The 110,957-nt window shown below is 44.3% G+C and overlaps 1 protein-coding gene across 2 annotated transcripts; it reads right to left on the bottom strand.

Moving 5' to 3' along the window:
- Nucleotides 1-4,033: 4,033 nt before the first annotated feature.
- Nucleotides 4,034-78,342, bottom strand: LOC126106482 (GILT-like protein 1). Of its 2 annotated transcripts, none has more exons than XM_049912782.1 (6): nucleotides 78,154-78,342; nucleotides 33,318-33,467; nucleotides 28,822-28,995; nucleotides 22,678-22,824; nucleotides 12,228-12,296; nucleotides 4,034-4,264 (listed from the first exon to the last, which is right to left on the bottom strand). In XM_049912782.1, exons 1-6 carry the CDS (start codon nucleotides 78,211-78,213, stop codon nucleotides 4,232-4,234), a joined length of 633 nt encoding a protein of 210 aa, XP_049768739.1. In that variant the 5' UTR covers nucleotides 78,214-78,342; the 3' UTR covers nucleotides 4,034-4,231. The 2 variants fall into 2 exon arrangements, with proteins under 2 accessions (XP_049768739.1, XP_049768740.1); XM_049912783.1 differs by lacking the exon at nucleotides 78,154-78,342 and adding an exon at nucleotides 44,075-44,254.
- Nucleotides 78,343-110,957: the final 32,615 nt, after the last annotated feature.

The following is a 110,957-nucleotide window of genomic DNA, read 5'->3' as shown; positions in this document are numbered from 1 at the left end:
CCAAGTGTCGAGAGCTGCTTCCAGATACTGCACCTGCCTATCTCACAGCGCTTGCAGTGGCAGAAGGTTTCCTGTACATCACCAGTTGTTACGACATGACATTGACAGTAGGGTGCGTCCAATACTCCGTTTTTATGTAAGCTCGCCGGGGAAAGATCTGTATTTGGGAGTCATTCAGAAAATGGATTCTAAGATTTTCCTTGATTTCTGGACTTGGTAAATTATGCCTGTGTCGATACGAACGGCCACATACGTGTATATCTTTACCTCTTGTTCTATTAGTTTCATTCACTGCCACAAGAAATTTTGTGTTTGCGCGCGCGTGCGCGCGCGTGTATTTGTGTTTGTGTGTGTGTGTGTGTGTGTGTGTGTGTGTGTGTGTGCGTTTGCGCGAGTGCTTTAAGTGCAGTGCTGGGTGTAACTGATCAGTAAGTACAAAAAAATGGCTATGAGCACTATGGGACTTAACTTCTAAGGTCATCAGTCCCCTAGAACTTAGAACTACTTAAACCTAACTAACCTAAGGACATCACACACACCCATGCCCGAGGCAGCATTCGAACCTGCGACCGTAGCAGTCCCGCGGTTCCGGACTGCAGCGCCAGAACCGCACGGCCACCGCGGCCGGCACACTTCACGATGTTACATAACGAGAGATTCTACATTTGACGTATAATCATGTAACCATTTAGGTAGTCCTCCATGAATGACGCACGTCATTAGCAAATTTCTTTGTTGCGTATTGCAGTATGCTGATGTATTTCGAATTATCACTTAATTTATTTTGTGAATGTGCATTCACTGTCTCGTATAATACCATATAAATCTAAAAACGTGCTGGAGCAGTAACACTATAAAGTCGGCTTGTAACTTGAAACTCTGTGCTGCAAATCGAGACAAAAGAAAAGAACGTGGATCATCAGCAAAGAAGCTCATTAAAATTGAGATGGCGTCACTGCCGCGTTATTTTACGAAATACTTAAACTTGTACGGCCGGAACGTGTGTGACGTTAACTACACTCCTGGAAATGGAAAAAAGAACACATTGACACCGGTGTGTCAGACCCACCATACTTGCTCCGGACACTGCGAGAGGGCTGTACAAGCAATGATCACACGCACGGCACAGCGGACACACCAGGAACCGCGGTGTTGGCCGTCGAATGGCGCTAGCTGCGCAGCATTTGTGCACCGCCGCCGTCAGTGTCAGCCAGTTTGCCGTGGCATACGGAGCTCCATCGCAGTCTTTAACACTGGTAGCATGCCGCGACAGCGTGGACGTGAACCGTATGTGCAGTTGACGGACTTTGAGCGAGGGCGTATAGTGGGCATGCGGGAGGCCGGGTGGACGTACCGCCGAATTGCTCAACACGTGGGGCGTGAGGTCTCCACAGTACATCGATGTTGTCGCCAGTGGTCGGCGGAAGGTGCACGTGCCCGTCGACCTGGGACCGGACCGCAGCGACGCACGGATGCACGCCAAGACCGTAGGATCCTACGCAGTGCCGTAGGGAACCGCACCGCCGCTTCCCAGCAAATTAGGGACACTGTTGCTCCTGGGGTATCGGCGAGGACCATTCGCAACCGTCTCCATGAAGCTGGGCTACGGTCCCGCACACCGTTAGGCCGTCTTCCGCTCACGCCCCAACATCGTGCAGCCCGCCTCCAGTGGTGTCGCGACAGGCGTGAATGGAGGGACGAATGGAGACGTGTCGTCTTCAGCGATGAGAGTCGCTTCTGCCTTGGTGCCAATGATGGTCGTATGCGTGTTTGGCGCCGTGCAGGTGAGCGCCACAATCAGGACTGCATACGACCGAGGCACACAGGGCCAACACCCGGCATCATGGTGTGGGGAGCGATCTCCTACACCGGCCGTACACCACTGGTGATCGTCGAGGGGACACTGAATAGTGCACGGTACATCCAAACCGTCATCGAACCCATCGTTCTACCATTCCTAGACCGGCAAGGGAACTTGCTGTTCCAACAGGACAACGCACGTCCGCATGTATCCCGTGCCACCCAACGTGCTCTAGAAGGTGTAAGTCAACTACCCTGGCCAGCAAGATCTCCGGATCTGTCCCCCATTGAGCATGTTTGGGACTGGATGAAGCGTCGTCTCACGCGGTCTGCACGTCCAGCACGAACGCTGGTCCAACTGAGGCGCCAGGTGGAAATGGCATGGCAAGCCGTTCCACAGGACTACATGCAGCATCTCTACGATCGTCTCCATGGGAGAATAGCAGCCTGCATTGCTGCGAAAGATGGATATACACTGTACTAGTGCCGACATTGTGCATGATCTGTTGCCTGTGTCTATGTGCCTGTGGTTCTGTCAGTGTGATCATGTGATGTATCTGTCAATAAAGTTTCCCCTTCCTGGGACAATGAATTCACGGTGTTCTTATTTCAATTTCCAGGAGTGTATTTTATACAGGGTGAAAAGTATTTAAACCGACAAACTCTGGGAGGTTGTAGAGGACATCAAAACAAATATTTTTCCCTAATGTCATTTTTTCCTACGAGGATTATTTAAACCGGTGGAGGCCGTATTACGCTCTTCAGTTGTTAGAGGCCGTATTACGATCTTCAATTGTAGGCAACTGCTGTCCACCAGTGTATCAGTGCATTGTCTCTGTTTACTAATTGAGCGATACACCTGGAGTGATTACACTGATATGTTTGGTGCGTACTACGTAGCGCACCATAATGAACGAGCTGCACAGCGGGTTTTTCAACAACAACAACCTAATCGCCGTATCCGGCATGATACGACCTTTGCTGCTGTGTACCAACGTCTGCGTGACACCGGGTCATTTAGCAGATTACCCGGACAGGGACGCCGTACACGGTAAGAACGCTGTAATTTGAGGAAGCTGTCTTGCAGCATGTGAAGCGGGATCCTTCAATCAGCACTCCTGCAATTGCACGTAACATGGGGACGAATCAGACGAACGTAAGAACAGTCCTTCGAGAGCGATTGTTACGTCCATTTCACTTACAGCGTGTCCACAACCCGGAACCAGTTGATTATCCACCCAGGGCACAGTTTTCGCAGTGGTACCTGGAACAGTGAGAAATGCATCCTACATTTCCATCCTCTGTTGTTTACCGATGAAGCAACGTTCGGGCGTGATGAAGTCCTCAACAAGCACAATTCGCATGTTTGGAGTGAGGATAACCCACATGCCACAGTTACTAGGGCTCATCAAGTGCGGTTCTTCGTTAATGTGTGGGTCGGTGTTGTTGGGGACTGTTTAATTGGGCCGTATCTGCTACCTAGGCCAATAAATGGCAGGCACTATTACAAATTTCTCGCCAGAGCATTGCCAGAATTGCTGGAAGACGTCCCGCTCTCTGCAAGACAACGCATGTGGTTCCAACATGACGGGGCGCCAGCACATTTCAGTCGTCATGCGAGTCGATTCTTGGACCGACGGTTCCCAGAAACGTGGATTGGCAGAGGTGGTCCTGTACCGTGGCCTGCTCGATCCCCAGATATGTCCCCTCTGGACTTTTTTGTGTGGGGAGAGATGCGCAACCTTGTTTACGCAATCCCTGTTGCACCAGAAGAGGATCTGGTTGCTCGAATAGTAGCAGCAGCAGGAACAATTCAGGATACTCCTGGAGTTTTTGCCCGTGACAGACAGAACATGATCCGACGGTGTAACCTTTGTTTACGTGTCAATGGAGGCATTTTTGAAAAGCTACTGTCATTGAAATTGGGTTGTGTTAATGTGTTGTCTCTTGGTCATAAAAAAATGGAGAAGTGTTTGTTGGTTTAATTAATCTTCCTCTACCGGTTTAAATACTCCTCATAGGAAAAAATTACATTAGGGAAAGATGTTTGTTTTGATGTCCCCTACAACCTCCCAGAGTTTGTCGGATTAAATACGTTTCACCCTGTATGATGACACGGTGGCACACCCACAAAGGAAGGATTTAATGAGAGGGTAGCAGGCAGTGGAAGGTTACGTATGCATGTAAGGAAAGTAAGTGGTATTTGTTGTGCAGTTGTACATTTATTGTTTAATACAGAGCACGTTTGTGACACTCGGCAGGTGGTCCGTCCTCTTAAGCTGAAGATCGCAGAATTTTGATCGTGCAGACGTGCGGCCCGCGGCGTTGGCAGCTCCGCAGCGGGTGTCGGTGTGAGCCTGCTGGAGAGGCGGCAGGCGGGACGGCAGCGAGGCCGGCTCCAGGGGCCACGCAGGCGGCGGCGGCCGGGACTCTAGTAGCCGCCGGAGCGCCTGGCCTCCGACTTCTGCAACACGCAACACACACGGCACAGCACAGCACGGGGTCGCCTCCAGCAGTGTGTTGACACTCTGGCCGCTACTGCCACACCTACGACTGGAACCGTCACGCGACAAGGCGGACCACTGTCGGTATCGCTGCCTTGCTCACTTGACTAGCGGCAGGGCCGCGTTCTGAGTTACGCTGACAAGGAAAGGGCCTCAGTCACGGCAAACCGATTCGGCCAATTTTTGTTGGTTGCTTGTGCATAACCTGAAATGAAACACTCTACCAAAATAGAATGGATCAATCCGACACTTCCAAACATGCCCGGAAATTTTTTATACAGGAAGAATACACCTCAAAATATACAATGTCTAAATTCTAATCGCTAAGACACATACCAAGTATTTCTTTTTAAAAAAAAGTTGAAAACACCCAAATTCGTAACTCGCCAGGCAGCTGGACAAATATGTACTCCTACTATAGCCGTAGCTGACAGCGTATGCACAATACGGCAGGCACAAATCCTTAACTGACGGCACGTTGGTAAACAGGTAGCACGGCACAATGCCATCGTAATTTGGTAATTTATCAAGCGGATTTCAATTTCCATTGATAGCATGACTGATATAGTTGTCCACAGTCATTTAATAGCACAATTTGCAAGTCATTTAATAGCCACAATAATTATCAGTTGCCTTTGCAGTACCGCTAAAACTTAACAAATGAAGGTGAAATTGAATTACACTACTGGCCATTAAAATTGCTACACCACGAAGATAACGTGCTACAGACGCGAAATTTAAACGACAAGAAGAAGATGCTATGATATCCAAATGATTAGCTTTTCAGAGCATCCACACAACGTTGGCGCCGGTGGCGACACCTACAACGTGCTGACATGAGGGAAGGTTCCAACCGATTTCTCATACACAAACAGCAGTTGACCGGCCTTGCCTGGTGAAACGTTGTTGTGATTCCTCGTGTAACGAGGAGAAATGGGTACTATCACATTTCCGACTGATAAAGTTCAGATTGTAGCCTATCGCGATTGCAGTTTATCGTATCGCGACATTGCTGCTCGCCTTGGTCGAGATCCAATTACTGTTAGCAGAATATGGAATCGGTCGGTTGAGGAGGGTAATACGGAACGCCCTGCTGGATCCCAACGGCCTCGTATCAGTAGCAGTCGAGATGACAGGCATTTAACCGCATGGCTGTAACGGATCGTGCAGCCACGTCTCGATCCCTGAGTCGACAGATGGGGACCCTTGCAAGACAAGAACCATCTGCCCGAAGAGTTCGACGACGTTTGCAGTAGTATGGAGTATCATCTCGGAGACCGTGCCTGCGGTTACCCTTCACGCTGCATCACAGACAGGAGCGCCTGCGATGGTGTACTCGACGACGAACCTGGGTGCACGAATGGCAAAACGTCATTTTTTCGGATGAATCCAGGTTCTGTTTACAGCATCATGACGGTCGCATCCGTGTTTGGCGACATCGCGGTGAACGCACATTGGAAGCGTGTATTCGTCATCGCCATACTGGCGTATTACCCTGCGTGATGGTATGGGGTGCCATTGGTTACACGTCTTGGTCACCTCTTGTTCGCATTGACGGCACATTGAACAGTGAACGTTACATTTCAGATGTGTTACGACCCGTAGCTCTACTCTTCATTCGATCCCTGCGAAACCCTACATTTCAGCAGGATAATGCACGGCCGCATGTTGCAGGTCCTGTACGGGCCTTTCTGGATACAGAAAATGCTCGACTGCTGTCCTGGCCAGCACATTATCCAGGTCTCTCACCAATTGAAAACGTCTGGTCAATGGTGGCAGAGCAACTGGCTCGTCACAATACGCCAGTCACTACTCTTGATTAATCAGTACTCTTGATTAACTGTGGTATCGTGTTAAAGCTGCATGGGCAGCTGTACCTGTACACGCCATCCAAGCTCTGTTTGACTCAATGCCCAGGCGTACCAAGACCGTTATTACGGCCAGAGGTGGGTGTTCTGGGTACTGATTTCTCAGGATCTATGCACCCAAATTACGTGAAAATGTAATCACATGTCAGTTGTAGTATAATATATTTGTCCAATGAATACCCGTTTATCATCTGCATTTATTCTTGGTGTATCAATTTTAATGGCCAGTAGAGTAATTCTTTTGTGTTTTCTTGATATAAGCCTGCTAATAGTATCTGCCTTTGAGCAGATTCCAGAGTTTCACAGTAATCTGGTATCTACGTAGGTTGGGACTTAAATAGTGGCAACTATTTACTCACAACCGATACAAAAGTTTTACATGTTTGCACCTGTTACTAATCTTAACAGTAGTCACCATTGTTGTGTAGAACCCGTTGCCCAGCGATGTGGAAGGCGTAGTATACCGTTAGCAGAGCCAGTTCTGTTGACGGTGCGAATGGAGCGGTCTACTGCCTGTCGAATCTCTGGAACAGTTCTGAAGCGAATGCCACGAAATGGTTCCTTCATCTTCGGAATCAAATCAAAGTCACGAGGACTTGCATCCGATGCGCCCGCGCATTGGCGTGCGTAATGATGGGTGGGTTGCGCAGAAGGAGTCGCCGCTTCTTTGGCAAAGCTGGTCGTTTTCGGAGCATCACCTGCCCGCTGAGATTTTTGGGAAACCTCAGGAAGAATTTTAGGACGGAACGTAACATTTGTGGTGGCTCTTATACGGTCTATGTTGAGACACAAAAGCACTTGTTTTAGTTTAGCAAAGGCCCCTGGTCGGACATGCTGTATCATTTGGCCAGTCCAAGTAGTGATATCTGTAATAAATGTGTTGTAAACTTCAGGCCTAAATGAAAACTCAATACACACTGCCCGAAGTGGCCATGGGAAAAGTAATTTGGGAGCGTAACATCTTCTCCTCCGTGCATGGGAATTTACAAGTCGCGCACTGGCTGCTTCTCGAATAGGGAAAAGAATATTATTAACTTTGGTTAGGATTGGCCAAAGGGTAGAGCAGACTAGCTAGAGGGGAGACATAGCGCTCGTGGAGTCTTGTAATTGGCACAACCTCGTGGAGGTGGTTGTGTGGGTGCTATTTGCGGGTTTATCAAGGTTTGATGGAAAGTGTGAGAGGAGAAATGGGGCTTCTGATGCAGAATATGGTCTGGAGAGGAGATTCTGATCTTGAGTGTTGCTGTGGGCGGGTTGCACTTGGAACACCCGTCCTGTGCGTCACTTCCCACTGTCACTGATTTTGACTGGCGAGCGCGTGGTGAAGACTCGGCTCTGCCGCCAGTTTAGACCTCAATCGTGTCAGACAGCTCACTGCGTCGAGAACAATCTTATTTGTATCAGGTCTGCCACCTTGGCATCTGACCTCCTTGTGCTCGCTGCCGTATAAGTGACTCACATTGGTCCATGGCGTAAGCGGTGAACAGGAGCGTCCCACGCTGCGATGTGCCGAGCTTACAGGGCTCCAGCTGAGGGTAACTGCGACCTGTCTAACATTTCGCCTGGCCGTGGCTCTACGTATTTCGTGCCCACACTACATTACAGGCGGGCGCCACAGCATCGCTACTCTGCACAAACTTGCTCCACGAGCGTCGCCTGAGACATTGCCACGCGTTCAGTACCGCTGCTCCGTCTTGTTAGGGCAAACAGAATCACAGTCTCGCCTCCTGTTCTCAGCTTCATCAACGGAGAACAATTCTGGTGTGGAATAAATCCATCAAAGCGTTAAGTAATTTCAGATTACGTTATCCACATTTTGAGCCAGTGCAAACAGATTAAACAGATAGGCCGTCGCCTTTGCCAACCAGGCACCTCCGAAGCGAGTGCTAATCGTTTGTTGCTTCTATTTGCGTTGCCAACAGTTCACGATTTATTTGTCATCTCGCTTAACTTGTGTTGTCTGTGCTATTTTATGATCGGTAAACTTTTACCATTGTTTTACAAAAGATTAATCCCATGTTGATATATTAATCACCCATCAATAACTGACTACAGTAATGACATGGCCACCGTTTCATTAAATTATTTCAGTATTCAAGCTTTATTTCTGATAACAGTGATAACCTCCAAAGCAGGCTTCAACAGTAGCTATTGTCAGAGGGCAGAATCAATTCAGCAGAAGCGTCGCTAAGTAGACAAGCGGAAGGCTTACAGATTAAACTGACTGCTGTCAAGGTGTAAACTTACAGTCACCTCTACCCTTTCAAATCGAACCACAAGACCGGCGCAGTCATGTAAGTGTACCTGCTTCGAACGGTCTTATGACAAATACCTTCCACGTAGTTGTTCGAGGATAACTTAGGACACGTAACATAGTGACTGAACGTGCTGCTGTACATTTACCGGGATTAAATTTTTACTAAACTGAATCTTCCGTCGGTTCTTGGGAGAATAACATTATAGTAAAACGAAAAGTGCTAGTTTGCTTTTTTTGTACAGTATTATTTTTACTGTGTTAACCGGTTTTCGGCTTACAAGGCCATCTTCAGACATCTACTGAGTACTGCCACCAAAGAAGTCACAATGTTTGTAAACAACACTGGACGAGAAGTAACACATTTAGAATGGAGCAATCTTTGATAGTGTGGTGGTAATGCAACGTAGAAAGTAGAAAGCAGAAAAATAAATAAATAAAAGTAAAGTAAACAGGCAAAGCCTTTACACAAAACAGGAACAGCAACATTACGTAACAGTTTATACCAATAAACAAAAACAAAAAATAAAATAAAATTAGTAGTTGACCAGGCTACTTCAGGAGGTATAACCAGGCTACTTCAGGAGGTATAAAACATGGAGAGTGATACACAAACCAATAAAAGAAGAAAGAATTATCAATGTAACTACAGAAAGTGTAAGGAACATAAGCAATAATCAATAAGATAAACAGAAATGAGTTGTTGTTGTTGTTGTTGTTTTGGTCTTCAGTCCTGAGACTGGTTTGATGCAGCTCTCCATGCTACTCTATCCTGTGCAAGCTTCTTCAACTCCCAGTACCTACTGCAACCTACATCCTTCTGAATCTGCTTAGTGTATTCATCTCTTGGTCTCCCCCTACGATTTTTACCCTCCACGCTGCCCTCCAATACTAAATTGGTGAGCCCTTGATGCCTCAGAACATGTCCTACCAACCGATCCCTTCTTCTGGTCAAGTTATGCCACAAACTTCTCTTCTCCCCAATCCTATTCAGTACTTCCTCATTAGTTATGTGATCTACCCATCTAATCTTCAGCATTCTTCTGTAGCACCACATTTCGAAAGCTTCTATTCTGTTCTTGTCCAAACTATTTACCGTCCATGTTTCACTTCCATACAAGGCTACACTCCATACATATACTTTCAGAAATGACTTCCTGGCACTTAAATCTATACTCGATGTTAACAAATTTCTCTTCAGAAACGCTTTCCTTGCCATTGCCAGTCTACATTTTATATCCTCTCTACTTCGACCATCATCAGTTATTTTGCTCCCCAAATAGAAAAACTCCTTTACTACTTTAAGTGTCTCATTTCCTAATCTAATACCCTCAACATCACCGCACTTAATTCGACTACATTCCATTATTCTCGTTTTGTTTTTGTTGATGTTCATCTTATATCCTCCCTTCAAGACACCATCCATTCCGTTCAACTGCTCTTCCAAGTCCTTTGCTGTCTCTGACAGAATTACAACGTCATCGGCGAACCTCAAAGTTTTTATTTCTTCTCCATGGATTTTAATACCTACCCCGAATTTTTCTTTTGTTTCCTTTACTGCTTGCTCAATATACAGATTGAATAACATCGGGGAGAGGCTACAACCCTGTCTTACTCCCTTCCCAACCACTGCTTCCCTTTCATGTCCCTCGACTCTTATTACTGCCATCTGGTTTCTGTACAAATTGTAAATAGCCTTTCGCTCCCTGTATTTTACCCCTGCCACGTTTAGAATTTGAAAGAGAGTATTCCAGTCAACATTGTCAAAAGCTTTCTCTAAGTCTACAAATGCTAGAAACGTAGGTTTGCCTTTCCTTAATCTTTCTTCTAAGATAAGTCGTAAGGTCAGTATTGCCTCACGTGTTCCAGTATTTCTACGGAATCCAAACTGATCTTCCCCGAGTTCGGCTTCTACTAGTTTTTCCATTCGTCTGTAAAGAATTCGTGTTAGTATTTTGCAGCTGTGGCTTATTAAACTGATTGTTCGGTAATTTTCACATCTGTCAACACCTGCTTTCTTTGGTATTGGAATTATTATATTCTTCTTGAAGTCTGAGGGTATTTCGCCTGCTTCATATATGTTGCTCACCAGATGGTAGAGTTTTGTCAGGACTGGTTCTCCCAAGGCCGTCAGTAGTTCCAATGGAATGTTGTCTACTCCGGGGGCCTTGTTTCGACTCAGGGCTTTCAGTGCTCTGTCAAACTCTTCACGCAGTATCGTATCTCCCATTTCATCTTCATCTACATCCTCTTCCATTTCCATAATATTGTCCTCAAGTGCATCGCCCCTGTATAGACCTTCTATATACTCCTTCCACCTTTCTGCTTTCCATTCTTTGCTTAGAACTGGGTTTCCATCTGAGCTCTTGATGTTCATACAAGTGGTTCTCTTATCTCCAAAAGTCTCTTTAATTTTCCTGTAGGCAGTATCTATCTTACCCCTAGTGAGATACGCCTCTACATCCTTACATTTGTCCTCTAGCCATCCCTGCTTAGCCATTTTGCACTTCCTGTCGATCTCATTTTTGAGACGTTTGTATTCCTTTTTGCCTGCTTCATTTACTGCATTTTTATATTTTCTCCTTTCATCAATTAAATTCAATATTTCTTCTGTTACCCAAGGATTTCTACCAGCCCTCGTCTTTTTACCTACTTAATCCTCTGCTGCCTTCACTACTTCCTCCCTCAAAGCTAACCATTCTTCTTCTACTGTATTTCTTTCCCCCATTCCTGTCAATTGTTCCCTTATGCTCTCCCTGAAACTCTGTACAACCTCTGGTTCTTTCAGTTTATCCAGGTCCCATCTCCTTAAGTTCCCACCTTTTTGCAATTTCTTCAGTTTTAATCTACAGGTCATAACCAATAGATTGTGGTCAGAGTCCACATCTGCCCCTGGAAATGTCTTACAATTTAAAACCTGGTTCCTAAATCTTTGTCTTACCATTATATAATCTATCTGATACCTTTTAGTGTCTCCAGGGTCAGAAATGAGTAAATGGAGGAAAACGCATTTACCGTATGTTCCTTCACACTCCTCCATTTTCCTGCATTTATTTGTTTTTGTTTCTCTCTGTGATATAAGTTCCTTATATAGTCTGTAGTTACATTGATAAGTTTTTCTTCTTTTAATTTGTTTGTGTATCACTCTCCATGTTTTATTCATCCTGAAGTATCCTTGTCAAGTACTAATTTTATTGGTTTCGTTTATTAATATAAACTGTTATGTAGGCTTGCTGTTCCCGTTTTGTGTCAGAATCTTTCCCTGTTGACTCCGTTTTTATTTATTCACTGTTCAACCTTTTACTTTTTATATTGCGTTACACCAACGTTGTGAAAGAACTTATTTACTGCACGTTTCTGCTTCAATCTAGATGTGCAACTTCTCTTCCAATGTTGTTTACATACAATACTCATTTAAATGTCTGATGATGGTCTTGTAAGCCGAAAACCGGTAAAATAAAATTTATCGCATATGTCATGAGACACAACACCTTCGTCAATAACATTCTTGAAGGGAAGTACCGAGAAAGGAAAGAAGCTGCCGGTGTAGGATGAAGTATTTGGAAGCCATCCAGAGGAATGTAGGATGTGACAGTTACATGGAACTGAAACGAACAGCCACTGGCAAAAGAGAGTAGCATTTAGAATATGTGTGTATCAGGCTCAACAGATGAACATTACAAAAATAAAATTATACAGACCTTTAAAATTACACGCACTACATGTAATGAGCGAGTACATATGTAACTTATTTAGATCACGTAAGTTAGAATATTAACCACAAAAAATGGGTTTACTTACTGTTTCGTAGGACGTTTCAACGACTTGTTCCCAGAAGTCACCCAAGACGGCCGTCTGATTGCCTCTGAGCTGGAAAAAAATTAATAAAGGTGTCGAATCAGCAATAAAGAACGAACCCAACATCAACAGATGAGACAATGTCGCACAAGCATTCGTTATCTGAATCCGCGGTCACACGCTTCTACTGTTCCTATGATCTGCGTAATATAGATCACCAACGTTGTCCTGCTCCACTAACGTTAAACCGCAGTTGCTATGAACTAACCTAAATAACATCTTTTGTGAAAGGACCGTGTTACATTCACAGAGAAATAAATTTTCAAGGGAAAATAAATACAAAAATACGTTACAATCGGCTAGTAAAGGGACTACGACCAAATAGAATCCACGAAAAAAAAATACGGATATTAACAGAGACACATTGGCGACAACCTACACTTTAAATTCGCCACCTGTGACGGAAGACGTTTTGATACGAAGTAGTCCAGAAAACAGTCGCAACAAAGAGAAATCTAAATAAAAATTGTGTGGCCCCCCACTAACCAGCGTAAAATTTGTGAAGAGATGGGTAGCCTCAAACACGGGTTTCTAGGTGGAGGGTACGTTATGTACTGGGTTATGGACGGACTGGGTTATGGACTCAAAATAATTTGGTGACAATGGAAATAATAAACCCACACAACAGTCATGTAGGTACTGTTACGATCCGAATAACGTTTCACCCTAACTCCTAAAACAACATTGGAAATTCACTAAAAGGAAATACGGTGCATTTCGGCTTTTCCTACACTGACAAATCGCGTCGTCCACTCACTACCTACTGACTGGACTCTCAGACACTGACAGACTCATCAGCAAATCGCGGTGCACTCAAGGAACACACAAGGCACGGTAAGCAAACGTAACAACGTCGTACCTAGCAACTTCGCGGGAACTTTTCAAAACACGTTTATCTCGTAAACGACACACACTAGACTCCTGCAGCGAAAAGCACTAACTGACACTCTAATTCACTCTACTTTTAATCTGTTGACGTCAATACACATTGTTCCATTAACAAAAGTCTACCTTTGCACAAAAAATTCACTTTCTAAGTAGTATTACTGTCTGTTTGTTGGACAATAATACGAGCCCTTGGATAGTCAATTCATTCTGTTGAAACCGCGCGCCAACAGCACTTTCCATTATCCTGGTACGTACGGTGCAAGTTTAAGTGATACACCCTGTATATACACAGTTTGTTAATAAAGGTAGTAAACTCACTGCATGACACCGCAGTCATTATTATTTTTTTTAAATAATGTCGTGCAGACCTCTCAATGTACTTTCAATTATTACGCCGTTTCGCCTACCCTCATCATCAGATCCTAACTTACAACCCGCAGTTCGCCGGCCGAAGTGGCCGTGCGGTTAAAGGCGCTGCAGTCTGGAACCGCTAGACCGCTACGGTCGCAGGTTCGAATCCTGCCTCGGGCATGGATGTTTGTGATGTCCTTAGGTTAGTTAGGTTTAACTAGTTCTAAGTTCTAGGGGACTAATGACCTCAGCAGTTGAGTCCCATAGTGCTCAGAGCCATTTGAACCATTTTTGAACAACCCGCAGTTCAAAATTTCGACCTGAGACCTTGTAATAAATGAAAATCTAACGAGCGACCTATACGGCATTTTTCGTAAAAACTAGACACAAAATTACGAGTTTACTTTGAAAATAATGGGGAAAACTATGTTCATTTAATGACAGTCAGTAAAGTAATCAACTGAGCGGGATAGGCGACGGATGTCTCTTCAGTGACAGCGAAGAGAGTCCCAAAGGAGAGAGAGATTCAGCTGGAAGCCTTCTTTTTGTGCACAATGCAGCCCGGATCACGTGTGTCGGATATTGTCACAGCAGGGAAGGGTATGCAAAGCCGTTTATTCTCAGTTTGTACCTCAAGCCCCTCCAATGTTCTAAACAAAACTAGCTACATCTCGAAAGTGCAGCCAAGATCTAAGGTAGGTGGCGGTGTGGGAACAATTTACAATTAGTTTACAGGAAACACTAGGCACTGTGGAAACAAAGCAAATATTCTTACAAAATTATAACTGAAAACTGGTGCAAAAGTGTCTTTATGAAAGCAATATGACCACCTCATAATATGAATGGAATACCTAAAATGTTCTTAACTGAGACTGTGCAGTTCGTGGGAAATGTGGACACTTTATTTTGCAGTCAGAAGCGTAAAACTGAGATGTAATTGTTCAAATGTCTCTGAGCATAATGGGACTTAACTTCCGAGGTCATCAGTCCCCTAGAACTTAGAATTACTTAAACCTGTCTAACCTAAGGATTTCACATACATCCATGCTCGAGGCAGGATTCGAACCTGCGACCGTAGCGGTCTCTCAGTTCCAGACTGTAGCGCCTAGAACCGCATGGCCAACTCGGCCGGCTCAGATGTATGTTCAGACTATACTTCCTACATTCACTTTTAGTAGATTCTTTGTTCGGCTGCTTAACACAAGGGGGATAAAAAATCAGCACTTTAATTTACTGCGTTACTGGAAGCTTTCACAGCACAGAAACGTTTGGCATCTTCAGTTGCAACGAGAATAGTGACTAATAGCGAAATACACTCCTGGAAATGGAAAAAAGAACACATTGACACCGGTGTGTCAGACCCACCATACTTGCTCCGGACACTGCGAGAGGGCTGTACAAGCAATGATCACACGCACGGCACAGCGGACACACCAGGAACCGCGGTGTTGGCCGTCGAATGGCGCTAGCTGCGCAGCATTTGTGCACCGCCGCCGTCAGTGTCAGCCAGTTTGCCGTGGCATACGGAGCTCCATCGCAGTCTTTAACATTGGTAGCATGCCGCGACAGCGTGGACGTGAACCGTATTTGCAGTTGACAGACTTTGAGCGAGGGCGTATAGTGGGCATGCGGGAGGCCGGGTGGACGTACCGCCGAATTGCTCAACACGTGGGGCGCGAGGTCTCCACAGTACATTGATGTTGTCGCCAGTGGTCGGCGGAAGGTGCACGTGCCCGTCGACCTGGGACCGGACCGCAGCGACGCACGGATGCACGCCAAGACCGTAGGATCCTACGCAGTGCCGTAGAGGACCGCACCGCCACTTCCCAGCAAATTAGGGACACTGTTGCTCCTGGGGTATCGGCGAGGACCATTCGCAACCGTCTCCATGAAGCTGGGCTACGGTCCCGCACACCGTTAGGCCGTCTTCCGCTCACGCCCCAACATCGTGCAGCCCGCCTCCAGTGGTGTCGCGACAGGCGTGAATGGAGGGACGAATGGAGACGTGTCGTCTTCAGCGATGAGAGTCGCTTCTGCCTTGGTGCCAATGATGGTCGTATGCGTGTTTGGCGCCGTGCAGGTGAGCGCCACAATCAGGACTGCATACGACCGAGGCACACAGGGCCAACACCCGGCATCATGGTGTGGGGAGCGATCTCCTACACTGGCCGTACACCACTGGTGATCGTCGAGGGGACACTGAATAGTGCACGGTACATCCAAACCGTCATCGAACCCATCGTTCTACCATTCCTAGACCGGCAAGGGAACTTGCTGTTCCAACAGGACAATGCACGTCCGCATGTATCCCGTGCCACCCAACGTGCTCTAGAAGGTGTAAGTCAACTACCCTGGCCAACAAGATCTCCGGATCTGTTTGGGACTGGATGAAGCGTCGTCTCACGCGGTCTGCACATCGAGCACGAACGCTGGTCCAACTGAGGCGCCAGGTGGAAATGGCATGGCAAGCCGTTCCACAGGACTACATGCAGCATCTCTACGATCGTCTCCATGGGAGAATAGCAGCCTGCATTGCTGCGAAAGATGGATATACACTGTACTAGTGGCGACATTGTGCATGCTCTGTTGCCTGTGTCTATGTGCCTGTGGTTCTGTCAGTGTGATCATGTGATGTATCTGACCCCAGGAATGTGTCAATAAAGTTTCCCCTTCCTGGGACAATGAATTCACGGTGTTCTTATTTCAATTTCCAGGAGTGTAGTATTGGAGTTTCACTACAAACGAATCTGGCTACAGTTTCTACTAGCCTATAGCCATTACATGTTATGGCTTTTGTGGTGTCACCGCCAGACACCACACTTGCTAGGTGGTAGCCTTTAAAACGGCAGACCGAGCGCCGCCACACGGCAGGTCTAGAGAGACTTCCTAGCACTCGACCCAGTTGTACAGCCGACTCTGCTAGCGATGGTTCACTGACAAATTACGCTCCCATTTGCCGAGACGATAGTTAGCATTGCCTTCAGCTACGTCATTTGCTACGACCTAGCAAGGCGCCATTACCAGTTACTATTGATGCTGTAAAACATGTACCGTCAAGAGCGATGTTCACCAATTATGGATTAAAGTATTCCAGAAGCTACGTATTATTTTTGCTAGTCTCATTTCTCTGACCTGTTCCAGACCTCACGCCAGGCTGCGTGAGCTTAAACGCGTGCCTTTCGGCTTCCTCCTAGTGGATTGGCTGTCTTGCCAGTCCACAACAGCTTTCTTCAAACTGGCACTGAAGTATACATGTGTGTGTGTGTGTGTGTGTGTGTGTGTGTGTGTGTGTGTGTGTGGTAGGCAGGATGTGAGAACATGATTTTATTTGAGGGGTATGTTGATCTTTGTCGTTGTGGTCTTCAGTCCAGAGACTGGTTTGATGCAGCTCGCCATGCTACTCTATCCTGTGCAAGCTGCTTCATCTCCCAGTAACTAATGTAACCTACATCCTTCTCAATCTGCTCAGTGAATTCATCTCTAGGACTCACCCTACGATTTTTAGCCTCCACGCTCACCTCCAATACTAACTTGGTGATCCCTTTATGCCTCAGAACGTGTCCTTCCAACCGGTCCCTTCTTCTAGTCAGGTTGTGCTACAAATTCCTCTTCTCCCCAATTCTATTCAGCTCCTCTTCATTAGTTACGTGATCTACCCATCTAATCTTTAGCATTCTTCTGTAGCACCACATTTCGAAAGCTTCTATTCTCTTCTTGTCTAAACTATTTATAGTCCATGTTTAACATCCATACACGGCTACACTCCACACAAATATTTTCAGAAAAGACTTCCTGACACTTAAATCCATACTCGATGTTAACAAATTTCTCTACTTCGACCATCATCAGTTATTTTGCTCCCTAAATAGCAAGACCCATCTACTACTTTAAGTGTCTCATTTTCTAACCTAATTCCCTCAGCATCACTTGATTTAATTAGACTACATTCCATTATCCTCGTTTTGCTTTTGTTGATGTTAATCTTACGAGGGTTGGAACTTAAATAGTATCAACTATTTATTCACAAGCGATATAAAAGAGTTACGTGTTTGCACCTGTTACTGTCCTTCGAAGAAGTCAGCAGCGTTGTCTAGAACCCGCTGCCAGCGATGTGGAAGGCGTAGTATACCGTTAGCAGAGCCTGGTCTGTTGATGGTGCGAATGAAGCGGTCTACTGCATGTCGAATCTTCATCATCGGAATCAAATGAAAGTCACAAGGGGAGTACAGTGGATGGTACAGTACTTCCCAGCCCCATCGACCGAACAGAGCAGCCACAGCTTGCGCTGTATGTGCCCACGCATTGTCGTGCAAAGTGATGGGTGTGTTGCACAGAAAGTGTCGACGGTTCTTTCGCAAAGCTGGTCGCAGGGGATGCTCCAACATCGAGCAGTAATACTGTGCATTGACGGTCTGCCGTGGAGGAATGTAATGTGATGCATGTCTGCCACAGTTTGCCGACCTTCGTTGAAGGCTTTTACCCAACGTGCCACTGGTCTGTACGGCAATGCCGATTCCCCGCACACCTCTTTATAACCTTGATGACACTGTCGTACTGTACGACCTCTGGCACATTCAATCTTGACCCAACTCCGTTGTTCCTGTTTCGCAAACATAGTGCACCGTTACGTTAGACCGCTCGCTCACAAGTGACAGTGTTTCCCTCGATTCTGCGCACGCCGGTGACGTGGGACGGGTGAGTCCATTTGATTGGAGGTAAGGTAGGAATGTAAACAACGTGTGCTATCAGCGACAATAGTAGATCCCAATGCACAGTGTCTCCACAGCAGTGTTGCCACTATTTAAGTTCCAACCTACGTATATCCCCGTTTGAAGATTCTGTCCATTCCGTTGAACTGCTCTTACAGATGTCTCTAACAGAATTACAATGTCATCGGCAAACCTCAAAGTTTTATTTCTTCTCCATGGATTTTAATTCGTACTACAATTTTTTTTGTTTCCTTTACTGCTTGCTCAATATATAGATTGAATAATATCGGGGATAGGCTACAACTAAGTCATACTTCCTTCTCAACCACTGCTTGGCTTCATGCCCCTCGACTCTTATAACTGCCACCTGATTTCTGTACAGATTGTAAATAGCCTTTCGCTCTCTCTTTTTACCCGTGCCACCTCCAGAATATGAAAGAGAATATTCCAGCCGGCCGGTGGGGCCGAGCGGTTCTAGGAGCTTCAGTCTGGAACCGCGCGACCGCTACCGTAGCAGGTTCGAATCCTGCCTCGGGCATGGATGTGTGTGATGTCCTTAGGTTAGTTAGATTAAACTAGTTCTATGTTCTAGGGCACTGATGACCTCAGATGTTAAGTCCCATAGTGCTCAGAGCCATTTGAACCATTTGAGAATATTCCAGCCAACATTCTCAAAAGCTTTTCTACGTCAATAAATGCTAGAAACGTACGTTTTCCTTTCCTTAATCTATCTTCTAAGATGCGTCTTAGGGTCAGTATCGTCTTGCGTGTTCCAACATTTCTATGGAATCCAAACTGATCTTCCCCGAGGTCGTCTTCTACCAGTTTTTCGTTCGTCTGTAAGGAATTCGTGTTAGTATTTTGCAGCCTTGGACTTGTTAAACTGATAGTTCGGCAATTTTCACACCTGTCAACGCCTGCTTTCTTTCGGATTGTAATTATTATATTCTTCTTGAAGTCAGAGGGTATTTCGCTCGTCTCATACATCTTGCTCACCAGATGGTAGAGTTTTGTCAGGACTGGCTCTCCCAAGGCTGTCAGTAGTTCTAATGGAATGTTGTCTACTCCTGGAGCTTTGTTTCGACTCAGGTCTTTCAGTGCTCTGTCAAACTCTTCACGCAGTATCACAACTCCTATTTCATCTTCATTTACATTGTCTTCCATTTCCATAATATTGTCCTCAAGTACATCGCTCTTGTATAGACTCTCTACATACTCCTTCCACCTTTCTGCTTTCCCTTCTTTGCTTAGAACTGGGTTTCCATCTGAGCTCTTGATATTCATGCAAGTGGTTCTCTTTTCTCCAAAGGTCTATTTAATTTTCCTGTAGGCAGTATCTATCTTACCCCTAGTGAGGTAAGCCTCTACATCCTTACATTTGTCCTCCAGCCATCCCTGCTTAGCCATTTTGCACTTCCTGTCGATCTCATTTTTGAAACGCTTGTATTCCTTTTTGCCTGCTTCATTTACTGCATTTTTATATCTTCTCCTTTCATCAATATATCTTCTGTTACCCAAGGATTTCTATTAGCCCTCGTCTTTTTACCTACTTGATCGTCTGCTGCCTTCACTATTTCATCACTCATAGCTACCCATTCTTCTTCTACTGTATTTCTTTCCCTCATTCTTGTCAATCGTTCACTAATGTTCCTGTCAGAAAGGTCACTATTCGTAGTAATAGACGGAAAGTCATTGAATGAAACAGAAGTAATATCCCCAAGAAAGTGTTATAGACCCTCTGTTTTTCCTGATCTATATTAACGACACAGGAGACAATCTGAGTAGCCGTCTTAGATTGTTTGCAGATGATGCTGTCATTTACCGTCTTGTAAAGTCATCAAAACGACTTGCAAAAAGATTTAGATAAGATATCTGTATGATGCGAAAAGTGGCAATTGACCCTGAATAAAGAAAAGTGTGAAGTTATTCACATGAGTACTAAAAGAAATCAGCTAAATTTCGATTACGCGATAAGTCACACAAATCTGAGGGCTGTAAATTCAGCTAAATACTTGGGGATTACAATTACAAATAACCTCAACTGCAACGATCACATAGCTAATATTGTGGGTAGAGCAAACCAAAGACTGCGATTCATTGGCAGAGCACTTAGAAGGTGCAACAGGTCTACTAAAGAGACTGCTTACATCACGCTTGTCCACCCTATTCTGGAATACTGCTGTGCGGTGTGGGATCCGCATCAGATGGGACTGATGGTTGACATCGAAAAAGTACAAAGAAGGGCAGCTCGTTTTGTATTATCGCGAAATAGGGGAGATAGTGTCACAGACATGACACGTGAATTGGAGTGGCAATCATTAAGACAAAGGCATTTCTCATTGCGACGAGATCTTCTCATGAAATTTCAATCACCAGTTTTCTCCTCTGATTGCGAAAACATTCTGTTGGCACCCAACTACACATGGAGAAATGATCATCACGATAAAATAAGAGAAATCATGGCTCGCACAGGAAAATTTAAGTGCTCGTTCTTCCCGCGTGCCGTACGAGAATGGAACAGTAGAGAGACAGCTTGAAGGTGGTTCATTGAACCTTCGGCCAGGCACTTTATTGTGAATAGTAATCACGTAGATGTAGATGTAATGCTCTTTCTGAAACACTCTACAATCTCTGGTTCTTTCAGTTTATTCAGATCCCATCTCCTTAAATTCGCACCTTTTGGCAGTTTCTTCAGTTCATAACCAATAGATTGTGGTCAGAGTCCACATGTGGTCCTGGATATGTGTTACAATTTAAAACCTGGTTCGTGAATCTCTGTCTTACCATTATATAATCTGTGTGAAACCTTCCAGTGTTTCCAGGCCTCTTCCACGTATACCACCTTCTTTCATGATTTTTAAAGCAAGTGTTAGCTATGATTAAGTTATGCTCTGTGCAAAATTCTACCAGGCAGCTTTCTCTTTCATTCCTTACCCGCATTGCACATTGACCTACTACCTTTCCTTCTCTTCCTTTTCCTACTATCGAATTTCAGTCCCCCATGACTATTGAATTTTCGCTTCCCTTCATTATCTGAATAATTTCCTTTATCTCATCATACATTTCATCAATCTCTTCGTCATCTGCGGAGCTAGTTGGCACATAAACTTATAGCACTGCGGTAGGCGTGACCTTCGTGTCTATCTCGGCCACAATAATGCGTTCACTATGGTGTTTGTAGTAGCTTACCCGCTCTCCTATTTTCCTATTCATTTTTAAACCTACTCCTGCATTACCCCTATTTGATTTTGTATTTATAACCCTGTATTCACCTGACCAGAAATCATGTTCCTCCTGCCACCGAACTTCACTAATTCCCACTATATCTAACTTTAACCTACCCATTTCCCTTTTTAAATTTTTTAACCTACCTGCCCGATTAAGGGATCTGACATTCCACGCTCCGATCCGTAGAAGGCCAGTTTTCTTTCTTCTGATAACGACATCCTCTTGAGTAGTCCCTGCCCGGAGATCCGAATGGGGGACTATTTTACCTCCGGAATATTTTACCCAAGAGGACGCCATCATCATTTAACAATACTGTAAAGCTGGGTGCCCTTGGGAAAAATTACGGCTGTAGTTTTCCCTTGCTTTCAGCCGTTCTCGGTACCAGCACAGCAAGGCCGTTTTGGTTGATGTCACAAGGCCAGTCAATCATCCAGACTGTTGCCCCTGCAACTACTGTCTGGCCTCTCAACAGATACCCCTCCGTTGTGGTTGCACCTACGGTACGGCCATCTGTATCGCTGAGGCACGCAAGCCTCCCCACCAACGGCAAGGTCCATGGTTCATGGGGGGAGGTAAAAATTGGACGAGAATTAATGTTAAAAATGCCAAGACTATTACTACAAACGCAAACCAGGACAACTGTAAGATTAGAACAGGACACAGTTCAACATGGAAAGAATTGCAAATACTAAACAACCTCAACGCGTAAGGATCAAATATACAATCACGAAATGAAAACAAAAAAATTCAGTGTATAAAAAAACACTGAATAGCAGATAGAAGATGGGATATGAGAAACGGTAGACACAGTTAGAAAAAGTCTGGTCATATGTTTTGAGTGTAGAGTGGTTTTGCGTGGCATAGGAATGCGTACGGTATGGAAGGAAGATGGGAAAATACTGAGGCAGTGTGAGTTAAAGGTTTGGGGCAGGATGGAAAACGTAACTGGAGAGAAATAGTAAAGAATGAAGAAGTATTAAGGACGTTTGTGAAAATAGACAAGTACTACAACATGTTTTTAAAACAAATAAGACTTTTTGTGCTGCCTCCATAACATTTGACGAGCAAGTTACGTAGGTTAGCTAAACAGATACGTTAACAGTTATCGTTTCAATTTCGTACATTCGAAAGCAACACTAGTTCAAGGAATTACATCTTGTTGACATACAGTGGGACTGGAACTGAGCTGGACAGAACGCGTGTATGGTGCGACTCACCCCGTTCAGTGTGACTGTCGGAACAAAGGTCAGCGCAGGGCTCAGGTCGCTGGTGACGTTCCCGTACGCCCTCAGCAGTTCATCGCCGGCCTGACCATTGGCGCAGTCTGAAATGGTTGGGAACGACAGGCCCAACTCGCCAGCACACTGCAAGCATTGGAGAAAAGAAAAAAAGAGACAAATATAAGTATTTCAGTAAAAATATTATAATGAAAAATTTAACTAGCTGACAAATACACAGATACCGAGCAAACACTGCAAGATGGTTGTGTGCTGCAAGAATAGCTTTAAAAAATGCGTGAAGTTACACTTCAGTACATACACTACTGAACATTAAAATTGCTACACGAAAAAGAAATGCACATAATAAACAGGTATACATTGGACAAATATATTATACTAGAACTGACATTTGACTACATTTTCACGCAATTTGGGTGCATAGATCCTGAGAAACCAGTACCCAGAACAACCACCTCTGGCCGTAATAACGGACTTGAACGCCTCGGCATTTACTCAAACAGAGCTTGGATGGCGTGAACCGGCACAGCAGCCCATGCAGCTTCAACACGATACCACTGTTCATCAAGAGTAGTGACTGGCGTATTGTGACGAGCCACTTGCTCGGCCACCATTGACCGGACGTTTTCAATTGGAGAGAATGTGCTGGACAGGGCAGCAGTCGAACATTTTCTGTATCCAGAAAGGCCCGTACAGGACCTGCAACATGCGGTCGTGTATTATCCTGCAGAAATGTACGGTTTCGCAGGCATCGAATGAAGGGTAGAGCCACGGGCCGTAACACATCTGAAATGTAATGTCCTCTGTTCAAAGTGCCGTCAATGCGAACAGCACGTGACCTAGACGTGTAACCAATGGTACCCCATATCACCACGCCGGGTGACACGCCAGTTTCGCGATGACGAATACACGCTTCCAACGTGCGTTCACTGCGAGGTAGCCAAACACGGATGCGACCATCATAATGCTGTAAACAGAACCTGGATTCACCCGAAAAAATTACGTTTTGCCATTCGTGCTTACAGGTTCGTCGTCGAGTACACCATCACAGGCACTCGTGTCTGTGATGCAGCGTCAAGGGTAACCGCAGCCATGGTCTCCTAGCTAATAGTTCATGCTGCTGCAAACGTCGCCGAACTGTTCGTGCAGATGGTTGTTGTCTTGCAAACGTCCCCATCTGTTGACTCAGGGATCGAGACGTGGCTGCACGATCCGTTACAGCGATGCGGGTAAGATGCCTGTCATCTCGACTGCTAGTGATACGAGGCCGTTGGGATCCAGCACGGCGTTCCGTATTACCCTCGTGAACCCACCGATTCCTTATTCTGCTAACTGTCATTGGATCTCGATCAACGCGAGCAGCAATGTCGCGATACGATAAACCGCAATCGCGATACGCTACAATCTGACCTTTATCAAAGTCAAATGTGATGGTACGCATTTCTCATACTTACACGAGGCATCACAACAACGTTTCACCTGGCAACGCCCGTCAATTGCTGTTTATGTATGAGAAATCGGTTGGAACCTTTTCTCATGTCAGCACGTTGTACGTGTCGCCACCGGCGCCAGCCTTGTGTGAATGCTGTGAAAAGCTAATCATTTGCATATCATAGTATCTTCTTCCTGTGGTTAAATTTCGCGTCTGTAGCACGTCATCTTCGTGGTGTAGCAGTTTTAATGGCCAGTAGTGTATAACACACAAAAAGCCTTCAAATGTTAAAGTTGCTGAGGACAAATCGAAGGCGTCGTTGCAGGCCCCTTGCCGCTCACTATATTCACGTATATGATCTTGTGTCGGGAGCAGTAGATAAAGTTGTCACACACGCGGAACTCGAAACGCTGGAAAATCGTAGTGAAGTCCAGAAAGACGTGCGGAGTCTCGACTGTTAGGTCTGGTGGGGACCTAAAGAGGAATGGCCTCCTAAAATTACTTGCAGTAGAGTCAGATGCCAGGCCGAGATTCATTTGTGGAATCGTAATGGAAAACAATTCACACATGCAACAGGTAGCGTGGAAAACCCGCATACAGTCCATTCGTGAACTTTTTAGTCTGGTACGATTAAAGCAGGACAGGCAAAAGTGCGAGGAAGACAGCCTCCATTATTCGCGGCTTCGTTTAGGCAACGTGACGACATTAAAGAAATACTCCAGTGGCAGGCGGTAAAAGACAGGCGTTGCGCATTGGGCAGAGGTTAACAGCCGAAATGCCTAGAGCTTACATCCTAGCAAGAGTCAGGGAACATACATAAATGTCGTGAAATGATCACGTTTGTAAATTGGGGTAACTCAATCTCATGCATCCATATGGAGGTTTGCCAACAGGCCCTCTCCCTGTGAACCCTAGGGAATGGAGGGGCAATGGTGGACGGGAGTACGTACTCTCAGCGACACAACATAAAGTGGATTACGTAGTGTATATACACCGAGGTGACAAAACTCGTGGGACACTTCCCAATATTGTATCGGACCTCCTTTTGCACGGCGGACTGCAGCAACTTGAAGCGGCACAGACCCAACGAGTGGTTGCAAATCTCCTGCAAAAACAGAGCCTCGCCGCGTCTACAGCCATCCGTAACTGCGCAAGTGTTCCCAGCGTAGGAGTCTGTGCACGAACTGAACTCTCGACTGTATCCCACGATTGTACAGTGGGATTCATGTCGGGGGATCTGAGTCACCTGATCATTTGCTCGAACTGTCCAGAACGCTATTCAAAACAGTCGTGAACAATTATGGTGGTGACATGACGCACTGTCATCCATAAAAATTCCATCTTTTTTTGGGAAAATCAAGTCCATGAACGGCTGGAAATAGTCTCGAGGTAGTGATCCGTTCAGTTGGGTGAGAGGACACAGACCCCTGTAAACACAGACCACACCATTTTGGAGCCACCACCAGCTTGCGCAGTGCCTTGTTGACAACTTGGGTCCACGGTTTCGTGGTGCCTGCGCCACACTCGGACCCTACCATCAGCTCTTACCAACTGAAGTCGGAACTCATCTGACCAGGCCACCGGTTTTCAGCCGTCCAGGGTCCCACCGATGTGGTCACGAGCCAAGGAGAGGCGCTGCAGGCGATGTCGTGCTATTAGCAAAGGCGATCGCATCGGTCGCCTGCTGCAGTAGCCCACCGGCCCCAAATTTCGCAGCACTGTCCTCACGGATGCGATCTTCGTACGCCTCCTCATTGACTAGTGTGCTTATTTCATGCAGTATTGCTTGTCTGTTAGCACTGACTAGTCCACGCAAGTGCCACTGCTCTCGTTCGATAAATGAAGCCCATCGCCCAGTGCATTGTCCTTGGTGAGACGTGATGCCCGAAATCTGGTATTTTAGGCACCCATTTGATACTATAAATCTCGGAAAACTGAATTAATTGCCTAACAGTTTCTGAAGTGGAATGTCTCACGCATCTAGCTCTAATTACCACTCCACACTCGAAGTTTCTCAATTCCGACCGTGTGGCCACAATCACGTCGGACACCTTTCGACATGAATCGTGTGCCCTGCCCCTTTACACAGAGAGTGATTTGCTCTTATGTATCGTTTGATGAAGTGTGTGTGTGTGTGTGTGTGTGTGTGTGTGTGTGTGTGTGTGTGTGTGTGTGTCTGTCGTCCCGCCGCCGCAACTTGCGATCGGGCGCGTTATGGAAACCACAGTGTAAACCAAAAATGTTTTATTTGCAATACTTAGCTACACCTTACAGGTACTTCTTTACATAGTCACCTCTCCGGTTCTGACGCTTGTCGTAGCGTTGTACCAACTTTCCGATACCTTCGTCACTCCGTTCCTCTAGTGATTTCCGTCAATTCCCGACGGTGTCTGGGCCCAAATGCTCTCCTCGTAGTCAGAAGTTCATGTGAGCAAAGAGATAAAAATAAGAGGGAGACAAGATCGGGCTGTATGGTGGGTAATGAAACACTTCCCATGGGAAACGCTGCAGGAGCGTCATGATTGCACGTGCAGAATGTGGCTGAAACTGGCACGGAGAGGCAAACGCATGGCATTTACGTTATACAGGGTGCATGAAATCAGGCGAAATCCTTCAGTGGGTGGTTCAGACTTGGCGGGAGAGGGAATTTTTCGGGCACCTTGCCGTGCTCATAGTGCAATCAGAACTAAAAAGTTCGACATGATATCGACAGACGGACATGCTAGCGAAACAGCGCAGCACATCTGCACGAAGCTTCGCCGGATTTTCACTGTGGATTCAGTTTTGCAACCGATCGTAGGTTGAGAAAGAAAATAGCCCATGCAAGTGCATCGCTACCTCTGCAGTTAAGAACAGGGCCATAAGAATAATAGCTGACAGTAGCACATAGGCTGGTGGCATTACCAAAGGTGCGTCCGCTGTGCAGCTATATTCAAAGCAGAATGTTTCGATAGGCGGTATATGGCTGGCAAGATGCCGTGTGGTGGCTGGGCCATGTGAGCTGAGCAGGCACTGGGCAGTGAAAGGCGGTGGGCGACCCAACTGGAGATCCCAAAGAGATACCGAGGGAGTCGACGGAGCACGCTCTTGAAAGTGGAGCAGTATGGCCAGAAACCGACAATGTTAAATCTGCGTATATCCATAATTGAAACGGACGACTTGGGACGTCAGCTGGTATAATATGCTAAAAAATGACGAAATTCCTCCAGCTGTATTAAGGTGTTGGTTTTATTGGCAGGTAGTTTTAATGATAAATATATGAGGATTGATACAAAACTCATTTCTTGATGATGTGACAATTAAGAAAACGTATATGTACAAGAAAATTAATAAAAATGTGGATCGTGAACACCAAGTCAAAAATTATTTCTACTATACCATTGTTCTGACCTGGGATTCTTTCATCATTAAGAATTTCCTGAAAAACGCATTCATTAGGTCTTCAAATATTGCTAAAATACAGATCTGGTCTTCTAGCAGTCAAAGTGGAATCACCCTAGAATCAAGAAGATGAGCCATAACAACTTCGAAGAAATATACGTGGTAATCCATTCAAGATAAGTGCCAAAATTAATGACTTTTTACAGTGACTTTATTATTTGCATTCTGAGGATACCATCCACAATAAAAAAAAATTGTTCAAATGGCTCTGAGCACTATGGGACTTAACAGCTGAGGTCACCAGTCCCCTAGAACTTAGAACTACTTAAACCTAACTAACCTAAGGACATCACATACATCCATGCCCAAGGCAGGATTCGAACCTGCGACCGGACCGGTCGCGCGGTTCCAGACTGAAGCGCCTAGAACCGCTCGGCCACCCCGGCCGGCTCATCCACAATCAACAACTTTGTTGTTGCCCGATAAAGCGAACATATGCAGCGTGAGCAACATTATTAATCTGATTTCTAACCTACTTTGCAAGTGGTGGTATTGTCAGACTGTACAACACAAAGCATGCACATTTGTATGTTTGCATTCGAGATTCTGGCGGTCACATCGGTTATTAATGTAGCACCATTTCCCATTTTCAATGGCTTATCTCGCGCTTACATTAACCTGCGATCATGCACTGTTCATAAATTACACATGTTACCTAGACTAATATATTCCAGAAATTTCACTACGCTACATTATTTTTTTCGTGGTGCGATGTTTTTGCGTTATTGTACATTAAAACAACACAGGTACTGCAATATAGTAATGTAAGTCTCTCAGCATCGCCTGAATCAAGTCGGCTGAATTCCTTTGCTCTTGTTTTACTTCTATGATGAACTTGGGTAGTTCTATGGTTACAACATACGACATTATGTCTGCTCAATACACTATCCATTCGTTTCAAATGGCCTTCCAAGTCCTTTCCTAGATATGCCGGAATTACAATCTCTTACAGTAAAGTAATATTACAAAAAAGTAAGCACATTAAGATAATGGATTCATACCCCATTTATAGAGACATAAGTCCTCTCCTTTTTAATGACCAACAATTCAACAAAGCATCTCCTGCTACCAACAGTAACCCTTAACTCTGATTCCCTTTTCAAATTTCTTGTTCCTTTCCTTCGGTACTTGCTCAGATTCATACGTATTGAAATATCAGTGACCTTGGGTTACGAAGGACCCTGAAAAGATTGCTCACAGTATAATGTGTGCTGCAGGTTTGCAGAAATAAAGTTTCAGACTGTACTCACCTTTTCTGAAGCTGACTCAACGTCGGTGTAGTTGCTCATCATACACGCGGCATACGAGACCTGCAGCGTTCTGCTCTCAGCCAGTGCAATGCCGCACGCGTGTAGCTTGTTGCCCAGACATTCCGTCGGCCCGTGCTGACAACTGAACTCGTAGCCGCTCGAGGTCGTGGTGACCTGGAAAGAGGAGGATAAGAACGTTAGCGCAAAAAGACACTGATGTAAAGCGATACGTAAAGCTCAACTCTCTCTAATACTTAGACTAGTGATGACAGATTTTCCAGAACTTGAGGTGTCGGATGAGCCACCGTCCCTTTGTTTATAGCTGCAAGCAACGGCGTCAGCCTCCAAGTGTCAGGGCAGAGGTAGAGTATTAGCTCTAGCAACGTACACTGAGCCGACAAAAGTGGTGGCACAACTCCCAATGTCGTGTCGGACCTCATCTTGCCCGGCGTAGGGCAGAAGCTGGACGTGGAATGGACTCAGCAACTAACTGAAAGTCCCCTGCAGAAATACTGTATCACACTGCCTCTACAGCCGTCCATAGCTGCGAAAGTGTTGCCGGTGCTGGATTCTGGGCATGAACTGACCTCTCGACTGCGCCCCATAAATGTTCTAGGGGAGTCGTATCGGGCGATCAGGGAGGCCATGTGATTCGCTGAATAGTCCAGAATGTTCTTCAAACCAATCCAGAAGAATTGTGTGACGCAGTGACATCGTGCGTCGTTGTCTGAGAATATGAAATCCACGAATGGCTGCAAATGGTCTTCAAGCAGGTAAACATCTACATCTACATCTACATCTACATTTATACTCCGCAAGCCACCCAACGGTGTGTGGCAGAGGGCACTTTAGGTGCCACTGTCATTACTTCCCTTTTCTGTTCCAGTCGCGTATGGTTCGCGGGAAGAACGACAGTCCGAAAGCCTCCGTGCGCGCTCGAATCTCTCTAATTTTACATTCGTGATCTCCTCTGGAGGTATAAGTAGGGGGAAGCAATATATTCGATACCTCATCCAGAAACGCACCATCTCGAAACCTGGACAGCAAGCTACACCGCGATGCAGAGCGCCTCTCTTGCAGAGTCTGCCACTTGAGTTTGTTAAACATCTCCGTAACGCTATCACGTTTACCAAATAACCCTGTGACGAAACGCGCCGCTCTTCTTTGGATCTTCTCTATCTCCTCTGTCAACCCTGCCTGGTACGGATGCCACACTGATGAGCAATACTCAAGTGTGGGTCGAACGAGTGTTTTGTAAGCCACCTCCTTTGTTGATGGACTACATTTTCTAAGGACTCTCCCGATCAATCTCAATCTGGTACCCGCCTTACCAACAATCAATTTTATACGATCATTCCACTTCAAATCGTTCCGCACGCATACTCCCAGAAATTTTACAGAAGTAACTGCTACCAGTGTTTGTTCCGCTATCATATAATCATACAATAAAGGATCCTTCTTTCTATGTATTCGCAATACATTACATTTGTCTATGTTAAGGGCCAGTTGCCACTCCCTGCAACAAGTGCCTATCCGCTGCAGATCTTCCTGCATTTCGCTGCCATTTTATAATGCTGCAACTTCTTTGTATACTACAGGATCGTCCGCAAAAAGCCGCACGGAACTTCCGACACTATCTACTAGGTCACTTGTATATGTTGTGGAAAGCAATGGTCCCATAACACACCCCTGTGGCACGCCAGAGGTTAAGGTGCACCAGAGGACTCACTCCGTCCCATGTAAACACGAGGCACCACCACAATATATATAAATGACCTAGTAGATAACAAAGGAGGTGGCTTACAAAACACTCGTTCGACCTATACTTGAGTATTGCTCATGAGGGTGGGATCCGTACCAGATCGGGTTGACGGAGGAGATAGAGAAGATCCAAAGAAGAGCGGCGCGTTTCGTCACAGGGTTATTTGGTAACCGTGATAGCGTTACGGAGATGTATAGCAAACTCAAGTGGCAGACTCTGCAAGAGAGGCGCTCTGCATCGCGGTGTAGCTTGCTCGCCATGTTTCGAGAGGGTGCGTTTCTGGATGAGGTATCAAATATATTACTTCCCCCTACTTATACCTCCCGAGGAGATCACGAATGTAAAATTAGAGAGATTCGAGCGCGCACACAGGCTTTCAGACAGTCGTTCTTCCCGCGAACCATACGCGACTGGAACAGGAAAGGGAGGTAATGACAGTGGCACGTAAAGTGCCCTCCGCCACACAGCGTTGTGTGGCTTGCGGAATATAAATGTAGATGTAGATGTAGATGTAGATGTAGCTGGCGTGCTGCCTTGCTGACAACTTGAGTCCCTGGCTTGGAGCGTCCTCTCTGCGCTCGAACCCTGCCACCTGCCCTTACCATCTGAGATCGGGACTCATCTCCCAGGCCCGGATCTCCACTCGTCCAGGGTCCGACCGATAGGGTCAGGAGCCCAGGAGACACGCTGCAGGCGATTACGTGCTCTCAGCAGAGGCACTCGCGTCTGTCGCCTGCTGCCACAGCCCATCAACGCCAAATGTCGCCGCACTAGCAAAACGGAAACGTTCGCCGCACATCGTACATAGACTTAGTATTCAGAAAACAGTCTTAAGGGCGGTAGGACGTCAAACGGGCTGTCTTGGAGCAGGAGAGACACCACAGGACATTTCCACTGTCTATACTTTTACGAATAAATTCATAAAACTTTGTCAGCATGGCCAGGAAGGATTAAGGATTCACAATCATAGCTGTGGAAGTTCAAAAAAAATAACAAAATTTTTTTTTACATGTGAAAGTTCATCATTTTTTCACTTCTATTGGCTACGTTTGTTGCTTTAGGTACACGTTTCTTCATAAGTAAGAGAGATTCTTCGATGAATTTTGTACAGCATACAAACCATACTTTCCGATGTACGAAACTCAAGAAATTATTTAATTTATGAGCAAATGAATGTGCTGTTACATTTTAAACTTCATGTTTGGAAAAAAACTCAAATTTTATAGTTAATTATCTGAATTTTTACCACAGTTTTTAATAAATTTTGGAAAATTCTAGAGTTTCATACACCTGTACCCTATGGTTTGTATGCTGTGCAAAATTCATCGAAGAATCTCCCTTACTTATGAAGAAAAGTGTACCTGTAGCAACAGATGCAGCCAATGGTAAGTGAAAAAAAGGTGAAATACAAATGTAAAAATATAAATTATTTTCTTTTGTTTTTGAATTTCCACCACTATAAGTGTAAATCCTGAATCCTTTCTGGTCATTCTGACTAAGTTTTATGAATTTATTTTTAAAAGTATAGACAGTCTAAATTAAATATTCCTGTGCTGTCTCTCCTGCTCCAAGTCGTCCCATTTGACGTCCTACCCCCCTTAATAGCGTTTTTTTTTTTTTTTTTTTTTTTTTTTTTTTTTTTTCTTTTTTTTTTTTTTTTTGTTCCGACCGGTTTCAGCCAATGGCAGGGGCCATCTTCAGGGCAAACACATGGCCGGCTGCCGGTGGCGTCACGCCTACCAAAGCCTGTTCGGACGGAGTTTAGTTTTCTTCTGTCATCAAACAGTACCAGTGTCTCTTAATAGTGCTACTAAACTTTCTTCTGCACATAAAAAAATATTTCAGTGAACAGGGTAAATCTCGTATAAAGTGTGACTTTAGGTGTCAGAGTGAATTTATCTATTTCCACGAAGGGAGACTGCTAGTTTTTGCAGGCTTTCTATGTGTTACTGAAAAAACTAGATATTACTCTAAGATGGGATAACAAGAGGTAAATGTTCAGTGTGTAAAAGTAGTAGCAGAGGCAGAAGTGAGCCAATAATATAAATTATACAACAGTTAAGATTACTGACTGCTAGGCGCCGGCCGCGGTGGTCTAGCGGTTCTAGGCGCTCAGTCCGGAACCGCGCGACTGCTACGGTCGCAGGTTAGAATCCTGCCTCGGGCATGGATGTGTGTGATGTCCTTAGGTTAGTTAGGTTTAAGTACTTCTAAGTTCTAGGGGACTGATGACCACAGATGTTAAGTCCCATAGTGCTCAGAGCCATTTGAACCATTTTTGAACTGACTGCTAGGCAGTCCAAATTGCCCAGTTTTGTTTACCAAGCTGCGACATAGCCGCGAATGGAACAGTGACCCGAAAATGTAGAATAAATTTTTTTTATTCCACGTCTGTGGTCGCGAACTTGTAAGTCCTCAGACTACCGGTTTCGGTCAGCAATGACCATTTTCAGATCTGTTTTATACGAACACGTCCTAATATTCTGGAGCTGTAGCATTTGACGATGACACTATGGCTTCAGTTTATTAGGCCATGTTTTTATAAAACGGACCTGAAGATGGTCATTGCTGACCGAAACTGGTAGTCTGAGGACCTACAAGTTTGTGACCGCAGACGTGAAATAAAAGAAAGTTATTGTACAATTATGTGTAAATATTCTGGCTAGATACAGCAGAACATGATAAATCGTAGCATCGTTACAGGGATGTAACCTGGACAAGGGGACAGACTCACGGTTGCCTTGCCGAAAGGAATCAGCACCGGCCGCACCAGCTCCGGGTCCCGGAGAACAGCCGGCAGCAGCTGCTGGACCACGAAGTCACGTGAGTCGGGGCACTTGGCCTCGTAGTAGACGGTCGCCAGCACCGGGGAGGAGCTCACGCCCTGCAAGTAAACAACAACAGCAACTAGAGGCGGAAGGTGTCGACATATCGAACGAAGTGGAGTATCGGCAGAAAGAGTATTGTCGGAAGTGGAGTGAGTCAGAGAATGAAGGAATACAGGTGAGAGAGGAATAGAGAATGAAAGAATACAGGTGAAAGAGGAATAAAACTCGAAAGTGGAGCCAACTGAAGCGATAAAACAAAAACGTAAGGGATGACGTTACAGTTTCCAGATTCGAATCAAAAGTTCAAGTGGAACAGAGAACGTAATTGAACCTATATCTACATCTACATACATACTCCGCAATCCACCACACGGTCCGTGGCGGAGGGTACCTCGTACCACAACTAGCATCTCCTCTCCCTGTTCCACTCCCAAGCAGAACGAGGGAAAAGTGACTGCCTATATGCCTCTGTACGAGCCCTAATCTCTCTTATCTTATCTTTGTGGTCTTTCCGCGAAATGTAAGTTGGCGGCAGTAAAATTGTGCTGCAGTCAGCCTCAAATGCTGGTTCTCTAAATTTCCTCAGTAGCGATTCACGAAAAGAACGCCCCCTTTCCTCCAGAGTCTCCCACCCGAGTTCCTGAAGCATTTCCGTAACAATCGCGTGATGATCAAACCTACCAGTAACAAATCTAGCAGCCCGTCTCTGAATTGCTTCTATGTCCTCCCTCAATCCGACCTGATAGGGATCCCAAAGCTCGAGCAGTACTCAAGAATAGGTCGTATCAGTGTTTTATAAGCAGTCTCATTCACAGATGAACCACATCTTCCCTAAATTCTACCAATGAACCGAAGACGACTATCTGCCTTCCCCACAACTGCCATTACATGCTTGTCCAACTTCATATCGCTCTGCAATGTTACGCCCAAATATTTAATCGACGTGACTGTGTCAAGCACTACACTACTAATGGAGTATTCAAACATTACGGGATTCCTTTTCCTATTCATCTGCATTAATTTATGTTTATCTATATTTAGAGTTAGCTGCCACTCTTTACACCAACAACAAATCCTGTCCAAGTCATCTTGTATCCTCCTACAGTCACTCAACGACGACACCTTCCCGTACACCACAGCATCATCAGCAAACAGCCGCACATTGCTATCCACCCTATCCAAAAGATCATTTATTTAGATAGAAAACAACAGCGGACCTACCACACTTCCCTGGGGCACTCCAGATGATACCCTCACCTCCGATGAACACTCACCATCGAGGACATGTTGAACATGTGTTGACATAACCATGTGTAATTTTTAAAAAAATTCAAGAAATTACCAGGACCAAACAGGATTTGCGTAGAACAGATTAAAGGCGTTGGAAGTGTTGCCTAATTTTAGAATTTGACATCTGATCGACAGCTGCTGGCTAAAATATTTAAATTTCAGAAGACTGGCTTACAGCAAAGGTATTGTCACCGTTTAAGAAATGATATCGTAACAAAACTTCGAACTCCCACCAGGTCCGCTCACAGGCGGACGGAGATCGCTTCCACAACCGCTATGGGTGTCCGCTATTAATCAGAGTGTTAGAATCTGAGGCCATATACATGCAGTTGACGATTTCCTAGTCTCTCCGGCGTTAAAATTGTTGAATCAGCGTTTTTACATTATTTTTCTCACTTTCGGCATTTGCAATTATCTGAATTACGCAATGAGATTTTGTGATCATTCACACGTGTGGTTAGGTGGGACTCTGTGGTGTTTCGTAGTATCGGTTCGGCTTGAACACTGCTTGTCTTTCAATACATTCGTTTAAATAATTTTTAAACCAACATACTGTCTTGTCTCTTTCATATTAATCACTCAAAACAAACCCATTCTCTTGTCTTTTTCATGTTAATCTCTCAATAACGGTCCCTAACGTTTCCACAGAGTTGCGTAAGTAATTTCTCACCATAATTGATCCTTCTTTGTGACTGTCAACACGGGGTATTAGGCAGTGTCCCACGTCGCTCGTGACGTCTAATAGATCTGCATCTACATCTACATCTACACCCGTACTCTGCAAACCACTGTGGAGTGCATGGCAGACGGTGTGTCCCACTGTACCATTTATCAGCGTTTCTTCCCGTTCCATTCACGTTTAGAGCGCGGGAAGAATGACTGTTGGAATGTCTCCGTACGTGCTGCAATTATTCTGATCTTGTCTTCACGATCCCTATGTGAGCTATACGTAGGGGATTTTAACAGTGACGTCATTTAAAACTGGTTCTTGAAAGTTTGTTAGTAGACTAAGGATAGTCTACATTTATCTTCAAGTCTTCGAGTTCAGTTTCTTCACCATCACTGTAACACTCTCCGACGGATAAAACAAATCTGTGACAATTCGTGCTGCCCTTCTCTGTATACGTGCAATATCCCCTGTTGGGCCTATTTGGAACGGTTCCTACGCACTTGAGGAATATCCTAGAATGGGTCGCACGAGTGATTTGTAAGCAATCTCCTTTATAGACTGCCTGCATTTCGCCAGTATTCTACCAATAAATCGAAGCATACCACCTGCTTCACCCACGACTGAACCTATGTGGTCATTCCGTTACATATTTCTATGAGGTGCGACACCTACGCATTTGTATGAGTTGGCAGATTCTAACAGTGACTCATTGATATTATAGTCATAGGATTCTACATTTTTTCGTTTTCTGAAGTGCACAATTTTACATTTCTCAACATTTAAAGCAAGTGCCCAATCTTTGCACCACTTTGAAGCCTTATCAAGATCTGACTGAATATTTATGCATCTTTTTACAGGCAGTACTTCGTTACAGATAACTGCGCCGTCTGCAACTGAGGTTACTTCTAATATTGTCCGCAAGGTCATTAATATACAGTATGAACAGCAACGGTGCCAACACACTTCCTTCTACATCTGACGAAGACTCTCCATCCAAGATAACATTCTGTGTCCTCCCCATCAAAAAGTACTCAGTCCAGTCACAAATTTCCCATACGATCGGACTTTTGACAATAAGCGTACGTGTGGTACTGAGTCAAGTGCTTTTCGGAAATCAACAATTACCTCATCTACCTGATTGCCTTGATCAAAAGCTTTCAGTATGTCATGTGAGGAAAGTGCGAGTTGCGTTTCACATTGTCAATGTTTTCGGAAGCAATGCTGGTTGGCATGGAGGAGGTTATGGACGGTAGTTTTGTACATGAATCCTACTACCCTTCCTGCAGACTGGGGTTACCTGCACTATCTTCCAACTGACGGACACGATTTTTTGTTCGAGAGATCTACGATAGATAACAGTTAGGAGAGGGTTAGATGTTACACATTGTTCTCTTCTCAATGAAAATGGTTTGAACCAGGATCTCTCGTTAGTTTTATGTGTTATTTCTAGCGCTTTATCGAGTTTGCTTTGTTAACCGACACGCGTGGGACATGGTAGACCCTTGAACCTCACATGGCGTTGTTACATTCAGTTGGTCTGTCAGTTTTGTGGCTTTTGTACCGCCACGTCGCAGCTGACCGTTTGCGAGAGGAATTCATGCGATTGACATGGTGTTCCTCGTGGCCAAGCAAGTAGTGGACATAAGCAGGCTGCTAGCGGGTCGGTTGCTTGCGCTGTATCATCGCTTCTCCAACAAGTTACGCTTATCCATTCAGCCTCATCAGAACAGTCATTACTTTGTGAGTTCGCCAAACAATTGAGTCATGCGATGAGCCCTTGTCGCACTCGTGAGTGGCTAGTTGCAGCATTGTTACCAGTGTGAGCTTTCCATCTGTACTGCATCCCAGCCGTGGATTTATTGTGGAATCAGTTTCACTTACATCCTTTTATTGAGAAACTAGACATAGTGTCCCCCTCCTCTAATATTACAGGATACAAAAGAAGAAATCGAATATACGTATGTGCCTGTACGCTATTCATGAAGGACAGCCTCCATTGTTAATACAAAATCATTTCTGTTGAAGAGCGTACTTAAATAACGGGAAACGGACAGTTTAAATGTGACTGGCATTTCCTTACTGGGAGGATATTTGCTCCGTAAGGGCAAATTAAAAGGAGTTCATTATGGGGTGCCTGAAACATGCCTATGGTTTCTAACCTTCCAGAAACATAGTTTATTCACTGACCGATTTTATCGTTCATGATCGGAGACAATCTCCATAGTACAAAGTCTCCGCAAAGAAACATCTAATTAGTCTCAGTGACGTTGAGAAACATCTGAAATCGTTAAACTGGACAAAGTTCCAGAGCCTGATGGAATCTCTTTCAGATTCTATACTCAATTTCCGTTTGAGCTAGCCCATCTTTTAACTGTCATTATCGTATATCCCACGAAAAACACCGTACCCAAAGCACAGGTCACAGCCGTATACAAGAAAGTTTGCAGAAGTGATGCACAAAACTACCGTCCAGTAACCTTGGCACCGATTTGTTGAAGGTTCCTAGAAAATATTCTGAGCTCAAACATAATGAGGTACGTCGGAAAGAATGACCTTCGCCATGGCAACCAGCACGGGTTCCGAAAACACCGATCACGTGAAACCCAACTCGCACTTTTCTCACACGACGTACTGAGAGCTTCAGACCGAGGCAGGCAGGTAGATGCTGCGTGTCCAGATTTCCGAAAAGCATTTGGCTCGGGACCACGTCTACGTTTATTATCAAAATTACGACCTATAGGGTATCAAGGGAAATTTGCGACAGTATTGAGGATTCTTTGCCGTGGAGGATGCATCAAGCTATCTTGAATGGACAGTCATCGTCAGGTGTAGAATTAACTTCATATATGCCTCAGAGAAGGGTGTTCGGATCCTCGCTGTTGATGTTGTATACTAATGACCTTGCGCACAACATTAGTAGTAACCTCAGACTTTCCGCAGATAATGTAGTTATCTCTAACGAAATACTGTCTGAAAGAAGCTGTATAAATAGATCTTGATAAGATTTCAAAGTGCTGTAAAGATATAGCAAACTACTCTAAATCTTTAGAGACGTAAAATTGTGCTCTTCACAAAACCAAAATAAGCAGTATGCTACGTATATAGTATCTATGACTTACAGCTGGAATCGGTCAACTCACACAAATACCTGGATGTAACGCTCTGTAGGGACATGAAATTGAATGGTCATTTACTATCAGTTGTGGGTAAAGCAATTGGTAGACCTCGGTTTATTGGTAGAATACTGGGGAATGGCAGTCAGTCTACAAAGGAGATTGCTTATAGGACACTCGTGCGACCCATTCCGGAATATTGCTCAAGCGTTTGACACGCGTTCCAAATAGGCCTAACAAAGGATATTGAACTCGTGCAGAGAAGGTCAGCAGGAACTGTCACAGATTGTTTGATCCCTGAGAGAGCGTTGCAGTGACAGTGAAGGTACAGAACTGCCAGACTCTTCAAGACAGACGTAAACTGTCCCGAGAGTGTCTGCTAAAAAGTTTCAAGAACCGGCTTTAAGTGCGATCTCCAGGACATAGTAAATTCCCCTAAGTATCCCCAACATATGGATCGTGAGGACAAGGTTAGAATAATTGCATCACACACAGAGGCATTCAATCATTCTTCCCGCGCTCCATTCGTGAACGGAACGGGAAAAGCCCTAATAACTGGTATAGTGGGACATACCTTCTGCCATGCACTTCAGAGTGGTTAGTAGAGTATGGATGTAGACCGAGATGAGGCGTACTGCCAGAGATCGTCTTGTAAACAAATTTTGTTTACTGTAGTTCCCAGTTTAGGGTTCCAAATACGACTTCATTACTGGTTTTAACTTTTCAGGGTGTCATCGCCAGATATTCTGTTTAAAAAGAGGGGACACGGTAAAGTACTAGGAATCTAAATTACTACCACCACCACCACACGTATTTGAACACGTTGGAGCAGTAATTCGTCCAATGAAAGAGCCGAGGCAAGCATTTTCACCTCGCTACCGCTATTGTTCGCTGATTCTTAATTGTTAGTTTTATGTGTGGCAATTTGATACGGTTATCATATAAAACATTCTTCGTACGAAACCTGTCAGTCTTGCTTAAAACTGTGCGGCTGGTCCCGGCGGAGGTTCGAGTCCTCCCTCGGGCATGGGTGTTTGTGTTTGTCCTTAGGATAATTTAGGTTAAGTGGTGTGTAAGCTTAGGGACTGCTGACCTTAGCAGTTAAGTCCCATAAGATTTCACCCACTTTTTTTTCTTGCTTAAAACGATAACGTACGTCTTTTCTTATTTTAACAATACTTAAGTTTTTAGTGAAAAAGGTTGCTTAGAAAGGATAGTAGCTCAGACCATTTACTTCGTTTTACTAGTTCGTTAGTAAAACACCGGCTAACAATGGCTACACCGAATCGTGCTGGTATTAGCAGTTACCTTTACTTCCACTTCCACACTGAAGTTTGTGATGGCTGTAATGCTCGTCCAAACTGAACTCTCACGCTGTAACAAGCCGACGGTAGCCTTCATAATTGTTCAAGTACTAAGAGTCCTCTAACAGATGCTAATGGGTAATAAAGACGACACTGATTTGTGCCCTGATTTCCCATGTAATCACGTGCAACCTCTGTAAATAATCCCATTAATTACTCACTGTTGTCCTATCACTCGACTCAAAACTTCCAGACCCACAGTCTACCAACATCTGTGCGACTCAACAACATGCTACGGTTTCACGCGAAACTTGAACCACGACTACCCTCGCCTCGAATAAAGGAGCGCAGACAGCACTGGTTGACCAGTGTTGACCGAGGACTCCTGTCGGTGAAGGCGGGGCCAGACCAAACGTTCCAGAGGTCCAGCGACGGGCAAAGGCTACGGCTGACAAGCGATACTAGTGCCTCTTACAGAATTCGCGGTGTAAACAATCCACCTCTGATTGTTGGAAACTAAGGCTGCAGTTAAGTACATAAAAGTACAAAGTAATATCTTAAATCTTCCTTTTCCTTTAACCCGCCACCTTAAGACGATTCACTGATAAGTGAAAACCCAGCGATTTGTGTGGCCTGAGGTTAAGAACAGAATAAAAGAATTTTGATGACTCCGACAATTTCTTTCATACTGGGCTCAACCAAGTACATTACTGGCCATTAAAATTGCTACACCACGAAGACGACGTGCTGCAGACGCGAAATTTAACCGACAGGAAGAAGATGATGTGATATGCAAATGATTAGCTTTTCAGCGCATTCACACAAGGTTGGGGACACCTACAACGTGCTGACATGAGGAAAGTTTCCAACCGATTTCTCATACACAAACAGCAGTTGATCGCCGTTGCCTGGTGAAACATTGTTGTGATACCTCGTGTAAGCAGGAGACCTGCATAGCATCACGTTTCCGATTCTGATAAAGGTCGGATTGTAGCCTATCGCGATTGCGGTTTATCGTATCGCGACATTGCTGCTCGCCTTGGTCGAGATCCAATGAGTGTTAGCAGAATATGGAATCGGTGGGTTCAGGAGGGTAATAAGGAACGCCGTGCTGGATCCCAACGGCCTCGCATCACTAGCAGTCGAGATGACAGGCATCTTATGCGCATGGCTGTAACGGATCGTGCAGCCACGTCTCGATCCCTGACTCAACAGATGGGGAAGTTTCCAAGAAAACAACCATCTGCACGAACAGTTCGACGAAGTTTGCAGCAGCATGAACTATTAGCTAGGAGACCATGGCTGCGGTTACCCTTGACGCTGCATCACAGACAGGAGCACTTGCGATGATGTACTCAACGACGAACCTGGGTGCACGAATGGCAAAACGTCATTTTTTTCTGATGAATCCAGGTTCTGTTTACAGCATCATGATGGTCGCATCCGTGTTTGGCGACATCGCGGTGAGCGCACACTGGAAACGTGTATTCGCCATCGACATACTGGCGTCTCACCCGGCGTGATGGTATGGGGTGCCATTGGTTACACGTCTCGGTCACCTCTTGTTCGCACTGACGGCACTTTGAACAGTGGACGTTACATCTCAGATGTGTTACGACCCGCGGCTCTACCCTTCATTCGATCCCTGCGAAACCGAACATTTCAGCAGGATAATGCACGACCGCATGTTGCAGGTCCTGTACGGGTCTTTCTGGATACAGAAAATGTTCGACTGCTGCCCTGGCCAGCACATTCTCCAGATCTCTCACCAACTGAAAACGTCTAGTCAATGGTGGCCGACCAACTAGCTGGTCACAATACGCTAGTCACTACTCTTGATGACTGTGGTACCGTGTTAAAACTGCATGGGCAGCTGTACCTGTACACGCCATCAAAACTCTGTTTGTCTCAATGTCCAGGCGTATCAAGGCCGCTATTACGGTCACAGGTGGTTGTTATGGGTCTGATTTCTCAGGATCTATGCACCCAAATTGCGTGAAAATATAATCACATGTCAGTTCTAGTATAATATATTTGTCCAGTGAATACCCGTTTATTATCTGGATTTCTTCTTGGTGTAGCAATTTTAATGGCCAGTAGTGTAGCTCATATGTTTGCCGAAGGAAAGGGATAGGGTCGGTGCTGTACCCTGGGGCTTATGCCCTCCTGCAGTACAGCCGTGTCTGTCGGGTTGCGTTCTCATCAGATGTCAACAGCGTAACAACAACACGTGTGTACGATCGTGCTTACGGAAGGAACCAACGCCGCCGCGCAAGTCAGATGTGCGGAAACAGAGGGGGAGCGGGGCAGCTAACGCTTTGCTCAGCTTCTCTTTAGGAGGCCACACGGATCCACGACAGGCAGTCAAGTTAAGTCAAGTAAGGAGCCGAGCAGACACCTGCGAGTTGGAGTTAGCGGCAGTTAGCTCCGACTTCTCCACGAGTTGTCAGCAACGCCAGCAGGTATCAGCGAGTCACCTCGGAGCGGCCTTCGAGTTACCTGCTGTGGTCTTCCCTGGACGAAGCGCTGCAAAGCAGTGCTCACGGATTCCGCTTAGAACCGGTGACGTATAACTTACTTTGTTGTCTCAGTGGTCGTTAGTGGACTTGCTTATTTTGCAATGCTTCTCCCCATACGAGTTGGAATGTACGTGCTTTGCCTTGAATAAATATGGCGATTTTTGTCAGTTCTGTCACTCGTATCTGCGTAGCCAACTGGGTAAAGCGACATTTACTTCGTGCGCAACAGCACTCTGTGGAAAAACAGTAGTCAAAGACGAGTACCCTCGTTGCTAAGCGAGGAGTGGGACGATTCTGACGTCATTAACCACTGGACACATTACAAGAGTTCGTGCACATAATTATCAAAATGGAAATATGGGAAACAAGTGAAACATAGTCTGTCTATAGCAAATCTACTTTAATGGCTCTGAGCACTGTGGGACTTAACATCTGAGGTCATCAGACCCCTAGAACTTAAAACTACTTAAACCTAAGTAACCTAAGGACATCACACTCATCCATACCCGAGGCAGGATTCGAACCTGCGACCGTAGTTGTCGCGTGGTTCCAGACTGAAGCGCCTAGAACCGCTCGGCCACACAGGCCGGCCAAATCTACTTTAATTTTAAAAAGTAATCCTCATATTCTTTTTCATATTCGTTTGACAAAACTAGTTGGTGACATTTTGGCAGTGTTTCGGCGGCATGCTCCTATCTTCAGGTCCCAAATTTAATGGTTACTTTATGTTGTCCGTATGCAATCTTTCAAGAGGCAATGCTTTTTCCGGCTGCTGGAAGAGTGTGCACAGCACAAAGTAAATTAATGTCATAACAGAATATGGATGCATATGGATAGCAGGATGGTTCCAAGCATCGTCGTGATGACTAGTTTTCCTATTTTGGTCCGCACTGCCACATCTCAAATTACGGAAAGCAAACAGCTTCCGGGAAAAAAATTTTGTTTCACAGTATCGAAGATCAAGAATTACTCATAGCTGTTAAGATTCGCGCTTTAGAGCCCATGTTTACTTGAATTTTTTGTTTAGAATAATCATTCTTGTCATATTCCTGAATATTGACGATTGCTCCTGGAACACCATGTATACTGATGATGTTTTTCTGAAGGGTGGATGCCGCGCAGAGTGGCCGCGCTGTTTGAGGCGTCATGTCACGGACTGCGCGGTCCCTGCCGCCGGAGGTTCGAGTCCTCCCTCGGGCATGGGTGTGTGTCTCGTTCTTAGCGTAAGTCATTGTAAGTAGCGTGTGAGAGTAGGGACAGATGACCACCGATGACCTCAGCAGTGTGGTTCCTTAGGAATTCACAGACACACATATGGAAGGTGGCCTTGTGAGGAAGTGAAATGTGAGCAATAGACGGGGTTGAATAGAAGCTTTTGGAATGTGGTGCTACATAACAGTCCTGAAGACAGATAGATCGACTAACTAATGAGAGGTACTGAGTCCAGCTGGAGAAAAAAAAAAAAGAGGCGTACAGCACGAATAAAAAAATGGAATCCGCTGACAGGGCGTCTCTTGATGCACCAGTGGGAGGTTAATTTGGTAACGGAGGGAAGTGTAGAGGGTTAACATTGCATCTGGAGATCTGACCACAGTACTGGCAGCTCCAAACAGATGTAGGGTGCAGTGGCTAGGCAGAGGTGACGAGGGGGCTGCACATGATGGAGTAGCGTGGACGGCTGCCTCACACCACAGGTCACAACAGCAAAAAATACCATCGCAGAGCTCAAACAGGGTAATGAACCCTGTGTATAACTGTAGTACTCACCTGTCCGCCAAGTGCTGCGACCAGGCACAGAAATGCTAGAGTGTGCACAGGGCGCATTTTTAAACACAGTTGTCGTTACGATCCCTCAAAGGAGTCGCGGCTCGCTAGACAGCGGTAGAACTGCTAGACGGGTGTAAGGAAACGTCCACTGCTGTGTCCGTATCACGCTATACCAGCGCTGCTTTGTGCCAAGCGGACCCACAAGTAGCACAGAAGTCTCCTGGCGATAAGATAAATTCGTGTCACTCATCGAGAAACCTATAGATAGAGGGTCAAGTACTCGAAATCCCGGACTGTTTTATGTAAGTAATGCTTGAAAATCACCTGTACCCTGTCACCCAGTTCGACACTTACCTCCACCTGAATCTCTACGATACCTGACAACAGCTTGAAGCCTCGTTGCTTCTCTTCCAGACAGTAAGGGCGTGACCATTTTAAGGCTCCTCAAAGAAGCGAGTGCTTAAAAAACGTCACCCATTTCCAGGACGACAGCTTCTAATGTACGAGGCGCGTTTGAAAAGTCCGTGAAACTGCCGCGAGATGGCACCACCGGCGCGTATCGAGGTCACGTTTAGTTAGTAGCATCTTTGGAAAGAACGCACACCAATTTACAGCCATGTTGGTCTATTTCTTTGTGTTTGGCATTCGTGTGAATCAAGGAAGTCAAGTGATTGTCAAAAAATGGACGAAAAAGAATTTCGCGTTGTGATTAAACATAACTTTATGAAAGGCAAAATGCCTGAGGAGACTAAAGAGAAGCTTGATAAGCATTACGGTGACTCTGTACCTTCGATCAGAACACATTATAAGCCATATGGGCACAAGTGATGCTGAACGTTCTGGACGCCCTATGGAGGTTACGACTCCAGAAATCATTGATAAAATCCATGATATTGTGATGGATGACAGAATAGTTAAGGTGCGCCAGATTGCTAGTGCTGTGCGAATCTCGAATGAACGGGTACATAATATTTTGCATAAATATTTGGACATGAGAAAGCTATCCGCAAGTTGGGTTCCGCGGTTGCACACGCTTGACCAAAAACGGAATCGTGTGAAGTGTTGCAAGGATGGTTTGCAGCTGTTCAAGAAGAATCCGCTGGACTTTAAGCGTCGTTTCGTCACTGTGGATGAAACATGGATACATTACTATACTCCTCAGAGCAGACAACAATCTAAACAATGGGTTACGAAGGGAGAATCAGCACCAAAAAAGGCGAAGACCATTCCTTCGGCCGGTATGGTTATAGTGACTGTTTTTTCGGAGTCTCAACGGATAATCCTCATCGACTATCTGGAAAAGGATAAAACTATCACAGGTGCATATTATTCATCGTTATTGGATCGTTTGAAAACCAAGCTGAAAGAAAAACGCCGGCGATTGGACCTCAAAAATGTCCATTTCCATCACGACAATGCACCAGAACACAGCTCAGCAGTTGTGGTCGCAAAATTATTGCAAATACGATTCCCACTCGTTTCACATCCTCCCCCTATTCTCCAGACTTGGCTCCCTCGGACTACTACTTGTTCCCCAATTTGAAGAAATGGCTGGCGGTACAAAGATATTATTCGAACGAGGAGGTGATTGCAGCAACCAATAGCTATTTTGCAAACTTGGACAGTTCGTATTATTCGGAAGGGATCAACAAATTAGAACAGCGTTGAACGAAGTGTATAAGTCTAAAAGGAGACTGTTGTTGTGGTCTTCAGTCCTGAGACTGGTTTGATGCAGCTCTCCATGCTACTCTATCCTGTGAAAAGGAGACTATGTCGAAAAATAAAATTTACCCCAAACACGTAAGTAATTTTTGTTTTTGCACGGACTTTTCAAACGACCCTCGTATTGCTGTTTTATGCTCACGCTATTGGCTGCATTTACACTGCAGTGTCAGTAACTAGCTAGTTTGAGTATAACTTGGAATAATTTATAAGAAGCCGTAGTGTAGCACTGCATCAAGCTGCCGGACAGCATATGCGTCACAGCAATGTATACGAAAACGACTGCACGACGGGCTGGTCGTACTCAGTGCGAAGCTGCACCGCACAGCAGTAAGAGCTGGAGCAGGCATGACGGCGTCACCGGCGCAAAACTCTTGTCATGAGCCACTCGGGTTTTACTGCAACAAGTGCATACCAGAGCCACATAAATAGTAGCGGATTTTGAGGCAGAGATTTTCGGAGTCCAGCAGCAACATCACGAAACCGGGGTCACGCTACACGACAAGACGACTGCGCATCGCCATCTGCAGCCGCTGGTTCGAGACCAGATTGGGCCGGCTTGGCGGCACAGCGCCGCTAACCTGCCGTCCACGCCCGCCGGGGGCAGTGGGTCGTGTCCCGCGCACGGCAGTCCCCCTCTGTCTTCACAGCGGACGTCGCTGGGCCTGGGAACGCAGAACGCTGCCCCTAACGACAGAGAGCGCCGCTGATGACAGCGCCATCTCAGCCATCCTCTTTTTGTTGGAAATCATTGTTGTTCTTGTTGTTGTTGTTGTCGTCCTCAGTCCTGAGACTGGTTTGATGCAGCTCTCCATGCTACTCTATCCTGTGCAAGCTTCTTCAACTCCCAGTACCTACTGCAACCTACATCCTTTTGAATCTGCTTAATGTATTCATCTCTTGGTCTCCCTCTATGATTTTTACCCTCCACACTGCCCTCCAATGCTAAATTTGTGATCCCTTGATGCCTCAGAACATGTCCTACCAACCGGTCCCTTCTTCTTGTCAAGTTGTGTCACATACTCCTCTTCTCCCCAATTCTATTCATTACCTCATCATTAGTTATGTGATCTACTCATCTAATCTTCATCATTCTTCTGTATCACCACATTTCGAAAGCTTCTATTCTCTTCTTGTCCAAACTATTTATCGACCATGTTTCACTTCCATACATGGCTACACTCCATACAAATTCTTTCAGAAACGACTTCCTGACACTTAAATCTATACTCGATGTTAACAAATTTCTCTTCTTCAGAAACGCTTTCCTTGCCATTGCCAGTCTACATTTTATATCCTCTCTACTTCGACCATCATCAGTTATTTTGCTCCCCAAATAGCAAAACTCCTTTACTACTTTAAGTGTCCCATTTCCTAATCTAATACCCTCAACATCACCCGACTTAATTCGACTACATTCCATTATCCTCGTTTTGCTTTTGTTGATGTTCACCTTATATCCTCCTTTCAAGACACTATCCATTCCGTTCAACTGCTCTTCCAAGTCCTTTGCTGTCTCTGACAGAATTACAATGTCATCGGCGAACCTCAAAGTTTTTATTTCTTCTCCATGAATTTTAATACCTACTCTGATCTTTTCTTTTGGTTCCTTTACTACTTGCTCAATATACAGATTGAATAGCATCGGGGAGAGGCTGCAACCCTCTCTCACTCCCTTCCCAACCACTGCTTCCCTTTCATATACCTCGACTCTTATAACTGCCATCTGGTTTCTGTACAAATTGTAAATAGACTTTCGCTCCCTGTATTTTACCCCTGTTTAGTCACACAGTAAAGCTGCATGCCCTCAGGAAAAATTACGGCTGTAGTTTCCCCTTGCTTTCAGCCGTTCGCAGTACCACAACAGCAAGGCCGTTTCGGTTAGTGTTACAGAGCCAAATCAGTCAATCATCCAGACTGTTGCCCCTGCAACTACTGAAAAGGCTGCTGCCCCTCTTCAGGAACCACACGTTTGTCTGGCCTCTCAACAGATACCCCTCCGTTGTAGTTGCATCTACGGTACGTATATCCGTGTCGTTGAGGCATGCAAGCCTCCCCACCAACGGCAAGGTCCGTGGTTCATGGGGGGACACAGGAATTATGAATTAAAAAACGCCTTCAGTCCCAAATTGTCGGGTTTTATTGAATACAGGATGCATTTCGGACCCTGCGGGCACATTCTCAGGTGTAATTTGTCTTAGTACATGATCTATTTTTGCTCTTGAATGAAGTAAATGCATGTTCTTGTTTTTTCGTGACAAAAACATGCATTTGACCTGGTGCAGGAGCAAATATAAATTATGTACTGAGAGAACTTACACCTGAGGATTGCCACTCAGGATCCCAAATGCATCGTGTATTTAATAAATCCCGAAAATTTGGGACTGAGGGCGTATTTTATATTCATACTTCCATGCGACATTCAGTCCTAACGTCATTACTTCACCTCAGTCTCCATAAATACCCCAGTTCTCCAGTTCTGAATACAGACGGCCATTAGGATGGACGGCGTTTATACCGATAGCAGTCCACTGAATGATTATTACGTGCAGTGAAAACCTCGCGAACGCTGCTTGCTGCTGCTGAGATGAAGACATCCAAGTAACCACCACTTCCTACTCATGGGACTTTGAATTCGTCGCCGCCTACCGCATTGCTGACGGAAACACAGAGGATCTCCAAACTCATCTCACAGTGCTTATCGCACAGAAATCATCGTTACTGCTGGGAAAGAGGCTGCCACTGTTCCTGATCGTCACGGCAGGCACTTTGGGGTGCCGGAGCCTACCTTCCTGTCAGGCCAGGAGTATCCGACCACAGCACTTCCGACAGCGTCCTGTCAGGTCATTCCGGGTCGTCGTCATCTTCCAGAGCGACACTGAGTACGCTACAAACAGTGGAGGCTCACTCGTACACTACGCGTTCGCCTGCAGGTTGCCGGGCGGCAGCCCGCAACACTTCAGTCGAACTGCTGGGGTAGCAGCCTCGGCAACGAACCGAGACGCGCCAACGGGAGGGGCCAGTGGAGTTCCACCGCGTCACAGGCAAGGGGCGTCAGCCGAGGCTGACGAGGAGACACTCAACTGTGAATCTTAACCAACAACTCTTAATAAGCCAGTCACGTTTTATTAGCGCCAAAACGACCACATCACCGTCCTGACCACATAAAGGTGTCCCGCTCAGCACTCCCAGAGCACGTGTGGCTAATGTCATTTCATTAGCACACAGAGCACTGACCGGCCGTCATCACTGTACCCCATGCACTAAGTCAGTATCAGCTATGTGTGACAATTGTAGACGATTCCGTCATTTAGCACGCGACCTTGCTGAATCAGTTTAGGCCGTGATCCAGTTCAGAAACTAATACATTTCATTGTTTCTGTAATATAAGTGTAACTTTTCCCGATCTCTCTTTTACTTCTCTTATAAGTCCAGTAACTGTACAGCTAACAGTGGCAACAAACGACTACAACGATTAAGAATCCTCGCGCGACGTCAGTTCACGTGTTAAAACGGCGTTGTACGATGTCTGTATTGGATCCGTTTCTTGCGAGTGTAAAATGACAGCAAAGAGAAGTGTAAAATTACAGCAAAGATAAGTTATTGTTAGATGAGTTGAATAGGACGAAAAAAGAAGAATTATTGAGAAATGATATCGTTGAAGCATTCGCAAACATTCCACGATGTTCAGGAGGAGGTCTTAATGACGGAAACAACAATGATGCAGGCTACCGTACGATCGATGATTACGAAATTATAGCCCTCTGCTCATCTGCATACAATGACGACAGTGATGATGCTATAGCTGAGGACGCTGGTTCTCAATCTGAAGACATCGCGAAACATACGCAGGGCACAACACACGGGGTCGCTATTGCTTGGTTTAGAAGGCCGGGCAGAAACGACTTCAATCAAACTGGTGCTGGCGGAACGCTATCATGTTGGTGCAGAACACCAGCGACCTATGAATCTTGCTCAAGACAAACTTACTCATTATTTGAGGTTATAAAACTCAGTGTGTTTCTTTTTCAGTATTTGTCCAGAATTTATATGAAAGTAATGTATAACCTTTCTGAAAGGGACTTGCTTTGCTCGGGCTTTCTCTTCTCATTTCTGTATTGAACTGGTGAAAAATTTGCAAATCCATCGTCTCATTTGTGTATTACCTACCATATTACAAGTATTTCTTTACAAACTGAAACTGAAGTTTTACTTTCGGGTGCAAAGACGAGTATGTTTTGTGTTTATCGAGAATGTTGAGACGCTAAGCATATTACTAAACCAGGGACACTGGGAAAGTGGGGAAGGTAAACACCTGTAAGGGATGCAGAAGTAATAAAAAGAAAAGTTTCCTCCCGTACCGGGTGTGCACCCACCCAGCTCACCCCTTAATTCAGCTTTTTTTAAACCTTTTTTCAATGTTTACCAAAAAACGGTTCCTTTCTTTTAGATACTTCCAGTGAAAAAATAGTGAAATTCCGCTCAGGGATATACGTTAAAAGCAAGATAACCAGTATTTGAGACTTTCTATCTGGAAGACTAAAAATCCATTACCCTAAGCTCTTGCCACAATTTTAAATCTTTCTCCTGTTTCTACAAAACTACTTGCCTTTTGTATATATAGAAACGTATGAGTAGAAAATAAATTTTAGCACTAAAATCTGAAGGCAAGAAAAAGAATTCCTTTTAAAACTGACTTTTACTGATTCAGAGAAACTCTACTATAAAGCTTTTTCTTCAGGATTACGCTCCTTAAAATTCATATTAGATGCAAAATCATTTGACATTATAACACTCCCTGTCTGCTAACACTGTACCATAACCTCAACGCTAGAAGCAGATTGTAACATAAAACAATTTTGTAAAAGAAACTATGGCACAAAGCAACAGAGCAGTGTTACCCTCTGAGAGGAATTTTGTTAGTTTGACCGTGTTGTTCCTAACAGAGGTGGCTTATCAGAAATGAAAGTAAGAATTATGTAAATATTGGAATAGTGACAAACAAAATTTTGCCTAGCTGTACTATTCCTAGAATAAGGGAAACGGTCGCCAGCCTAATTAGGCAAGAGAAAGATTAACATTCTCGTTTATGAAAGTAGGTATAAGTAACTATAATGGACAACACAACAAACACAACCTAGACTTAGTAACACGCGAGTGCAATGAACTCTGACGCACATATGTTTTAAGATTGAAGCTAACAGTTAGAGCAGTAGGAACTATTTTCAAAATTATAACAGATACCGAAACACACTATTACGTTCAGGGTATACACAAAGTGAATGGTCTTTATAACATTATTATTAATGTGCACTTCTAATACACAAGAGAGACAAACACTTGGCAAACATGAGAATGTAACGTTTCACAACTACAGCTTTCTCACTTTTACTACAACGAAACACAATGTTGACAAAATTGCAAGAAACTGACTCTCCTTTTAGAATTTACTACAGGCAACAATGTGTTCATTTACTTTACTTAAGGACTTTTAATTTTACCGTTAGCAACAGTACTTTGATAAGCAGTTTTACTAGGAAAATTGTTTTCAGCAATTATCATTGACTTTAACTTTCTCTTTAATAAGTTCAAGAGGCATTATTTAACAAAGCTCTAGGCTTCAACGTACTTTCAGTAAGGACACTCGGTAATCACTTTACTTCAAACGGAGAGGACCCTGAGAGGTGTTATGATGAGGAGTAAAATCAAGGTAGGTACATAAATTCCGATATGAATTACCTTATATTTCAGCACATTAACAAATCCATTAGGCTGATCCTTCACTGTACATCAATGCAGTATTCCGATACAATGATTGCGCAATGTGGTGGCAACTGCATGTTGGTAGGTGGAATTGCAGGTAGAATTGCTGGACTCTGTCATTTCTTGGTGGCGATGATAGATACAAATTCCAGAATAGTTCCAGCTATTTATCCACCCATCCGAGGCATTGGAAAGAAGCAGGAAAAGCCTCTCTCTGAATCAGCACAATATGCACCTTTACAATGGCAGTGCACGGACTCTTAGATCGTCTCCGACTGCTTGCTCGTCTCCGACTGACTGTCAGTTCCACCTTTCCCACCTAGGCCAACCACAATTTGCGCGCGCTACACAGTTCCGTTCCCGAGGGGAACCACTACATCTTTTACATACAGAATAACTAAGAGCCCTAAGTGAGGATCAGCAGTTTACATAACAGCAAACAAATACATTAAATAAAACAGAACATTTTCACATATTGACATCTCTACAAAAAGTTATTCACACAAAATTACGATCATATACAGTAAGTTTTGTTCCTTCCAAATGGGACAAAGAGTATATATTGCAGATACACTACTTTGCATAGAATTAAATCAAGACACCAAAGTTTTTAACAAAGAAAAGAGTACACAATTTTATGTTATCGATTCCAACACATTTACAGACGATCAACAATGTAACAATAAATAAAGCAAAAAAAAACAAAATAAATGCATACAGCATAAGAGCTGTGGTGTTACACATGCCCCATGTTTCGTTGAAGTTTCCTGTAAGGGATACTTCAAGGAAACATCTATAACACCTAAGTGGTGCTGGCTGCAAAAAAAATTTATTCCATCCAACTTCAGTTGGGAGAAAAAAAAAACACACACATATTACAAACATACAGTATATACACTAAGAAACTTCATACCATTCTTCCAAAATATTTTCAAAATAAGACATCTAAAGCAATTTTCAATTTCACACTGGTTTAAGGAAACTAATTTTGCATCATTACACAAGATAACTTCAAGCATGTTCTTTCCATACACATACAGTTCAAGTAATAGGCAATCAGTACACAAAATAAATCTGCATATTAGTAGAAAAGGTATAACCTTCAAAACAAAATAAAAGAATAAACACATATACAATAGCACAGAACATTCTAACTTAGCAAAACAGAAGTTTGTCTCTCAATAATTTTAAAAGAATGTAAAATTTCACAGACACACAAGCATATTAATGATCACAGTACATTTTACAAGGTTCAGCAATTAATGAAATATTGAAAATATCAGTTTGCATCCACATATGTACAAAATTTTACACAAACAGCTATGGAAACCTTTTCCAACTGACTCCTCAAATACCAAAGTAACTTTGCAAGGTTTTTTCAAAATAATTAACTTTAAAGCTGCTCTTCATTAATAGCAGTCCAAAATATTTGTTGCACATAAACACACTAACATATTCAGAGCCTATCTTTAATCATCACTGCTGTGTTTTAAAACAAGGCAGTCCAAAACTTTATGTTATTTCAAAAAACCTAGTATCAAAAACATCTACATCCATTTAAATAGAACGCATATATATTTTATAATAACTTTTCACTGACTTCAATAAGAATAGTCAGTTTATAACATATTGCTCAAAAAACCTAACTTAGTTCACTGCTTGCCTCAGCACTAGCAGTCCATGTTACACATTCTGCCCATTATTGGTTTGGCAGTCTTTACCTATAACATTTAGACACAAAACACAATTTAGATTAAGAAAACAAAATTAAACACATTTTTAAATTGACACACTGCCCCATCCTCTAGGTTTGGCAGTTCGTGACCACTTATCAACTTCTTGCCCCACAATGGCAAGTCCTTTGGCTACTGCTCACATAGCATATATGGTAGTCCTCAACTTCAGGACCACAGCATTCTTATTCTTTTGTCATGTTTTGCTGCCCATCAACACATTTTTGAGCAGTTTTTGTCATCATCTTTAAGTTTTTCATCATTATGTCACATCTTTGGTAAAATTTGCATTAATGGTATAAAACATAAAACCTGCAACTTTGAAACAGCAATTAGACACTGGTAACAAAACCATTTCTTTTCAAATGACACAATCAGGTAACATATACATTAATCAAGAAAACTTTAAATGTCATACTTGGGCTCACATCAGGATTAAGAATTTCTTACTACTCCTGTACCATTGCTTTTTTCACACACAGTTAGGTCATTATATACATCAAGATCAGGACAATAATTTCATATCCTATTGCAAGTGATTTCTGCCAACCCCTTTTGTGGCACAAGACATATACATCTCATATCTATCTTACACACATTAGCCAGGTTCATTTCCACAGTTTTTCAACACCATATTTACCCCTATTTTCAAAACATTTACATTTAGTCATATTACAGTATTCATTTATCTTGTTTTCAGTATTCTTACCTTTTCTCATCCATGTTTCTCTTTCCAACTATTTTTCCATTACATTTTTCCTTTACAGTACCCACTATACTTTCATTATTCTTTGCCATTTTCTAGTGTACCTATATTATTTATCCATTTATTTGTCCACAAACAATACATAGTATTCTACATTATTTTCACACTGTTCAATACACTCTGATAGAGAAGAAGGAAAGAAGATAGTAAAAGTTCTGAATGATGAAGAGGAAGGTTGGCAGCACGAAAAGAAATGGAAGTAGTGCTGACAACGACTCGGGTCCCTGGTGCTCGTCAGGCACCTGACAATGCAAAGAGTGCATTGCCCCCTGAGGGTTAACAACCCTCATCTGAGGACATGTACCTTCAAATACACAACATGGTGCAAACATAAGCCCTTTCTGGTCTTTAAGTATATTAGAAATTAATTATTATCTTGTGGAGTTCTTTGCACTCTCGTTAAGTTACTATAAGCATCATTAGTCATAAAGTTTTCAGGTTTCTCACACTACATTGCCCTGTCTTCATAATTAGACTGGCAACAGTAAGTATTCAATTGAAAATAAACAGTTTCTAAGCAAAGTTAAACAGTACACTACAATACAGTACAGTAAATAAGCAACACCCTGCCACAGGCCTCACGATCAACAAAACAATAATTCATTTTCAGGTAACACTCAGATATAATAATAATAATAAAGTCATGCATTATATTAACAACATATATACATACAGCATCCTGCCCCCAGTCTCTTTATTAACAAGGCAGTCTTTTATGGTTCATAAAACAGTTACTAAAGTCTGGTGGCTTTTTAGGCCTCCTGTTTGCTACATCTTTCACTAACCCATTCAGATCTTGCCAACGTTTTGTTTCATCAGGTGGCTTTTTAGGTTTTGGAATTTCAAAGTCTTTAGCAAGATACAACATCTCCTGTTTTGCTATTATTGTATCAGGTGGTTCTTTTTGTTCCTGTGCCTCACACTTACTCAAAACATTAGTTAAAGCTTGCCCCAATATAGTGTTATCAGGAGGTTCTTTCTGCAAATTATGCACCTGTGTTACATTACTGAATAATTCATTCGGTTTTGGCCCATATCTACTTTCTGTATCTTGCTTTGGAAAAATGTCACAAATTTTTTCGTACCCTCTTTCAGTAAAAGTATATTCACTTTCGTCTACACCTGAAAATTCATCTTCACTGGAGTCATCCCTACTCTCTTCCTCACCATCAGATTCACTTAAATAGTCGACTTTTGAACAACAGAGGAAGTTAGTATATTCATTCTGATCTGTATTCATATACCTTTCATCATCTGAACTATCACTGATTTCATTTTCGTCATCAGATTCTAGCAGGAAAGCAACTTTTAGACAGTGTAGCAGATTATCACTAGATTTTTCAGCTACTTCGTTTTTTGACTCATTTTCTACACAATGCACACCGTTTGGACACTCAGGTACTTCTGTTGAATTACTTTGAACGATCTCAGACTTAGTTTCGTACATAATATACTCATCATATACATTAATAACCTTCGTTTCACTGATTCCTTTACTATCAGTGTCAGATAATCGTGCGAAATCCCTACCAGACCCTTCTGCATTCGAGCCACAAAACACCTTTCCATCAACAATAATTTCACCTGCACTGTTTATAATGTCATGTTTACTAACGTCCTTCTTTACATCACTTTCACCTATTATTAGCTGTGCACACGCCTTTTGCGTGGCATATTTCATCATAACCTCCCCCACATCTACGTCTTTGACCCCATACACATCATTAACAGTACAAACGTTCTCCTTTTCATTCGCCTTTTCTGGCTCCCTTTTATTCTTTAATAAAGTCTTTTCGCACGATTCCGATACCGAGTTATCTTTATCATATGACATATTAACTTTATTTTCATTTCTACATTCATCTACTACTGAAACTGGCCATCGGAAGTGTCCGATCCCGCCTCTTCTGTCTCTCTCTACGGCAGCCATCTTGTTCTGACGTTTGCCATTTGTATCTGCTGCCAAGTGCAATGTACGCTGCTTCGGCAACCGCTGGCCCGAGCACGAACGGTCACGTGATTTCGCACTGGGAACGCCACTATGTATCACTCCGCGCCCGTCTGCTATAGGCGCGCCCTTAACCTTCCTGCCCCGTAGTTCACATCTTTCCTTCTCGAATCTAATATTTGGCATCTTTTCTTTGGGCCCAAAACCGGTTTCCGCGTGAATCCGGCCCGTAACACACGCGGTCTTTAGTTTTCCATTTCGTCTCTAGTTTGAGAATTCCGTGTCATGTATCCTCTACCGCGCGTAGTATAATTTCCCCTGCCTCTCGCACGACCTCTTTGAATCGCGTTTACACGATATCTTTCGGTTTCAGGTCGTTCATTTTGGTCATTACTTTCTCGCGAATGATTGTTGTTATTATGGGGACGGGACTCGCGATTTCTTCGCCAGTGATCTTCATCCTCTACCCTTTCCAAAAATGCAGAAAAACTTCTGTGTGTACTCCCAACATATCGTTTAGAATCCTCAGGCAATTTCTGCCAAAGAACCCAAACGATTTCGGCTTCAGTTCTTCTTGCTTTTAGGTGTATCAGTTTTCTGTACCATGATTCGCAAAATTCTTTCATGGTTTGCCTACCCCTGATGTCATACAACCTGGCCATTAAAAACTCACGCCACAACTGGTCTTGTTTTTGTTCTGACCAGTACTCGTCAATAAACTTTTGTTTAAAGGTTTCAAAAGACATCTGGTTAGTATCAAGATTCAACCCCCATCTTTTTGCTTCTCCCATTAATGCACTGATTACCACATTAATTTTTTCCTGGTCAGTCAAATATTCAGGAAAATTTCTTTCGCAATTCTTTACAAAGTCTAGGGGGTGCCATCCGTTATATCTCTTTGCTGGGTCGAATTTTTCCTCGCTCTCTAATATTTTACTGAAGGGAATTTTTTCAGTAAAATGTGTAGGTACTGATTGTATTTTTCTTTCCAAGTCATACACTTTGCCTTGGATTTGTGAAGCGTTATGTTCACACTTCTTTTCGCAAGTAACAATCTGTTTGGTTAATTCTCTACTTGTTTCTGTTACAGATTGTTTGATCTGTGCAAATTCCACGTTACATTCTGTTTGTATTTCGGATTTAATACTGAATACCTTTTCGTCTACTTTAGTGATGACTAAAGGTTCTATTTGATCTTGAATTTTAATTACTTCAGTGTCAAATCTTTCGTTAATGTCATCAATTTGTCCTTGTACATTGGCAATATCGCCATTGATGACAGTAATTTCGCTTTTAATACTTTTGATTTCATTACTCACTGTTCCTACCCTTGAGTTGACTTCTTCAATTTGTTTACTAAGTCTGGTACCCTGCTCTTGCATTTGTTTACTAATATCACTACCCTGTGTTGCAATTAGCTGTCTTTGTTCTACATTTTGTTGCCCCAGTGCTGCGATTTGTGCATTAATATTGTCACTGTGTGCTGTAATTTGTGCCTTAATATTGTCATTGATATTGTCATTTTGCGCTGTAATTTGTGCCTTAATATTGTCATTTTGTGCAGACAGTATTTTAAGCAAGTCAGTCAGATTTAGTGTCTTTTCATTTTTAGATTCTACTGCCTTTTCGTGTTCAGATCCTACACCCCTTTCTGGTTTTGGTGATTCAAACATATCCCTCGATTCATCAGCATAGCCACTGTCTTCGACAACATCGCCTACATTATCTTGCTTAGTACGCGCTACACCCATAGCTTCGATCTGTTTATTAACGTCTGCGTGATAACGTACGTAATTTAACTCGCGCGTCATGCCATCTGTTGGTGTGCTGCCTGAACTGCTCTGGGTTGTATTCTGCTCTCGCGTGTCTCCATTTATTTCTAATTTCCTGTCCATTTTAGCTATTATTAAGTACTGATACCTTTTATTTTTAATTTAAACTGAACTTTCACTACTAGTTCTGTCAACTAATGTACAGGTTCGTGCCGCTGGACGTTTTATGTTCACTCAATGTTTGTAAAATGCTAACTACTTATACTTTTTTCCGTCTATAGGTGCAAAGTGAACAACGTCCTGTCACGCGGCGCCACGTATAACACTCGGACCTGCTACCACTGTACCATAACCTCAACGCTAGAAGCAGATTGTAACATAAAACAATTTTGTAAAAGAAACTATGGCACAAAGCAACAGAGCAGTGTTACCCTCTGAGAGGAATTTTGTTAGTTTGACCGTGTTGTTCCTAACGGAGGTGGCTTATCGGAAATGAAAGTAAGAATTATGTAAATATTGGAATAGTGACAAACAAAATTTTGCCTAGCTATACTATTCCTAGAATAAGGGAAACGGTCGCCAGCCTAATTAGGCAAGAGAAAGATTAACATTCTCGTTTATGAAAGTAGGTATAAGTAACTATAATGGACAACACAACAAACACAACCTAGACTTAGTAACACGCGAGTGCAATGAACTCTGACGCACATATGTTTTAAGATTGAAGCTAACAGTTAGAGCAGTAGGAACTATTTTCAAAATTAATACAGATACCGAAACACACTATTACGTTCAGGGTATACACAAAGTGAATGGTCTTTATAACATTATTATTAATGTGCACTTCTAATACACAAGAGAGACAAACACTTGGCAAACATGAGAATGTAACGTTTCACAACTACAGCTTTCTCACTTTTACTACAACGAAACACAATGTTGACAAAATTGCAAGAAACTGACTCTCCTTTTAGAATTTACTACAGGCAACAATGTGTTCATTTACTTTACTTAAGGACTTTTAATTTTACCGTTAGCAACAGTACTTTGATAAGCAGTTTTACTAGGAAAATTGTTTTCAGCAATTATCATTGACTTTAACTTTCTCTTTAATAAGTTCAAGAGGCATTATTTAACAAAGCTCTAGGCTTCAACGTACTTTCAGTAAGGACACTCGGTAATCACTTTACTTCAAACGGAGAGGACCCTGAGAGGTGTTATGATGAGGAGTAAAATCAAGGTAGGTACATAAATTCCGATATGAATTACCTTATATTTCAGCACATTAACAAATCCATTAGGCTGATCCTTCACTGTACATCAATGCAGTATTCCGATACAATGATTGCGCAATGTGGTGGCAACTGCATGTTGGTAGGTGGAATTGCAGGTAGAATTGCTGGACTCTGTCATTTCTTGGTGGCGATGATAGATACAAATTCCAGAATAGTTCCAGCTATTTATCCACCCATCCGAGGCATTGGAAAGAAGCAGGAAAAGCCTCTCTCTGAATCAGCACAATATGCACCTTTACAATGGCAGTGCACGGACTCTTAGATCGTCTCCGACTGCTTGCTCGTCTCCGACTGACTGTCAGTTCCACCTTTCCCACCTAGGCCAACCACAATTTGCGCGCGCTACACAGTTCCGTTCCCGAGGGGAACCACTACATCTTTTACATACAGAATAACTAAGAGCCCTAAGTGAGGATCAGCAGTTTACATAACAGCAAACAAATACATTAAATAAAACAGAACATTTTCACATATTGACATCTCTACAAAAAGTTATTCACACAAAATTACGATCATATACAGTAAGTTTTGTTCCTTCCAAATGGGACAAAGAGTATATATTGCAGATACACTACTTTGCATAGAATTAAATCAAGACACCAAAGTTTTTAACAAAGAAAAGAGTACACAATTTTATGTTATCGATTCCAACACATTTACAGACGATCAACAATGTAACAATAAATAAAGCAAAAAAAAACAAAATAAATGCATACAGCATAAGAGCTGTGGTGTTACACATGCCCCATGTTTCGTTGAAGTTTCCTGTAAGGGATACTTCAAGGAAACATCTATAACACCTAAGTGGTGCTGGCTGCAAAAAAAATTTATTCCATCCAACTTCAGTTGGGAGAAAAAAAAAACACACACATATTACAAACATACAGTATATACACTAAGAAACTTCATACCATTCTTCCAAAATATTTTCAAAATAAGACATCTAAAGCAATTTTCAATTTCACACTGGTTTAAGGAAACTAATTTTGCATCATTACACAAGATAACTTCAAGCATGTTCTTTCCATACACATACAGTTCAAGTAATAGGCAATCAGTACACAAAATAAATCTGCATATTAGTAGAAAAGGTATAACCTTCAAAACAAAATAAAAGAATAAACACATATACAATAGCACAGAACATTCTAACTTAGCAAAACAGAAGTTTGTCTCTCAATAATTTTAAAAGAATGTAAAATTTCACAGACACACAAGCATATTAATGATCACAGTACATTTTACAAGGTTCAGCAATTAATGAAATATTGAAAATATCAGTTTGCATCCACATATGTACAAAATTTTACACAAACAGCTATGGAAACCTTTTCCAACTGACTCCTCAAATACCAAAGTAACTTTGCAAGGTTTTTTCAAAATAATTAACTTTAAAGCTGCTCTTCATTAATAGCAGTCCAAAATATTTGTTGCACATAAACACACTAACATATTCAGAGCCTATCTTTAATCATCACTGCTGTGTTTTAAAACAAGGCAGTCCAAAACTTTATGTTATTTCAAAAAACCTAGTATCAAAAACATCTACATCCATTTAAATAGAACGCATATATATTTTATAATAACTTTTCACTGACTTCAATAAGAATAGTCAGTTTATAACATATTGCTCAAAAAACCTAACTTAGTTCACTGCTTGCCTCAGCACTAGCAGTCCATGTTACACATTCTGCCCATTATTGGTTTGGCAGTCTTTACCTATAACATTTAGACACAAAACACAATTTAGATTAAGAAAACAAAATTAAACACATTTTTAAATTGACACACTGCCCCATCCTCTAGGTTTGGCAGTTCGTGACCACTTATCAACTTCTTGCCCCACAATGGCAAGTCCTTTGGCTACTGCTCACATAGCATATATGGTAGTCCTCAACTTCAGGACCACAGCATTCTTATTCTTTTGTCATGTTTTGCTGCCCATCAACACATTTTTGAGCAGTTTTTGTCATCATCTTTAAGTTTTTCATCATTATGTCACATCTTTGGTAAAATTTGCATTAATGGTATAAAACATAAAACCTGCAACTTTGAAACAGCAATTAGACACTGGTAACAAAACCATTTCTTTTCAAATGACACAATCAGGTAACATATACATTAATCAAGAAAACTTTAAATGTCATACTTGGGCTCACATCAGGATTAAGAATTTCTTACTACTCCTGTACCATTGCTTTTTTCACACACAGTTAGGTCATTATATACATCAAGATCAGGACAATAATTTCATATCCTATTGCAAGTGATTTCTGCCAACCCCTTTTGTGGCACAAGACATATACATCTCATATCTATCTTACACACATTAGCCAGGTTCATTTCCACAGTTTTTCAACACCATATTTACCCCTATTTTCAAAACATTTACATTTAGTCATATTACAGTATTCATTTATCTTGTTTTCAGTATTCTTACCTTTTCTCATCCATGTTTCTCTTTCCAACTATTTTTCCATTACATTTTTCCTTTACAGTACCCACTATACTTTCATTATTCTTTGCCATTTTCTAGTGTACCTATATTATTTATCCATTTATTTGTCCACAAACAATACATAGTATTCTACATTATTTTCACACTGTTCAATACACTCTGATAGAGAAGAAGGAAAGAAGATAGTAAAAGTTCTGAATGATGAAGAGGAAGGTTGGCAGCACGAAAAGAAATGGAAGTAGTGCTGACAACGACTCGGGTCCCTGGTGCTCGTCAGGCACCTGACAATGCAAAGAGTGCATTGCCCCCTGAGGGTTAACAACCCTCATCTGAGGACATGTACCTTCAAATACACAACATGGTGCAAACATAAGCCCTTTCTGGTCTTTAAGTATATTAGAAATTAATTATTATCTTGTGGAGTTCTTTGCACTCTCGTTAAGTTACTATAAGCATCATTAGTCATAAAGTTTTCAGGTTTCTCACACTACATTGCCCTGTCTTCATAATTAGACTGGCAACAGTAAGTATTCAATTGAAAATAAACAGTTTCTAAGCAAAGTTAAACAGTACACTACAATACAGTACAGTAAATAAGCAACACCCTGCCACAGGCCTCACGATCAACAAAACAATAATTCATTTTCAGGTAACACTCAGATATAATAATAATAATAAAGTCATGCATTATATTAACAACATATATACATACAGCATCCTGCCCCCAGTCTCTTTATTAACAAGGCAGTCTTTTATGGTTCATAAAACAGTTACTAAAGTCTGGTGGCTTTTTAGGCCTCCTGTTTGCTACATCTTTCACTAACCCATTCAGATCTTGCCAACGTTTTGTTTCATCAGGTGGCTTTTTAGGTTTTGGAATTTCAAAGTCTTTAGCAAGATACAACATCTCCTGTTTTGCTATTATTGTATCAGGTGGTTCTTTTTGTTCCTGTGCCTCACACTTACTCAAAACATTAGTTAAAGCTTGCCCCAATATAGTGTTATCAGGAGGTTCTTTCTGCAAATTATGCACCTGTGTTACATTACTGAATAATTCATTCGGTTTTGGCCCATATCTACTTTCTGTATCTTGCTTTGGAAAAATGTCACAAATTTTTTCGTACCCTCTTTCAGTAAAAGTATATTCACTTTCGTCTACACCTGAAAATTCATCTTCACTGGAGTCATCCCTACTCTCTTCCTCACCATCAGATTCACTTAAATAGTCGACTTTTGAACAACAGAGGAAGTTAGTATATTCATTCTGATCTGTATTCATATACCTTTCATCATCTGAACTATCACTGATTTCATTTTCGTCATCAGATTCTAGCAGGAAAGCAACTTTTAGACAGTGTAGCAGATTATCACTAGATTTTTCAGCTACTTCGTTTTTTGACTCATTTTCTACACAATGCACACCGTTTGGACACTCAGGTACTTCTGTTGAATTACTTTGAACGATCTCAGACTTAGTTTCGTACATAATATACTCATCATATACATTAATAACCTTCGTTTCACTGATTCCTTTACTATCAGTGTCAGATAATCGTGCGAAATCCCTACCAGACCCTTCTGCATTCGAGCCACAAAACACCTTTCCATCAACAATAATTTCACCTGCACTGTTTATAATGTCATGTTTACTAACGTCCTTCTTTACATCACTTTCACCTATTATTAGCTGTGCACACGCCTTTTGCGTGGCATATTTCATCATAACCTCCCCCACATCTACGTCTTTGACCCCATACACATCATTAACAGTACAAACGTTCTCCTTTTCATTCGCCTTTTCTGGCTCCCTTTTATTCTTTAATAAAGTCTTTTCGCACGATTCCGATACCGAGTTATCTTTATCATATGACATATTAACTTTATTTTCATTTCTACATTCATCTACTACTGAAACTGGCCATCGGAAGTGTCCGATCCCGCCTCTTCTGTCTCTCTCTACGGCAGCCATCTTGTTCTGACGTTTGCCATTTGTATCTGCTGCCAAGTGCAATGTACGCTGCTTCGGCAACCGCTGGCCCGAGCACGAACGGTCACGTGATTTCGCACTGGGAACGCCACTATGTATCACTCCGCGCCCGTCTGCTATAGGCGCGCCCTTAACCTTCCTGCCCCGTAGTTCACATCTTTCCTTCTCGAATCTAATATTTGGCATCTTTTCTTTGGGCCCAAAACCGGTTTCCGCGTGAATCCGGCCCGTAACACACGCGGTCTTTAGTTTTCCATTTCGTCTCTAGTTTGAGAATTCCGTGTCATGTATCCTCTACCGCGCGTAGTATAATTTCCCCTGCCTCTCGCACGACCTCTTTGAATCGCGTTTACACGATATCTTTCGGTTTCAGGTCGTTCATTTTGGTCATTACTTTCTCGCGAATGATTGTTGTTATTATGGGGACGGGACTCGCGATTTCTTCGCCAGTGATCTTCATCCTCTACCCTTTCCAAAAATGCAGAAAAACTTCTGTGTGTACTCCCAACATATCGTTTAGAATCCTCAGGCAATTTCTGCCAAAGAACCCAAACGATTTCGGCTTCAGTTCTTCTTGCTTTTAGGTGTATCAGTTTTCTGTACCATGATTCGCAAAATTCTTTCATGGTTTGCCTACCCCTGATGTCATACAACCTGGCCATTAAAAACTCACGCCACAACTGGTCTTGTTTTTGTTCTGACCAGTACTCGTCAATAAACTTTTGTTTAAAGGTTTCAAAAGACATCTGGTTAGTATCAAGATTCAACCCCCATCTTTTTGCTTCTCCCATTAATGCACTGATTACCACATTAATTTTTTCCTGGTCAGTCAAATATTCAGGAAAATTTCTTTCGCAATTCTTTACAAAGTCTAGGGGGTGCCATCCGTTATATCTCTTTGCTGGGTCGAATTTTTCCTCGCTCTCTAATATTTTACTGAAGGGAATTTTTTCAGTAAAATGTGTAGGTACTGATTGTATTTTTCTTTCCAAGTCATACACTTTGCCTTGGATTTGTGAAGCGTTATGTTCACACTTCTTTTCGCAAGTAACAATCTGTTTGGTTAATTCTCTACTTGTTTCTGTTACAGATTGTTTGATCTGTGCAAATTCCACGTTACATTCTGTTTGTATTTCGGATTTAATACTGAATACCTTTTCGTCTACTTTAGTGATGACTAAAGGTTCTATTTGATCTTGAATTTTAATTACTTCAGTGTCAAATCTTTCGTTAATGTCATCAATTTGTCCTTGTACATTGGCAATATCGCCATTGATGACAGTAATTTCGCTTTTAATACTTTTGATTTCATTACTCACTGTTCCTACCCTTGAGTTGACTTCTTCAATTTGTTTACTAAGTCTGGTACCCTGCTCTTGCATTTGTTTACTAATATCACTACCCTGTGTTGCAATTAGCTGTCTTTGTTCTACATTTTGTTGCCCCAGTGCTGCGATTTGTGCATTAATATTGTCACTGTGTGCTGTAATTTGTGCCTTAATATTGTCATTGATATTGTCATTTTGCGCTGTAATTTGTGCCTTAATATTGTCATTTTGTGCAGACAGTATTTTAAGCAAGTCAGTCAGATTTAGTGTCTTTTCATTTTTAGATTCTACTGCCTTTTCGTGTTCAGATCCTACACCCCTTTCTGGTTTTGGTGATTCAAACATATCCCTCGATTCATCAGCATAGCCACTGTCTTCGACAACATCGCCTACATTATCTTGCTTAGTACGCGCTACACCCATAGCTTCGATCTGTTTATTAACGTCTGCGTGATAACGTACGTAATTTAACTCGCGCGTCATGCCATCTGTTGGTGTGCTGCCTGAACTGCTCTGGGTTGTATTCTGCTCTCGCGTGTCTCCATTTATTTCTAATTTCCTGTCCATTTTAGCTATTATTAAGTACTGATACCTTTTATTTTTAATTTAAACTGAACTTTCACTACTAGTTCTGTCAACTAATGTACAGGTTCGTGCCGCTGGACGTTTTATGTTCACTCAATGTTTGTAAAATGCTAACTACTTATACTTTTTTCCGTCTATAGGTGCAAAGTGAACAACGTCCTGTCACGCGGCGCCACGTATAACACTCGGACCTGCTACCACTGTACCATAACCTCAACGCTAGAAGCAGATTGTAACATAAAACAATTTTGTAAAAGAAACTATGGCACAAAGCAACAGAGCAGTGTTACCCTCTGAGAGGAATTTTGTTAGTTTGACCGTGTTGTTCCTAACGGAGGTGGCTTATCGGAAATGAAAGTAAGAATTATGTAAATATTGGAATAGTGACAAACAAAATTTTGCCTAGCTATACTATTCCTAGAATAAGGGAAACGGTCGCCAGCCTAATTAGGCAAGAGAAAGATTAACATTCTCGTTTATGAAAGTAGGTATAAGTAACTATAATGGACAACACAACAAACACAACCTAGACTTAGTAACACGCGAGTGCAATGAACTCTGACGCACATATGTTTTAAGATTGAAGCTAACAGTTAGAGCAGTAGGAACTATTTTCAAAATTAATACAGATACCGAAACACACTATTACGTTCAGGGTATACACAAAGTGAATGGTCTTTATAACATTATTATTAATGTGCACTTCTAATACACAAGAGAGACAAACACTTGGCAAACATGAGAATGTAACGTTTCACAACTACAGCTTTCTCACTTTTACTACAACGAAACACAATGTTGACAAAATTGCAAGAAACTGACTCTCCTTTTAGAATTTACTACAGGCAACAATGTGTTCATTTACTTTACTTAAGGACTTTTAATTTTACCGTTAGCAACAGTACTTTGATAAGCAGTTTTACTAGGAAAATTGTTTTCAGCAATTATCATTGACTTTAACTTTCTCTTTAATAAGTTCAAGAGGCATTATTTAACAAAGCTCTAGGCTTCAACGTACTTTCAGTAAGGACACTCGGTAATCACTTTACTTCAAACGGAGAGGACCCTGAGAGGTGTTATGATGAGGAGTAAAATCAAGGTAGGTACATAAATTCCGATATGAATTACCTTATATTTCAGCACATTAACAAATCCATTAGGCTGATCCTTCACTGTACATCAATGCAGTATTCCGATACAATGATTGCGCAATGTGGTGGCAACTGCATGTTGGTAGGTGGAATTGCAGGTAGAATTGCTGGACTCTGTCATTTCTTGGTGGCGATGATAGATACAAATTCCAGAATAGTTCCAGCTATTTATCCACCCATCCGAGGCATTGGAAAGAAGCAGGAAAAGCCTCTCTCTGAATCAGCACAATATGCACCTTTACAATGGCAGTGCACGGACTCTTAGATCGTCTCCGACTGCTTGCTCGTCTCCGACTGACTGTCAGTTCCACCTTTCCCACCTAGGCCAACCACAATTTGCGCGCGCTACACAGTTCCGTTCCCGAGGGGAACCACTACATCTTTTACATACAGAATAACTAAGAGCCCTAAGTGAGGATCAGCAGTTTACATAACAGCAAACAAATACATTAAATAAAACAGAACATTTTCACATATTGACATCTCTACAAAAAGTTATTCACACAAAATTACGATCATATACAGTAAGTTTTGTTCCTTCCAAATGGGACAAAGAGTATATATTGCAGATACACTACTTTGCATAGAATTAAATCAAGACACCAAAGTTTTTAACAAAGAAAAGAGTACACAATTTTATGTTATCGATTCCAACACATTTACAGACGATCAACAATGTAACAATAAATAAAGCAAAAAAAAAAAAAAATAAATAAATGCATACAGCATAAGAGCTGTGGTGTTACAACATGATAATTAAGAATTGTTGTAGAATTAATCAACAACTACTGTCTTTATAATATACTTACAATACCACCGTATCTGTTCAACAAATAAGCTCTTGTATATATTATCTAGAGAATACCACCCTCCAAATCCTCTGTCAAATTAAAAGTTTGTGGCCACTACCACAAAAACAAACGACGGGGTTGGGGGTGGACATTGGGTTTCAGGGCAACTGGACTCCGTCCCAGTGGTGTCCAGCCAGTTTGCTTTTCAGTATGTTTAAGGTCATTGTGTCTCGTTCTGGAAGACATTCATCGACTTTCTGTTATAAATCGTGCATTGAAAATTTACATGCCTCGAAGAATGTTTAAAATTGTGTAGTTCTTGGAAAGATCGTATTACGAGGGTGGTCTCTTTTTTGAACAGACACTAATTTAGCGTAGCAGTTTTGATGATAAAGGACTTGTGCAGCTGCTAAACACGAAACACAGTTAATGCGTTAGGAAACTTTTGTACCAATATCATCACTGCGTTTGTCTGCGTTCTCGAACAGTGTGTGTTACAGAATTAAAACACGAACTTCATACATTTCATAACTTTTCAGTCTGTAAGTGACATGTTTCAGCATGTCTCGTATGAAACAGTCGTTCTTCCAACTGAACGGATAAGATGGAGACGATCTTAAACTTCTGCACCGAGGTGACAGCAGTCAGCCGGCCGCTTCAATCGAGCAGCTCTAGGGGCTTCTGTCCAGAACCGCATTGATGCTACAGTCGCAGGTTCGAATCCTGCCCCGTGCGTGGATGTGTGTGATGTCCTTAGGTTAGTCAGGTTTAAGTAGTTCTAAGTTCTAGGGGACTGATGACTTCACATGCTAAGTCCCATAGTGCTCAGAGCCATTTGAACCATTTGACGACAGTCATGGTATAGCGATATGCACATAGACAGATGGCGGTAGTATCGCCTACACAAGGTATAAAAGGGCGCAGCAATACAGGAGCTGTTATTTGGGCTCGGGTGGTCCATGTGAAAAAGTTTCCGGTGTGATTATGGCCGCTCGACGGGAATTAATGGACTTGGAAAGCGCATTGGTTGGTGGAGCTAGAAGCATGAGACATTCTATTTCGTAAATCGTTATGAAATTCACTATTCCGAGATCTACAGTCTCAAGGGTGTGCCGAGAGAACCAGATTTCAGGCATTACCTCTGACCACGGATGACGACCGAGAGCATCTACAGGGCTATTACAAATGATTGAAGCGATTTCATAAATTCACTGTAGCTCCATTCATTGCCATATGGGGACGAAACACTACAGATACGTAGATAAACTCATAAAGTTTTGTTCGGCTGAAGCCGCACTTCAGGTTTCTGCCGCCAGAGCGCTCGAGAGCGCAGTGAGATAAAATGGCGACAGGAGCCGAGAAAGCGTATGTCGTGCTTGAAATACACTCACATCAGTCAGTCATAACAGTGCAACGACACTTCGGGCCGAAGTTCAACAAAGATCCACCAACTGCTAATTCCATTCGGCGATGGTATGCGCAGTTTAAAGCTTCTGGATGCCTCTGTAAGGGGAAATCAACGGGTCGGCCTGCAGTGAGCGAAGAAACGGTTGAACGCGTGCGGGCAAGTTTCACGCGTAGCCCGCGGAAGTCGACGAATAAAGCAAGCAGGGAGCTAAACGTACCACAGCCGACGGTTTGGAAAATCTTACGGAAAAGGCTAAAGCAGAATCCTTACCGTTTACAATTGCTACAAGCCCTGACACCCGATGACAAAGTCAAACGGTTTGAATTTTCGGCGCTCATAGAAGAGGATGCGTTCACTGCTAAACTTATTGTCAGTGATGAAGCAACATTTTTTCTTAATGGTGAAGTGAACAGACACAATGTTCGAATCTGGGCGGTAGAGAATCCTCAGGCATTCGTGCAGCAAATTGGCAATTCACCAAAAGTTAACGTGTTTTGTGCAATCCCACGGTTTAAAGTTTACGGCCCCTTTTTCTTCTGCGAAAAAAACGTTACAGGACAGGTGTATCTGGACATGCTGGAAAATTGGCTCATGCCACAACTGGAGACCGACAGCGCCGATTTCATCTTTCAACAGGATGGTGCTCCACCGCACTTCCATCATGATGTTCGGCATTTCTTAAACAGGAGATTGGAAAACCGATGAAGCGGTCGTGGTGGAGATCACGATCAGCAATTCATGTCATGGCCTCGACGCTCTCCCGACTTAACCCCATGCGATTTCTTTCTGTGGGGTTATGTGAAAGATTCAGTGTTTAAACCTCCTCTACCAAGAAACGTGCCAGAACTGCGAGCTCGCATCAACGATGCTTTCGAACTCATTGATGGGGACATGCTGCGCCGAGTGTGGGAGGAACTTGATTATCGGCTTGATGTCTGCCGAATCACTAAAGGAGCACATATCGAACATTTGTGAATGCCTAAAAAAACTTTTTGAGTTTTTGTATGTGTGTGCAAAGCATTGTGAAAATATCTCAAACAATAAAGTTATTGTAGAGCTGTGAAATAGCTTCAATCATTTGTAATAACCCTGTAGTTAGTTAGATAGTTAGTTAGCTAGTTAGTTACGTATTCCATTCATCACTCTCACGGATACCGTTCTGATGTGGCACGTGTCAAGTGCATAAGAAATGCACACATGAATGAAGGGTTTTTTTTTTAAGAAAGAAGCTTAAATTTTTTTTTTACCTACCCCATTCCCTTAAATGGCACAAAATGCATATATTATACCTATAGATTTATAGGTTCCTATCCAAGAATTTATCTGTGGTGTGGAAGGAGCTGTGAAGCGCGTTGTGAAGCGGCGTTTGCCTGGAGCTGTCAGACAAGCAACACTTCGTGAAATAACAGCAAAAAACAATGGGACGCATGACGAAAGCATCCGTTAGGACAGCGCGGCGAAATTTGGGGTTAATGGGCTGTGGCAGCAGACGACCGATGCGGGTGCCTCTGCTGACAGCACGACACCGCCTGCAGCGCCTCTCCTAGGCTCGTGACCATGTCGGTTGGACCCCAGAGTACTGGAAAACCGTGGCCTGGTCAGACGAGTCCCGATTTCAGTAGGTAAGAGCTGATGGTAGGGTTATGGTGTGGGCTGTGTTTACATGGAATGGACTGGGTTCCTCTGGTCCAACTGGACCGATCACTGACTGGAAATGGTTATGTTCGACTACTTGCAGGCCACTTGCAGCCATTCGTGGACTTCACGTTTCCAAAAAACGATGGAGTTTCTATGGATGACAATGCTCCATGTGCTTGGGGCACAGTTCTTCGCGACTGGTTTGAAGAACATTCTGGACAGTTCGAGCGAATGACTTGGCCACCCAGTTCGCCCGACATGAGTCCCATCCCTGGTCCAACTGGACCGATCACTGACTGGAAATAGTTATGTTCGACTACTTGCAGACCACTTGCAGCCATTCGTGGACTTCACGTTTCCAAAAAACGATGGAGTTTCTATGGATGACAATGCGCCATGTCCTTGGGGCACAGTTCTTCGCGACTGGTTTGAAGAACATTCTGGACAGTTCGAGCGAATGACTTGGCCACCCAGTTCGCCCGACATGAGTCCCATCTAACATTTACGGCATATAACTGAAAAGCCAGTTCGTGCACAAACTCCTACATCTGCAACACTTCCGCAATTAAGGACGGTTACAGAGGCAGCACGGATCAATATTTTTGGAGGGGACTTGCAACCACTCGGTGAGTGCATGTCAGGGCCGGCCGCGGTGGCCGTGCGGTTCTAGGCGCTGTAGTCCGGAACCGCGCTACTGCTACGGTCGCAGGTTCGAATCCTGCCTCGGGCGTGGATGTGTGTGATGTCGTTAGGTTAGTTAGGTTTAAGTAGTTCCAAGTTCTAGGGGACTGATGACCTCAGATGTTAAGTCCCGTAGTGCTCAGAGCCATTTGAACCATTTGAGTGCATGTCACGTCGAGCTGCTGCACTATCTCGGGCAAAAAAAGCTCCGAACCGACACCACGAGGTATCCATCCCACGACTCTTGTCAGCGCAGCGTACTATCTACTTGCGCAGCTTTCTGGTTAATTACGTTGCTTAATACTTTCGTGCCGACATACCTCACAGACTTCAGTCGTTCCAACCTTCTGTAGAACAGTATGAGACTCACCCTTCCATTACTTGCTTACAGGCATAAATGTTTTCAATTCCTTCGTCTCTCTTTCCGAAACAGTTTTACCGGAAATAAAGTAGATGGTTGGGTCCAGCATTATTCTTCTCTCCGAAGACAAAAAAGAAAGAGATTAACAAGAAATACCACAAAACATAAAAAATTGGAGCGCACCGCACAGCTTTGGTAAGTTTACGACATAAGCTCAACTGAACTGGGCGCATGCGAGAAAAACAGCAGTCACAGTAGAAGACGAACGGTGAGCGAATGGGAAGAGAACTTCCCGATTTCATTGTTGGGTACCTAGTCCGGATTTCAACAAGACAGTTACATCAAGCAGAAAATATACCTACTTTACGGACTATAAGACGCATTTATTTCTTAGAAAAACTGCCTCCAAAATTTAAGTGCGTGTTATACTCTAAATTAATACACTCCTGGAAATGGAAAAAAGAACACATTGACACCGGTGTGTCAGACCCACCATACTTGCTCCGGACACTGCGAGAGGGCTGTACAAGCAATAATCACACGCACGGCACAGCGGACACACCAGGAACCGCGGTGTTGGCCGTCGAATGGCGCTAGCTGCGCAGCATTTGTGCACCGCCGCCGTCAGTGTCAGCCAGTTTGCCGTGGCATACGGAGCTCCATCGCAGTCTTTAACACTGGTAGCATGCCGCGACAGCGTGGACGTGAACCGTATGTGCAGTTGACGGACTTTGAGCGAGGGCGTATAGTGGGCATGCGGGAGGCCGGGTGGACGTACCGCCGAATTGCTCAACACGTGGGGCGTGAGGTCTCCACAGTACATCGATGTTGTCGCCAGTGGTCGGCGGAAGGTGCACGTACCCGTCGACCTGGGACCGGACCGCAGCGACGCACGGATGCACGCCAAGACCGTAGGATCCTACGCAGTGTCGTAGGGGACCGCACCGCCACTTCCCAGCAAATTAGGGACACTGTTGCTCCTGGGGTATCGGCGAGGACCATTCGCAACCGTCTCCATGAAGCTGGGCTACGGTCCCGCACACCGTTAGGCCGTCTTCCGCTCACGCCCCAACATCGTGCAGCCCGCCTCCAGTGGTGTCGCGACAGGCGTGAATGGAGGGACGAATGGAGTGTCGTCTTCAGCGATGAGAGTCGCTCCTGCCTTGGTGCCAATGATGGTCGTATGCGTGTTTGGCGCCGTGCAGGTGAGCGCCACAATCAGCACTGCATACGACCGAGGCACACAGGGCCAACACCCGGCATCATGGTGTGGGGAGCGATCTCCTACACTGGCCGTACACCACTGGTGATCGTCGAGGGGACACTGAATAGTGCACGGTACATCCAAACCGTCATCGAACCCATCGTTCTACCATTCCTAGACCGGCAAGGGAACTTGCTGTTCCAACAGGACAATGCACGTCCGCATGTATCCCGTGCCACCCAACGTGCTCTAGAAGGTGTAAGTCAACTACCCTGGCCAGCAAGATCTCCGGATCTGTCCCCCATTGAGCAAGTTTGGGACTGGATGAAGCGTCGTCTCACGCGGTCTGCACGTCCAGCACGAACGCTGGTCCAACTGAGGCGCCAGGTGGAAATGGCATGGCAAGCCGTTCCACAGGACTACATCCAGCATCTCTACGATCGTCTCCATGGGAGAATAGCAGCTTGCATTGCTGCGAAAGGTGGATATACACTGTACTAGTGCCGACATTGTGCATGCTCTGTTGCCTGTGTCTATGTGCCTGTGGTTCTGTCAGTGTGATCATGTGATGTATCTGACCCCAGGAATGTGTCAATAAAGTTTCCCCTTCCTGGGACAATGAATTCACGGTGTTCTTATTTCAATTTCCAGGAGTGTATAAAAATGTACAGTGTTTGATTTAATATTCCCGCCAGTCTTCAAAATGGCCGTATACTCGATGCCGCGGGAAACCTATCTCTATCTGGCTACACTGGATTCGAGTGGCAGCAGCGGTCCACAGATGCGACCAACGTCAGTTGTGGGGATTCACAACACTGTCTGGCCTGTGAGGCGCCACTGCAGTCAACGGTGCACGTCTGCATCTACATCCACACTCCGCAAGCCACCTGACGGTGTGTGGCGGAGGGTACCTTGAGTACCTCTATCGGTTCTCCCTTCTATTCCAGTCTCGTATTGTTCGCGCGAAGAACGATTGTCGGTATGCCTCTGTGTGGGCTCTAATCTCTCTGATTTTATCCTCATGGTCTCTTCGCGAGATATACGTAGGAGGGAGCAATATACTGCTTTACTCCTCCGTGAAGATATGTTCTCGAAACTTCAACAAAAGCCCGTACCGAGCTACTGAGCGTCTCTCCTGCAGTCTTCCACTGGAGTTTATCTATCATCTCCGTAACGCTTTCGCGATAACTAAACTGTAACGAAGCGCGCTGCTCTCCGTTGGATCTTCTCTATCTCTTCTATCAACCCTATCTGGTATGGATCCCACACCGGTGAGCAGTATTCAAGCAGTGGAGGAACAAGTGTACTGTAACCTACTTCCTTTGTTTTCGGACTCCATTTCCTTATTCTTCCAATGAATCTCAGTCTGGCATCTGCTTTACCGACGGTTAATTTTATATGGTCATCACTCCTAATACCTACTCCCAGATAATTTATGGAATTAACTGCTTCCTGTATTGTAGGTAAATGATAAAGGATCAATCTATGTAATCGCAGCACATTAGACTTGTCTACGTTGACATTCAATTGTCATTCCCTGCACCGTGCGTCAATTCGTTGCAGACCCTCCTCCATTTCAGTATAATTTTCCATTGTTACAACCTCTCGATATACTACAGCATCATCCGCAAAAAGCCTCAGTGTCGTCAGCTTGAACTGAAAGTGATTTGTGTTATCGGGTACAGTACAATATTTTTGTTAGCAGCTAGTTTCGTAACGCAAAAAAATTATGCGGATTGTAAATAGAAAGTAATGGCATATTCAGAAGAATGTGGAAACAGAGCAGCTGAGTGGCATTTCGGCCCTCCACCAGCAGAAAAAACCATCCGCGACTGGCGGGATAGTAAAGAAGAGCTCGAGAAATTGAGGAAGACTAAATGTTTAAATAGAGGATTGAATGCAAAATGGCCAAAACCCGAAGATTTTCAGGTGTTTTAAAGTTAAATTCTTCTTATAAACTAAGAATTCTTGTTCAGTCTCGTTTTGCAATCTAACAATAAAAATTGTAAAAATGTAATTTTTTAAAAAAATTGTTTAAAATAAAGGTGCGTATTATAGTCAGCAGCGTGTTATAGCCCGTAAAATATGGTACAAAATATCTTTTCTAATTACAGTCCTCTTCCAAAAATGAATCATTTTGAGCAAAAATTTGAAAAGTGGAATAGAAAAAGAGGAGACGCACCTTTGGCACCGGGAGGGGGGAGGGGTTAGGTTTCTCACTACTGCACCCCATATGAGTATTTTCCGGAAGTTTCAAACTTTATAAATAGCTACCCCCCATTTTCTGTTTTTTGACTGATATGCCTACGGTACTTTTCCTTTTTAATTCACTCCACAATAATCAACTATTAGCCCTTGTGCTTCATTGATAGTTATACTGCACACTAATCTTACCATAAATTAGAAACATTTAAAGCTGAATGTTAAATTAGTTAAAATGAGTGGAATTCGTGAATGAGTACAGTCTTGCCTTTCCATTTTCCTGTTAATTTATCCGCTTTTATGACATTGTTTAGAACCTTTTTTTGCACTGTCATATTAGTAACACTGAACGAATTTTTTTGAGGAAGTTTACACTTCCGTATTGTTTCATCTTTGTATCATTGCACTTAAACACATTTTCTTCCGCTGGTAACACGTTCTGCATAGCCTGATTTGTTTGTCGAACTACGTCATTTCTCGCCGCTAAAATTATTCGCTTGCGTAATCTTTCTTTGATTATGCAGTTTCGGTCTTTAAGCGGATACACTTTCTGAATGACTTGTTCCTCTGTTGCGCAACTTTCCTGTGAACAAGATTTTGTCAGATACTAATGGGTTACGTGCCATTTCGAAGCTGTTTTCTAGAACTTCCGAGAATACTCTGGAACCCTGGGAAAAATTCGTTAGTGATCGAGAATATTCGTGAAAGCTTCTGATGCTGATTCATTAATAAAATCCCCCAAATATCACCATTCATATGCTTTCGCCTAGTCATTGTAATTTCTCTCGTTTTAGTTCTACTTAATCAAAAAAATCTTTTACAATGTAAACTAAACCTCGAGCACATTACAGAGCAATCTCGATATTTTTTCCGTGAAAGATACACTGATACGAAAGGGACAGGAGGTCTACATCTACATATACATCTACATACATACTCCGCAAGCCAGCGTACGGTGAGTGGCGGCGGGTGCCTTGTACCAAAAGTAGTCGTTTCGCTATAGGTTCCATTCGTAAACAGAGCAAGAGAAAAACGACAGTCTATAAGCCTCCGTACCAGCACTGACCACTCTGAGCTCATCTTCGTGGTTCTCACGCGAAATGTAGTTTGGCGGCAGTAGAATCGCTCTACAGTCAGCTTTAAAGTCCGGTTCTCTAAACTTTCTCAATAGTGTTCCTCAGAGAGAACGACGGCGTGCCTCTAGAGATCCTCTTCTGAGCTCCCGAGGCGCCTATGTTACACTTGTGCCTTGTTCGAACCTACTGGTAAGAAATCTGGTAGCCCACTTCTGGAGTACTTCGATGTGTTCCTTCAATCCGACCTGGTACGGATGTCAAACACTCGAGTAGTACTTGAGGCTAGGTCGCACTATTGTGGTCTTCTTTACAGATCAACCAGACTTGCCTAAAATTCTCCCAGTAAAGTGAAGTCGATCATTCCCCTTCCCTGTTACAACGTTTACATACTCACTCCATTTCATATCGGTATGCAACGTTACGAGTAGACATTTATTCGACGCCACTGTGTCAAGCAGGACACTACGAACCCTGCTTTCGAATATTATCGATTTTTTTTTCCCACTCATCAGCATTAACTTACATTTTTCTGCATTCAGAGCTAGCTTCCATTCATGACACCAATTAGAAATCTTGCCTTAGTCATCTTGTATTCTCCTACAGTCAACGTCGACCACATCGCATACAGCACGTCATCACTGGTAAAGAGCCGCACACTGTTGCTTACCCTCTCCGCTGGATTATTTGTGCATAAAAAGAAGAGCAGCGGTCCTGTCACACTTCCCTCGGGCACTCCTGGGGATCCATTGCCTCTGATCAACACTCGCGGTCGAGGACAACACACTGGCTTCTGTTACTTGTGGCGTCGTGGTGGCTACCGTGATGCGATGGCGACAACTTCGGGCGCTCCGTACCACTTCAGTTGTCCAAAACAACAGCAGCCGCCGCCGCACAACCACTGCTCGACGGCACCAGGGGCGGCAGCGTCAGACACAAAAGCGAGTGACTGGCGGTGGCTGGTTTTGGAGGCATAGTCAACGCATTACTACATTAGTTTGCGAATGTACTGACTTCGGTATCTGTGTTGTTGGTGTTGTCTTCAGTTGAAAGATTGGTCTGATGCAGCTCTCCATGCTGCTCTACCCTGTGCAAGCCTCTTCATCTCCAAAAAACTACTGCAACCTACATCCTTCTTACTGCACTCATCTCTTGGCCTCCCTCTACGGTTTTCACCCACTACGCGCTTTTCTCCAGTATTAAATTGGTGATCCCTTAATGCCTCAGAATCTGTCCTATCAACCGATTCCTACTTCTAGTCAGTTTGTGCCACAAATTTCTATTCTCCCTAATTCTGTTCAGTACCTCCTCATAAGATACGTCATGTACTCATTTAACTTTGAACATTATTCTGCAGCACCGCGTTTCAAAGGCTTCTGTTCTTTTTTTTCTAAACTTTTATTGCCCATATTTCACTTCCATACATCGCTACACTCCATACAAATACTTTCAGAAAGGACTCCCTGACACTTAAATCTCGACTCGATGTTAACAAATTTCTTCACTAACGCTTTTCTCGCCATTGCCAGTCTACATTTTATATCCTCCCTACTTCGAGCGTCATCAGTTATTTTGCTTCCCAAATAGCAAAACTCATCTACTACTTCAAGTGTCTCCTTGCCTAATGTAATTCCCTCAGCATCACTTAATTCGACTACATTCCATTACCCTCGTTTTGCTTTTGTTGATGTTCATCTTATATCCTACTTTCAAGACACTGTCCATTCCATTTAACTACTGTACTCTTCCAAATCGTTTTCTGTCTGTGACAGAATTACAATGTCACTGGCAAACCTTGAAGTTTTTGCATCTTCTCCCTGGACTTTAATTCCTACTCCAAATTTTTCTTTTGTTTCCTTTACTACTTGCTGAGTATATACATTAAATAACATCGGGGATAGGCTACAACCGTGTCTCACTCCCTTCTCAACCATTGCATCACTTTCGTGCCTCTCGACTCTTATAACTGGCAGCTGGTTTCTGCACAAATTGTAAATAGCATTTCGCCTCCTGCCACGTTTAGAATTTGAAACAGAGCATTCGTGTTTACATGTAAATAAATAAACGTGTGTCTTTATGACATTCACCTCAAGCGACACTATTTTTTCCGGAATTCCCGAATTATGGGGCTTTTCAATAAAACGGATGACCCACTGTCCCAGTAAGTCCGTAGGAACGAAGTTCCACCATGCTTGGATACTAACAGCGCTTACCTGAGTTATGAAGGCGGTGGCAACGAGGCAGAACGCCGCGAAGCTACGCGGCAGGGACATCCTGCGGGGTGACAGCGTCCAGTGAACGGGTGCGGGGCGGCTGGAGCTGGAACGCACAGCACGGGCGAGACAGGCGGGTACCGGTAGAAACGTCTGGGGCCGTCTCACGGTCTCGCAGCTCCCACTAGGACTGCGTTTCGGCCTCGGTTTCCGCCGCGCAGCCGTCACCAATGCAATAGCTAGGGTCGCCCGTGCGAGGATAAGATAAGAGCCGTCACACGTCCACCTAGACACTCACCGACCTTCCAAGTCACAGCGACCTTGCCCGACGCTACGAGCTTTCTTAAAACACCAACACCGGCTCGCTCAAAATGTCGTTTACAAGTGTGGCGCTGGCAGACAGGAGCTCTCTGCTTCTGCACTGAGGTGATGAAAGTCACGGGATACCTTCCTAATATCCTGTCGGATCTCGTTTTGCCACGCGTATTGCAGAAACGTGACGTGGCATGGACTCAACAAGTGGTTGGAAGTCTCCTGCAGAGAAACTGAGCCATGTTCCTCCTACAGCAGTCTGCAACTGGGAGAGACTTCCCGGAGCAGGATTTTATGCACGAACTGACGTCGCGATAATGTCCCATTAATGTTCGATGGGATTCATATCGACCGATCTGGGTGACCAAATCATTCCCTCGAACTGTCCAGAATATTCTTCAAACCATCAGAGAACTTTTGTCGCCCGGTGACATAGCGAATTGTCACCCATAAAAATTCGTCACTGTTTGGGGCCATGAAGCACTTGAATGGCTGCAAATGGTGTCCAAGTAGCCAACCATAACCAATAATGGCTTCCTTTTAACCGGAGGACCCAGTGCATCCCATGCAAACACAGGCGACACCACTATGGAGCCACCACAGTTAGAGTAGTTTTGGGCCAGCTTGTCTCACGAGAGGATTTAACGGCGTTATGACACCTGTCCCAAGTGAAGCAGTGCACGTAACCAGCGCGCCGAGGCTGTTACGTCATACAGAGAAGTCGACTCACACCGGCGAGTTCTCTTTGTATTTCACTCGGTACTGAAATCACTGAAACAACACCACACACCCTCTTAATCACTAAACTTTAATTTCGTTCCTCCTCCCGTTTTGGGTTCTCCACTTTTTCACATTATCGACTGCATGTCATTTTGCATAGAGCAGCTGCAGCATTCGAAATGCAGTCGATCGAAACGATTCACTGTCGAGGATAGACACTGATGAACCAAAATATTGAGACTCCCTGGTTAACAGCATGTTGGCACACACTTCGGAAAGCAATCAGCAGCGTTGCTACGTTCGATTTATTCGCCAATTAGTGGCAGGCGTCTGGAGCTATGCGCCACACAGGTCACACAGTTACGAATAAATTACGGGCCGGTGATTTGTGGGCTCGGTGCTGGTGGCCCGTAGCATCCCAGGCAGGTTGCAGCGAATTTGGTGGCCGAGACATCGAAATGAGTTCTTATTTGAATTGAAATTTGTGGTAAGGTCTTATGGGACCAAACTGCTGAAGTCATCGGTCGCTAAGCCTACACATTACTTAATATAACCTAAACTAACTTACGCTATGGACAACACACACACATCCATGCCAGGGGGAGGACCCGAACCGCCGACGGGGGGAGCATGAGTTCTTATCTTGCCCATCACCCCACAGCAGTGACTCTACCCTCCTGACGCTGAAAGATGTCCTGCTGGAAGACGCCACCGCCGTCTGGGAACGCGTGAAGCATTACGTGATACACTTGGTGTGTGGAAACGTTTACATCTACATCTACTTCTACATCCATACTCCGCAAGCCTCCTGACGGTGTGTGCCGGAGGGTACCTTGAGTACCTCTATCGGTTCTCCCTTCTATTCCAGTCTCGTATTGTTCGTGGAAAGAAGGATTGTCGGTATGCCTCTGTGTGGGCTCTAATCTCTCTGATTTTATCCTCATGGTCTCTTCGCGAGATATACGTAGGAGGGAGCAATATACTGCTTGACTCTTCGGTGAAGGTATGTTCTCGAAACTTCAACAAAAGCCCGTTCCGAGCTACTGAGCGTCTCTCCTGTAGAGTCTTCCACTGGAGTTTATCTATCATCTCCGTAACGCTTTCGCGATTACTAGATGATCCTGTAACGTAGCGCGCTGCTCTCCATTCGATCTTCTCTACCTCTACTGTCAACCCTGTGTGGTACGGATCCCACACTGCTGAGCAGTATTCAAGCAGTGGGCGAACAAGCGTACTGTAACCTACTTCCTTCGTTTTCGAATTGCATTTCCTTAGGATTCTTCCAATGAATCTCAGTCTGGCATCTGCTTTACCGACGATCAACTTTATATGATGATTCCATTTTAAATCACTCCTAATGCGTACTCCCAGATAATTTATGGAATTAACTGCTTCCAGTTGCTGACCAGCTATTTTGTAGCTAAATGATAAGGGATCTATCTTTCTATGTATTCGCAGCACATTACACTTGTCTACATTGAGATTGAATTGCCATTCCCTGCACCATGCGTCAATTCGCTGCAGATCCTCCTGCATTTCAGTACAATTTTCCATTGCTACAACCTCTCGATATACCACAGCATCATCAGCAAAAAGCCTCAGTGAACTTCCGATGTCATCCACAAGGTCATTTATGTATATTGTGAATAGCAACGGTCCTACGACACTCCCCTGCGACACACCTGAAATCACTCCTACTTCGGAAGACTTCTCTCCATTGAGAGTCCGTTGCTGTCGGGACATCCTTGGTTACTACCAGCCGCGTAGGCGCTCAGACTAGATTACGTGGAAGGTTTGGACAGGATTTCGGGTAAACATCATGTAGCATTCGAAAACATTTATTACAAAGGATCGTAAGTATAAATTTCCAGTTCCACATTAAGCATAATTTCTGCATACTTCGGCCCGCCGTTATAGCCGAGCGGTTCTAGGCGCTAGAGTCTGGAACCGCGGGACCGCTGCGGTCGCAGGTTCGAATCCTGCCTCGGGCATGGGCCACTGTTCTCCAGTCGTCTAGCGTCCAACCGATACGGTCACGAGCCCAGGGGAAGCGCTGCACGCGATGTCGCGGTGTCAGCAGAGGCACTCGGCTCTGTCGTCTGTTGCCACAGCCCATTTTCGCAAAATTTCATCGCACTGTCCTAACGGATACGTTCGTCGTACGTCCCACGTAAATTCCTGCGGCTATTTCGCGCACTGTTGCTTGTCTGATAGCAGTGACAAGTGTACGCGAACGCCGCTGCACTCGGTCGTTAAGTGAAGGCGCTGTCCGTGGTGAGTGGTGACACCTGAAATCTGGCGCTCTCAGCACACTCTTGACGCTGTGGATCTCGGAATGCAGAACTCCCTACTGATTTCCCAAATGAAATGTCTCATGCGTGTAGCTCGTACTACCATCCGGCGTTCGAAGTATATTAATTCCACGAGAACTTTTAACATTGCAGGGCGTCAGCAATCGTGAATAATTTGATGATTATAAAGAATCCGCCTCGATTGCAAATAGAAACCGGATGTTAATCTAGGTTTCGGCGCGGATAACCACGCCTTCTTCGGAACAAGCTAAAACTACAAACTGCCCAAAGAGGCACGGTCCAACATTAATACAGAACGCCCAAAGGGGCAAAAGACTCGCATAAAATGTAAAATAAACGGTACGTGTGTACCACGTCAATAGCTGTACTCAGCTCGAACGTCAGAAGCGTGTTTCCTCACCCCAGCCAACATTCGACGGGCCGCGGCGTCTCAGCTAAACTGAGGTGGCGCCGGCAGCTGAGCTGTGAGAATCTCGGAAAGGAACGCGTATGAGCAAATTGAGATATCGTCTTCTTCCATGTGACTGGCATAAATGTGTTACGAAAGTGATCTGATGACCGGGTCAAAGCTGCAGGGCGCTCTAGTCATGGAGTCTGCGGCTGGTCCCGGCGGAGATTCGAGTCCTCCCTCGGGCATGGGTGTGTGTGTGTTTGTCCTTAGGATAATTTACGTTAAGTAGTGTGTAAGCTTAGGGACTGGTGACCTTAGCAGTTAAGTCCCATAAGATTTCTCACACATTTGAACATTTGAAAGGCGCAGGAAGTTAATGCGTGTGTATGTATAACGTGCTAGCTTGTGGACGATTTTATAGAACTATACAACGTGGATAGGCTGATACTATAAATATGGGGTAGCAAATTCCACGGATGGTCAAAACGCGTGCACGCAGGACAGACAATATACCATCAGCCAGAAGCAAGCTAAAAATATGGGGGATGAATAACCCATTTTTCAATTACTTGGGGTCGGTGATAGTATTTGATGACTACGCTTGGATAAGCGTGTAAAGTTACTATATTAAATTCTAAGCGCTATTGACCAGCAAAGGGTCAAATTAGTATGACAGGCTTAATGTAATTGCGTGAAAGGACGTACAACGTCGCCTTCATCGCCTTTAATATCTAATGACCGGCAGAGGTCATTTTGAATAGTGGTATCGGATATGTACCAAAATAGTGTAAGAAGAACCTAAAGCTAAACTAAGTTCTTAAAATCAGGTATTTGAGGTACTGAACCATGAAGCTTAATCAAGTGAGGTCTGTGAACGCAAATAGCGTGGAGCAGACAAACTACCTTTATGTTCTAATAGCTGTTGACGTGAATGGTCCAATAATGTAACGGGCTTAATATACAGGGTGATCAAGAAGTCAGTATAAATTTGAAAACTGAATAAATCACGTAATAATGTAGATAGAGAGGTACAAATTGACACACATGCTTGGAATGACATGGGGTTCTATTAGAACCAAAAAATACAAGAGTTCAAAAAATGTGCGACAGATGGCGCTTCATCTGATCAGAATAGCAATAATTAGCATAACAAAGTAAGACAAAGCAAAGATGATGATCTTTACAGGAAATGCTCAATATGTCCACCATCATTCCTCAACAATAGATATACTCGAGGAATAATGTTGTGAACAGCACTGTAAAACATGTCCGGAGATACGGCGAGGCATTGGCGTCGGATGTTGTCTTTCGGCATCCCTAGAGATGTCGGTCGATTACGATGCACTTGCGACTTCAGGTAACCCCAAAGCCAATAATCGCACGGACTGAGGTCTGGGGACCTGGGAGGCCGAGCATGACAAAAGTTGCGGCTGAGCACACGATCATCACCAAACGACGCGCGCAAGAGATCTTTCACGCATATAGCAATATGGGGTGTTTTTTTTTTTGTTCTAATAAAACCCCATGTCATTCCAAGCATGTGTGTCAATTTTTACCTCTCTATCTACATTATTCCGTGGTTTATTAAGTTTTCAAATTTATACTGAGTTTTTGATCACCCGGTACATGCGTGAAAGGACGTGCAACGTCGCTTTCATCGCCCTTATTATCTGTTGACCGAGAGAGGTCAAAGTGATTAGTGCTATCAGGTGTTACCAAAATGGTATGCAAAGTTATGTGTATATGCGTGGAGAGACGCACGACGTCAATTCGACGTTTTTTTTAAAAAAAGGTTAAGGATTTATTTCCAAAATTTTAGGCCAGAGCTCAGTTTACCTGAGAGCACGCAGCCCACCGAACGTTGGCTGGGGTGAGGTTCAAATGGCTCTGAGCACTATGGGACTTAACATCTGTGGTCACCAGTCCCCTAGAACTTAGAACTACTTAAACCCGACTAACCTAAGGACATCACAGAACACCCAGTCATCACGAGGCAGATAAAATCCTTGACCCCGCCGGGAATCGAACCCGGGAACCCGTGCGTGGGAAGCGAGAACGCTACCGCACGACCACGAGCTGCGGACGCTAGGGTGGGGAAGCACGCTTCTGACGTTTGAGCTAAGTACAGCTACTGACACGGTACACGCGTAACGTTTATTTTACATTTTATGCGAGTGTTTTGCCCTTTTTGGCGTTCTGTATTAATGCTGGACCATGCCTCTTTAGGCAGTTTGTAGTTTTAGCGTGTTCCGAAGACGGCGTGGTTATCCGCGCCGGAACCTAGGTCAACATCCGGTTTCTATTTGCAATCGAGGCGGATTGTTTATAATCACTATATTAATTCGCACGGTGCGGCCATTATCAGGTCGAAAACTTTTCCATATGGATCACCGGAGTACAAATGACAGCCACGCCGATGCACTGCCCTTTTGTACCTCGTGTACGCGATATTACCGCCATCTGTATATCTGCATATCACTGCCGCATGACCTTTGTCGCCTTAGTGCAAAGTCTGCTCGAGGACACTTCAGGTACCAATAGCGATATACACACTGACGGCCAAAACAGTATGTCCGCTGAACACGCCTTCCGACACTGTGGGCGCGTTGCGCCGTAGGAGAAGAACAGAAGCGGATCGCAGATGAATGCGGACTCACGGAAGTGACCGTATGGGCTGCAAATGTGGAAATCGGCCAACGCGCGCGCTTTTCACAAAGTGCAGACAGCTGCACCCACCCCTGTGCCGAGAAGCGACCTCGCAAACAGCTGAGCTCGTCGGCTGTGCCGTCGTGAACGTCTATGCAAAGTGGCTGCAGCACAGTGAAAGCGTGCACACGTGGCGAGGCGTTGGGCGTCCAAGCCGCACCACATAACGTGGCAGTTGCATACTGAATCGCTCTCTAAAACAGGACAGGCACACTTCTGTGTCAGATCTGGCGACAGAGCACAACGCTGCTGCAGGCGTATGTGTTGCGGAGCTCACCGTCCAGCGCACGCTGTTGAACATGGCGTTACACAGGAGTCGATACCGACGTGCACTGACGGAAACAAAATTGCAACACAGAAAAATGTAGAGTAATGAAATTTTGGGAATACATTTGTCTACGCAAAATACACTACTGGCCATTAAAATTGCTACACCACCAAGATGACGTGCTACAGACGCGAAATTTAACCGACAGGAAGATGATACTGCGATATGCTAATAATCAGCTTTTCAGAGCATTCACGCAACGTTGGCGCCGGTGGCGACACCTACAACTTGCTGACGTGACGAAAGTTTCCAACCGATTTCTCATACACAAACAGCAGCCGACCGGCACTGCCTGGTGAAACGTTGTTGTGATGCCTCGTGTAAGGAGGAGAAATGCGTACCATCACGTTTCCGACTTTGATAAAGGTCAGATTGTAGACTATCGCTATTCCGGTTTATTCGTATCGAGACATTGCTACTCGCGTTGGTCGAGATCCAATGACTGGTAGCAGAATATGGAATCGGTGGATTCAGGACGGTAATACGGAACGCCGTGTTCGATCCCAGCGGACTCGTATCACTGGCAGTCGAGATGACAGGCATCTTATCCGCACGGCTGTAACGGATCGTGCAGCCACGTCTCGATCCCTGGGTCAACAGATGGGGACGTTTGCAAGACAATAACCATCTGCACGGACAGTTCGACGACGTTTGCAGCAGCATGGACTATCAGCCATGGCTGCGGTTGCCCTTGACGCTGCATCACAGATAAGAGCGCCCTGCGATGGTGTACTCAGCGACGAACCTGGGTGCACGAATGGCAAAACGTCATTTTTTCGGATGAATCCAGGTCCTGTTTACCAGCATCATGATGGTCGCGTCCGTGTTCGGCGACATCGCGGTGAACGCACATTGGAAGCGTGTGTTCGTCATCGCCATACTGCCGTATCACCCGGCGTGATGGTATGGGGTGCCATTGGTTACACGTCTCTGTCACCTCTTGTTCGCATTGACGGCACTTTGAACAGTGGACGTTACATTTCAGATGTGTTACGACTCGTGGCTCTACCCTTTATTCGATCCCTGCGAAACCCTACATTTCAGCAGGATAATGCACGACCGCATCTTACAGGTCCCGTACGCGCCTTTCTCGATACAGAAAATGATCTACTGCTGCCCTGGCCAGCACATTGTCCAGATGTCTCACCAATTGAAAACGTCTGGTCAATGGTGCCCGAGAAACTGGCTCGTCACAATACGCCAGGCACTACACATGATGAACTGTGGTATCGTGTTGAAGCTGCATGGGCATCTTTATCTGTACTCGCCATCCAAGCTCTGTTTGACTCAATGCCCAGGCGTATCAAGGCAGTTATTACGGCCAGAGGCGGGTGTTCTGGGTACTGACAACCCAGGAACTATGCACCCAAATTGCGTCAAAATGTAATCACATCTCAGTTCTAGTATAGTGTATTTGTCCAATGAATACCCGTTTATCATGTGCATTTCTTCTCGGTGTAGCAATTTTAATGGCCAGTAGCGTATTTAAATGGTTAATGCTGCAAGATCACAGGTTAATGTAAGCGAGAGATAAGACATTACAAGTGTAAAATGGTGGTACATTAATAACCGTTGAAACCACCAGAATTTTGAATGCAAGCATTAAAACGTGCATGCAGTTTGTTGTACAGATGTCGGATGTCAGTTTGTGGGATGGAGTTCCACGCCTGTTGCACTTTGTCGGTCAGTACGGGGACGCTTAATGCTGTTTGCGGATGACGCTGGAGTTGTCGTCCGGTGGTGTCCTGTATGTTCTCGACTGAAGAGGGATCTGGCAATCGTGCAGGCCAAGTCAACTTTTCCACACACTGTAGAGCATGTTGGGTTAGAACAGTCGTATGCGGTCGAGCGTTATCCTGTCGGAAAACACACCCAGGAAAGTGTTACGTCGGTGCCATTTGTTATGTTATATATATATATAATTTATCAGCATGAATTTTACTTTTGTTTGAGCATGACGCTTTCTGTCAGGGATATTATCCTTTTCTTATCACTTTTACTTACGTGCATAAGTACCAACTTCAGATTTTGTGCGTGATGACTAAAATATAGTTGCCGTTAACTGAATTGAATGTAATTTTGTTGATTTCTATTCATTGATTGCAAAGCAAGGCTCGAGAGAATTACGATTGTTGCCGTGGAGCGGCCAAGATAAAACTTACTGAAGTCATGGAATCTGTATAATTTAAAAAATGAACTTTAACGTAATTTAATTATCAGTTGCAATTTAAAAAGGTTCTTACAACGAAATCTCTCGTATTTACAGTTACTGTTAACACTTTAAAAAATAAATTAATACTTCGGCGCGTAATGGCCGACCAGAGGCTGCATCTGAAGATGAGCTCCTCGCAGCGCAAATTACTGAAAAAAAATGCTTATTAAAAAGAATTAGCCACTGCGAGCATTTGAGGTGAAAACTATTACAAAGAAATTCATTTAGTGATAACAATAATTAGTTCATTGTAGCAGAATACCGAATAACTTACATAAAATACGTGCAGCCGCTCAATGGCTGCCTTCCGTATCGCGAAACAAAACACTGTGTGTACCACAAAGTACGTCCTTCCTCCTCGGCCGTACAATCGGTCTCTTTTCGATCCTTTTTTATTTTCATAAACATCTTTTAAGTAAAGATGTTATTCTTAAATTATCGCTGCATATCAGTTGTTTCAAGAACATTAACTGCATATGTTATACTAATTATATTCATAAAATACGTTAACTACGGTTTACAACCGATAAAAATGTCAATATTTATGTGATGTACCGTGACAAAAGCTGGTCACGAATGGCAGTCCAGCAAGTCGAATCATCAGACTGACGTACAGTTTTGCAGTCAGGGCGCGTGGGTTAGCCACAAGAGCGCTCCTGCTGTCATACCAAATTGAACACCGCACCTTAACTGCAGTGTTTCCAGTATGCAGACAGGTTGCCTGCAGGTCCTCAACTGGCCTCATGCTAACCAACAAACGGCCGTCAGTGGCACCAACTAACCGATTTGTGACAGTTCGCTGTTCTCACAGCGGCGGCAACTGCTGCTCAAGTTGCTGCTGCAGATGTAAAACTGTGCGCCAGAGCCGTACGCAGAACGCGATGGCCTTCTCTCTCCTCAGCGCCACGTCGCCGTCCCGAACCCGGTCTTCCTGCGACCGTACACTCCCGTGACCATCACTGCCAGCAGCCATGTAGAGCGGCTACATTGGTGACAAGTCTTCCTGCAGTGTAGCAGAGGGAATATGCAGCTCGTTGAAGTCCTGTTACACCACGTGTTGATAATGGCGTCTTTGTCGCCTCAAAGGCATTCTTCACTAACATCAACTCACCACGTCCAATCTCAAAGGTAACTAACGCTGGCGACCGTTACAGTGTGTATCTAAAGCAAACTTGATTTGAATGCAATAGTGGCGCGAAATTGGAATAGACATCATCTTCCAGATGTAGAAACGCGACTACCAACTTCCGTTTCTGTAGCGTAACTCCTCCTTTCCCGTCAGAGTAAATTTACTGTTTTTTCACGGTGGAAAATAGACCTGTGGGAAAAGATGGTGTTTATATCGAAAAGTGACAAATTGACCGTGGATATTGTAGTTGTTACCAACGATTCATCAAGAACATTAACACATTTAATCACACTTTGTGAGCGTGGAAGTAGTTGCCTGTGGGTAACTGATGAAAAGAAATTTTTTTTAATAAATGGAAATTTATTCCTAAAAGACCCTTTTTTTTAAACAGATTAGAAATTATAATCAGAAAGCACCCTGTAAATATCAAGTTACAATTTATTCAGACACAGAAATAACTTTTCGCTCCCTTTTAACACGGCCGTAGTCACGACCGCTCACAACAACCTATGAAAGACTACACTGGTGCAAATCAGCAACACACCAGATTACTTTAAACTAAAGATTTTAACAGCTCACACAAACACATAAACTATGCACCCCGTAAGAGGGATGGGAATGGTACAAAACACTCACATTAAAAATTATTTGCTTGCCACCGAAAGTGCAACTTTTTCTGGTTTTTTTTTGTTTTTTTTTAAAGACAACTCTTACGGTGGAAGGGTGGCAACTTTATATACAAAAATGACCATTTAAATAAAAACCCATGAAATGCAGTCTTAAATAAAATATAAAAACGTGCTCTACATTACACATATACCGCCTCTCAAGATGATAGGCAAGATAAAAACATATTTCTGGAGTTCGGCCTTTACACCTTAAGCAATAATTTCGTTAACACCGAATCCGATAAACCTGACAGAGGCAGCTATTAACGTACGGCAGACCGACAGACAGGCAGACACACACTAACTGCCTAACAAATGAGACCGAGAGACAGACGAGCAAGCTGGGGACGAGAGACTGACCAAGAACGCAAGTAGAATTTGACAAGTAAATGAAACAACATATCACGAATCACTTAACCTTTAATAAACTGCGCTATCAGGCGAAGACCTGGCGCAGCACCCCCAAAACGCTCTCTCGAACCGTCCGCTGCCAGCCGCTCCAACGGACGCAGGAAGGCGCGCCGATCTCCCGTCTCACGGCGTCGCTGCTCGCACCGGCCAGCCCGATGTCGTGGGCTGACTCCTGTTGCTCTCGTGTCGACCGCGAAGCCGCTACCCCTCTCTATACGGCACGACCCACTGGACCCACGTGGCGATCTCAAATGCGCCGACGCTCGAGGCGGACAAGTCATCTTGTGTCTCAGTGCGCGACCGACCAACCGATCGATCCAACCGGCAGTGACCATTGCCTGAGCAAACTCGAGCAGACTGGCGGCCTAACACATACCAGCACTCCGGACGACAGACAGACACTGACTGCCCGACCCTGACCAGGCCGACCAACTGACCAGACTCGCCGGCTAGCGAGCTCATAGCGCCCCTTAAATGCACGTGAACAGGCAACCTTTCCCCTTTTCCCACCAGAGGGAGACACCAAAGCTGCAACTGCCACAGTGGCGCCACCGCCAGAAACACTACGCGCTGCGGCGCGCTCTTCAAAACAGCAAATTTTACCACGGCTCAACGACATTCACGTTTCCTTACGACTCTGCCAGTGAATCCCAGTCTGGTATTTGCTTTCCCTACAACCATTTTTATGTGGCCGTCCCCCTCCCCAACTCTACTGACGGTTAATCCTTTGAAGAAATCGACCGTATGGCACTGTTGGCCGTGCAGGTCTCAGTGGCAGCTTCGGCGGCCTAATAGGAAAGAGTATTCTTTCTTTCGGACACAGTGGCCCTTTTGCCCCGCAAAGTGTGAGAGCTGCGTGTTTCGTGTACCTGTAGACAGTGTGACTGTAACTGGTGTGTGTGCAGTGTGGTGCAGTGTCCGTCTTGCGTGATGAGAGACTTGCATTGTCCGGGCGCAGCGCGCTCTCCTCGAACCGCAGCGACGCGGCCGCCTGACTCACGAGGAGACGGCACGAGCGTGGGGTCGGGGATTTGTCCGAATTTCGTGTGGTGAAGGAGGACCCATAACACCTCAAGTGGTTAAAATATTAGGACGCGCTACCCGGAAAATCCCGGGAAAAATCGATCCAAAGTTTCTTAGGTGCCTTATGAGAACAAAATGATAGTCCATTGCCGAACCGCTGTCTGGCGTAGATGATGCCGGCACGGTAGCTCAGCGTGTTCGGTCAGAGGGTTACGTGACCTCTGTAATAAAAAAAAAACTGAGTTAATCGATCAACAACGAACTTAAACCGATGTCTTACGACGTCCGCCCCGAGCAGATACAACGAACAAACGCGAACAAAATGAGATTTAAAAAAAAAAAAATGTTTGGGGCTTGGAGTGTTACCCCAGAGGTCTCGGGTTCCATTCCTCCTCTGGCATTTTTTTTCTTCTGTTTCATTTTCTTTTGTTATTCCACCAATTATTCAGAAAGTTTCCCAAACCTACATTATCTATAACAAATTAGTTTCATTATTGAATAAAAATTATTTTCTTTTTGTCCAACAACACAACTCATGGCGGTGGGTTTTCCATTTTTCATTGTAAAGTTTATACGGAGAACCATTGGGTTTTTAATCAGAATAACAAATTCGATTGGGAAACATTCAATTTTTATACATATAATAATTATAAACAAGAACCGCAGTGGTAATTATCGTAAAAACAAACAAAGCAATAATTTTTGCGACATCTTGCCCAACATATAAAAGCTGATTTTCTATGTACAATCACAGGGCGTTTGCAATAAATCTCTACAGAAATATGCCCCATTAACATTTACGAATATGTTTTGATTTTCTGATAATTTTGAGGCAAACCAGGCATATTGAATCATTTCTCGGAATATTGGAGACGATAACTGATAGTGAGTTCAAAAATGGTTCAAATGGCTCTGAGCACTATGGGACTTAACATCTATGGTCATCAGTCCCCTAGAACTTAGAACTACTTAAACCTAACTAACCTAAGGACAGCACACAACGCCCAGTCATCACGAGGCAGAGAAAATCCCTGACCTCGACGGGAAACGAACCCGGGAACCCGGGCGTGGGAAGCGAGAACGCTACCGCACGACCACGAGATGCGGGCACTGATAGTGAGTAATAGAATGAATTTTATACAGTCTTCCCGGGAGTTAATTTGACGATTTTCCTGTAACAATTCGCTGCAATTTTGCAAGCAACAGAAGAAAAAAAGTGCTGGAGGAGGAATCGAACCCGAGACCTCTGCCGTAAGGGTCCGACCGCTAACCATATAGGCCAGACGGCGGCTCGGCATTGGACTAAAATTTTATACTCATAAGGCACCTAAGAAACTTTGGATCGATTTTTCTCGGGATTTTCCGAGTAGTGCGTCCTAATATTTTAAGGGACTCCGGAACGCCCTATACTTGCAATGTTAAAATAACGCTTATAAATTACCTCACAAAGTATTTGAGGTAGGAAGTTGAACTTTTTCCAGATTATTTATTGGAATATGGGCTACAACTTAACACAGGGATTTTACAAAATTTTAGTTCAGTTATTAAAGATGATGTTTTTTTCAATTGTAATGAAAATTCACAAAATTTTTTTGCAATTTTTTATTTATATATTCAAAAATATACAGTTTTTTGGAAAAAGGCTGTGTTAAATTATGCAGAAGGCACTGTGTAACATTTACTGAAAGTTTGAAACAAATATGTTTGGAAGATCCTTAGAAAACATGTAATTAGTATGAGAAAATAAAAGTTTTGGGAATCGAGCGACAAACATTGGATTAACTTTTTAGTGCATTCCAGGTCCATAGGATGGATTATCTTCATCCTCTGCAAACTCCTCCTCCAGCTTCCTCTTGTTCCTCCTCCTGTTTACTCTTGCTTGTATTTCTAGACTCTTTACAGCCCTGTATGCAGCCCGAAGGCGTTCCTTGTCTAAAGCAAGCATCGCTCGTACCATGTTAGAACCTATCTTCATTCCCATATTTCTAAATACCTTGCACCTTACAATGTTTCCATCATTGAAAGTCGCAAGAGCAACTTTACTTTTACTCATTATTATACTTCAACAAAACAGAGACTCAAGAAACAGAATTAATTACGACAGAGTAAATAAACATGAAACAATCAAAAATCACACCAGCGATATATATTGAACCATCACAGGTTAGCCACAACACATACTTTATCTCACATCACTAAAATGTACCTGATGAACACGGACGTTAATAATAACACCATTTGACAGCAGTTTAACAGCGCCACAGTGGGTCACGCCCATGTAGAACACATTTCAAAAAAAATTTAAAAATAGTTGTAGTCTTCGGAATTGAATAAATTATATATCTATTAAAAGGTAATAGTCTGCAGATTCAGAAAACGCAAAAAAGTAAAAATTGAACTTTTCATGATTTTGAGCCTTTCCGGAGCCCCTTAACCACGCGAGGTGTTAGGGGTCCTCTTTCACCACACAAAACTTCGGACAAATCCCGGACCCCGCGGTCGTGCCGTCTCCTCGTTAGGCTTCGGTTACAGAGTCTCTGACAACGGCCGTCAGACAGGGGCCGTCGCCAGAGTTCACACATTAGCATCGGCCGACGGCTCAGCCGCAGTGCGTCGGATCTCATCGTCAGTTTTTGACGGGATCGACGGGGGCTGCGTTACGTTGTGTTAGAATCTGTTTTATGTCTGAAGTAGATTATGTTTTAACGTCCAAGGACGGGACGGGATACCACGGTGCCTCTGTGCTTGCAGACGACTGCTGCAGTGCCCGCATCTCGTGGTCGTGCGGTAGCGTTCTCGCTTCCCACGCCCGGGTTCCCGGGTTTGATTCCCGGCGGGGTCAGGGATTTTCTCTGCCTCGTGATGGCTGGGTGTTGTGTCCTGTCCTTAGGTTAGTTAGGTTTAAGTAGTTCTAAGTTCTAGGGGACTGATGACCATAGATGTTAAGTCCCATAGTGCTCAGAGGCATTTGACTGCTGCAGTGCGGCTTTTGCTACGAGGGTAATCCCATAAGTAAGGTCTCCTACTTTTTTTAGAAGTACATAGACCTGTTTATTTCTACAGTGGTTAACATCAGTTTACAGCTTGAACATTTAGCTATTTTTCGACATAATCACCATTTCTGTCGATGCATTTTTGTAGACGCTGTGGCAGTTTTTGTATGCTCATGTCATACCAGCTCGCCGCCATGCTGTTCAGAAAGTTATGAACCTCTTGTTTCACCTCGTCGTCGGAGCTGAATCGCTGCGACCACAGTTAACGCTGACAGGTACTGTGAGACTCTGTGAAAACTCAAACGGACAATTCAGAACCGGAGAAGGCGTTCTCCATGACAACGCTCGCCCACACATCGCTCGGCAAGCCGTTTCTCTCCTGCAACAGTTTCAGTGGAACATAATCACCCACCCACCCTATAGTCCTGACTCGGCGCCCAGTGACTATCACCTATTCCCTAGGTTAAAAGAACATTTGGCCTGAAAGTGGGTCAACTCCGACGACGAGGTGAAAGAAGAGGTTCATAACTTTCTGAACAGCGTGGCTGCGAGCTGGTATGACATGGACATACAAAAACTGGCACGGCGTCTACAAAAATGCATCGACAGAAATGGTGATTAAAAATAGCTAAATGTTCAAGCTGTAAACTGATGTAAACCATTATAGAAATAAACAGGTATATGTACTTATAAAAAAATAGGAGACCTTACTTTTGGAATTACCCTCGTATTATGAGCTGAATCTGTCTCGATACGAACGTGGCGAGTACTGTAGAATCCGTCCTCAGTTACTGGAATTTCCAGACGAGTTTTACGAATACACGAGACGAGGGGAACGACACCGTGCCACAGAAGTCAACACCGCTTCGTGACGCCACTTCCCTCTCTCTCGCCAGCGATTAGCGTCAGAGGGGACCATCACCTTAGAAACTAACAGGCCGTAATTGATGTTTTCCGTATTTATACGCGTGTATTAAGATAATATGTAGTTTCAGTGATACACTGCTCTAACGGTCTCTGCAAAACGCGTTGTTCAGAGTGTGGTTTATTACGCTACAGTGACAGGATGTGCGACTTCGGTCTGTGAAGTTTTTGCCACAGAGGTTACGAGCACATAATGGTTAATTTACGTGGCGAAATTACATGTTTCTGTTATATGATGCATGGATAAAATTTGTATGTAAGGAAGTAAGCATTATGTAATTAACGAAAGACAGATTTATGCTTTTACAGCAGCTCATTTTATTATAAAAAGTGGTGAAAATTAATGCAGTACTGGCTCTATATTCAGGTAATGAGATACAAGTACATTTCACTGCTCTCTAAACAGCTACCCGCTGGCTTTGAGAAAGTGAGTAACAATATTTCTGATGGCAGTATTATTTCAGATTGAGTGTTGCTCTGAATAAAGAAAATCAGTTCTACAGTGTCCTTTAGTGCACTTGCACAACTTCAAAATTCGGTTTAGAAACAATTGAGAAATTTTGTAGAACACGTATTTGAGGTGCAAGAGTGAAAATATGAGATCTTAAATTAGGGTACAAACACCTAACATATCACACAAAGACTTTGAAACTGTACTTTTCAGAACGTCGTATGGGCCTAATTACTAGAAAGATGTAATCAACACATGTCAAGCATCAGAGAGCCACTTCTGGTGTTATCTGAACCAGAACTGCATCTTTAATGCGAGAATTGGATATTTTAATAGACCTCGAATTGACACCTGTACAAGTAGGGGCCCACTCGAATCCGTTTCGCTGAATTCATTTAACGTTGTGCAGGCATACGTCAAATAGCCTCCTATTACTGTCATTAAGTATACATGTGAAGACAAACATATAGTTCAATGTAAGGTACTCTGAACACCCAAAGCAGTGAAAAGTGGCAACACATACGTTCACCACATTTGGATACCACATGACGTAACAGAATCACCACCCTACAGCCATAAAAAATCCGCCAATAAACAGTAATAATAATTTGTAGACAGCTGATGTCCACCTGTCACAACTCAAAAGGTCCATTACAATAACTTTAAGCGAAAGATAAGCCGTCCTTGTCACACGAACAAATTATTTTTCCAGATTATAATCGCCCGCATCTCGTGGTCGTGCGGTAGCGTTCTCGCTTCCCACGCCCGGGTTCCCGGGTTCGATTCCCGGCGGGGTCAGGGATTTTCTCTGCCTCGTGATGGCTGGGTGTTGTGTGATGTCCTTAGGTTAGTTAGGTTTAAGTAGTTCTAAGTTCTAGGGGACTGATGACCATAGATGTTAAGTCCCATAGTGCTCAGAGCCATTTGAACCATTTTTTGAACCAGATTATAATCTCACACGTAAAAGAGGTTTCCTGTCTCGTAAATAACTGGCGAGTACTATACATTCTGTCCTTAGTTCTCGGAATAACCAGACGTTTTGCGAATACATCAGATGATGGGAGAAACGTTCTGTTAGATACTCGAGATAATTCGTGGTGGCCTTGAAATGCAAGACAAACACTCTGTTTCGCTGTATCTATCTAAAGTTGTGCAGACGTGCGTCAATTGACCTTCAGTGACTGTCATTTAGCACACGAGTGAAAGACAATCATACAGTGTAGCATAAGGTATCCTGAAAATCTAAAGCTCCTAAAATTGGAAATACATACCGTACACACATTTGCAAACCACTCCATACCAACAGTATCACTCCCCTACTGGCATAAAACGCCAGTAAGCAGTAATAATAATTCGTAGACAACTAATGACAACCTATCACAATAAAGGTCCGGTACAGTAGCTATAAGCTTATGAGATACGCCACCCTCTTCACCCGAACGAATTAATTTTTGAGGTTATAATCTACACCTAAATTTTTCCAATAACGATTTTCGATTCCATTCCATAGATTCCGAACTATGTGCCGAAAATGGTTGAAATGGCTCCGAGCACTATGGGACTTAACATCTTAGGTCATTAGTCCCCTAGAACTTAGAACTACTTAAACCTAACTAACCTAAGGACATCACACACATCCATGCCCGAGGCAGGATTCGAACCTGCGACCGTAGCAGCAGCGCGGTTGCAGACTGTAGCGCCTAGAACCGCTCGGCCACTTCGGCTGGCGAACTATGTGCCGATTATGATATTTTCACCCTCAGGATGCCACAAACTCACTCTTTCTCGGAGTAAACTTGTTCCTTTCTCCTCTCCATATTTCGCGTCCGAGAACGTCGGTCGATTTGACCGAAGAAAACGAACTGATTCGAATTTCACCGACTGTCGTCCGAAGTCTGTACGTTCGGAAGATAGGATAGGCTATAGTGTGGCCGCGCACTTAGTGGCGTTTTGGATCGAAAGGATCGGCCGTCTCCCGGCCGATGTCGGTCGTCGGCGGAATCCAGCGACGTCGCAGCCACTGTGAACGAAGCCTTAGCGTCCCCACCCGACGGACGGATCACCACCAACAGTGTTACACGACCTAACTGCGCGAGAGGTTTCGAGACTGGAAGAGGACACTGGTGTCCAGGCTGGTGATCGGGAGCTTCACCCCAGCACCTGCCGTCGTCTCTCCTGCCTGCTGGCGATGAATGTTCCTTCCGTCACCGGGATTCGAACCGAGTTGCACGGCAAAGGCACGCGTTGCCGACTTCGGCCTTTCTCCAAAATGTTACACGGTTACGGTGGCTTCCAGTGATTTAACGGCAACACTGTTACAGAACAGTGACGAGTGTTTCCGCCTGCACCTCGTTCAGCCCCTGCAGCAGGCGTTCATCCACCGCAGATTTCCCCCCAGTCTCGCTACAGACTTCCGGTGATGCAGCTGTCTCACGTTATCCAACACGCCATGTCCGTACACAATCCATTCTCGAGGGGCCTAACAAAAAAGTTCCAACAATTCAGAGTTCCATTTAACGTGAGCAAGATGAAATCAGAAAAAAAGTCTACATGACAGTACACATTTAAAAACTTGTACTGTAGCTTGAATATGATACGTATTTCTTTACTAAGACAAGCAGCCAGTATTTTTATTTACTTCAATACTTCATTTCTGAGAAGGCATAAGGAAACTTCAATTTCAATCGATTTTCTATCATTAACAAATTTCGTTATCAACGCTTTTCTCCACGAGTCATCCTAAAAACGGTGTCTTTTTCTACAACTACTCCTCATTTGCGGCGAACCCGTCAACGCTCATACTAACGGTGAATATTTTTTTTTAAGTCGGACACTTCTTTGTAGCCATTTCTGCAACTGATTTGTGCAGTACGGTGCGTTGTCCGTTATTTTAAAAAATGGTAGACTGTCGTCAAGAAACAGGCGTCGGAAGAATTACCTGAACAAGTGACGAAACAAATTCCAATTATCGAGCATTAAATGGCCGCTGACTTGCAATTATAATATCCGGTGCGTTCTGCCACGACAACCGCTTCGATTTCGATTGTACCACAACCTACAGGATTTCTTCGATTTATCATGAAATTCGATTTGTAAATATTTCAACTGGCAAGATTCGACTACATCGTGCACTAACACCGCTGTGACACTCTGAGATGGAGCCGCTGGTACTTCCAGAGTACAGACGTATGTATAAACGGAGCGATGCCAACATTCTCTTTTCGAACAATTAGCTTTGCTGCGCTTAAATACTCGCTTCAAATTTTTCAGAGCACCTAGTCACTTTGGTTACAGTGAATTTCACGTGTTCAATGCACCTCTCTGGCAGTAACACGGCAAACATACGAGGTGCATTCAAGTTCTAAGGCCTCCGATTTTTTTTCTAATTAACTACTCACCCGAAATCGATGAAACTGGCGTTACTTCTCGACGTAATCGCACTGCAGACGTACACATTTTTCACAACTCTGACGCCATGATTCCATGGCAGCGGCGAAGGCTTCTTTAGGAGTCTGTTTTGACCACTGGAAAATCACTGAGGCAATAGCAGCACGGCTGGTGAATGTGCGGCCACGGAGAGTGTCTTTCATTGTTGGAAAAAGCCAAAAGTCACTAGGAGCCAGGTCAGGTGAGCAGGGACCATGAGGAATCACTTCAAAGTTGTTATCACGAAGAAACTGTTGCGTAACGTTAGCTCGATGTGCGGGTGCGTTGTCTTGGTGAAACAGCACACGCGCAGTCCTTCCCGGACGTTTTTGTTGTAGTGCAGGAAGGAATTTGTTCTTCAAAACATTTTCGTAGGATGCACCTGTTACCGTAGTGCCCTTTGGAACGCAATGGGTAAGGATTACGCCCTCGCTGTCCCAGAACATGGACACCATCATTTTTTCAGCACTGGCGGTTACCCGAAATTTTTTTGGTGGCGGTGAATCTGTGTGCTTCCATTGAGCTGACTGGCGCTTTGTTTCTGGATTGAAAAATGGCATCCACGTCTCATCCATTGTCACAACCGACGAAAAGGAAGTCCCATTGGTGCTGTCATTGCGCGTCAACATTGCTCGACAACATGCCACACGGGCAGCCGTGTGGTCGTCCGTCAGCATTCGTGGCACCCACCTGGATGACACTTTTCGCATTTTCAGGTCGTCATGCAGGATTGTGTGCACAGAGCCCACAGAAATGCCAACTCTGGAGGCGATCTGTTCAACAGTCTACATCTACATCTACATCTATACTCCGCGAGCCACCTTACGGTGTGTGGCGGAGGGTACTTATTGTACCACTATCTGATCCCCCCTTCCCTGTTCCATTCACGAATTGTGCGTGGGAAGAACGACTGCTTGTAAGTCTCCGTATTTGCTCTAATTTCTCGGATCTTTTCGTTGTGATCATTACGCGAGATATATGTGGGCGGTAGTAATATGTTGCCCATCTCTTCCCGGAATGTGCTCTCTCGTAATTTCGATAATAAACCTCTCCGTATTGCGTAACGCCTTTCTTGAAGTGTCCGCCACTGGAGCTTGTTCAGCATCTCCGTAACGCTCTCGCGCTGACTAAATGTCCCCATGACGAATCGCGCTGCTTTTCGCTGGATCATGTCTATCTCTTCTATTAATCCAACCTGGTAAGGGTCCCATACTGATGAGCAATACTCAAGAATCGGACGAACAAGCGTTTTGTAAGCTACTTCTTTCGTCGATGAGTCACATTTTCTTAGAATTCTTCCTATGAATCTCAACCTGGCGCCTGCTTTTCCCACTATTTGTTTTATGTGATCATTCCACTTCAGATCGCTCCGGATAGTAACTCCTAAGTATTTTACGGTCGTTACCGCTTCCAATGATTTACCACCTATGGCATAATCGTACTGGAATGGATTTCTGCCCCTATGTATGCGCATTATATTACATTTATCTACGTTTAGGGAAAGCTGCCAGCTGTCGCACCATGCATTAATCCTCTGCAGGTCTTCCTGGAGTGCGTACAAGTCTTCTGATGTTGCTACTTTCTTGTAGACAACCGTGTCATCTGCAAATAGCCTCACGGAGCTACCGATGTTGTCAACTAAGTCATTTATGTATATTGTAAACAATAAAGGTCCTATCACGCTTCCTTGCGGTACTCCCGAAATTACCTCTACATCTGCAGATTTTGAACCGTTAAGAATGACATGTTGTGTTCTTTCTTCTAGGAAATCCTGAATCCAATCACAAACCTGGTCCGATATTCCGTAAGCTCGTATTTTTTTCACTAAACGTAAGTGCGGAACCGTATCAAATGCCTTCCTGAAGTCCAGGAATACGGCATCAATCTGCTCGCCAGTGTCTACGGCACTGTGAATTTCTTGGGCAAATAGGGCGAGCTGAGTTTCACATGATCTCTGTTTGCGGAATCCATGTTGGTTATGATGAAGGAGATTTGTATTATCTAAGAACGTCATAATACGAGAACACAAAACATGTTCCATTATTCTACAACAGATTGACGTAAGCGAAATAGGCCTATAATTATTCGCATCTGATTTATGACCCTTCTTGAAAATGGGAACGACCTGCGCTTTCTTCCAGTCGCTAGGTACTTTACGCTCTTCCAGAGATCTACGATAAATTGCTGATAGAAAGGGGGCAAGTTCTTTAGCATAATCTCTGTAGAATCTTAAGGGTATCTCGTCTGGTCCGGATGCTTTTCCGCTACTAAGTGATAGCAGTTGTTTTTCAATTCCGATATCGTTTATTTCAATATTTTCCATTTTGGCGTCCGTGCGACGGCTGAAGTCAGGGACCGTGTTACGATTTTCCGCAGTGAAACAGTTTCGGAACACTGAATTCAGTATTTCTGCCTTTCTTCGGTCGTCCTCTGTTTCGGTGCCATCGTGGTCAACGAGTGACTGAATAGGGGATTTAGATCCGCTTACCGATTTTACATATGACCAAAACTTTTTAGGGTTCTTGTTTAGATTGTTTGCCAATGTTTTATGTTCGAATTCGTTGAATGCTTCTCTCATTGCTCTCTTTACGCTCTTTTTCGCTTCGTTCAGCTTTTCCTTATCAGCTATGATTCGACTACTCTTAAACCTATGATGAAGCTTTCTTTGTTTCCGTAGTACCTTTCGTACATTATTGTTATACCACGGTGGATCTTTCCCCTCGCTTTGGACCTTAGTCGGTACGAACTTATCTAAGGCGTACTGGACGATGTTTCTGAATTTTTTCCATTTTTGTTCCACATCCTCTTCCTCAGAAATAAACGTTTGATGGTGGTCACTCAGATATTCTGCGATTTGTGCCCTATCACTCTTGTTAAGCAAATATATTTTCCTTCCTTTCTTGGCATTTCTTATTACACTTGTAGTCATTGATGCAACCACTGACTTATGATCACTGATACCCTCTTCTACATTCACGGAGTCGAAAAGTTCCGGTCTATTTGTTGCTATGAGGTCTAAAACGTTAGCTTCACGAGTTGGTTCTCTAACTATCTGCTCGAAGTAATTCTCGGACAAGGCAGTCAGGATAATGTCACAAGAGTCTCTGTCCCTGGCTCCAGTTCTGATTGTGTGACTCTCCCATTCTATACCTGGTAGATTGAAGTCTCCCCCTATTACAATAGTATGATCACGAAACTTCTTCACGACGTTCTGCAGGTTCTCTCTGAGGCGCTCAACTACTACGGTTGCTGATGCAGGTGGTCTATAGAAGCATCCGACTATCATATCTGACCCACCTTTGATACTTAGCTTAACCCAGATTATTTCACATTCGCATTCGCTAATAACTTCACTGGATATTATTGAATTCTTTACTGCTATAAATACTCCTCCACCATTGGCGTTTATCCTATCCTTGCGGTATATATTCCATTCTGTGTCTAGGATTTCGTTACTGTTCACTTCCGGTTTTAACCAACTTTCCGTTCCTAATACTATATGCGCACTATTTCCTTCAATAAGAGATACTAATTCAGGAACCTTGCCCTGGATACTCCTGCAGTCATTCGGCGATCCCCCAAAACAATTCTCTCCACTTTCTCGATCATGTCGTGAGACCGGCTTGTGCGAGCCCGAGGTTGTTTCAGTTTGTTGTCACACGACGTTCTGCCTTCGTTAAACTGTCGCACCCACGAACGCACTTTCGACACATCCATAACTCCATCACCACATGTCTCCTTCAACTGTCGATGAATTGCAATTGGTTTCACACCACGCAAATTCAGAAAACGAATGATTGCACGCTGTTCAAGTAAGGAAAACGTCGCCATTTTAAGTATTTAAAACACTTCTCATTCTCGCCTCTGGCGGTAAAATTCCATCTGCCGTACGGTGCTGCCATCTGTGGGACGTATTTAACGCGGCCTCATTTTAAAACAATGCGCATGTTTCTATCTCTTTCCAGTCCGGAGAAAAAAAAATCGGAGGCCTTAGAACTGGAATGCACCTCGTATAAGAGTCCATATAAGAGTCTTCCACATTGAAACAGTAATACTGAAGATGCGACTCCAAAAATTGTGCAGCAATTTCTAACCACTCAGCATTTTTAAACTGTATTCGAGAATGATGAGAGTCGCAGACAGGCGTGAATTTTCTGCTTACCACGTGGTGAGACAGAATTCGAACGCTGTTATCAACACCAGACAGCGATAACTGATAGGAGCTAAATCGGTGCGTGAAATTGAAGGCCCCGCGTTGTTAAGATGGCTGCTTTGTCACCGTCACGGTGACCCAGCACGTCAGCCTTGTCCCTCTCACCTGTCGAGTGCCACTCCACCTCTTGTAGATAGGGAAAGCAGAGCAGAGCAGGGCAGATCTGTTGTAGAATTTTAGAACATGTGTTTTGCTCGAGTATCATGTCGTTTTTGGAAACTCAGAATCTACTATGTAGGAATCAACATGGATTCCGGAAACAGCGATCGTGTGAAACCCAACTCGCTTTATTTGTTCACGAGACCCAGAAAATATTAGATACAGGCTCCCAGGTAGATGCTATTTTTCTTGACTTCCGGAAGGCGTTCGATACAGTTCCGCACTGTCGCCTGATAAACAAAGTAAGAGCCTACGGAATATCAGACCAGCTGTGTGGCTGGATTGAAGAGTTTTTAGCAAACAGAACACAGCATGTTGTTATAAACGGAGAGACGTCTACAGACGTTAAAGTAACCTCTGGTGTGCCACAGGGGAGTGTTATGGGACCATTGCTTTTCACAATATATATAAATGACCTAGTAGATAGTGTCGGAAGTTCCATGCGGCTTTTCGCGGATGATGCTGTAGTATACAGAGAAGTTGCAGCATTAGAAAATTGTAGCGAAATGCAGGAAGATCTGCAGCGGATAGGCACTTGGTGCAGGGAGTGGCAACTGACCCTTAATATAGACAAATGTAATGTATTGCGAATACATAGAAAGAAGGATCCTTTATTGTATGATTATATGATAGCGGAACAAACACTGGTAGCAGTTACTTCTGTAAAATATCTGTGAGTATGCGTGCGGAACGATTTGAATTGGAATGATCATATAAAATTAATTGTTGGTAAGGCGGGTACCAGGTTGAGATTCATTGGGAGAGTCCTTAGAAAATGTAGTCCATCAACAAAGGAGGTGGCTTACAAAACACTCGTTCGACCTATACTTGAGTATTGCTCATCAGTGTGGGATCCGTACCAGATCGGGTTGACGGAGGAGATAGAGAAGATCCAAAGAAGAGCGGCGCGTTTCGTCACAGGGTTATTTGGTAACCGTGATAGCGTTACGGAGATGTTTAACAAACTCAAGTGGCAGATTCTGCAAGAGAGGCGCTCTGCATCGCGGTGTAGCTTGCTCGCCACGTTTCGAGAGGGTGCGTTTCTGGATGAGGTATCGAATATATTGCTTCCCCATACTTACACCTCCCGAGGAGATCACGAATGTAAAATTAGAGAGATTAGAGCGCGCACAGAGGCTTTCAGACAGTCGTTCTTCCCGCGAACCATACGCGACTGTAACAGGAAAGGGAGGTAATGACAGTGGCACGTAAAGTGCCCTCCGCCAAACACCGTTGGGTGGCTTGCGGAGTATAAATGTAGATGTAGATGTAGATGTAGAGCAGAGCGCGCACAGGCGCGGCCGCTATCTGCGCCACACGGTCCAAAGGTGTGTCCACACTTCGAACATTACAAAAGTTCGCGCCGTAGACTTTACGAGAAATCATTGGGAAAAGAACCAATCAAAACAGTCTTTCGTAATACAGAGAAGCGCCAAAGAAACTGGTACACCTGCCTAAAATCGTGTAGGGCCCGCGCGAGCAAGCAGAAGTGCCGCAGCGCGACGTGGCGTGGAGTCGACCAGTGTCTGGAGTAATGCTGGAGGGAACTGACACCGTGAACCCCGCAAAGCAGTCCGTGTAAAAATGTGTCGTACACGGTCGAGAACTATTCGAGATTTTTGCTATCAACATTTTCCGTTTAAATTTTTCTTTATCCGCCCGTTTTTGTTTTAGAAGAATGTCTCCATCCGTACGGAGCACCCTGTACTACCGTTGACTCAGATGTGGGTGGTTGCTAGCGACGCTGCCTCAGTCACTTCTCTAGAGTGCGGTGGTGGTGGTGACGGTGGTAGTGGTGTATGTACGAGCACATACACCGCACCTGGTCGCCATCTCGGTATCAGCAGCGATCGAGCATGAGAAAGCAGGCAAAGCCACTACAAAATCCCACACCCGATCTGAAAGCGACTACTTTCCAAGCCTCATTGACTTGCGAATATTTTCAAGTAGCTGCTTGGATTAGCGATAGCGATAGTGTCTGCCAGATAGTGCAAGCTCGGATCGGGTTTATCGCGTGAATCGCGCGGACGGGTCGTGCTGACGATTGTCCGGCACGGCACCGCGGTAGCGTCTAGGAGGAAAGCGAAACACGTGTTCCAGTTGCGTCAACAAACGTAACCATCACGTACAGGAAACGCAGGACAGTTCTTGTAAACCTGAAATATGCTTAACTGAGAAGAAGAAAGCGATTCCGTAACCGTTAGAGATCTAGCAGGAAGAATACTTTCACCAGTTCCTAAAGGTCCAGCGCATCTTATCTCTGCAGACACCAGTGAAGCAGGGTATTTTCACACAAATAAAATCACGAGATGAAGTAATAAAACGTTTCTCCGTTCATCTACAATCGTCCTGTCTCGAACTTTTGACACTCCTCGATTTTGTGAAACCGTACGTCTTCGTAGCTGTACTACTACATATATATACCGCAACCCAGCGTATAGTAAGTGGCGGAGGGTACTTTACACCCAATTAGTGGCTTTCTGGGGCTTTTCATTTGTGTACGGAGCAAAACAAGAACAGCTCTTTCCAAACTTCTTCAGACGCCGTAATCTTTCTTTTTATTATTCCCACGTGTAGACTGCTTAACATTACAATACGTGCTGTGCTATGATGCTGACGTCAGTTTGTTATTGCGTGCTATACTGCACAGTCAATGAACAGACGCACTACCATTTTAATAGAAGGAATAACCTGGTCTGCAGGTAGTTGTAGATCTATACAGAGCGTTACAAAAAGATACGGCCAAACTTTCAGGAAACATTCCTCGCACACAAATAAAGAAAAGATGTTATGTGGACATGTGTCCGGAAATGCTTAATTTCCATGTTAGAGCTCATTTTAGTTTCGTCAGTATGTACTGTACTTCCTCGATTCACCGCCAGTTGGCCCAATTGAAGGAAGGTAATATTGACTTCGGTGCTTGTGTTGACATGCGACTCATTGCTCTACAGTGCTAGCATCAATCACATCAGAACGTAGCATCAACAGGTTATTGTTCATCACGAACGTGGTTTTGCAGTCAGTGCAATGTTTACAAATGCGGAGTTGGCAGATGCCCATTTGATGTATGGATTAGCACGGGGCAATAGCCGTGGCGCGGTACGTTTGTATCGAGACAGATTTCCAGAACGAAGGTGTCCCGACAGGAAGACGTTCGAAGCAATTGATCGGCGTCTTAGGGAGCACGGAACATTCCAGCCTATGACTCGCGACTGGGGAAGACCTAGAACGACGAGGACACCTGCAATGGACGAGGCAATTCTTCGTGCAGTTGACGATAACCCTAATGTCAGCGTCAGAGAAGTTGCTGCTGTACAAGGTAACGTTGACCACGTCACTGTATGGAGAATGATACGGGAGAACCAGTTGTTTCCGCACCATGTACAGCGTGTGCAGGCACTATCAGCAGCTGACTGGCCTCCACGGGTACACTTCTGCGAATGGTTCATCCAACAATGTGTCAATCCTCATTTCAGTGCAAATGTTCTCTTTACGGATGAGGCTTCATTCCAACGTGATCAAATTGTAAATTTCCACAATCAACATGTGTGGGCTCACGAGAATCCGCATGCAATTGTGCAATCACGTCATCAACACAGATTTTCTGTGAACGTTTGGGCAGGCATTGTTGGTGATGTCTTGATTGGGCCCCACGTTCTTCCACCTACGCTCAATGGAGCACGTTATCACGATTTCATACGGGATACTCTACCTGTGCTGCTAGAACATGTGCCTTTACAAGTACGACACAACATGTGGTTCATGCACGATGGAGCTCCTGCACATTTCAGTCGAAGTGTTCGTACGCTTCTCAACAACAGATTCGGTGACCGATGGATTGGTAGAGGCGGACCAATTCCATGGCCTCCACGCTCTCCTGACCTCAACCCTCTTGACTTTTATTTATGGGGGCATTTCAAAGCTCTTGTCTACGCAACCCCGGTACCAAATGTAGAGACTCTTCGTGCCCGTATTGTGGACGGCTGTGATACAATACGCCATTCTCCAGGGCTGCATCAGCGCATCAGGGATTCCATGCGACGGAGGGTGGACGCATGTATCCTCGCTAACGGAGGACGTTTTGAACATTTCCTGTAAGAAAGTGTTTGAAGTCACGCTGGTACGTTCTGTTGCTGTGTGTTTCCATTCCATGATTAATGTGATTTGAAGAGAAGTAATAAAATGAGCTCTAACATGGAAAGTAAGCGTTTCCGGACACATGTCCACATAACATATTTTCTTTCTTTGTCTGTGAGGAATGTTTCCTGAAAGTTTGGCCTAGCTTTTTGTAATACCCTGTATACCGCCTGAGAAAAAAGTGACGCACCGAGAAGACACGGTCAGATGTCAAAGTAACTTCACACACACACTACCGGTGGCCACGTATATGGTTTGGAGTCGCACTGCTCTGTGACACATAGAATAGCCAGCGAGTGCATTTCAGTGTTGTCTGTGTATACTGTTGTTACCAGGCCCGGCAGGTTACGTAAGGGGCGCAAACAGCGTCTAATGTTGAGCGATGATTTGACGGACACACAGATGCTGCATAATCGTGTGAGACAGCGTCATCAGCGCCTAACAGAATGTGAAAGAGGGCTCATAGTGTCGTCCATTTGGATGGCTGGTGGAATGCTGCTATATCGCGATTTGTGGCGCACTGACATGTGACGGTAGCAGGGTGTCTGACTGCACGGGAATGTGAGGCCAGGCACTCTAATCGCCGAGATTCCAGTTGGCCACGTCTGACCACCACGAGGGAGGGTCGCCCTTTGCTGCACCGAGCACGTGGTAACCACTGCGCACCTACACCTGACACCCGAGAACGAGAAGTGAGTCCCTGCACCATTGGCTGGAGACTACCTGCAGCCACACCAGGGAACCAGTCCGAAGAGGTTGAAAAAATGAGCCAACCATTTGAAAAACAAAGGGTTATTAGCCCTTGACCTAGAGTTCGATATTTAGAAAAAATATCTTCTTCAAAATGAGTGGGCCTTGTTACATCACACGATGGTACAGTACCTAATGGTACATCACATGATGGTACATTAGCTAAGGCCCACTCCTGCTTTGCAACTGTTTGGCTGATTTTTCCAACCTCTCCAGATTTACACAGTTGCTGTTTCGGAGTCATGTTTAAGATTTTGAATCACAGTCCCCTGCATTGACTGCTAATAATACCACAACACAAGCAGCTGATACTCGAGTGATACCGGAACCAGGAAGCGAGCACTGCTAACAAACTGTGCCGCACTGTGTTGAGTGATGTGCCGGGGTTCTTCTCTGCAACGGATCACCATCGTCGGCAAGTATGAGAGCGACCTAATAAGAGGTGCCCGTCATCCAATAGTTTGGAGATGTGCTGTCGGCATCATGGTGCGGAAAGCAGTCGGGTATGACTTCAGGTCGCGGCTCGTACTGGTTGAGGGTATTCTGATGGGGCAACTGTGCGTCACGAACATCCTGCGACCTCTTGTATCACCTGTCATGCAACAGTATCGTGGTGCCACTTTTCGACACGACAACGCTCGTCCACACAGGGTACGTGTCTGTACGAACTGTCTGCGTTACGTTGAGTTACTTCTGTGACCAGCAAGATCGCCAAATCTGTCCCCAACAGAATACGTGCTGCAACAGCTCGGACGCCCACACGGACGCAGTCGCACATCCGGGATGTCGAGGGCCAGTTACAAGAGACGTGGGCCACCTCGCCTCAGCACGGGCTTCAACGACTCTGTGACTGCCCTAGCACACTAATCAGCGCGACCGTCTGGCCCACAGGGGGTGTGACGTCATGCTGCCAAGTGGGCTCATACTGACAAGCTCTTTCCAAATTTGACTTCAATTTGTAATCACTGAAATAACACACCACATACCTTCTCGACCCGTGAGTTCATTTAGCTCCTCCTCCCCTTAGGATGCTTTGATTCTTTTGTCGAGCACTGTACACAGACATTCCGCCTAACTCACTGCAGAATGAGTGACAGAAGGTACTTCGTACCAATATCATCGGTTCCCTCTCCCGTTCCATTCTCATACTGAGCGAAACAGACACGGGCGTTTATACAATGAAGAGCCAAATAAACTGGTACACGTGACTAATATCTTGAGGGGCCCCCGCGAGCACGCAGAAATGCCGCGACACGACGTGGCATGGACTCGACTAATGGCTGAAGTATTGCTGGAGGCAATTGACACCACGAATTCTGCAGGGTCGTCCATAAATCCGTAAGAGTACGAGGCGGTGGAGATCTCTTCTGAACAGCACATTGCAAGGCATCCCATATACGCTCAATAATGTTCATGTCTGGGTATTTTGGTGGCCAGTGGAAGTGTTTAAACACAGAAGAGTATTGCTGGAGCCACTCTGTAGATATTCTGAACGTGTGGGATGACGCACTGTCCTGCTGCAATAGCTCAACTCCGTCGGAGTGTATAATGCACAAGATTGGATGCGGGTGAAAAGACTGGATGCATTCGTACGTTCACCGGCGGAGGAAGCTCCCCCTCCCGGCCATCCTCCCGAGATGGCCGATGACACTATAGACCCCATGGACGATGACTGTCCGCCTACTGATAGCGGCGGCAGTGCTCGCTCGAAGCCAGGCCCTAAGCGGCCTTCGAGGTGACCCCTTCTCTCCTCTCCTCTTCCTTTTCTTACGATGGCACTTATTCACTGGAATATTCGCAGCATTCGCTCCAACCGAGAGGACTTGAAGTTGCTGCTCCGCTTGCATCGTCCGCTCGTCGTAGCCCTCCAGGAAACGAAGCTACGCCCATGCGATCACATTGCCTTGGCACACTACACCTCTGTGCGTTTTGACCTACCCCCTGTGGTAGGTATCCCAGCTCATGGAGGGGTTATGTTGCTGGTCCGGGATGATATTTACTACGATCCCATCACGTTGCACACCGGCCTGCAGGCAGTTGCCATCCGCATTACTCTCCCCACTTTTACGTTTTCCTTTTGTACCGTTTACACTCCATCGTCCTCTGCCGTTACCAGGGCAGACATGATGCAACTTATTGCTCAGCTACCTGCACCGTTTTTGTTAACTGGAGACTTCAATGCCCACCATCCCCTTTGGGGTTCTCCAGCCTCCTGCCCGAGGGGCTCCTTGTTCGCAGACCTTTTCAACCAGCTCAATCTTGTCTGCCTCAATACTGGCGCCCCTACTTTTCTTTCGGACACATCTCATACCTATTCCCATTTAGACCTCTCCATATGTACTCCCCAACTTGCACGCCGGTTTGAGTGGTATGCACTTGCTGATACATATTCGAGCGACCACTTCCCGTGTGTTATCCATCTCCTGCAGCATACTCCCTCTCCGTGCTCCTCTAGTTGGACCATCTCCAAGGCAGACTGGGGGCTCTTTTCTTCCAGGGCGACCTTTCAGGATCAAACCTTCACAAGCTGCGATCGTCAGGTCGCACACCTCATGGAAGTTATTCTCGCTGCTGCTGAATATTCCATCCCTCACCCTACTTCTTCTCCACGTCGCGTACCGGTCCCCTGGTGGACCGCAGCATGTAGAGACGCTTTACGTGCTCGTCGACGTGCTTTACGCACCTTTAAACGCCACCCTACAGTGGCGAATTGTATTAATTATAAACGTTTACGTGCTCAGTGTCGTCGTATTATTAAAGAAAGCAAGAAAGCCAGCTGGGCTGCTTTCACAAGCACCTTCAACAGTTTTACTCCTTCTTCTGTTGTCTGGGGTAGCCTGCGCCGGCTATCTGGCACTAAGGTCCACTCCCCAGTTTCTGGCTTGAAGGTCGCGAATGAAGTCCTTGTGGCCCCTGAGGCTGTCTCCAATGCCTTCGGCCGCTTTTTCGCCGAGGTTTCGAGCTCCGCTCATTACCACCCTGCCTTCCTCCCCCGCAAACAGGCAGAGGAGGCTAGGCCACCTGACTTTTGCTCCTCGAATTGTGAAAGTTATAATGCCCCATTCACCATGCGGGAACTCGAAAACGCACTTGGCCGATCACGGTCCTCCGCTCCAGGGCCTGATTCTATTCATATTCAGATGCTGAAGAACCTTTCTCCTGCGGGTAAAGGTTTTCTTCTTCATACATACAATCGCATCTGGATTGAGGGACATGTTCCCACATGCTGGCGCGAGTCTATTGTTGTCCCGATTCCTAAGCCAGGGAAGGACAAGCACTTGCCTTCCAGTTATCGACCTATCTCACTTACCAGCTGTGTCTGTAAAGTGATGGAGCGAATGGTTAACTCTCGATTGGTTTGGCTGCTCGAGTCTCGAAGCCTACTTACCAATGTCCAATGTGGATTTCGTAGGCGCCGCTCTGCTGTTGACCATCTGGTTACCTTGTCGACCTTCATTATGAATAACTTCTTGCGGAAGCGCCCGACCGCGGCTGTGTTCTTTGATTTGGAGAAGGCTTACGACACCTGTTGGAGGGCG

This window comes from Schistocerca cancellata, chromosome 10 (genome assembly GCF_023864275.1).
Source record: "Schistocerca cancellata isolate TAMUIC-IGC-003103 chromosome 10, iqSchCanc2.1, whole genome shotgun sequence".
NCBI classification, from domain to species: domain Eukaryota; kingdom Metazoa; phylum Arthropoda; class Insecta; order Orthoptera; family Acrididae; genus Schistocerca; species Schistocerca cancellata.
The sequence above is the reverse complement of the archived record's forward strand: the minus strand, read 5'-3'. Positions and strand labels throughout refer to the sequence as shown.

What these genes read in the sequence shown, in the direction of transcription:
- LOC126106482 (XM_049912782.1), bottom strand. Translation starts at nt 78,213, where the DNA reads ATGTCCCTGCCGCGTAGCTTCGCGGCGTTCTGCCTCGTTGCCACCGCC. An exon ending in CCACCGCCTTCATAACTCAG is followed by an intron (nt 33,468 to 78,153) that starts GTAAGCGCTGTT and finishes GTTTACTTGCAG; the next exon opens with GGCGTGAGCTCCTCCCCGGT. An exon ending in TTGAAACGTCCTACGAAACA is followed by an intron (nt 4,265 to 12,227) that starts GTAAGTAAACCC and finishes TGCGTGTTGCAG; the next exon opens with AAGTCGGAGGCCAGGCGCTC.